Below are 144,179 nucleotides of genomic sequence, written 5' to 3' on the forward strand. Positions count from 1 at the left end.
AGAAGGGGGAGATACAGGTGAGAAGGGGGGAGATACAGGTGAGAAGGGGGAGATACAGGTGAGAAGGGGGGAGATACAGGTGGGGAGAGGGAGATACAGGTGAGAAGGGGTGAGATACAGGTGAGAAGGGGTGAGATACAGGTGAGAAGGGGGAGATACAGGTGAGAAGGGGGGAGATACAGGTGAGAAGGGGGGAGATACAGGTGGGGAGGGGGAGATACAGGTGAGAAGGGGGGAGATACAGGTGAGAAGGGGTGAGATACAGGTGAGAAGGGGGGAGATACAGGTGAGAAGGGGGGAGATACAGGTGAGAAGGGGGGAGATACAGGTGAGAAGGGGGAGATACAGGTGAGAAGGGGGGAGATACAGGTGGGTAGGGGGGAGATACAGGTGGGGAGGGGGAGATACAGGTGAGAAGGGGGGAGATACAGGTGAGAAGGGGGAGATACAGGTGAGAAGGGGGAGATACAGGTGAGTAGGGGGGAGATACAGGTGGGGAGGGGGAGATACAGGTGAGAAGGGGGGAGATACAGGTGAGAAGGGGGGAGATACAGGTCAGGAGGGGGAGATACAGGTGGGGAGGGGGGAGATACAGGTGGAGAGGATAGATACTGGTGTAAGAGCAGCAGGTGACAGGGGAGGAGTAAAAATGGCATCGGGGGGGTGCAGCATGTTCACAGGAAGAGCTGCGACCCCTGTGTTAACGGTGCATCGTGAAATTCTGTGCAAACAAGTAGCAGACCTCTGTCCTAAATGAGATACAGGTGGGGAGGGGGGACATATGGGGAGGGGGGAGATACAGGTGGGGAGGGGGGGAGATACAGGTGGGGAGGGGGGAGAGGAGATACAGGTGGGGAGGGGGGAGATACAGGTGGGAAGAGGTGGAGAGGGGGGAGATACAGGTGGGGAGGGGGGGAGATACAGGTGGGGAGGGGGGAGAGGAGATACAGGTGGGGAGGGGGGAGATACAGGTGGGAAGAGGTGGAGAGGGGGGAGATACAGGTGGGGAGGGGGGGGGATACAGGTGGGGAGGAGGAGATACAGGTGAGAAGGGGGGAGATACAGGTGGGGAGGGGGGAGATACAGGTGGGGAGGGGGGAGATACAGGTGGAGAGGTTAGATACTGGTGTAAGAGCAGCAGGTGACAGGGGAGGAGTAAAATTGGAATGGGGGGATGGGTGCAGCATGTTCACAGGAAGAGCTGCGACCCCTGTGTTAACGGTGCATCGTCAAATTCTGTGCAAACAAGTAGCAGACCTCTGTCCTAAATGATCTACTACTCACAACTCCCCCCCACCCCCCCTTCCCCGGCAACCCCACTGACCCCCAGCTCTACCCACCTGCTGAAGATCCAGCTTCAAATTTATATCACTGTCAGCATGTCTGCAAAGCTTCAGACCATCCATGAGCTAATGGTGCACAGGAGGCGGGGCTTTGGACGGGTCCCAGGGGTGGAGCTTGGACGGATCCCGGAGGCGGAGCTTTGGACGGGTCCCGGGGGAGGAGCTTGGACAGATCCCAGAGGCTGAGCTTTGGACAGGTCCCGGGGGCGGAGCTTGGACGGATCCCAGAGGCTGAGCTTTGGACGGGTCCCGGGGGCGGAGCTTGGACGGATCCCAGAGGCTGAGCTTTGGACGGGTCCTGGGGGCAGAGCTTGGACGGATCCCGAAGGCGGAGCTTGGACGGATCCCAGAGGCTGAGCTTCTTACAGGTCTGGGAGGTGGTGCTTACTGCTTAGGATGGCGGTGTCCCACAGTCTGACATAGGAGGGACTAATGTCGGCCGGCTCTGGTCAGGGGGAGAGTGAGCTGGGCTGGTGGTGACAGGAAAAACTTTTCCTGTCAACACTGGCAGTACTGCAAGGGATCCTGTAGGCCTATATTGAATGGGGGGCCTGGAGCTGCAGCTCCATCCGCCCCATTGTTAATCCGGCCCTGCGTGCACATATCCGCAATTTGCGTAAGATCGTTCCGGCGATCACGCGCGGTGTATGCGCATTTACGGTAGAGTTTGTAAGCGTCTAGCGTGCGACTCGATCATAGCATATTTAACTCATATTGCGTATATTGTAGTGAATATTCCCCTTAACAATGTCAGCAAGTATGTTTAGTTTAAACGGTTCTTGGACAGATAAATTCCTCTTTGCATGATAGGAAGGGTCAGATAAAGGTTGAACGGTGGTGTCTAGTATCCAGCTGTAGAGTATTTTAATAGTAACATTTTGGTGTTGGTTAGGAAGATATTGCTCGCTCCTGCGCATAGTTATGTACAAAAGTAGTTTATAGATATTTACTGTATTTGCTGTTCATTATCCATGCGGCGGGAATCCTGAGGATACCTCCCACCTGAGCAGTTGGAGAAAGGCACAGCCCACCTGTTCGAACCCACCTATGACCTTTTGTTATAATGCGGAGACACATTCCTGTGTCCAATTAACCATGAGATTATAGGGACCATTGTACTGTTACTGTATGTTGTGTATATAAAGACCACCATTGCCTGTCCAGTCACTCACTCTCTCTGCAAGGTTTTCACATTGAAGGCTGAGGGCTGGATTCAGGACGCGCTTGCGAATCATCCCCACGTGTGTAAGTTCTCTGTAGCCATTTTGTTATCCTCTGTGTTTGCCATTTGTTCTCATTGTGTACTCTTTATGTTTGCTTGTGTTTGCGATCGTTCGCTATTGTTCTTATTATTCCGTGTTATTCTGTTTAGATTTTGATGTTAGTTTTGTAGTGTATAAGCTGTACTGTTTTTCCCCTTTTTACTCTAAAAGAATTATCCACGAGGGTGTTAGAGCCTAAGTGGTTTTTAAATCCAAACCAGGCCTTGTGTTTTCACTAGTTACTGTAAGGGGTTTTCTAAGCGTCTCAATTGCTCAAACAGCTTTTCATATTATCAAGGTTGGTAAGCATTACATCGTTAGAGTATTTCATTGCCAAGGTTTAAGGTGTAAAGCATACCCTTTCGGTGTGTTGTTACTAAGGGTTACTGTGTAACATACCGTGAGCATACGTGTCGCTCGTGCGTCGCGCCCACGGCCTAGCGTCTGCTACGCTAAGTGCGTACCCTTACGGTGCTCAGTGCGCCAATAGCATACGTAGTCCATAATAGAATATAGCTTAATGTTTATAGGAAATAACTGACTTTATCAATTGGGGGCATCGTCCGGGCCTCCTCATATCCGCAGCCAAGCGGAACCAGGCAGACTTTATCCATCAGCAAAGGGCGGGAAGGTAGTATCCCCTGTTAGCCGTTTGGTGGTTGGGGATACGGTAAGTGCTGATTAGATAAGCGTCTGCTCCGTTTGGTTTGTAGGGATGCTGGTGGGATCCGGAACCGAAAGGTAAGAACGTTAAGCTATTTGTCTTCTAAATCTGTTTAAATTTCTGTATTGGTGAAAATTGCGCACGCAACACACGCACACACCTGTATTTCCATTTGCGTATTTTCACATATCTACCTTTCTGTTTGCCATTAGCATTGATCACGTGCTGAGAAAATTTGTTGCTATTTAGTTAAAAGTAAAAGTAATACTTAAGGGAGTAATTGTAAAACACGCACGCAGCCTGACCCAGTTATAAAGGTTATACAGGAGATACTGTGTGGTGTTTGGTAAACGATTATAGTTAAATATCGTTTGCATTTATAGAAGCGTGTTATTTGTGTTACTGCGGACGTATCTGGCCTGTGTACACGTGTCTCTGACCAAGTGCGAGACAGCGTACACAACGCAAAGGCCTACACACGTGGCGTATATCACGCAACGTGCGTACGGATACGCCCACTAAATACAAATCACATGATAGCATTGTTTTAATAGGCGATACGGAAGCCACGCGATAATAGCACAAATTTGTTCAGTTTCCAAAATTTAGTTTAAAAAGATCCTCCTCTCGTTGCATTACCTCTGGGATTAGCCTGTGTTACCTGAATGAAAGAAATTTTCTGTACAGAAAAATCAAAGCATATATGAAGTGAAAGAGCGTGTGTATGCAAGTAAAGTTTTTTTTGGTGTGAACCCTGGAAAATTCGAGATCTCGTAGAAGGATACCCGTGAAGTGAACACGTGGTGGCGTGGGAGAAGGCCATCTCACGTTAAAAGTGAATAAGGTAAAAGGAGCAATTAGTGTTACAGCAGACCAGAAGCTCCGCGAAAGTCAGAAAGCCGTTAAAAGTACCTATACGAAGTTTCTGAAGACCCTGACTTAAGAAAGGTCAGAGGTAGTGAGCGCAACCCTGGGGGTTGGCGCAATACCCATATAGGCCCGTTTTGAGAATACGCTCCGGCTGACGGTTTCGCAGCCTAAACAACCGATTCCGCTGGTCGTCCTGCGGATAAGTAATAGTTACTTATACGCAATGCGACTGTACCGCATGTAATTGTGTGCATTAGTTGGTTACCTTGATACCCATTACGCAATTTGCGTACGCTTTGCGGGATCATAAACACTATTTGTACATTTTAACGTGATTTGTGTAGGTTTGTTTTATTTTAAGGGAGGTTCGCTGATCACTCAGGAATTCTTCAACAACTGATACTTACTGGGGAGGGTAGCATACTCCCACACGCCCCAGTAAATAGAGGTTACATAGGGGCCCTGGGTTGAGTACGCCAGCGCTGAAGCAGTGTGTGGGCATATTGGTCGATGTGGGCGAGAGTGGGTGAAGGGACTCGTTGGACTTTCACCGTCGCCTTACCTCTGGGAACGTGGTTTTTGTAGGAATTCGCTGAGAAGGCAATACCTGCAAAGAATGGGGGCCAGTTGCTCAAGTAAGGGACGATCAACCAAGGTTCAGGTTGATATTATTCCGCGGCCAGCAGGGTCGGCGAGGTACATAATGTGTGAAAAATATGGATCACACGCAGAGGTTTTATGCAATGAATGGGAACGTATGACTGTGAACGATGGGGAGAAGTTTCCCAGGGTAGGCAGTTTTAATCCTGAGGTTTTGCAAAATTTAAGGAGAAGGATATGTCTAATAAAATCCGGCAAGCAACGGATTAGACATTATGATTATTTACAGTTATGGCAACAGGAAGGCGAGATACAAAGAGGATTAGCTCAAGCAGCTGGTTCCAATTCTATCAGGAAACTGATAGCTACCGCACCACCACCACCATACATAACAGGAGAGAAAGTGGCTACAGAGAATGGCATACTGGTATATGATAAAAGTGCACTTAATAAATGTATAAATGATAAGAGTAAAGTAGATAAGTGTATTGATGCTAATGCTAACCCGTGCAAGTTGTATCCTGTCTTAAACTTCCCTCAGGACTGCGACCAGGAAGATGAGCCTACCACAATATCGGCACTCTCTCTAGCAGCCACCATAAGAGAGACTACAGTGGGCACGGCCCAACCAGTAAGAGGAGTAGCAAAGGCCCCTAGTGGAGGGACAGGTTGCCTGATTGACCGTTGGGAAGGACCGTACCAAGTCTTACTGACCAGCACGACAGCATTGAAGGTTGCCGAAAGAGAGACTTGGGTCCACTCGTCCCACTGTAAGAAGGTCGCTGACCCAGAGAGAGCCCGTGACAAAGAGCAGAGTGTGGAGGAAACCATATCACTGGAGTGTCTGTTCCGGGAAGGCTGAGAGGCAGGACTGTTGTCACGGCACCTGAGCACAGAGAACTACAAGATCAGAGGCGGTTGTCGCGCCAAGTTTTCTTTCCCTTCTAGTTATTTTCTTTCCCCCATTACAACTCTTTCTTTCTCCTCCTGTAAGATGGACTCGCCCCAAGAGACTGCTGTCCGTGTTTTCCTGTTGACCCTGTTGTTGACCAGAGCAGTCTGTTTCGGTGAGAGTACCAGTGAGGTCGAGAAAGGATCTGGAATGGGTTCTGATGATCAGGATGGATTCGTAGAATTCCGAGAGCAACACAATCACCGAGCAAAGGCGAGTATCAGAAAACGATCTGGTAGCCATGACACTAACAGACATTGTGAAGGATTGTTAGCTGAAGAGAATTGTATATGTAGGAATTGTGACAACATAGTTGAGGACGGGTGCATCCAGAGATGTCAGTCCAGCATTAATATCAATATGGACAGTCATCCATTGAGTGACTATCACTCATTAGTGGATAAGGTTTTAAACCAAACGGAATGCTGGGTGTGCTCACAAGTACCTCAAGGTCATAGAAAGTCAGGACTAGTGCCATACTCTTTAACGATAGATGAAGTACTTGAATTAAGGGGTGGGAGACCGGTGGACAAGAAATTTAATATTTCTAGGCCTCCTAGTTTGAAGCTCCACCAATATCATGTGGATAGGTCCTTAATATGTTTTAACATTTCCAATCCCCGAAAGCCGGGAAATTGGGAGGTGACATGTAACAACCGAACCATGACATTCTCACACAGAGCCGATAGAATGCCCATTGACTCAGAGCTTATACGCCAAATAGCCAACAGTGGAAGATATTTCCAATATAGGTACACTCTAGGAAGTAGGCCCATGCGAGTTGGAGAAGTATCACCAGGATACTGTGCGCATATCATACAACCTGATACGTGTACTAGTCAGATGAGAGAGTTAGGGATAGGATTTTTCACCTGGAAGGTTTGTAATATGGTGATGTCATATTCTGTCCCATATGTCCTCCCCGATGATGATTATTTCATATGTGGGAGGAAGGCGTATAAGTGGCTTGCCCCAAACTCAGAGGGATTGTGTTACATGAAAAGTGTTACCGGAAGTAATGACCATTACCCATGATAGAATGAAAGACGTTCACCGCAATGCTCAAGCTCCTTACACTCACACCCATTACGAACACATTGTAAAGAGACACCTTATAGATAGGACAGAGCATGCAGCCTCTGATTTGATCCACGAATCCACCGGGATTCAACTCCTGCTCGCGCTAGATATCACCCGTACCGCCAGAGGAGTTATAAATTTTAGGTATATTACCGCGCTAGCGAACCTGATAGACAATATCACCGAGATGTATGATGACACCTTCAGGTATACTGGGAGAGAATTGCAAGCTTACAAAACGGAACTGATCCAGCACAGGATGGTTCTCAATTACATCACAGCAGTGACAGGCGGGTATTGTGTCACCCTAGCAACTCAGTATGGTGTAAAGTGTTGTACGTATATCACAAACAGCACTGAGGACCCAACAGAGGTCATAGATCAAAAGATGGACGATATCTTGCAATTGAAGTGGGAGTTCCGAAGGAGACACAACCTTAACCTTGCTTCTGTGGGTAATGAACTGACCGGCTGGGTATCATGGTTGAACCCACGCAATTGGTTCTCAGGTTTAGGAGAATGGGCTCAAAATGTTATCGTTACTGTAGGGAAATTCCTCTTATGTATCCTAGGAGTTGTCATAATGATTGGTTTGATATTCAGATGTGTTCGAATTTTAATGAATTGCAAGCGAAGTACCAAATTGATGAGTTTAAGGAGCGAGGGCATTGTAACAACAACTAGTTTAATTTATGACCCATCAATCGAGACAATGTTGTGATAAGACGTGATTCCACGGTCCGTTTCTTTCACCCGTTTCTCCTTTGTTTTTCTCCAAGGTAAAAAGACACCGACTCGGAAGAAGGTTTTGATGACCCATTATACAGACCATTGATGAACTTTGTCACAGCCATTTGATGAACTGTTAGAGACTTTAATTTTTATGGACACTTGAAGAGCTTTGCTTGCCACACAGCAAAGATACAGCAATCCAGACAAGACTTCAACAAGACTCCAACAGACGCCCAAGGACGACCACATATATATAACCATACGAATGCATTTATAACGTATGTTTCTTATCTTCATCTCTTCTATCTTCAGGTAGTGGCACACATAGTCGACAGGTGATATAGACACATATATTAGCACTTACATACTTTCCCCCTTCATGTATCATCAACTAATGTGCACCCCATTTGTTGGAACTAAAAGCCGAAAAGAGCTCGGTAGAGTTTGTTAGCCCACTTACAGACCCTTAATACGGGATAAGAAGGATTCAATGTATACTTCGCAATACCTCGAAGCTTATTTTTAGAACATGTACGGCACGATGATACATGACCCCTCAGACATGGATTTCACACATACATGCTTTTTACTATCTCACTAGGTCATACATTTCCCACCTTCTCCTCTCTTCCCTGCTCCCAATCATAATAAGGTATTTCATGGTAATATATTTTTCTGCTTAATTGTTTAGATAGTGGCAGTTATTGTTGACTGCCAAAGGGTGGACTGTCAAAGTCAAAAAATATCCTGATACATATGCCTTGCACTAACCCCTCATGCACATGCCCGCTGCACGTGCACACGCTCTGCCATGCGTGCACATATCCGCGGTGTATGCGCATTTACGGTAGAGTTTGTAAGCGTCTAGCGTGCGACTTGATCATAGCATATTTAACTCATATTGCGTATATATTGTAGTGAATATTCCCCTTAACAATGTCAGCAAGTATGTTTAGTTTAAACGGTTCTTGGACAGAGAAATTCCTCTTTGCATGATAGGAAGGGTCAGATAAAGGTTGAACGGTGGTGTCTAGTATCCAGCTGTAGAGTATTTTAATAGTAAAATTTCGGTGTTGGTTAGAAAGAGATTGCTCGCTCCTGCGCATAGTTATGTACAAAAGTAGTTTATAGATATTTACTGTATTTGCTGTTCATTACACATGCGGCGGGAATCCTGAGGATACCTCCCACCTGAGCAGTTGGAGAAAGGCACAGCCCACCTGTTTGAACCCACCTATGACCTTTTGTTATAATGCGGAGACACATTCCTGTGTCCAATGAACCATGAGATTATAGGGACCATTGTACTGTTACTGTATGTTGTGTATATAAAGACCACCATTGCCTGTCCAGTCACTCACTCTCTCTGCAAGGTTTTCACATTGAAGGCTGAGGGCTGGATTCAGGACGCGCTTGCGAATCATCCCCACGTGTGTAAGTTCTCTGTAGCCATTTTGTTATCCTCTGTGTTTGCCATTTGTTCTCATTGTGTACTCTTTATGTTTGCTTGTGTTTGCGATCGTTCGCTATTGTTCTTATTATTCCGTGTTATTCTGTTTAGATTTTGATGTTAGTTTTGTAGTGTATAAGCTGTACTGTTTTTCCCCTTTTTACTCTAAAAGAATTATCCACGAGGGTGTTAGAGCCTAAGTGGTTTTTAAATCCAAACCAGGTCTTGTGTTTTCACTAGTTACTGTAAAGGGTTTTCTGAGCCTCAATTGCTCAAACAGCTTTTCATATTAACAGAAATTTGGTTTGGTTCCGCACAGGAAAAATGTGGTAATGATGAACATAGATTAATACACAGATTGTAGAAAACTGTTCAGGGAATGACCAACGATACTAAGTTTAAATTTAAAGATTCTTAATGAAGACATCTAAATAATTATTTGAGTTGGTGGTGCTCCCAGAGTCAGTAATGGTTAAGCAAAGAGAAGAAAAAAGAAAGACTCTGTGTTGGGGCACGCTTAGAAATTTGAAATAAGTTTATTAAAACTTAACATTTAATTAATAACGAATAAAAGTAATGAGGAGTTTGATACAAAAAAATTGTTCAAGAACACAAAGTAAACATATATATTGACAGAAATCAGGATAAGCCTGATACAAAATTATGGGCACCTGTGGTGAAAAATATACTGAAAAACATAAAAAATTACAAAAAATTAATATTATTAAGGTGCCTGAGTTAATCAAAATTCAAAATTGGAGTAGAGGTAAATGATATGTACATATAATCACCGCAGTGATAATTGTAGGTAAGCACCTAGTCTAAAACCTCATGAGAATAGATGAGAGGCACAAAGGTTCATAATTGAAATGTCAAATGACTGAGGGTAATCACCTGGTAGAGATTCTGTTTGCTAAAAGGCTAGATCCTTGTAGATAACAAAGCATTTAAGATAAAAGTATGATTATTAAAGATACAAAAGAGCATTGATAAATAAGCCTAAAGGCCAGTGGCGTAAGTTCGTCCCAGTCGCCCGGAGGCATGATAAATGTTGGTGCCCCCCTACATATACACACACATACCATATATTACTATCCGGCACTAAGGGTGAACAGTAGCAGCGTGCTCAGGTACCTTTCTCAATAGTAATATAGATACACATACAAAGGGGACGCACTCCAAGTCAGTCATTACAATAAAATAGACACCAGCATACCTTTATAGTACACCTACACAAAGCAGTTTAACACCTGGAGGTGGGCGGAAACGGAGCGTCAACGCAAACGCAGCGGCCCAAAACACGGTGGGTAGCTGTCTGCCTTTGCAGGCTGCATAGGCAGAGGACTACTCAAACCATGCAAAAGCACCACCGCTGTGTGATGCTTTCGCATGTCTGCGTGCGGGGAAGGGCCGGAGGGGGGGTGGCAGGACCCGGCATGCGGGGTAGACTTGCCCTGTGCTTGGCGTCCTTCCGCATGTCAGAGAAAATGATCGTAGATGTGTGTTTTTTCGCACATCTACTATCAGGTCTGAATTACCCCCTTGATTACATATTGCCAACGTAATGAGCAACTGTATTGGCCATCAATAACAAAATAAAAACTAATTGCAGCCAATACTTACTAATAAAAATGGATGCTGCCAATGTAATTGCTATTAATTTCCCATGAAGGCATGTATGCAATAGTGATCCTTTTTACCATGCGTCCTGCCCCCCCCCCCCCCCCCCCCTCCCCTCCCCCTCTGTGTCCTCTTACCTTCCTGGATGGGACCTTTCCTGCTTAACTTGCAGACAGTGTTCAGCAAGGCACAGTACACCTTCCACCTGCCCCCATACTATCCAATCAGATCGTCTTCCATCTTGAGACGATCCTCATCTCCCAGCACACTGTCTGAAGCAGATGAAGGGGGAAGTTAACCCTGCAGTGCCAGGCCCAGCTACAGCAGCCCTTTAATTACTGTGTGTGTGTATGCAGAACATGCGGGGGTCTGGTGTGTTACATAAATAAATCAGGTGCACTGACACAATCCTTAGGACTGACGACTCCCACCACATACAGTATCAGTTCCTGTGCTCCCACCCTGGGCCCTGGCTATAGGAATGGCAGTAAACAAACAGTTAACAGCAGGAGCTGCAGGAGGGGGAGATGAATAGGCAGTGGGCTGCACACAACACGGATGGACTGTGGCCTTGCAGATCAGATGTCAGTGAGTGTGCACTGTGCAGATGTCCCGAGACAGTGAATTACCTTACGCTGGTGATTAAGCAGCTTCACCTCTGACCACCCTGGCAGCTCTGTCCGGCAATACACAGCAAATGGCAGTGGAAACAGGTGTGCCTGTCACATCGTTTCCACTAACACACAGCTCGAGCCCAGCAGCCGCACACACTGCTCCCGGCTAACGGCACCCGGAAGTGGCAGCAGGACGGAGCAGGTAATAGGTTCTGTGTTGTGTTCCAGCTGCTGGAACGCAAACCCGAAAGCGTTGAGGCCAGCAGCAAGCTGCAGGGACTCGCATGGTGTCCTGCTGGACCAATCCGCCCGGCCCCCTCCGTCTGCAAGAATGATTTACAAAAAAAAAAAAAAGTAGCAGCGGGAGACAGTGGAGAAGCGCCCCCTTGAGGCCAGGAGCCCGGCGGCAGCCGACTCCACTGCCTCCCACAGTTCCGCCCCTGCTAAAGGCAAAGCCAATTGTAGATAAATAGAAGGTTTGCGGGAAAGTTGGATAAGGAATAGGTAAGTTTCAGAAGTTGCTCTAACACTTCTGCTGTTTGTGATCAGAGGTCACAATCTTACTGCACCTGATATTCCCAAGAGGTCACCCTACTAGGTACTGATCAGGCTTATCAGCGCTTAGCTTCCAAGGTCGGATGAGATTGGGCGTTGCTGCTGAAATATGGCAGTAATAAACACTACGACACAAATGAGAGAGTGTAATGAGTAGTGAGCAACAAGGTACTTCTGCTGTCCAGTTTCTAGCGCAGATTCTCTGTTGCTGTGAGCATTGCAGAGAGTGGTCTCGTATCTGGATGAGAGGGTACTAAAAATAGAAGTGAGATATGCTCAGAATAGGGAGGAAACCCTGCCTTCTGCTGTCCACTGTCTTATATAGATATATAGCGGACAGTGGATGAGAGAGGTGGGTTAGGCTTACCTATTGAAAAAAAGGGTGGTGGGAAAATTAGAAGAAGGAGAAGAAATGGTAATGTGGTGAGATCACAAATTAACAAAAAAGTAAGTAAATTATGAAATAAAACAATCATGAAATCAACGATTAATTGGAAAAAGGAAAGTAAACACAGGCTGCATGGTAAAGGCTTACCAAAATGGGTATAAGACCCTGTTTATGCAGAAAGGATTCTGCAAAAAAGTATTACATTTAAAAGGAAATACCAGAAAATGGTTTAGAGCAATAATTAAGGATCAAAAATAGCAAACATGGAAAAAAACAATATTGATTATATATCAGTATCAGTTAAATAACTGGAGTCCAAATGGGCACATACAATACCAGGGAGTCCCAAAAAGTGATCTGAGCTAGAAAGAGTTCAGCATCACTGAGCACAGACGGACCGTTTCACCAGGGTGGACACAGTGAACAAGCCACCCTGGTGAAACGGTCCGTCTGTGCTCAGTGATGCTGAACTCTTTCTAGCTCAGATCACTTTTGGGACTCCCTGGTATTGTATGTGCCCATTTGGACTCCAGTTATTTAACTGATACTGATATATAATCAATATTGTTTTTTTCCATGTTTGCTATTTTTGATCCTTAATTATTGTTCTAAACCATTTTCTGGTATTTCCTTTTAAGTGTAATACTTTTTTGCAGAATCCTTTCTGCATAAACAGGGTCTTATACCCATTTTGGTAAGCCTTTATCATGCAGCCTGTGTTTATTTTCCTTTTTCCAATTAATCGTTGATTTCATGATTGTTTTATTTCATAATTTACTTAATTTTTTGTTAATTTGTGATCTCACCACATTACCATTTCTTCTCCTTCTTCTAATTTTCCCACCACCCTTTTTTTTCAATAGGTAAGCCTAACCCACCTCTCTCATCCACTGTCCGCTATATATCTATATAAGACAGTGGACAGCAGAAGGCAGGGTTTCCTCCCTATTCTGAGCATATCTCACTTCTATTTTTAGTACCCTCTCATCCAGATGCGAGACCACTCTCTGCAATGCTCACAGCAACAGAGAATCTGCGCTAGAAACTGGACAGCAGAAGTACCTTGTTGCTCACTACTCATTACACTCTCTCATTTGTGTCCTAGTGTTTATTACTGCCATATTTCAGCAGCAACGCCCAATCTCATCCGACCTTGGAAGCTAAGCGCTGATAAGCCTGATCAGTACCTAGTAGGGTGACCTCTTGGGAATATCAGGTGCAGTAAGATTGTGACCTCTGATCACAAACAGCAGAAGTGTTAGAGCAACTTCTGAAACTTACCTATTCCTTATCCAACTTTCCCGCAAACCTTCTATTTATCTACAATTGGCTTTGCCTTTAGGCTTATTTATCAATGCTCTTTTGTATCTTTAATAATCATACTTTTATCTTAAATGCTTTGTTATCTACAAGGATCTAGCCTTTTAGCAAACAGAATCTCTACCAGGTGATTACCCTCAGTGATTTGACATTTCAATTATGAACCTTTGTGCCTCTCATCTATTCTCATGAGGTTTTAGACTAGGTGCTTACCTACAATTATCACTGCGGTGATTATATGTACATATCATTTACCTCTACTCCAATTTTGAATTTTGATTAACTCAGGCACCTTAATAATATTAATTTTTTGTAATTTTTTATGTTTTTCAGTATATTTTTCACCACAGGTGCCCATAATTTTGTATCAGGCTTATCCTGATTTCTGTCAATATATATGTTTACTTTGTGTTCTTGAACAATTTTTTTGTATCAAACTCCTCATTACTTTTATTCGTTATTAATTAAATGTTAAGTTTTAATAAACTTATTTCAAATTTCTAAGCGTGCCCCAACACAGAGTCTTTCTTTTTTCTTCTCTTAGCTTTTCATATTATCAAGGTTGGTAAGCATTACATCGTTAGAGTATTTCATTGCCAAGGTTTAAGGTGTAAAGCATACCCTTTCGGTGTGTTGTTACTAAGGGTTACTGTGTAACATACCGTGAGCGTACATGTCGCTCGTGCGTCGCACCCACGGCCTAGCGTCTGCTACGCTAAGTGCGTACCCTTACGGTGCTCAGTGCGCCAATAGCGTACGTAGTCCATAATAGAATATAGCTTATTGTTTATAGGAAATAACTGACTTTATCAAAGCCTTACTGCACTCCATGTGTACCTGCACCCGGTGTCTCTGCACCCAGCCTTACTGCACCCCATGTGTCCCTGCTCCAGCCATACTGCACCCCATGTGTCCCTGCTCCCTGCCATACTGCACCCCATGTGTCCCTGCTCCCTGCCATACTGCACCCCATGTGTCCCTGCTCCCTGCCATACTGCACCCCATGTGTCCCTGCTCCCAGCCATACTGCACCCCTTGTGTCCCTGCTCCCAGCCATACTGCACCCCATGTGTCCCTGCTCCCTGCCATACTGCACCCCATGTGTCTCTGCTCCTAGCCATACTGCACCCCATGTGTCCCTGCTCCCAGCCATACTGCACCCCGTGTCCCTGCACCCAGCCATACTGCACCCTGTGTCATCCTTCACCCATCCTACTGCACCCACATATCCACAGCCCCCCCCCCATATTACTGCACCCCATGTGTCCCTGCACCCAGTCATACTGCACTCCGTGTCCCTGTTCCAAGCCTTACTGCACCCCATGTGTCTCTGCACCCAGCCGTACTGCACCCTGTGTCCCTGCACCCAGCCTTACTGCACCCCATGTGTCCCTGCTCCCAGCCATACTGCACCTCGTGTCCCTACTCCCAGCCATACTGCACCCCATGTGTCCCTGCTCCCAGCCATACTGCACCCCATGTGTCCCTGCTCCCCGCCATACTGCACCCCGTGTCCCTGCTCCCAGCCATACTGCACCCCATGTGTCCCTGCTCCCAGCCATACTGCACCCCATGTGTCCCTGCTCCCAGCCATACTGCACCCCATGTGTCCCTGCTCCCAGCCATACTGCACCCCATGTGTCCCTGCACTCAGCTATACTGCACCCCGTGTCCCTGCTCCAAGCCTTACTGCGCCCCATGTGTCCCTGCACCCAGTCACCCTCCACTCCATACTGCACCCCAAGTCACCCTCCACCCATCTTACTGCACCCACATGTCTGCAGCCCCCCCATATTACTGCACCCCCAGAAGCCACTCACCCCATTAGTCACAGCGACCTGTATGATGAGATGTATGTCTCTCCCCACCCCCAGTGTCCCATCCTGCTGCTCATTAGTACCGGTGCAGGACTGAGGCAGCTCTAGCTATTATATTGGGATGCAGTCAGCATCCCGGCACTGGGGGTGCCAGCGGTCAGGTGACCGACACCGGAACACCCGCATCCCACGGGTACGTATCGGGGGTGACTCTTAGGGTTAGGACTCGGGGGGGTTAGGGACTACAGCGGGGTCCCAGAAAGAGACAGTGTTCCTAAATTAAAAAGATATCCACTCACAGTGGCTTTTTCTGCATTAAGTATCCCCTCAGGTAGGAGCTGGTTTGTCCCCGCCCCGTGTGTGGCATAATATGAACTGGAAGCACTGTGTGGCATAATGTGCCACTGTGCAATGTGGCAAATTGTGAACTGAGGCGGAATACAATGTAGCATGATATGAACTGATATCGCTGTGTGGTATAATGTGAACTAGGGCATTACTATGAACAGAGGGTTAGGGTACCATGGGGGGAAGGAAAGTATACTTACTTTACCCCATCAGGATCCTCACTGTCAGGATGCCACGGTCATATTCTGACCGCCAGCATCCTGACCACCGGCATTTCAAACCCAGCTAGGGCACTATTACTGTATGGTGCGTTACATGAACTAGGGCATTATTACTGTATGGTGCGTTACATGAACTAGGGCATTATTACTGTATGGTGCATTACATGAACTAGGGCATTATTACTGTATGGTGCGTTACATGAACTAGGGCACTATTACTGTATGGTGCATTACATGAACTAGAGCACTATTATTGTATGGCGCGTTACAAGAACTAGGGCACTATTACTGTATGGTGCGTTACAAGAACTAGGGCACTATTACTGTATGCGTGACATGAACTAGGGCACTTTTACTGTATGGTGCATTACATGAACTAGTGCACTATTACTGTATGGTGCGTTACAAGAACTAGGGCACTATTACTGTGTGCGTTACATGAACTAGGGCACTATTACTGTATAGTGCGTTACATGAACTAGGGCATTATTACTGTATGGTGCGTTACATGAACTAGGGCACTATTACTGTATGGTGCGTTACAAGAACTAGTGCACTATTACTGTATGGTGCGTTACAAGAACTAGGGCACTATTACTCTATGCGTTACATGAACTAGGGCACTTTTACTGTATGGTGCATTACATGAACTAGCGCACTATTACTGTATGGCGCGTTACAAGAACTAGGGCACTATTACTGTATGGTGCGTTACAAGAACTAGGGCACTATTACTGTATGGTGCGTTACAAGAACTAGGGCACTATTACTGTATGGTGCATTACATGAACTAGGGCACTATTACTGTATGGTGCGTTACAAGAACTAGGGCACTATTACTGTATGGTGCATTACATGAACTAGGGCACTATTACTGTATAGTGCGTTACATGAACTAGGGCATTATTACTGTATGGTGCGTTACATGAACTAGGGCACTATTACTGTATGGTGCATTACATGAACTAGAGCACTATTACTGTATGGCGCGTTACAAGAACTAGGGCACTATTACTGTACGGTGCGTTACATGAACTAGGGCACTATTACTGTACGGTGCGTTACATGAACTAGGGCACTATTACTGTATGGTGCGTTACAAGAACTAGGGCACTATTACTGTATGGCGCGTTACAAGAACTAGAGCACTATTACTGTATGGTGCATTATATGAACTAGGGCACTATTACTGTATGGTGCGTTACATGTACTAGGGCACTATTAATGTATGGTGCGTTACAAGAACTAGGGCACTATTACTGTATGGTGCATTACATGAACTAGGGCACGATTACTGTATGGTGCATTACATGAACTAGGGCACTATTAATGTACGGTGCGTTACAAGAACTAGGGCACTATTACTGTACGGTGCCTTACATGAACTAGGGCATGAACTAGGGCACTATTACTATTACTGTACGGTGCCCAGGTTACATGAACTAGGGCACTATTAATGTACGGTGCGTTACATGAACTAGGGCACTATGACTGTACGGTGCGTTACAAGAACTAGGGTACTATTACTGTATGCATTACATGAAATAGGGCACTATTAATGTATGGTGCATTACAAGAACTAGGGCACTATTACTGTATGGTGCATTATATAAACTAGGGCACTATTACTGTATGGTGCATTACATGAACTAGGGCACTATTACTGTATGGTGCATTACATGAACTAGGACACTATTACTGTATGGTGCATTACATGAACTAGGGCACTATTACTGTATGGTGCATTACATGAACTAGGGCACTATTACTGTATAGTGCATTACATGAACTAGGGCACTATTACTGTATGGTGCATTACATGAACTAGGGCACTATTACTGTATGATGCATTACATGAACTAGGGCACTATTACTGTATGGTGCATTACATGAACTAGGGCACTGTTACTGTATGGTGCATTACATGAACTAGGGCACTATTACTGTATGGTGCATTACAAGAACTTGGACACTATTACTGTATGGTGCATTACATGAACTAGGGCACTATTACTGTATGGTGCATTACATGAACTAGGGCACTATTACTGTATGGTGCATAACAAGAACTAGGGCACTATTACTGTATGGTGCATTACATGAACTAGGGCACTATTACTGTATGGTGCGTTACAAGAACTAGGGCACTATTACTGTATGGTGCATTACATGAACTAGGGCACTATTACTGTATGGTGCATTACATGAACTAGGGCACTATTACTGTATGGTGCATTACATGAACTAGGGCACTATTACTGTATGGTGCATTACATGAACTAGGGCACTGTTACTGTATGGTGCATTACATGAACTAGGGCACTGTTACTGTATGGTGCATTACATGAACTAGGGCACTATTACTGTATGGTGCATTACAAGAACTAGGGCACTATTACTGTATGGTGCATTACAAGAACTAGGGCACTATTACTGTATGGTGCATTACATGAACTAGGGCACTATTACTGTATGGTGCATAACAAGAACTAGGGCACTATTACTGTATGGTGCATTACAAGAACTAGGGCACTATTACTGTATGGTGCATTACAAGAACTAGGGCACTATTACTGTATGGTGCATTACATGAACTAGGGCACTATTACTGTATGGTGTGTTACAAGAACTAGGGCACTATTACTGTATGGTGCATTACATGAACTAGGGCACTATTACTGTATGGTGCATTACATGAACTAGGGCACTATTACTGTATGGTGCATTACATGAACTAGGGCACTATTACTGTATGGTGCATAACAAGAACTAGGGCACTATTACTGTATGGTGCATTACATGAACTAGGGCACTATTACTGTATGGTGCGTTAAAAGAACTAGGGCACTATTACTGTATGGTGCGTTACAAGAACTAGGGCACTATTACTGTATGGTGCGTTACAAGAACTAGGGCACTATTACTGTATGGTGCATTACATGAACTAGGGCACTATTACTGTATGGTGCGTTACAAGAACTAGGGCACTATTACTGTATGGTGCATTACATGAACTAGGGCACTATTACTGTATAGTGCGTTACATGAACTAGGGCACTATTACTGTATGGTGCGTTACATGAACTAGGGCACTATTACTGTATGGTGCATTACATGAACTAGAGCACTATTACTGTATGGCGCGTTACAAGAACTAGGGCACTATCACTGTACGGTGCGTTACATGAACTAGGGCACTATTACTGTACGGTGCATTACATGAACTAGGGCACTATTACTGTATGGTGCGTTACAAGAACTAGGGCACTATTACTGTATGGTGCGTTACAAGAACTAGAGCACTATTACTGTATGGTGCATTATATGAACTAGGGCACTATTACTGTATGGTGCGTTACATGTACTAGGGCACTATTAATGTATGGTGCGTTACAAGAACTAGGGCACTATTACTGTATGGTGCATTACATGAACTAGGGCACGATTACTGTATGGTGCATTACATGAACTAGGGCACTATTAATGTACGGTGCGTTACAAGAACTAGGGCACTATTACTGTACGGTGCCTTACATGAACTAGGGCATGAACTAGGGCACTATTACTGTACGGTGCCCTAGTTACATGAACTAGGGCACTATTAATGTACGGTGCGTTACATGAACTAGGGCACTATTACTGTACGGTGCGTTACAAGAACTAGGGTACTATTACTGTATGCATTACATGAAATAGGGCACTATTAATGTATGGTGCATTACAAGAACTAGGGCACTATTACTGTATGGTGCATTATATAAACTAGGGCACTATTACTGTATAGTGCATTACATGAACTAGGGCACTATTACTGTATGGTGCATTACATGAACTAGGGCACTATTACTGTATGGTGCATTACATGAACTAGGGCACTATTACTGTATGGTGCATTACATGAACTAGGGCACTATTACTGTATGGTGCATTACATGAACTAGGGCACTATTACTGTATGGTGCATTACATGAACTAGGGCACTATTACTGTATGATGCATTACATGAACTAGGGCACTATTACTGTATGGTGCATTACATGAACTAGGGCACTGTTACTGTATGGTGCATTACATGAACTAGGGCACTATTACTGTATGGTGCATTACAAGAACTTGGACACTATTACTGTATGGTGCATTACATGAACTAGGGCACTATTACTGTATGGTGCATTATATGAACTAGGGCACTATTACTGTATGGTGCATAACAAGAACTAGGGCACTATTACTGTATGGTGCATTACATGAACTAGGGCACTATTACTGTTTGGTGCGTTACAAGAACTAGGGCACTATTACTGTATGGTGCATTACATGAACTAGGGCACTATTACTGTATGGTGCATTACATGAACTAGGGTACTATTACTGTATGGTGCATTACATGAACTAGGGCACTATTACTGTATGGTGCATTACATGAACTAGGGCACTGTTACTGTATGGTGCATTACATGAACTAGGGCACTGTTACTGTATGGTGCATTACATGAACTAGGGCACTATTACTGTATGGTGCATTACAAGAACTAGGGCACTATTACTGTATGGTGCATTACAAGAACTAGGGCACTATTACTGTATGGTGCATTACATGAACTAGGGCACTATTACTGTATGGTGCATAACAAGAACTAGGGCACTATTACTGTATGGTGCATTACAAGAACTAGGGCACTATTACTGTATGGTGCATTACAAGAACTAGGGCACTATTACTGTATGGTGCATTACATGAACTAGGGCACTGTTACTGTATGGTGCATTACATGAACTAGGGCACTGTTACTGTATGGTGCATTACATGAACTAGGGCACTATTACTGTATGGTGCATTACATGAACTAGGGCACTATTACTGTATGGTGCGTTACAAGAACTAGGACACTATTACTGTATGGTGCATTACAAGAACTAGGGCACTATTACTGTATGGTGCATTACATGAACTAGGGCACTATTACTGTATGGTGCATTACATGAACTAGGACACTATTACTGTACGGTGCATAACAAGAACTAGGGCACTATTACTGTACGGTGCATAACAAGAACTAGGGCACTATTACTGTACGGTGCATTACATGAACTAGGGCACTATTACTGTATGGTGCATTACATGAACTAGGGCACTATTACTGTACGGTGCATAACAAGAACTAGGGCACTATTACTGTACGGTGCATTACATGAACTAGGGCACTATTACTGTATGGTGCATAACAAGAACTAGGGCACTATTACTGTATGCATTACATGAACTAGGGCACTGTTACTGTATGGTGCATTACATGAACTAGGACACTATTACTGTATGGTGCATTACATGAACTAGGGCACTATTACTGTATGGTGCATAACAAGAACTAGGGCACTATTACTGTATGGTGCATTACATGAACTAGGGCACTATTACTGTATGGTGCATAACAAGAACTAGGGCACTATTACTGTATGGTGCATTACATGAACTAGGGCACTATTACTGTATGGTGCATAACAAGAACTAGGGCACTATTACTGTATAGTGCATTACAAGAACTAGGGCACTATTACTGTATGGTGCATTACATGAACTAGGGCACTATTACTGTATGGTGCATTACATGAACTAGGGCACTATTACTGTATAGTGCATTACAAGAACTAGGGCACTATTACTGTATGGTGCATTACATGAACTAGGGCACTATTACTGTATAGTGCATTACAAGAACTAGGGCACTATTACTGTATAGTGCAGTGGTTCTCAAACTGTGTGCCTATGCACCTTGGGACACTTGCAGGGATGCCTTGGACTGGTGGTCCAAGACCAAATTAATTTATTGTCAGTGTAATAGCTGGTGGCAGCCAATAAAACAATATGTGGCAAACAGGTGCAAATATTGTCCCCATACACACAATTAAACCTAAGAAAGACATATAAACACAATTTACTTAATTTAAATATTTTCTTCTAAACGTCTCAATAAGAAACATTTGGCCGGGGGGTGTCGTGAAATAAATTCTGATACTCTAGTGCGCCGTAATTCAAAAAAGTTTGGGAACCACTGGTATAGTGCGTTACATTACCTAGGACACTATCACAGTATGGTGCAATACATTACCTAGGGCACTAATACTGCATGGTGCTATGGTGCATGAACGATGCCACTATTAGGGGGCTTAAAAAAAATTAGTTTATTTAGACTTGCCTTCGTTAACTCTCTTTCTTCGAGGTCCATAGGGTCCACATTGGGGTTGAAGGTGGTGGGACCAGGTCCGGGCACCAAACATTTAAGCTTTCAGCAATCCCAGGATACTCAGTCCTTCCCCCCTATAACCCTACCTCCATGCTCAGGCAGCTCAGTTTTGTTAACAAGCCCAAAGCAGGCAGAGGATAGGAGAGAAGAAAGATATGGTACACATAAGAACACACTCTCAGAGATAGAAGGGAACCAGTGACCAATGCCGCAAACACATATAGGCCAGGTGCATCAGGGTGGGCGCCTTGTGGACCCTATGGACCTCAAAGAAAGAGTTAACGAAGGAAAGTCCACCATAGGTCTCGTTTTCTTCTTTGGGTTCCATACGGATCCACAGGGATAACTTCGGGGATGTCCTAAAGCAGTATTTAAGGGTGGGGATGCTCCTGAGTGTATAACAGAATCCGGCATCCAAATGAAGCATCCTGGGAGGCCAATGTATCAAAGGCATAAAACCTAAGAAAGGTGTGGATAGAAGACTACGTAGCCACCTTGCACAACTGTTTAGCGGATGCACCTCGGCGTGCCACCCGTGGCGGTCCTAGAGACCGAGTAGAATGAGCAGAGATTAAAGCTGGTACTGGAAGGTCAGCTTGAGTGTATGCTTGTGCGATAGCCATTGGAATCCATCTGGCCAGAGTCTGCTTGTTTGTTGGCCAACCACGTTTGTGAAATCCCGAGAGGACAAACTGAGAATCTGTTTTTCTGATTGAGCTGGTACGGTCTACATAAATACGCAGAGCACGGACCACATCCAGAGAGACTTCCCCTGTCGAGAGATTTGGGGAGAAAAAGGTCGGTACCACAATTTCTTCATTAAGGTGGAATCGGAATACCACTTTAGGAAGGAAACCAGGCCGAGTAAGTAGGATGGCCCTATCCTGATGAAAAATCAGAATAGGAGGGTGAAATGAGAGCGCTCCCAAGTACGACACTCTTCTGGCAGATGCAGTGGCTAGGAGCAACAACATCTTTACAGTTAACCATTCACCATCCACTGACTCCAGAGGTTCAAATGGAGATTCCTGAAGTGCATCTAAAACCACGGACAGATCCCAAGGAGCTACAGGAAGAACGTAGGGAGGTTGAACGCGGATGACTTTCTGAAGAAAGGTGCGAACATCCGGTAATGGAGCAATCCTGCATTGAAACCATACGGACAAAGCAGAGATGTGTACTTAAGAGAGGCTAGGCGAAGTCCTACATTCAATTCACTCTGAAAAAAGACAAGTATCCCTCGACACTTTGAAGACCGTTGAGTAATAGCACTTGGTAGCGCACCACTGGAAGTAAGCATGCCACAGCCTATAGCAGTGTTTTCCAAACTTTTTTGAATCACGACGCCCTAGAATATCAGAATATTTTTCACGGAACCCCTAGGCCAAAAATAAGATTTTACTTACCGATAAATCTATTTCTTGTAGTCCGTAGTGGATGCTGGGACTCCGTCAGGACCATGGGGATTAGCGGCTCCGCAGGAGACAGGGCACAAAAATAAAAGCTTTAGGACTAGGTGGTGTGCACTGGCTCCTCCCCCTATGACCCTCCTCCAAGCCTCAGTTAGGATACTGTGCCCGGACGAGCGTACACAATAAGGAAGGATTTTGAATCCCGGGTAAGACTCATACCAGCCACACCAATCACACCGTACAACCTGTGATCTGAACCCAGTTAACAGTATGACAAACGTAGGAGCCTCTGAACAGACGGCTCACAACAATAACAACCCGATTTTTTTGTAACAATAACTATGTACAAGTATTGCAGACAATCCGCACTTGGGATGGGTGCCCAGCATCCACTACGGACTACGAGAAATAGATTTATCGGTAAGTAAAATCTTATTTTCTCTGACGTCCTAGTGGATGCTGGGACTCCGTCAGGACCATGGGGATTATACCAAAGCTCCCAAACGGGCGGGAGAGTGCGGATGACTCTGCAGCACAGAATGAGAGAACTCCAGGTCCTCTTTAGCCAGGGTATCAAATTTGTAGAATTTTACAAACGTGTTCTCCCCCGACCACGTAGCTGCTCGGCAGAGTTGTAATGCCGAGACCCCTCGGGCAGCCGCCCAAGAAGAGCCCACCTTCCTTGTGGAATGGGCCTTGATAGATTTAGGCTGTGGCAGGCCTGCCACAGAATGTGCAAGTTGAATTGTGCTACAAATCCAACGAGCAATCGTCTGCTTAGAAGCAGGAGCACCCAGCTTGTTGGGTGCATACAGTATAAACAGCGAGTCAGATTTTCTGACTCCAGCCGTCCTTGAAATATATATTTTCAATGCCCTGACAACGTCCAGCAACTTGGAATCCTCCAAATCGCTAGTAGCCGCAGGCACCACAATAGGCTGGTTCAGGTGAAACGCTGAAACCACCTTAGGCAGAAACTGAGGACGCGTCCGCAGTTCTGCCCTGTCCGAATGGAAAATCAGATATGGGCTTTTATACGATAAAGCCGCCAATTCTGACACTCTCCTGGCTGAAGCCAGGGCCAGTAGCATGGTTACTTTCCATGTAAGATATTTCAAATCCACCGATTTGAGTGGCTCAAACCAATGGGATTTGAGAAAATCCAAAACTACATTAAGATCCCACGGAGCCACTGGGGGCACAACCGGGGGCTGTATATGTAGTACTCCTTTTACAAAAGTCTGGACTTCAGGAGCTGAAGCCAATTCTTTCTGGAAGAAAATCGACAGGGCCGAAATTTGAACCTTAATGGACCCTAATTTGAGGCCCATAGATAATCCTGTTTGCAGGAAATGTAGGAATCGACCCAGTTGAAATTCCTCCGTGGGGGCCTTCCTGGCCTCACACCACGCAACATATTTTCTCCAAATGCGGTGATAATGTTGTGCAGTCACCTCCTTCCTGGCTTTTACCAGGGTAGGGATGACCTCTTCCGGAATGCCTTTTTCCCTTAGAATTCGGCGTTCAACCGCCATGCCGTCAAACGCAGCCGCGGTAAGTCTTGGAATAGACACGTCCCTGCTGAAGCAGGTCCCGTCTTAGAGGTAGAGGCCACGGATCTTCCGTGAGCATCTCCTGAAGTTCCGGGTACCAAGTTCTTCTTGGCCAATTCGGAGCCACGAGTATCGTTCTTACTCCCCTTTGCCGTATAATTCTCAGTACTTTTGGTATGAGAGGCAGAGGAGGAAACACATACACTGACTGGAACACCCACGGTGTTACCAGAGCGTCCACAGCTATTGCCTGAGGGTCTCTTGACCTGGCGCAATACCTGTCCAGTTTTTTGTTGAGGCGGGACGCCATCATATCCACCTTTGGTTTTTCCCAACGGTTCACAATCATGTGGAAGACTTCTGGATGAAGTCCCCACTCTCCCGGGTGTAGATCGTGTCTGCTGAGGAAGTCCGCTTCCCAGTTGTCCACTCCCGGAATGAACACTGCTGACAGTGCTATCACATGATCTTCCGCCCAGCGAAGGATCCTTGCAGCTTCTGCCATTGCCCTCCTGCTTCTTGTGCCGCCCTGTCTGTTTACGTGGGCGACTGCCGTGATGTTGTCCGACTGGATCAACACCGGCTGACCCTGAAGCAGGGGTTTTGCCAGGCTTAGAGCATTGTAAATCGCTCTTAGCTCCAGTATATTTATGTGAAGAGACATCTCCAGGCTTGACCACACTCCCTGGAAGTTTCTTCCCTGTGTGACCGCTCCCCAGCCTCTCAGACTGGCATCCGTGGTCACCAGGACCCCGTGGAGACAAAGTTATCCGCTGATGCATCTGCAGATGCGATCCGGACCATTTGTCCAGCAGATCCCACTGAAAAGTTCGTGCGTGGAATCTGCCGAATGGAATCGCTTCGTAAGAAGCCACCATTTTTCCCAGGACTCTTGTGCATTGATGCACAGACACTTTTCCTGGTTTTAGGAGGTTCCTGACAAGTTCGGGTAACTCCCTGGCTTTCTCCTCCGGAAGAAACACCTTTTTCTGAACCGTGTCCAGAATCATTCCCAGGAACAGCAGACGTGTCGTCGGGGTCAATTGAGATTTTGGAAAATTCAGAATCCACCCGTGCTGTTGCAGCACTACTTGGGTTAGTGCTACTACGTCCTCCAGCTGTTCTCTGGACCTTGCCCTTATCAGGAGATCGTCCAAGTAAGGGATAATTAATACGCCTTTTCTTCGTAGAAGAAACATCATTTCGGCCATTACCTTGGTAAAGACCCGAGGTGCCGTGGACAATCCAAACGGCAGCGTCTGAAACTGATAATGACAGTTTTGCACCACGAACCTGAGGTACCCTTGATGTGAAGGGCAAATTGGGACATGCAGGTAAGCATCCTTGATGTCCAGAGACACCATAAAGTCCCCTTCTTCCAGATTCGCTATCACTGCTCTGAGTGACTCCATCTTGAACTTGAATTATTGTATGTACAGGTTCAAAGATTTCAGATTTAGAATAGGTCTTACCGAGCCGTCCGGCTTCGGTACCACAAATATTGCGGAATAATACCCCTTTCCCTGTTGTAGGAGGGGTACCTTGACTATCACCTGCTGAGAATACAGCTTGTGAATGGCTTCCAATACCGTCGCCCTGTCTGAGGGAGACGTTGGCAGAGCAGACTTTAGGAACCGGCGAGGGGGAGACTTCTCGAATTCCAACCTGTAACCCTGAGATACTACCTGCAGGATCTAGGGGTCCACCTGTGAGTGAGCCCACTGTGCGCTGAAATTCTTGAGTCGACCCCCCACCGCCCCTGAGTCCGCTTGTAAAGCCCCAACGTCATGCTGAGGGCTTTGCAGAAGCCGGGGAGGGCTTCTGCTCCTGGGAGGGAGCTGCTTGGTGCACTCTCTTACCCTTTCCTTTGCCTCGGGGCAGATATGACTGTTCTTTTGCCCGCTTGTTCTTATAGGAACGAAAGGACTGCGGCTGAAAAGACGGTGTCTTTTTCTGTTGGGAGGGGACCTGAGGTAAAAAGGTGGATTTCCCGGCTGTTGCCGTGGCCACCAAATCCGATAGACCGACCCCAAATAATTCCTCCCCTTTATACGGCAATACTTCCATATGCCGTTTGGAATCCGCATCACCTGACCACTGTCGCGTCCATAAACTTCTTCTGGCAGATATGGACATCGCACTTACTCTCGATGCCAGAGTGCAAATATCCCTCTGAGCATCTCGCATATAAAGAAAAGCATCCTTTAATTGCTCTATAGTCAATAAAATACTGTCCCTATCCAGGGTATCAATATTTTCAGTCAGGGAATCCGACCAAACCACCCCAGCACTGCACATCCATGCTGAGGCGATGGCTGGTCGCAGTATAACACCAGTATGAGTGTATATACTTTTCAGGGTAGTTTCCAGCCTCCTATCAGCTGGATCCTTGAGGGCGGCCGTTTCAGGAGACGGTAACGCCACTTGTTTTGATAAGCGTGTGAGTGCCTTATCCACCCTAGGGGGTGTTTCCCAGCGCGCCCTAACCTCTGGCGGGAAAGGATATAATGCCAATAACTTCTTTGAAATTAGCAGTTTTCTATCGGGGTTAACCCACGCTTCATCACACACTTCATTCAATTCCTCTGATTCAGGAAAAACTACAGGTAGTTTTTTCAGACCCCACATAATACCCCTTTTTGTGGTACTTGCAGTATCAGAGATATGCAAAGCCTCCTTCATTGCCGTGATCATATAACGTGTGGCCCTACTGGAAAATACGTTTGTTTCTTCACCGTCGACACTAGATTCGGTGTCCGTGTCTGGGTCTGTGTCGACCGACTGAGGTAAAGGGCGTTTTACAGCCCCTGACGGTGTCTGAGACGCCTGGACAGGTACTAACTGGTTTGCCGGCCGTCTCATGTCGTCAACTGATTTTTGTAACGTGCTGACATTATCACGTAATTCCATAAACAAAGCCATCCATTCCGGTGTCGACTCCCTAGGGGGTGACATCACCATTACCGGCAATTGCTCCGCCTCCACACCAACATCGTCCTCATACATGTCGACACACACGTACCGACACACAGCAGACACACAGGGAATGCTCTTATCGAAGACAGGACCCCACTAGCCCTTTGGGGAGACAGAGGGAGAGTTTGCCAGCACACACCCAAGCGCTATAAATATATAGGAACAACCCTACAGAAGTGTTGTTTCCTTTATAGCAGCTTAATATATCAATATCGCCAAAAAAGTGCCCCCCCTCTCTGTTTTTTTACCCTGTTTCTGTAGTGCAGTGCAGGGGAGAGTCCTGGGAGCCTTCCTCGCAGCGGAGCTGTGCAGGAAAATGGCGCTGTGTGCTGAGGAGATAGGCCCCGCCCCCTATTTCGGCGGGCTCTTCTCCCGGTGTTTGTGAGACCTGGCAGGGTCCCCAGGGGCTATATGTGATGTATTTTTAGCCAGAACAAGGTATTATCATTGCTGCCCAGGGCGCCCCCCCCCAGCGCCCTGCACCCTCAGTGACCGCTGGTGTGAAGTGTGCTGACAACAATGGCGCACAGCTGCAGTGCTGTGCGCTACCTCATGAAGACTGAAAAGTCTTCTGCCGCCGGTTTCTGGACCTCTTCACTTTTCGGCATCTGCAAGGGGGTCGGCGGCGCGGCTCTGGGACCGGACTCCATGGCTGGGCCTGTGTTTGATCCCTCTGGAGATAATGGTGTCCAGTAGCCTAAGAAGCCAATCCATCCTGCACGCAGGTGAGTTCACTTCTTCTCCCCTAAGTCCCTCGTTGCAGTGAGCCTGTTGCCAGCAGGACTCACTGAAAATAAAAAACCTAATAACTTTTTCTAAGCAGCTCTTTAGGAGAGCCACCTAGATTGCACCCTGCTCGGACGGGCACAAAAACCTAACTGAGGCTTGGAGGAGGGTCATAGGGGGAGGAGCCAGTGCACACCACCTAGTCCTAAAGCTTTTATTTTTGTGCCCTGTCTCCTGCGGAGCCGCTAATCCCCATGGTCCTGACGGAGTCCCAGCATCCACTAGGACGTCAGAGAAAATTTCTTATTGAGAAATTTAGAAAGAAATCTTAAATTAAGTAGATTGTGTTTATATGTCATCCTTAGGCTCAATTGTGTGGTGAGGGACAAGATTTGCTTCTGTGTGCCCCCATATTTTATGACTGACAGCTACTAGCACTATGTGAATGTAAAATTTGTAGTAACTCGTTGGGCGCTGGAAAGTTTTATGTGCTGCCTTGGACACACCAGGGGGTTTCCCTTTACCCCCAATGAAACAGATAAACACAATGTGGGATGGTGTAACCTGGGCGCACACTTTCAGTGGCTAGGTGCAAGTGTATTCGCTGATGGTTCACTTTTATAAAACAGTAATCTGTTAATATCTCCAATGAATGTCATAAGATTATATAAAAAAATGACAATGAATTTAATAAACAAATCATGCATAAAAACATTCTTGAGGACACATGTCCCAATTTTATGATAAAACAAAATGAATCGTACCTAAAGGGTAGCAAAGGAGCTGCAGGTGGTATATATGGCAGGGTGGTCCAGACTTCACCCTGCTCTGGCTCCTGAGCTTACCAATGGAAGTTCATCCGCAAACGTCCTGGTCCCAAAACATATGGATGTCCAATAGTCAGACGTGTAGATGTCCAATAACCAACGCGTTTCGAGATGTAGAATCTCTTCCTCAGGGTTTGATAGTCTCACGATATCAGTATACGGGAATCGAGTTGACTGCGTCCCGGGCGGATCACTCTTGAAGATGGATGATTCCCTTAGCGGAGGTTCAGATGGCACAGACTCCAACGCAAAGAGGAGGGAATGGAGGTGTGGATTAACAACAGGATGGCACACCATGAAGAGAGTCCCAGGCTGTAGGGGTCCACTGTCCGATTGTCTGGATGTCCCCAATTAGTCCTTTTTGTAGTCCAAAGTCACAATCACAATCCACACTATGTCTTTTGTGCAGTCAGAATGTGCTGGTTCCTTGTTTAAAAGTCTGAGAGGCAGTGTGTGGGGTGCTAATCCAGAGATGAGGGCTGTCCCAATCCCAAATTTGACACCTTGGCCGATGAAGACCTTAAGTTCGGTCAATCGGTGCTGCAGGGTCATCCGCACTCTCCTGCCCGTACTGGAGCTTTGGTATAAACCCCATGGTCATGAAGTGGACCCCAGCATCCTTTAGGACGTATGAGAAAACAGGATTTTGATACCTACCGGTAAATCCTTTTCTCCTAGTCCGTAGAGGATGCTGGGAGCCCGTCCCAGTGCGTACGTTACCTGCAGTTTTGTTATTAGTTACACAAGTTGTGTTATATTAGTTTCAGCATGTTGCTGTCATTGGTTCATGCCTGTTGGCGTGTTATGTTGAATGCCATGTTGTGCGGCATGGTTGAGGTGTGAGCTGGTATGAATCTCACCACTATTATTAAAGTAAATCCTTTCCTCGAAATGTCCGTCTCTCTGGGCACAGTTCCTATAACTGGAGGAGGGGCATAGAGGGAGGAGCCAGTTCACACCCATTGAAAAGTCTTAAGAGTGCCCATGGCTCCTGCGGAACCGTCTATACCCCATGGTCATGAAGTGGACCCCAGCATCCTCTACGGACTAGGAGATAAGGATTTAACGGTAGGTATCAAAATCCTGTTTTTTTCCATACACTTATTCCTGCATATTTATTAAGTATCTGTTTGTATTAAGAACGATATATCACAAGCACGGATAGCGGATATAAAGTGCTGCCGTGATTCTAATTCAATACAGTGCAGCAAGATAGCCAATCACTGTGTAGTGATATTATATAGGAGATATCAACCTACTTTCTCTATACACTTACTGAATATCTCTCTGCAATATACCATAAATATGATCAGCAGGTTTTAAATATTGCCGTGATTCACGGAGCAGATATAATCTAATACAGTGCAATAAGGCAGTCTATTATTGTGGATTGACACTATATATGAGATATTAATCTATATATCCGCATATGATTCTATACATGCTGTCATCTTAAGACATATCCCCAATTAGCTCTCTCTGGGGGTGATTCCGAGTTGTTCGCTCGCTAGCTGATTTTAGCAGCATTGCACACGCTAAGCCGCCGCCTATTGGGAGTGTATCTTAGCATAGCAGAATTGCGAACGAAAGCATCGCTAATTTTCTCGTAACAATTACCCCGCAGTTTCTGAGTAGCTCCAGACTTACTCAGCCATTGCGACCAGCTCAGTCCTTTTCGTTCCTGGTTTGACGTCACAAACACGCCCAGCGTTCGCCCAGCCACTCCCCCGTTTCTCCAGACACTCCCGCGTTTTGGAACTCGAACGCCTGCGTTTTTCCGCACACTCCCATAAAACGGCCAGTTTCCGCCCAGAAACACCCACTTCCTGTCAATCACACTACGATCAGCACAGCGATGAAAAAACTTTGTTATGCCGTGAGTAAAATACCTAACTTTTGTGTAAAATAACTAAGCGCATGCGCTCTGCATACCTTGCGCATGTGCAGTAAGCGACTAATCGCAGTATAGGGAAAATCGTCAACGAGCGAACAACTCGGAATGACCACCACATGCAACATTGCAAGGGTTCTGTACTGCGTGTAGTCCTAGGATTTAATGCATGAGTTACATACTTAGCAACAGTGATTCATCTATCCCAATTTATAACACTAATAGGACCTACACACTGGTCGATCTGACTGAAAGATATGAACGAGCTTGTTCATTAATGAATGAGATAACGTTCATATCTTTCAGTGTGGAGGCACAAGCGATGAACGATGTGCTCGTTCATCGCTGGTTCCCCGTCGGCTGTGCATGCATGCCAATACGGACGATCTCCTCCATATTTGCCTGCACTTCTATGGAGCCGGGTGACGGGGGGAGTGAAGAAACTTCACTCCCCCCGTCATTTGCCCCCCCCCCCCCCCCCCCCCCCATTGGCCGTATCCACCGTCGGGCAGCTCGACGGCGGATCGTTAAATGTGTAAAGCCCTTAAGAAATATCTCACCACATTCAAAGCCTGTATGACAGGAATTGAGTTTCATTGTTGCAATAGTTGAATATCATGGGTGCAACCTCATGTAACAGCTTGTGATTTGAAAGTAATAGGCCCTACACACTGGCCGATTTGTTAGAAAGATATGAACGATCTCGTTCATAAATGAACGAGAACTCGTTCATATCTTTCAGTGTGGAGACTCCTGCGATGAACGATGCGCGGCCCCACGCTCGTTCATCACCCGTCGGCTGTACATGCAGGCCAATATGGACGATCTCGTCCATATTTGCCTGCACTTCAATGCAGCCGCGTGACGGGGGGAGTGAAGAAACTTCACTCCCCCGTCACTGCCCCTGCCCCCCCCCCCCCCCCCCGCGCCGCCGGGTCGCTCGTCGGCCGTATCCGCCGTCGGGCAGCTCGGCAGCGGTCGGCCAGTGTGTATGGCCCTTACGGCAGTATATTTCCTTCTGTGACATATGGTACAAGCTCTATTTAACACGGAAATTATAGGTCTCGAATAAATTAGTGCTGCATAAATACATGCATGTTTCTGTACATTTGAAACAATTATAAGGAAGTACATAAAGGGAATAACATATCAGCTTTGTTTTTAAATCTTTATTCACATTATATTTATTTTCTATCACATCTCTTTCTTTGGATTTTAATATTTCGCTCTATTATTAATAAAGGACATATTTAAGTCCCACAAGAACAATAATTTGACGCAATAATTTAAGTCAATGGGCACTCAAGCCTTTATTTGATATTACTGCTGTGGATATACGTTTTTGACAATAATTATATTAAAATTTGTTAGTTGGGTAAGAGTGCACCTCGAATTGTACCTGGTTTCTTCTTCTTTTCCCCTCTCTATGGGGATTTGTATTTGAGATCCTAGGTGTAACATCTTTTGTGACAGCGTGCGAGACGAAGAAAGGCCATTGTTAGTTGTAGATAAAGTTGCAAGACCTCCTGTGAGTTTGCAAAGAGGAGCAAGTTGTTTAGATAAGGAAGTATTCGCACTCCCTGATGACGCGGTTGTGCTGCCATTATCGCCATCATTTTGGTAAATATTCTGTGCGCTGCAGCTAGCACAAAAAGCGACGCCTGGAATTGGTACTATTGGTTGAATATAGCAAACCGTAGATATCCTTGATTCAAAGAAGCAATAAGGATATGCAGATATGCATCCTGTATTCCAGGGATACCATAAAGTCCCCAGGCTCCATTGCTAAAACAATGGAGCGGAGAGTTTCCACTCAAAACTTGGGAGCCCTGCAAAGCCATGGAGGCCTGTGCCAGGCTTTAAGTCGTATTTGATATTATCTACTCATGGCGTATTCACAGTCATAGAAACAAAGAATTTGACGGCAGATAAGAACCACTTGGCCCATCTAGTCTGCCCTTTTTTTATTTTTTTTTATCCTTTAGGTCAGGCATGTCCAAACTGCGGCCCTCCAGCTGCTGAGAAACTACACATCCCAGCATGCCCTGACACAGCTTTAGCATTCTCTGACAGCAAAACTGTGTCAGGGCATGCTGGGATATGTAGTTTCGCAACAGCTGGAGGGCCGCAGTTTGGACATGCCTGCTTTAGGTAATCACAACCCTTTTTGAACCTTAATTCTTTGTAAGGATATTCATATGCCTATCCCAAGCATGTTTACATTGCTCTACAGTCTTAGCCTCTACCACCTCTGATGGGAGGCTATTCCACTTATCCACTACCCTTTCTGTGAAGTAATTTTTCCTTAAATTTCCCCTGAACCTCCTCCCTCCAGTCTCAGTGTATGTCCTCGAGTTCTAATACTTCTCTTCCTTTGAAGAATGTTTCCCTCCTGAACTTTGTTAAAACCTTTGGTATATGTGAAAGTTTTTATCATGTCTCCCCTTTCTCTTCTCTCCTCCAAACTATACATGTTAAGATCTTTTAGCCTTTCCGGGTACGTTTTGTGATGTCGACCATGCACCATTTTAGTTGCTCTTCTTTGTACACTCTCTAATCTCCTATATAATAGCCCATATAATAGCCCTGTGATTCTGTGCCTGGGTTTCTAACGCTGGGCGTGGCTAGGAGCTCTCATTGGGTTAGTGGCAGGTCTATCACACCCAGCCCACAGCTGATTGGGCGAGAAACACCCTCCCACACAGGTTACATCCAATGGGAGGCTCTGCCCTTTGCCTGCTGTGTTTTCACAGAGCAGGATTAGCAATGGGACTGATGGAGCTGCAGCTCCAGCCCCACACCATACCTCCCAACTGTCCCGATTTTCGCGGGACAGTCCCGTTTTTTGGGGACTGTCCCGCTGTCCCACCCGCGGGCCGCAGTGTCCCGCGGTGGGGGGGTCAGTTGGGAGGCTCTGTCAATCGCTGCTCTGCTTAGCAGAGCAGCGGTGAATAGACGCTGTGCGCATGCGCACAGCGTCTATTCAGTGGAGTCAGAGGGAGAGGGAGCATGCCAGCGGCTCACAGAGCGCTGGGCATGCCCCCTCAGGGACGAAAATGGGGGCGTGGCTCGCGATCGCGGGTCCTCCCGCGAAGCTACGCCCCCTTTTCACATGTCACGCCCCCTTTTCGGGAGAGCGCGCGGCTTCGCCGCGCAAGTGTCCCGCTCCACAGAACAGTAAAGTTGGGAGGTATGCCCACACCCCAAAATAGCCCCACTGCATCTGCAGCAACACACCCTCCAACAATTTACACACAAACATTGATGCAAATTCTAAAAGGGGCGTGGCCACGGGAACAGCCCCGTAGTCACGCCCCTTTTCCTATACTTTCAATGGAAGCATGGAGAGTCAAAAAACGGTACAGACCATAAAAAAAAGGTACTGTACCTGCCAAAAAGGTGCAGCTGGAGGGTACGTCACTGCATCTGCAGCAAGTCTCTGCGCTGTAGATAGGGGGAAAAACCTTTTACTGCAGCGTCCTATCGGGGTCATTCCAAGTTGTTCGCTAGCTGCATTCGTTCACTGTGCAGCGATCAGGCAAAAACTTGGCACTTCTGCGCATGCAGCGCAATGCGCACACGCTGTGTACTATTACAATGAACGATGTAGTTTTACACAGGGTCTAGCGATGCTTTTCAGTCGCACAGGCAGCCGCAGAGTGATTTACAGGAAGAGGGCGTTTCTGGGTGTCAACTGACCGTTTTCAGGGAGTGTTCGGAAAAACGCAGGCATGGCTAAGCGAACGCAGGGCGTGTTCATGACGTCAAATCAGGAACTGAATGGTCTGAAGTGATCGCAATTGCCGAGTAGGTCTGAAGCTGCTCTGAAACTGCACAAAAAATTTTTGTACCCGCTCTTCAATCCCTTCGTTCCCACTTCTGCTAAGCTAAAATACACTCCCACTGGGCGGCGGCATAGTGTTTGCACGGCTGCTAAAAACTGCTAGCGAGCGATCAACTCGGAATGACCACCAATGTCTTGCTGCCAGTCCACTTGCCCCCTCCGACATCAACAATCCCCACTCCCTAGCCGCACCGCAGGTGTAACAAAAGCTGCTGCGGCCACCGGCATAGATGTGTATGAAAGCGGCGCAGCAGAAGACTTTCATAGGCTTCCCTGCGCCACATACTCTCTGAGCCCCGGAGCCTGCTCTGCGTGTGATGTCACAGAAGTGCCTCCCCACCACAGCCGCACCCAGATCCCCAGAGGCCCTGACTCCGCAACACAGCACCTGGCCTACCTGCCTGGAAGCCCCGAGATGGTTAATGTAGCGGATAGAGAGGGTGATATCGCGGAGGGTAATGTATGGACGCTGAATCAATGTAAAAGGTGACAGTGCTGTGCAGTGGGTGTGCAGTCAGGGCCGGTGCTAGAGTGTTCGGCGCCCCCCTACAAACTATAAATCTGCTCCCTTGCATACTTTACAAACGCACAGCGCACATAATGACCCCTGTAGTAGAGAGACTTACACATGTAATGCCCCCTGTACCAGAGATGCTTACACATGTAATGCCTCCTGAACCAGTGACGCTTACACATGTCACGCCCATCCTGTACCAGTGCCGCTTACACACATAACGCCCCCTGTACCAGTGACGCTTACACACGTTAACACCCCCTGTACCAGTGACGCTTACACACGTAACGCCCCCTGTACCAGTGACGCTTACACACGTAACGCCCCCTGTACCAGTGACGCTTACACACGTAACGCCCCCTGTACCAGTGACGCTTACACACGTAACGCCCCCTGTACCAGTGACGCTTACACACGTAACGCCCCCTGTACCAGTGACAATTACACACGTAACGCCCCCTGTACCAGTGACACTTACACACGTAACGCCCCCCCCTGTACCAGTGCCGCTTACACACGTAACGCCCCCTGTACTAGTGATGCTTACACACGTAACGCCCCCTGTACCAGTGACAATTACACACATAACGCCCCCTGTACCAGTGACACTTACACACGTAACGCTCCCCTGTACCAGTGCCGCTTACACACGTAACGCCCCCTGTACCAGTGATGCTTACACACGTAACGCCCCCTGTACCAGTGATGCTTACACACATAACGCCCCCTGTACCAGTGACAATTACACACATAACGCCCCCTGTACCAGTGACAATTACACACATAACGCCCCCTGTACCAGTGACAATTACACACATAACGCCCCCTGTACCAGTGACAATTACACACGTAACGCCCCCTGTACCAGTGACACTTACACACGTAACGCCCCCTGTACCAGTGCCGCTTACACACGTAACGCCCCCCTGTACCAGTGAGGTTTATACACATAACGCCCCCTGTACCAGTGAGGCTTATACACATAACGCCCCCTGTACCAGTGACGCTTATACACATAACGCCCCCTGTACCAGTGACGCTTATACACATAACGCCCCCTGTACCAGTGACGCTTATACACATAACGCCCCCTGTACCAGTGACGCTTACACACATAACGCCCCCCTGTACCAGTGACGCTTATACACATAACGCCCCCTGTACCAGTGACGCTTATACACATAACGCCCCCTGTACCAGTGACGCTTATACACATAACGCCCCCTGTACCAGTGACGCTTACACACATAACGCCCCCCTGTACCAGTGACGCTTATACACATAACGCCCCCTGTACCAGTGACGCTTATACACATAACGCCCCCTGTACCAGTGACGCTTACACACGTAATGCCCCCTCTCCCAGTACCGTTTACACACATAACGCCCTCTGTACCAGTGCCGCTTACACATGTAACACCCCCTTCAGCAGTTTTGCTTACACACGTAAAGCCCCCTGTGCCAGTGTCGCTTACACACATAATGCCCCCTGTACCAGTAACACTTACACACATAATGCAGCAGTCACACATACACACACACACGACAGACACATATATACAAACACACACACATACATACTGTACATACATTACACACATACACAGTCACACATACATACAGTATACACAGACACTGTATATATATACACACACACACACTCACTCTCTTTCCAGACACTTATCTAATGAAGTCTGGCTGGCCGAAGCTGTAGCAGCTCATCCTCCTGCTGCAGCACGGTCCCGTGTAGCTCCGCCACTTACTCCCATCTAGCTCCGCCCACTTTGGCTCCCACCCCTCCACTGAATGTCACACGGGAGGGGAGGGGGGAGAGGAGGCTTTGTGCTGCCGGCGCCGCTGCATGTGTGACAGCAGCCGGCATCAGCAGCAGGGATAGCAGCAGAAGCTCAGCACAGGGATGCAGAGCAGGGAGAACGCCTCTCCTTCCTGGTGCCTCCCTGCACTGCATCCCTTTGCTGAGCGGCTAGCGCCGGGCCTGTGTGCAGTGACACTGACACTGCACAGCACTCTCACCTTTTACATTGATTCAGCCAGTCACTCAGTTCTGCCAGCCAGTCACTATTGTTAGCACCAGTGTCCCAATGCGCCGCATTACAGGGAAGAAGACGCACTACATAAACTGCAGCTCCTAGCAGCCCTTAGCACTGAAGCATTCCTGCCCTTAAGGCTGCTGGGAGCTGTAGTTTATTGCGCACATCTTCTTCCCTGTAATGTGGTGTGTTGGGACACCGGCGCTAACAATAGTGACTGGCTGCTGTGCGAGTCTCCGGGAGAGCCACTGCAAAAGGGAGAACAGCAGCTTAGCTGCTGACAGGAGGAGAAGCAGGATAAGCATTACTAACCCCTCCCCCACTCACAGTACCTCCGGGCCCCATCCGCGGCACCCCCGCACACCCCCTCCAGCGCCCGCGATAGCTCCGGACCCCCTCCCCCACCCGCAGCAACCCCGTACCTCCCACCGCACCACCGCATCCACTCCTCCCCCACCCGGGGCAACCCCGCAACTGCTCCTCCCCCACCCGCTCCAGACCACCATCCGCGGCACCCACGCACCCTCCCCCACCTGCGGCACCACCGCAACCGCCCCTCCCGTGGCACCCCAGGATCCCATCCGCCTCTTCCCCGCACCCCCTACTCCCCCAACCAAAGCACCTACTAGGTGATTCATCAGGCCCTGCATGCGCTGTTCACGCAGTTGCAAGGGGCTTCAACCCCTTAACCATTGCACGCCCTTTGTCCGTGCAATATTTAACCACTCACACAATTATGATTGGATGTAATACTCCATATAATAAAAATATTGCACGCCACAAGGGTATGCAAGGGTTAAGGGGGCGTAGCCCCTTACGACGGTGTGAAGAGCGCCCTTAGGGCGCGATGAGTCACCTAGTGTATTTATATCCTTCTGGAGATATGGTCTCCAGAACTGGACACAGTATTCCAGATGAGGCCGTACCAATGACCTATACAGTGGCATTATCACTTCTTTTTTCCTGCTACTGATTCCTCTCCCTATGCAACCAAGCATCTGACTTGCCTTTCTCATTGCTTTGTTGCATTGCTTTCCTGCCTTCAAGTCACTTGAAATAGTGACTCCTAAATACCTTTCCTCCTCAGTAGTTTCCATTATAGAACCCTTGATACTATATTTAGCCTTTGGGTTTTTGAGACCCAAGTGCATGATTTTGCATTTTTTTTTAGCATTAAACTGTAGTTGCCACGTTCTTGACCACTTTTCAGGCCTAGCTAGGTCATCAATCATTTGTTTTACCCCTTCCGGTGTGTCTACCCTGTTGCATATATTTGTATCATCAGTCGGGACTATATTAAATTGCCAAATGGTCAAACAATGTGCCCAGTAACAGAGAAAGAGAAGCCGGGAGTGTGGGGTGGGGTGGGGGGGGGGGGGAGGGGGTAGGTTTGTCCTGTACAGGAGCTGGGCATGTGGACTGGCTACGTGAGGTAGCACATAGTCCAGGAGTGGCCAACCTGTGGCTCTCCAGATGTTGTTAAACTACACATCCCAGCATGCCGTGCCACAGTTTTAGCATTCCCTAATAGCAAAACTGTGGCAAAGCATGATGGGACATGCAGTTTTACAACAGCTGGAGAGCCACAGGTTGGCCAGGCCTGACATAGTCCATCCTGCACAATGTCTTGTAGAGATAAACCAGAAGTGTAGAGTGTGCATAAAGCCAGCAGTGGGTATTTAAAGTGTTTGCGACCCTTAGCTTTATTAGACATAAGTGGAATGGTCGCCCACACACTTATGGCAACAGGTAGAGTATAACAAAAAAGTAATGTGACTCACTTGAGCAGTGTAAGCTGAAGAAAAAGCACCCTTGAACCCCTGGTCTTAGGGTAGAAGAAAGGAAAGAGTAGAGATAGGTACATTATAGACAGCTGAGATCTAGCACAAGTTACATATAATGCAGAAATAGATACAATCTAACTGCAATAAGCACTAAAATCAACTACTCAGCTTTAGACAGCAGGTAGGGTGCGAGTGTTGTCAGTGGTGGATTTCCCACTAGGCACGTGAGGCACGAGCCTAGGGGCGGCACCTGCTGGGGGGCGGAACACCGGCTGATAAAGGCCAGGTGAATTTTTTTTTTCCATCTTAATTACTTTTTTTAAATAATTTATTTAGCAAATGACGGGGGTGGGAAAATGGGCAGCAAATTGTGGTCCAGGAGTTGGTAGTAGAGTGAGGCTGGGGCTGCTTTTGTGGTCTTGAGGCTTCTGGACTGGCACCTAAAATGAAGGGGACAAGGACATGATTGGGGGGAGTGGAAGGTGCGGCCATTAATGTGCCTAGGGGCGGCCTGACACCTAAATCCGCCCCCAAGTGCTATAAAACCTGGCTCCTTGGAGAGGGTTTACAGGGAGACTGGACCCAGCGTTTCCGGAAACCGGGCTTGCTGCTTGTTTGAAAATGGCTGCCTGTGGTCTCTGAAATGGAGGAGGGTGAAGAGGAGCAGACTGCGGTGGACTGGTGCCCTGAGCTGGGGGAGCGGACACAGACAGAGTGCTTGCCTCCCCTATGCTGGAGTTAACCCCCAGGTGCAATGGCCTCACCAATCTGTGCCATATATCGCCCTAGTGGTCTAGTGGAGTCCCTGGTCAAAGCCAGTGCCCACACCAGCGCCATGGCCCATCTCCCAGAACGCATAGAGGACTGCTATTAAAACGCGGGTTCCTATAAGCAGGGACCGCCTTACCTGCCCCCCGATGGCAGTAGTCCTTGGGCGTCCAAGTAGTGCTGTGATAGTGCGTGATGTCTTGGTCCCAGTCAGAAGTACCGGTCCTCTTGCAGGAGTTTCGGTGAAAGTTTACCTGTGTGGTACCCGGACCTGATCCCACCACCACCAACCTCCTGTGGAGCCCTACGGAACCCCAAGAAAGAATAACTGATGTGGAGAGTGAGGTCTCTCAGCATTGGTCAGGGGCAACCTTCAAAATGTTGCTATGGAGCCAACAAACTTCTGAAGACGCACCTGCGCCATGTCTCTGCAGGTCCCCAATGCCGCCACCTTGCTCTGGTGACAGTCCAGGTGAACAAAATGGAGAAAGGTAACAACAGAGGCATTTTCCATGTCAGAAACTAGGCCCATGGTGCTCTCGCCACAATCCGCGCTGCTCTGTTATAATGAGTACCAGCTGCATGGACCACGTGTACAGTACGGCCGCAGGACGTCTATTAGTCACGGTCTATTAGCCGCAGGACGTCATTAGTCACTATTAGTCACTGGCAGACGTTGGCTGTCAGTGACTAATACCCTTGTGAGTGCCCTTTATCAGTAGACGTTTGTTCTCTGCGCCATCTTCTAGGCTCTTGTTTGCATCCCTTATCACATCTCATTATCAGGAAGGTGACTTTCACCTGTTTATGTACAAAGGAGTATGCAAATGCTTACACGGTACGTTAGTGGTATATATGAGCAACACAGTAGCACAGTGGATGGCAATGCTGCCTCGTAGCATGTGGTTGTTACCGAGTAGTATGTTCTGCAGGGGGGAAATGTACTTACCCCTTCAGTGGTGAGTTTTCAATTTAAAAACACTCCCAGGAGGGGTGGGGGTGTTAAATTGGTGTGAGAGTGGTGGGGAAGGTACGGGGGGGTAGGGGGCGAGTGACGGGGCAGGGTGAGTTTATTGCCTGCCGATTGCCCGAGGGGGATCGCCAGCCCCAGCGGTGATTCCCGGCCGACCGGCAATCAGCATAAGCCAATGTACAGCCGAGCCCGTCCCCGGCCAATAGGAGTCCTGGAGGCGGGCTTAACTCCATAATGGAGTATGCAGATTCCCAGGCACCGTGCACGCTGCACCAGGGAATCAGCAGGTAGTAGGCACGGAAATCTTCAGTGTTGTCAGTGCTGGCTACCCCGGAAGATTTCCGGGCATACCACTGAAGGGATTAAAGGGCTTAACACAGAATGTGACAGCAGATAAGAAGCACTTGGCTCATCCAGTCTGCCCTAAACAGATGTTGACGCACACACCAGGGTTCATTTTTGTTGGGAGACAATTAATCCATCAGTATATATTAGGATTGGGGGGGCATTGTACCTATAGGAAAAGCACACAAGCACGGGGAGAACATAGAAACTCCACACAGTTAGAGCCATAGTGGGATTTGAACCCATGACCTCAGTGCTGTGAGGCAGTATTGCTAACCACCACACCATCCGTGCTGCCTACCTACGTATGCCAAGAGACCTTACATTCCAACTGTGTATTAAAGGTCAAAACAGTCACAAAGCTCTCATCAAGAAGCCATATTGCCATCCCAATTTGCACAGATCGCAGTGGGTTCTTTTTTTTGTGTGTGGGATCCCCCTCAAAACAGGAACCAGCTCTAAAGGATGGTATTAGCAGAATCAGGGGAACAAAAAGCTACAGGCAGCCAGGGCTGATGGCACTATAGCATGGCGATACACCGCGTGCCCCGTCACAGTGCCATCTAGCAGAGTGCTATATACCCTGGGGGAATGTGACGCCACCAGGGCTATTACCACACTCTCATGATGTGTCTGGATGGTGGTCGCATATACTGGAAGCATTTAGATGTCGTATTCATAGACAGACCATTTTTTCTTTGTAACTTCAGTAAGCGGCAGCTCTGGATGTTTTGTGGCCATATTTAATACATTTTGCATAGACTATGCCAGGGCCGATGTGGCGGGTTTCTTTTTAGGAATAGTTGGAAGTATTTCAGTTGAAGCCATCTCTAGTGAAAACTTCCTTGGTGACGAGTATTGCCGACATGTCTGAATATCTCTCAATTTCTATGTGCTTGAGAGCGAATTTTTATTATTATTTTTTTTTTTTTACAATTAACATTATTAACCGAACACCCACAGCCCAGGGGGCTACTATATCGAGGCCGGCTGATCCTAGCGGGGGTGCATTGTTGTTGGTCCAATTCCCTAAGGAATCCCACCTTAAGGCTTGGTTGGCATTATGGCAGAGGTACCCCCTCTCCCCTGCTTCAGTGGTACCATCACCGAGGCTTGTGCTGCTCATAGGACAGGTGGTTCCTACTTCGGGGAGGACTAGGAGTACTACACATTTTATATAATGGGAAGCACGGTTGGTGTAATGGTTAGCATTGCTGTCTCACATCAGTGAGGGCGGAAGTTCTATTCCCACCATGGCCCTAAATGTGTAGGGTTTGTATGTTCTCCCATGCTTCCAGATAACTTCTGATGGGGTGTGGTATTTAAAGTCGACAGTAACTAGGTCGACAGGGTCTTTAGGTCGACAGGTCAAAAGGTCGACATGAGTTTTTAATGTTATTTTGGTGTCGTTTTCTTCGTAGAGTGACCGGGAACCCCAATTAGTGCACCGCTTCGCTCGGCACAAATTACCGTTCCAATCGTAGTCCACGTGGATCGTTAAGTATGAAAAGGTTCAAAAAAGAAAAAAAAAATTGTGAAAAACTCATGTCGACCTTTTGACCTGTCGACCTAGACACCCTGTCGACCTAATTACTGTCGACCAATAGTGGTCGACCTAGACATTGTCGACCTAGTTACTGTCGACTTTCAGTCCGGATCCCCTGGTTTCCTCCAGTTAATTGGTGTGTGTGTGTGTGTGTGTGTGTGTGTGTGTGTGTGTGTGTGTGTGTGTGTGTGTCTGCGTACATGTGATAGGGAATATAGATTGTAAGCTCCACTGGGGCAGGGACAGCGCTATGAAGTGTGCGTGCACTATATAAGTAACTGGTAATATAGTAACAGAAAAAAACAGCGCTGCACGGAATTCAGGGAACTAACACTATAGAAGTGCATTGGGACATTTAAAAAGCAACTTGCATCAATAAAAAATATAATTTGGAAGATCACAAACAACCTTTAGTAAATTCAGTGGTTACTAGTGCAAAACTGATGCTTAGTAAATTCTCCCCCTAATGTTACTAAAAAAAAAAAAAAAACACAAAAAAAAAAAAAAAACACCCACCGGTCTGTTAATTGGCTGTTGACAAAGATCAGAGTGCAAATTAAGACTATAATTTAAGATTGTAGAGCGGTATCACATACTCTCTGTACAGCGGAGCCCCAACTTTGATCTAGTCAGCTGGGGGTTTGCACCGCAAACCTCAATAGCGCAAGTCCTGCAGACCCCACACAGTGAGCACTTGGTTGCTCGGTTACCTGCACCTATACAAAGCGGCGGCCATTTTGCTGAGTGAACCAAACAGCCATGAACGTGGAGCCTAGGACGCACTTGCCTCCGGAATGTTTGGCAACGAAGGGCCTCTGCGAAGTTCCCATGTCTCAGTGACATAATAGGCAGGAATACTGGTTCATATAATAGTTGCCACCACGGTTTAGGATCAGGGCTACATACATTTATGTGCAGGCTCACTACAACCGCGCTAGTCCATAGCACAATCCACAACACCTGCAGCTACACACAGATCGGTCAATAAACACACTCGGCCCATACTGTTGCAATGTTCTGTTTTATTACGGAATACAAATTATTACAAAGATGGCGTCTGTCTATTAAATGATTAACAAAATAGACAAATATACAGAGAAAATAAACATAGCGTTTGCTTTCCAGATCAAAACTTTGCTGTAAAAATGCATAGAATTGAGTCTGACAATATAGATCATGCTGTCTAAAACACAGCAAATGTCTGATCAATATAAAATCCAAATCTTAAAAATCCTTGTGCTCGATCTGGCTTCAAATCTCTCTCCATTCAATTACACTAGTTTTACTGAAGCTTCAGGAGAATGGACTCAGAAGCGCATTGTATTACAGGGGTGTCGTGCCTTCCGGCAACTTAAGTTATCGGCCTCTGTGTGTCTCCGGGATGTGGCCCAGCTGTTCTCTCCAAGCGAGACAGAATGGTTTAACGCAAGGTAGTTTTGGGTTGTATTCCGGTAACCGAAACACGATCTAGCAGGATGATTTAACAACATGGCTGAAAAGCACAGCTATGTTCTCGGGAGTTTGTAGGGCAAGTCACTGTAGCTGTTGTGAAACTACAAGAAAGAGGCTTTCAAGATATGCTGATATTTGTAGTTCCACCGTAGCACAGAAAACCAAAATTAAAACAAAATGTACTGTAAATCTGTACGCTGGGCCATGGGTTTAAAATGAGATTCCCGACTAACAGGCCCGAAATCTGTCATCACTGTAAATTCCCGATGGTTTATACTCGTGTAACCGTTCTCCGAGCCACCGTGCAGACTTCGCGGCAGTGGTGGAAACACAGGACGTCTTATATGGAAAATTCAGGTATAAATTGAAATGGCGGTGGGAGACGAAGAAGAGCGCAAACCTAATAAAATGGGAATAAACGTAGCTCTAGGTGTGAGATACACTCAGATACAGTGGTATGAACAGCTAGCGATTACAGATATTACATAAATATGATCGCCACCAGTTCTTTCTTCAGTGATCCATCTCTCACACTCTGCATTAAATAATTTTACATTTAACTATACTAAGGGACCCGCAGGTTAGAGACGCAACACGCGGCCTATGCACCGATGAACAATAATATCACGCTCTTGGTAATCGTATGTGTATTGTGCGGTTCCCAAAGTGGCCGTCTGCGCAGTGTACGTAAGGGACATGTCTAATGTAAGGGGCTAGGTGGGTAAGATACAGAAGATCTTAGGTTCTAGAACTAATAAGGATTCCCGGGCTGACCTGCCTGCGGATGGAGACGATTGTCGTGCAAAGCTCGTGGCTGGTCATTCGATAATTATATACAAGTCGCTTATCTCACTGTGATAAATACCTGAGTAACGTTTAAGCTTTGGTCTGTGCAGTAACGATCCGACTAAGGTCTTATCCATAGCGCGGCCTCTCAGCATTCTCTAAAAGTCGGACATTTATTGGACTGAAAGGGACAGACGATTACGTAGATTCAAAGTGGTGTCTGGCGTATCTATATAGCCCGATTATCCATAGGGGCCATATAACTACCGTGGTTTGCAGCAGTCCTGGAATAAAATTTGCTTCTTTATAAATATCGTTAATGTCTTTTTGGGAGAAAGATCAGAATGATGAGAAGCTGTTCAGCCCCAGATTTTACCGTACAACCTGGGTGCAAAAAAAAAAAAAAAAAAAAAAAAAAAAAAGGATAAGGGGCGGAAATAATCAAAACAAAAATCCATAGATCATCTCTTTACTCCACGGGATCCCATTCAAGGACACAAAATCTGTGGGTTCTCCCTTTACCCTGTGCGGGAAAATGTCCCAGAATTCCCAGCACCTTCCCTTGGTGTGCAGTACATGCGTTGCTGGTATGTACACCTGATGGGTCAGTTTCCGTATCGGTCCTGGAGAAAGAAGCAATAGTCGCCGTTATTATAGATTGAAGAAAAATATAATTTACTAATTAAAGGTAAATACAGGAAAATGGAGCATCTGTGACACTGCAAGTACCAGCATGCACTGCCAGCCAGCTCTATAATGAAGTTGTGCCGGAGTAGAGTCTGTAGCCCTACAGTGCCTCAGGTCAGCGGCTCTCACTCTACCCTCCAGAATCCCCAACAGGTCATGTTTTCAGGATTTCTGTCTGTGGCAGCACGTGGGATAACTACTAATCAAGCAACATAGACTAACGAAATCCACAAAACATGGCCTTTACTCCAGTGTCCCCCTAGTGGCTGAATGATAAATTCTAATTCTCACTGATTAACAACATTTACTCTCCGGTAAATTCAGGTACTGAATGTGAAGTGTCAAAACTGAACGGCAAAATCACGTATTCAATGTACAACTCAACGTCATTTGTTTTAATGCAAAAACACCTTGTCCAAATAGCAAAACCAAGCCGGTCCCAGTATCAGGTTCAGGGTAAAATTGACCCTCTATGGGAGCAGATAGTTGGGGGAGGGGGTAACTAAAAAATAAAATCTATTTTTTTTTCAAAATTGCTGTGCTCTTTAATAATACGGTATAATTCAACAATTTTTTTTTTTGTAAATCGCCAGAAACACAAACCTGGATCGACGTCATAACACCATTGGCCAACACAGAGAGCCGGCCCGCCACAGATTTCACACCTTGCTTGAAGTTTGCCATATCTGGAGCTGACGGCAGGACATTGGTCAAATTGTAATTTGCTGAAGTTAAAAAAACAAAAGAATCCGATTGGCTTATACTACATCTGCAAGTCAGGAAAGGTACACATAGCACGCCCACGCATTTTACTACATGTACAGCCAAGTGCAGGAACTTCTCTCCGTGCATTAACAATGCGAATTTAAAAATGAAGGAATGATCCGACTCAGGCTGGGAGGGAGGTCACTATCCCCCAAACTAGAACAACAGGGGGCTTATCGTGGTGTTTAAACCAAGCATAACGACACAGTGGTGGTGGTGGGGAATTTGCTGGTTACCTGAAGACTGTTTCTTCTGCTCATCAAACAAGTCGGCAGAGCTGATAGACGCACTTCCGGAGAGTCTCTCTAGCCGGGCTCTCGTCTCGTACTGAGGGGTGTCAGAAAATAACAAAATTACAATCCACCCACCATAAAACAAACATGTGCAACGTCACGCCAGCTGTATGACTCCAGGTATACACCCGCACACACTGAGAAATAACACCTAGATACAGTATATGGCAGAAATAGGCGACATCTGGTCTCAATTACCCCTCCCCATCACCTCGCTGATCTCCCATTTACATCCATGACCATCTCACATAATAACATGCAGCCTGTCCTTACACACACGAGGGGCAGATTACTGGTGTCTGTGTGGCCAGTACATGACTGCTGAAGCGCTCTGTGCTGCAGGGGCAATCAGGTCACCTGATCAGTTACAGGTTGTTCTATAGACCCTGGAGATAAAGACGTATCCTGCTCTGGTCTCAGGCACATACATCTTACACAGACTTGTATCGATGGCCGGCGGCTTCCATAACCAGTATATTGCACAAATAGATGACATGGGGCTTTTCCCAGTCACTGGCACGGTAACGCATGACGCAGCGCCACCAGGAGTACTCACATCAGCGTTGTCCTGCTTTCCAAAATACATGTCTGAAGATATGGACTTTGCATTTCCAAACTTTTTCTGGGCATCGTCAGTGACCGGGGTCGGTTCTATGTCATGTTTACGTCGAGTTGCCGGTCTAAGATCAATAGGAGACAACAACTTCATTATACACTCTTTAAAGAGTAAAAAACAAACACATTCTAAATGAACTGCCAGCGTAACACTGCATAAGGGTCTCATTGTCCAACCTTCTTCCTGATTGCATACAAAAAGGCCGCAAATGCAACCATAACCATTTGGATGCAAGATGACTTCTTGAAGGGGATTTGAATAAGCAAACAGGTTTCCGTCATACAGGTGTGTCCTCATACACCTGGCGTCTATACATCAACCTATACTGTAGCTGCAGGGCACAGGAATTAGTTTTAAACATGTACAAAGTCACAGATAAAGCACAAGGGAACTTGGGGTGAGAAAAAGCAGCGACTTCATATACAGATTCAGACTCCGGGGGGTATTCAATTACTGTCGAAGAAGCTTTGGGTGATTTTTCCCAATGTTTTTTCACCCGAAAAACATCCTTTTCACCCAAAAACAGCTAAACCTGTGTGTTTTTGGTAGAAACAGCCCCGTCGGGGATTGTGCTTTACCTGTCTGAGGCAGGTGAAACAAATCCCTGATAAGCCGAATCTTGCTCTGGCTTATCGGGGCTAATTGAATAGCCCCCAGCGAGACAATTAACCGAGATCAATGATCGGGGCTAATTGAATATCCCCCTGTCGCACACAGATCCTAAACTGTTGGTATCATGTGGTCATACCAGTTGGACTCATCAATTAATGTAGAGGAACTCCAAGATGACAGAGGTTACGGACTGCTGTGGGTAGCACATTGGTAGTTACACGCCTGCTAACCAGCCAGTGAAAGCCTACAGAGCATGAATGGGTAACAATCAGATCCCCGCACCTATCATCATAACTGCTGCTCTTTGAGCTGAAGGTCGTACTGGAGTCGTCGTTGGACAAACTCTTCTTCCAGAAATCGTCAGACTGATCTTCCCAATTGAGAAATAAACTGCTGGCCGGCTCAGGTGGGTCTTCCCGGTACCTGGATTGTGGAACACAAGCAGCGTCAATGAAAATAAATATCCCCCTTTAAGATTTGGTGGCACAGACTGGCCGTCACATAATAGGGGTGCCCAGGCCTGCCCAGTCTGGCATCATTCTCAGTGAGAACACAATGACAAAGGAATTATCACATGTAATAAACCCAAGGAAACAGAATTAATATGTGGACTAACGGATCATCAAGTATATGCCCGAGAGCTCTGACTACACAAAGACAGTGTATGGGATATATAATGTGACATCTGACTACACAAAGACAGTGTATGGGATATATATATATATAGACACATCTGACTACACAAAGAAAGTGTATGGGATATATAATGTGACATCTGACTACACAAGGACAGTGTATGGGATATATAATGAGACATCTGACTACACAAAGACAGTGTATGGGATATATAATGGGATATATAATGGGACATCTGACTACACAAAGACAGTGTATGGGATATATAATGGGACATCTGACTACACAAAGACAATGTATGGGATATATAATGGGACATCTGACTACACAAAGACAGTGTATGGGATATATAATGGGACATCTGACTACACAAAGACAGTGTATGGCAGGGGCGGCCAGACTTTTGGAGTTGGCGATCTACTTTGAAAGCTAAAAAGCTTTTGTGATCTACCCAAGAGGAATAATCGCGCGCGCCGCAGACGCACGCGCAAAAAAGGGTCGTGGCATAACAAAAAGTGGGCGTGGTATAACAAAAAAAAAGGGACGTAGCCTTGCTGCACAGAGTGTAATGACTGCCTCACACGAAATAACACATTGGACCCCACAGGTAAAAACCTCAAACACATATGCCCCCACAGTGCCAGATACACATGACGCCACAGTGCCATGTGCCCACAGTGCCAGTTATGCCCCCACAGTGCCAGATACAGATATGCCCCCACAGTGCCAGATATGCCCCCACAGTGCCAGATATGCCCCCACAGTGCCAGATATGCCCCCACAGTGCCAGATATGCCCCCACAGTGCCATGTGCCCACAGTGCCAGATATGCCCCCACAGCGCCAGATTACAGATATGCCCCCACAGTGCCATGTGCCCACAGTGCCAGATAAGCCCCCACAGCGCCAGATTACAGATATGCCCCACAGTGCCATGTGCCCACAGTGCCAGATATGCCCCCACAGTGCCAGATACAGATATGCCCCCACAGTGCCAGATACAGATATGCCCCCACAGTGCCAGATACAGATATGCCCCCACAGTGCCAAGTGCCCACAGTACCAGATATGCCCCCACAGCGCCAGATTACAGATATGCCCCACAGTGCCATGTGCCCACAGTGCCAGATATGCCCCCACAGTGCCAGATACAGATATGCCCCCACAGCGCCAGCTTACAGATATGCCCCACAGTGCCATGTACCCACAGTGCCAGGTATGCCCCCACAGTGCCATGTGCCCGCAGAGCCAGATATGCCCCCAGTGCCACATATGACCCCACAGTGCCAGATATGCCCCACATTGCCAGATATGCCCCACATTGCCAGATATGCCCCCACTGAGCCATGTGCCCACAATGCCAAATATGCCCCCATAGTAGAGCTCACCGGAGTGGAGAGCGCAGCGCGCGCTTCTCCTGTCTTCCGCCCGCCCTGCTTCTCAGTCTAATCTCCGGCGGTGACGGCAGCGTGTATGGCTCAAATCAGGCGCCGGTCCGCGAGCTCTCATTGGCTAACGAACCGGCACCTGATTTGAGCTATACACTCTGCCGTCACTGAGGAGGCAGAGCGGCAGGCAGGAGAGGCGCGGCTTCGGGTGGCTGGGCGGCGGATCGCGATCGACTGGTCGCATGTCCGCGATTGACCAGTCGATCGCGATCGACTGTTTGGCCACCCCTGGTGTATGGGATATATAGACACATCTGACTACACAAGGACAGTGTATGGGTTATATAATGGCACATCTGACTACACAAAGACAGTTTATGGGATATATAGACACATCTGACTACACAAAGACAGTGCATGGGATATATAATGTGACATCTGACTACACAAAGACAGTGCATGGGATATATAATGTGACATCTGACTACACAGACAGTGCATGGGATATATAATGTGACATCTGACTACACAAAGACAGTGTATGGGATATATAATGGGACATCTGACTACACAAAGACAGTGTATGGGATATATAATGGGACATCCGACTACACAAAGACAGTGTATGGGATATATAGACACATCTGACTACACAAAGACAGTGCATGGGATATATAATGTGACATCTGACTACACAAAGACAGTGTATGGGATATATAATGGGACATCTGACTACACAAAGACAGTGTATGGGATATATAATGGGACATCTGACTACACAAAGAGTGTATGGGATATATAATGGGACATCTGACTACACAAGGACAGTGTATGGGATATATAGACACATCTGACTACACAAGGACAGTGTATGGGTTATATAATGGCACATCTGACTACACAAAGAGTGCATGGGATATATAATGTGACATCTGACTACACAAAGACAGTGTATGGGATATATAATGAGACATCTGACTACACAAAGACAGTGTATGGGATATATAATGTGACATCTGACTACACAAAGACAGTGTATGGGATATATAATGAGACATCTGACTACACAAAGACAGTGTATGGGATATATAATGAGACATCTGACTACACAAAGACAGTGTATGGGATATATAATGAGACATCTGACTACACAAAGACAGTGTATGGGATATATAATGGGACATCTGACTACACAAAGACAGTGTATGGGATATATAATGAGACATCTGACTACACAAAGACAGTGTATGGGATATATAATGAGACATCTGACTACACAAAGACAGTGTATGGGATATATAATGAGACATCTGACTACACAAAGACAATGTATGGGATATATAATGGGACATCTGACTACACAAAGACAGTGTATGGGATATATAATGGGACATCTGACTACACAAAGAGTGTATGGGATATATAGACACATCTGACTACACAAGGACAGTGTATGGGTTATATAATGGGACATCTGACTACACAAGGACAGTGTATGGGATATATAATGGGACATCTGACTACACAAAGAGTGTATGGGATATATAATGGGACATCTGACTACACAAGGACAGTGTATGGGATATATAGACACATCTGACTACACAAGGACAGTGTATGGGTTATATAATGGCACATCTGACTACACAAAGAGTGTATGGGATATATAATGGGACATCTGACTACACAAAGACAGTGTATGGGATATATAATGAGACATCTGACTACACAAAGACAGTGTATGGGATATATAATGAGACATCTGACTACACAAAGACAGTGTATGGGATATATAATGAGACATCTGACTACACAAAGACAGTGTATGGGATATATAATGAGACATCTGACTACACAAAGACAGTGTATGGGATATATAATGAGACATCTGACTACACAAAGACAATGTATGGGATATATAATGGGACATCTGACTACACAAAGACAGTGTATGGGATATATAATGGGACATCTGACTACACAAAGACAGTGTATGGGATATATAATGGGACATCTGACTACACAAAGACAGTGTATGGGATATATAATGGGACATCTGACTACACAAAGACAGTGTATGGGATATATAATGGGACATCTGACTACACAAAGAGTGTATGGGATATATAGACACATCTGACTACACAAGGACAGTGTATGGGTTATATAATGGGACATCTGACTACACAAAGAGTGTATGGGATATATAATGTGACATCTGACTACACAAGGACAGTGTATGGGATATATAGACACATCTGACTACACAAGGACAGTGTATGTGATATATAATGTGACATCTGACTACACAAAGACAGTGCATGGGATATATAATGTGACATCTGACTACACAAAGACAGTGTATGGGATATATAATGGGACATCTGACTACACAAGGACAGTGTATGGGATATATAGACACATCTGACTACACAAGGACAGTGTATGGGTTATATAATGGCACATCTGACTACACAAAGACAGTGTATGGGTTATATAATGGCACATCTGACTACACAAAGAGTGCATGGGATATATAATGTGACATCTGGCTACACAAAGACAGTGTATGGGATATATAATGAGACATCTGACTACACAAAGACAGTGTATGGGATATATAATGTGACATCTGACTACACAAAGACAGTGTATGGGATATATAATGTGACATCTGACTACACAAGGACAGTGTATGGGATATATAATGTGACATCTGACTACACAAGGACAGTGTATGGGATATATAATGTGACATCTGACTACACAAAGACAGTGTATGGGATATATAATGTGACATCTGACTACACAAAGACAGTGTATGGGATATATAATGTGACATCCGACTACACAAGGACAGTGTATGGGATATAGACACATCTGACTACACAAAGACAGTGCATGGGATATATAATGGCACATCTGACTATACAAAGACAGTGTATGGGATATATAATGTGACATCTGAAGTCCAGATTGATTACAGCATAAGGGGCGAGGGCAGAGTGAAACACAAGCCCGTTCTGCGTATGCATCTTGTATGTTTTTACAGAGCCGAGTGCACGAATCTCCGGGTGATCCAGAGTCACGGGTACGTCAGTCTCCACTTGCAACTGATGAAAATGTATTGAAAACATTGCGAGTAGCCGGGACAGTGTCTAACGCAACCAAATTATCTTCTGAACGCATTATATGAGTGCCGGTGACTCGGTTGCTCAGAGACACACAGCCCCGGACACAGCCGCTGCTGCATACGCTTCGGAGTCTACCTCTGGATCAGGTACAATATATTTACTTTTTAGTACAATCATTTAGATATTAAATAGATGTCAGCTCCTGGTGACTTATTCCGCTCAGCAGAATTGCAGCTAGAACCCATTAGCTAGGAGACTGGAAGCTGGTTACACACACAAACGAACGAAACGTCTCTCACCGTGACCGAGAGGAGACAAACAGGAAATCCTCCGTCTCCTCCTCTTGGTAGATCTTCTTGGACTTGGCGACTTTTGGGGCTTCCTGTTCTATGATTTGCATTTCAGAGAGTACAGAATGGGAGATCCCGCTGCGAGCGCAGAAAACACGGCACACATTAGGGGCACGATAAGGCCAATCACAGGGTAAGAACGGATTTACAACTGGGGTGCAGGTCAATAAAACATGGGTATAAGCCAATCAGTACGGAGAGGGCACACAAGAGGAATACACGGGATTATATTTTACGTATTTTATTTTTGCACGTTTGCATTTATCCTCACGGATATAAAATCGTAGATGAAAAGCTGCTTACCTGCGATTGCCGAAACCCATTCCCAGTCGCTCAGCTTCAGCCTTCTTCTTAGCGGGCATGTGTTTCATCTTCTCGTCATCTCTCTGCTTTTGTATCTCCAGCTCCTTGTACGCCAGGCGCAGAGATGCCACGCTGGTAGAGAGATGTGGGGCAGACAGTAAGATGGATGAACCTTGGATGCAGAATTCTTATTTTATCCACAAACTGACTAGTCTAAAATCTTCTCTTCTGTCCATTATGTTCAATACTCCATTCCCTGTAGTCGCTGTTGTAGCCCTAGTTCAATTCTAGCAATAATCGTTCAGTTGCTTTGCCCTAATTAAGACAACCTGGAGTCAGGTAAAACCTCTGATGGCCACTAGAGGGCGCACTGACATCAGAAATGAGATTTGTTCTCCCATCACTGAATGGACAGCTGTATGTCGCACTGCACACTTACAGTATCTGTCACTGGGATAGTTTTATTTATTGTCATTTATATGGACCACATATATTACTCGTCGCTGTACAGAGGATACATACAATGCTCAGTTATTCATATTAGTCCCTTCCTGCTTAGTGGAGCTTATAATCCGTATTCCCCGTCAAACAGATACACAAATACTAGGGCACATTATTTGTCAGAATACAATTAAACTACCAGTTTGATTGTTTTTGGGACTGTGGAAGGGAACGGGAGCACCTGGGAGGAAATGTACACAAACACGAGAGAACATAGAAACTCCACACAAATGCACGGATTGCTCTGCCCTGTGGATGCAGCACGTATTCTATACAAAAGTTTCACTCAAAATAGCTTAGTGGATATTCCCTGTGGATGTGAGGAGGCCGCCGGCTGGTGGAAATACTCACACAGGCTCCTCGGCCTTTTTGCTGGTGTTCACCTTCTCCTGCTCATTCATCTTATCGGCAGCCTGTGCGTGTTTCTCTATCTCGCTGAAGCTCTTGCTGCTCACCTTCTGGGCGCCTAGCCCCCCCTTCTTAGCACCAAGCTGAAAAATGCGTAATCGCTACATTACATGACAGCCAGCATAGGCGTTGCGTCTCCCAATTCTACAGCACCCGACAAAAGGGACAGTAAATGTGTGCTGCAGCGCAGACCAATAACGGGAGCACGACCATACTGGAGGCGTGGCCGCATCATGCTATTGCGTGACGATTGTTTATCAAGTACTGGACTGCTCCACTCCTCCAAAAGCATCACTGGACTACAAATCGCACCTCCAAACATTGCCGACTGCCGGGAGAGAGACCTCAGATCAGAGCGGTACCTTCTAAATTGGAGACCTAACTTTATTCCGGAGAAAGCCAGCACTTCCTAACCTGGCCACTGGGGGGCGTGTTTCTAATGAGGTGTGAGGATGAGATTTAGTACACAGCTCACGTACATGTACAGAGATGTAACTATGACACAGTATATTTTTTTTGATATAATTATAATTATAACTATATAAGAGAGCGCAAGGTGCTGAATTGATAAATACAATTTATTAAAATGTTTAAAAAATATTAAATACAATCAATAAACAAGAAATTAACTGATTAAGGAGCATAAGATCGACTGACCATCCTAGTAATTAATAGGAATGTCCCATTTTTTGTGAAGCATGGAGTATCCAATTAGTATTAGTGGAACTAATACAGAGTATTAATGAAGAGACGTCTTAATGAAGACGTCTCTTCATTAATACTCTGTATTAGTTCCACTAATACTAATTGGATACTCCATGCTTCACAAAAAATGGGACATTCCTATTAATTACTAGGATGGTCAGTCGATCTTATGCTCCTTAATCAGTTAATTTCTTGTTTATTGATTGTATTTAATATTTTTTAAACATTTTAATAAATTGTATTTATCAATTCAGCACCTTGCGCTCTCTTATATAGTTATAATTATAATTATATCAAAAAAATATACTGTGTTTTTAGGTGTTACAGACACCTTATATGGGAGCTGCAGTTTATGTACTAATATATTAGTGTGAACACATTTATTTATTTTATTTTATTATAGCGCCTGTATTGATTTTGCTTTAATAGTAACGTCAATTAGTTGTTATGTAACTATGACCTCTGCGCCATATTAGTTTACAAATAGGCAACCATCCCAAAGCCCTCCAAAAAATAAGAATTTACTTACCGATAATTCTATTTCTCATAGTCCGTAGTGGATGCTGGGGACTCCGTCAGGACCATGGGGGATAGCGGGCTCCGCAGGAGACAGGGCACATCTAAAAAAGCTTTTAGGTCACATGGTGCGTACTGGCTCCTCCCCCTATGACCCTCCTCCAAGCCTCAGTTAGGTACTGTGCCCGGACGAGCGTACACAATAAGGAAGGATCTTGAATCCCGGGTAAGACTCATACCAGCCACACCAATCACACCGTACAACTTGTGATCTGAACCCAGTTAACAGTATGATAACAAAACGAAGTAGCCTCTGAAAAGATGGCTCACAACAACAGTAATAACCCGATTTTGTAACAATAACTATGTACAAGCATTGCAGACAATCCGCACTTGGGATGGGCGCCCAGCATCCACTACGGACTATGAGAAATAGAATTATCGGTAAGTAAATTCTTATTTTCTCTAACGTCCTAGTGGATGCTGGGGACTCCGTCAGGACCATGGGGATTATACCAAAGCTCCCAAACGGGCGGGAGAGTGCGGATGACTCTGCAGCACCGAATGAGAAAACTCCAGGTCCTCTTTAGCCAGAGTATCAAATTTGTAAAATTTTACAAACGTGTTCTCCCCTGACCACGTAGCTGCTCGGCAAAGTTGTAATGCCGAGACCCCTCGGGCAGCCGCCCAAGATGAGCCCACCTTCCTTGTGGAGTGGGCCTTTACAGATTTAGGCTGTGGCACGCCTGCCACAGAATGTGCAAGTTGGATTGTGCTACAGATCCAACGTGCAATCGTCTGTTTAGACGCAGGAGCACCCATCTTGTTGGGTGCATACAATGTAAACAACGAGTCAGTTTTTCTGACTCCAGCTGTCCTTGAAATATATATTTTTAATGCTCTGACAACGTCCAGTAACTTGGAGTCCTCCAAGTCGCTAGTAGCCGCAGGCACCACAATAGGCTGGTTTAAGTGAAATGCCGAAACCACCTTAGGGAGAAATTGAGGACGTGTCCTCAATTCTGCCCTGTCCGAATGGAATATCAGATATGGGTTCTTGTATGACAAAGCTGCCAACTCTGAAACTCTCCTGGCAGAAGCCAGGGCCAACAGCATGGTTACCTTCCATGTAAGGTATTTTAATTCTACCGATTTTAACGGCTCAAACCAATGAGATTTGAGAAAATTTAGAACCACGTTCAAATCCCACGGTGCCACTGGAGGCACTATTGGGGGTTGTATATGTAGTACACCTTTGACAAAAGTTTGTACTTCAGGCACTGACGCCAATTCCTTCTGGAAGAAAATTGATAAGGCCGAAATTTGAACTTTAATGGACCCCAATTTTAGGCCCATAGACAATCCTGCTTGCAGGAAATGTAAGAATCGACCCAATTGAAATTCTTCCGTTGGAGCCTTCTTGGCCTCACACCACGCAACATATTTTCGCCAAATGCGGTGATAATGTTGTACAGTCACTTCCTTTCTAGCCTTAATCAAGGTAGGAATAACTTCCTCTGGAATGCCCTTTTCTTTTCAGAATCCGGCGTTCAACCGCCATGCCGTCAAACGCAGACGCGGTAAGTCTTGGAACACACAAGGTCCCTGCTGAAGCAGATCCCTTCTTAGAGGTAGAGGCCACGGATCCTCCGTGAGCATCTCTTGAAGTTCCGGATACCAAGTTCTTCTTGGCCAGTCCGGAGCCACCAGTATCGTTCTTACTCCTCTTTTCCGTATAATTCTCAGTACCTTTGGTATGAGAGGCAGAGGAGGGAACACATACACTGACTGGTACACCCACGGTGTTACCAGAGCGTCCACAGCTATTGCCTGAGGGTCTCTTGACCTGGCGCAATACCTGTCCAATTTTTTGTTGAGGCGAGACGCCATCATGTCCACCTTTGGTTTTTCCCAACGGTTCACAATCATGTGGAAAACTTCTGGATGAAGTCCCCACTCTCCCGGGTGAAGGTCGTGTCTGCTGAGGAAATCTGCTTCCCAGTTGTCCACTCCCGGGATGAACACTGCTGACAGTGCTATGACATGATTCTCCGCCCAGCGCAGAATCCTTGCAGCTTCTGCCATTGCACTCCTGCTTCTCGTGCCGCCTTGTCGGTTTACGTGGGCGACTGCCGTGATGTTGTCGGACTGGATCAACACCGGCTGACCCTGAAGCAGCGGTTTTGCCAGACTTAGAGCATTGTAGATCGCTCTTAGCTCCAGTATATTTATGTGAAGAGACGTCTCCAGGTTTGACCACACGCCCTGGAAGTTTCTTCCCTTTGTGACTGCTCCCCAACCTCGTAGGCTGGCATCCGTAGTCACCAGGACCCAGTCCTGTATGCCGAATCTGCGGCCCACTAACAGATGGGCAGTCTGCAACCACCACAGGAGAGACAACCTTGTTCTCGGTGACAGTGTTATCCGCTGATGCATGTGCAGATGCGATCCGGACCATTTGTCCAGCAGATCCCACTGAAATGTCCGCGCATGGAATCTGCCGAATGGAATCGCTTCGTACGAAGCCACCATCTTTCCCAGGACTCTTGTGCATTGATGTACTGACACAGTTCCTGGTTTTAGGAGGTTCCTGACAAGTTCGGATAACTCCCTTGCTTTCTCTTCCGGGAGAAATACCTTTTTCTGAACCGTGTCCAGAATCATACCCAGGAACAGCAGATGCGTTGTCGGGGTCAATTGAGATTTTGGAAGATTTAGAATCCACCCGTGTTGCTGAAGCACTACTTGTGTTAGCGCCACACCGACTTCCAGCTGTTCTCTGGACTTTGCCCTTATCAGGAGATCGTCCAAGTAAGGGATAATTAATACGCCTTTTCTTCGTAGAAGAACCATCATTTCGGTCATTACCTTGGTAAAGACCCGAGGGGCCGTGGACAAACCAAACGGCAGCGTTTGAAACTGATAATGACAGTCTTGTATCACGAACCTGAGATACCCTTGGTGTGAGGGGTAAATCGGGACATGTAGATAAGCATCTTTTATGTCCAAGGACACCATGAAGTCTCCTTCTTCCAGATTCGCTATCACTGCCCTGAGTGACTCCATCTTGAACTTGAATTTCTGTATGTACAGGTTCAAGGATTTCAGATTTAGAATAGGCCTTACCGAACCGTCCGGTTTCGGTACCACAAATAGAGTGGAATAATACCCCTTTCCCTGTTGTAGGAGGGGTACCTTGACTATCACCTGCTGAGAATACAGCTTGTGAATGGCTTCCAAAACCGACGTCCTTTCTGAGGGAGACGTTGGTAAAGCAGACTTTAGGAACCGGCGAGGGGGAAACCTTTCGAACTCCAGCATGTAACCCTGAGATATTATCTGCAGGACCCACGGGTCCACTTGTGAGTGAGCCCATTGATTGCTGAAAATCTTGAGTCGACCCCCCACCGTTCCTGAGTCCGCTTGTAAAGCCCCAGCGTCATGCTGATGGCTTTGTAGAAGCCGGGGCGGGCTTCTGTTCCTGGGCAGGGGCTGCGTGCTGCCCTTTCTTACCCTTTCCTCTGCCTCTCGGCAGATAAGACTGTCCTTTTGGTCGCTTTTTATAGGAGCGAAAGGACTGCGGCTGAAAAGACGGTGTCTTTTTCTGTTGTGAAGGGGTCTGAGGTAAAAAGGTGGATTTGCCGGCAGTTGCCGTGGTCACCAGGTCCGAAAGACCGACCCCAAACAATTCCTCTCCTTTATATGGCAATACTTCCATATGCCTCTTGGAATCCGCATCACCTGACCACTGTCGCGTCCATAAACTTCTTCTGGCAGATATGGACATCGCGCTTACTCTTGATGCTAGAGTACAAACATCCCTCTGAGCATCTCGCATATAAAGAAAAGCATCCTTTAATTGCTCTAGAGTCAATAAAATACTGTCCCTATCCAGGGTCTCAATATTTTCAGTCAGAGAATCCAACCACACTACCCCAGCACTGCACATCCAGGCTGAGGCTATTGCCGGTCGCAGTATAACACCAGTATGTGTGTATATACTCTTCAGTGTAGTTTCCAGCCTCCTATCTGCTGGATCCTTGAGGGCGGCCGTATCAGGAGACGGCAACGCCACTTGCTTTGATAAACGTGTGAGCGCCTTATCCACCTTAGGGGGTGTTTCCCAGCGCGCCCTAACCTCTGGTGGGAAAGGGTATAATGCCAATAACTTCTTTGAAATTAGCAATTTTCTATCGGGGGTAACCCACGCTTCATCACACACATCATTCAATTCCTCTGATTCTGGGAAAAATACAGGTAGTTTTTTCACCCCCCACATAATACCCCTTTTTGAGGTACCAGCAGTATCAGAGATCTGCAACGCCTCCTTCATTGCCGTGATCATATAACGTGTGGCCCTATTGGAAAATACGTTTGTTTCTTCACCGTCGACACTAGATTCATCTGTGTCGGTACCCGTGTCGACTGACTGAGGTAAAGGACGTTTTACAGCCCCTGACGGTGTCTGAGACGCCTGAACCGGTACTAACTGGTTTGCCGGGCGTCTTATTTCGTCAACTGACTTTTGTAGTGTGCTGACATTATCACGTAATTCCATAACTAAAGCCATCCATTCCGGTGTAGACTCCCTAGGGGGTGACATTACCATCATCGGCAATTGCTCTGCCTCCACACCAACATCGTCCTCATACATGTCGACACACACGTACCGGCACACAGCAGCCACACAGGGAATGCTCTAATCGAAGACAGGACCCCTTAGCCCTTTGGGGAGACAGAGGGAGAGTTTGCCAGCACACACCAAAAGCGCTATAAATGTATATAAACAACCCTAGAAGGTGTTTACTATATATGCGCTCTTAATATATAAATATCGCCAATTTATGCCCCCCTTCTCTTTGTTACCCTGTTTCTGTAGTGCAGTGCAGGGGAGAGTCCTGGGAGCCTTCCTCACCAGCGGAGCTGAGCAGGAAAATGGCGCTGAGTGCTGAGGAGAATAAGCTCCGCCCCTTTTTCGGCGGGATTTTTCTCCCGGTTTTTAAGAAACTGGCCTGGGTCAAAATACATACATATAGCCTTAATGGGTATATGTGATGTATTTATTTTGCCACTAAAGGTAATTATATTGCTGCCCAGGGCGCCCCCAGCAGCGCCCTGCACCCTCCGTGACTGAGTCAGTGAGCCGTGTGACAACAATGGCGCACAGCTGCAGTGCTGTGCGCTACCTTCATGAAGACTGTGGAGTCTTCTGCCGCCTGTTTTCCGGACCTCCGTTCTGCCGTCTCTTCAGCGTCTGTAAGGGGGATCGGCGGCGCGGCTCCGGGATGAACCCCAGGCTGACCTGTGTTCCGACTCCCTCTGGAGCTAAGTGTCCAGTAGCCTAAGACTCCAATCCATCCTGCACGCAGGTGAGTTGGAAATCTCTCCCCTAAGTCCCTCGATGCAGTGATCCTGTTGCCAGCAGGAATCACTGAGATTGAAACCTAAAAAAAAAAAACTTTTCTAAACAGCTCTTTAAGAGAGCCACCTAGATTGCACCCTCTCGGACGGGCACAAAAACCTAACTGAGGCTTGGAGGAGGGTCATAGGGGGAGGAGCCAGTACGCACCATGTGACCTAAAAGCTTTTTTAGATGTGCCCTGTCTCCTGCGGAGCCCGCTATCCCCCATGGTCCTGACGGAGTCCCCACCATCCACTAGGACGTTAGAGAAATATTAACACCACAAGTATTATAAAACCTTCCATATATAGGAAATACATGGTCTATACTGAAGCCACATGGCTCACATGCTATCCTATAGTTTCAAGGTCAAGCAGCTTGTGGGTCCCCAGTTGACGTCCAGTTACAAGGACGTACATACAGCGCCTTGCCAGGCCGCTATGGTGCTACGCCGCAGGCCTTGCCAGGCCGCTATGGTGCTACGCCGCAGGCCTTGCCAGGCCGCTATGGTGCTTCTCCGCAGGCCTTGCCAGGCCGCTATGGTGCTACGCCGCAGGCCTTGCCAGGCCGCTATGGTGCTACGCCGCAGGCCTTGCCAGGCCGCTATGGTGCTACGCCGCAGGCCTTGCCAGGCCGCTATGGTGCTACGCCGCAGGCCTTGCCAGGCCGCTATGGTGCTACGCCGCAGGCCTTGCCAGGCCGCTATGGTGCTACGCCGCAGGCCTTGCCAGGCCGCTATGATGCTACGCCGCAGGCCTTGCCAGGCCGCTATGGTGCTTCTCCGCAGGCCTTGCCAGGCCGCTATGGTGCTTCTCCGCAGGCCTTGCCAGGCAGCTATGGTGCTACGCCGCAGGCCTTGCCAGGCAGCTAAGGTGCTTTTCCGCAGGCCTTGCCAGGCCGCTATGGTGCTACGCCGCAGGCCTTGCCAGGCCGCTATGGTGCTACGCCGCAGGCCTTGCCAGGCCGCTATGGTGCTACGCCGCAGGCCTTGCCAGGCCGCTATGGTGCTACGCCGCAGGCCTTGCCAGGCCGCTATGGTGCTACGCCGCAGGCCTTGCCAGGCCGCTATGGTGCTACGCCGCAGGCCTTGCCAGGCTGCTATGGTGCTACGCCGCAGGCCTTGCCAGGCCGCTATGGTGCTTCTCCGCAGGCCTTGCCAGGCAGCTATGGTGCTTCTCCGCAGGCCTCGCCAGGCAGCTATGGTGCTTCTCCGCAGGCCTTGCCAGGCAGCTATGGTGCTTTTCCGCAGGCCTTGCCAGGCCGCTATGGTGCTACGCCGCAGGCCTTGCCAGGCAGCTATGGTGCTTCTCCGCAGGCCTTGCCAGGCAGCTATGGTGCTTTTCCGCAGGCCTTGCCAGGCAGCTATGGTGCTTCCCCGTGACAGTGGAAATTTAGTGCTTGGTCATTTAAACCTTTTGCCCTATATCCGCTCCTCTATAGACAATAGCAGGAGTTAGAGGGGTTTTCTATGGCGCTTTGAGGTATGGAAGCAGGGAAGGAACTATTCGGCTAAACTTGACGCAGCTGCAGGACAGGACAACACAGCGTTATACGTAAGCGCGGCACTTACCCCTTTCTTAGCTGTAGCTGGCTTCTTCTTTATTATTGAGCCGACATCTGCAAGTCAACACGTTTCGGTTAATTGGGTGCATAAAGACGGACAGCACAACACGTAATAAGCCATGCGCATCGGCGAGAATGAATTACGCAGCTTTCATTCCCGGATCTCACGAGAGAAGCGCAGCGATCAAGCTGGAATTACAGCCGCTCCATACGCAGAGTGCAGAAACTCCCCCCAGTGGCAGCGGGACTCAAACCTGTGCCCTAGGGTATGTAATAAGTATGGCAGTGTGCACTGTGCATAGGACTGACATGCGAGTATTACACAGGAGGAGTCAAACGCATCATACAACAGGAAAGATGCTGCAGAGATTAGAGGAGATCAATGAAATAGGTTGACATAGTACATTTAACTGAACACCACAATGTCCTTCATGAGGGAACATGATTATAATATGCGGTGTTTGCCAGCCATTAGTGCTATATATAAATATATGTGGAGATACTATAATCACATGTAAATCCTTTACATGACAGAAGTAGCAAGAGTGCCACCTGCAGGTGACAGGAGATATAACACCTCAGAACTGCAGCCTCTAGTACAGGACTAAACGGAACAAATTAGACCATATATATTTTTAAGTGAAATACTATGAACTAGTAATAGTGTATCATGGAAAAACATGTGTCAGCCCCGTGCACAGCGCACTACTGGAAGTGACACTTGGGTGAATGAGCCCTAAATTCAGTATGCTTGTAGAGTGATTCTGCCTCACACCATCCACCATGTGCCTACAGCCTATGCAGTAACAGTACAGAATAAAGCTATTACCATTGAGTAAATGATCCCATTGCGGATTGGTAAAGTTTTCCATACCTTGAATACACACTATGAATACTCCTGCGGTCTCTCTTACAATGAGACACAAGTGACAGCTGCCTCATCTTATTAAACATTTGACTTCTGTCAAGGGATGGAAACGTTTACAGAGACTCCTTTCTGCTGGAGCATTTGGTCTTAGCCAAAAAGGTCACCTTAAGTCTTGATTTCTACCAACACAAAGGGCCGATAAATCCAAAACCTGGGGGCAGATTTGCCCTGTGCACATACTGAAGGACACGGGAACATTTGCCTACACTTGCATATTGTTTGTATTTTAGGTTTTATTGGCCCTTTGCACGGCTAATCAGGAAGGAGAATAGAAGAGGAGTGTACGGGGAGGGAGAACATATATCACCGGAGGAGGAGAGCGGTGGAAGCAGCTAGCACAGGAGGAGAATCACCTTTGGTAGGTGTGCTTCCTGCAGATAATAAATTCCCTGAATCAGCTGTAACATGGAAGATAAAAAACAACAAACAGGACACATTTATAGCAGTTCTGTATCACATACTGCCACTACAATACTACTACGGCACGCGGGGACAGAGGAGGACTGTACCTCCGCAGTACTGAACATGTATAATGGCTAATGATGCAACAATTGCAGCGGTTACCTAGTGCGGCTTTTGGGGACATACTGAGGCAGTCCACGCTCGGTCCCACCTCGGGTTCACCTGCAACTACAACACAAGTGTTACACTATAATCTGCATGCAAGACCCTCCAAAATGATGCTTACGCACTGATCAGTGGCTGTGAGCCCCCAGTATACCTTCTCCGCTGTCAGAGGCGGACGCCAGAGCAATATCCACTAAAGGCTCAAATGGAATCTGGGGCTGTTCCCAGTCTGCACTACTGACCTGTAAGAGGAGGAGAGAGACCACATCAGTGTTAGGGCTCCACAATATACAATGTATTCTAGATATAGAGTGCAAACAGCTGTGATTCCGCTCGTAAGATCTGTGTGTACAGGATGCCCACGTGGACAGGCCGCAGCTGATAAAGAACCCGGTGATCGATACCTCTACGTGTGACGCAAAGAAATCCTCTTCCTTCTGTTGGGGTGACAGTGGTGGAGCCCCGCACCCGTCAATCCAGAGCTGCAGTCAACAAGACAGACAAAAATCAGCTGCAGACGCTGGCACAGCACTTCCAATAACTAAACACAATCGATTCTTATTATGGAGGAAATTAAAGCCGCACCGAACTGCCAAATACGGATTTATACGTTGCTTACAGACCAGTAATACGCAGTGTGCAGCGCCACCTGGTGGCTATGGCTGTAAACCATACTTCGTGAATAATAGATGCAAAAGATCGTTGTTTCAAACCAACTGGAGAAAATCAAGTCACAAAAGTCTGCTGCACATCTGTCTCCTGACTATAGAGGATCAATCCTCAGCAGCGTACTGTAAGAATAGGAAGGACCGAGAGGCCACTACATTTTAGTCCTTCATCTATGACTTTGTAAACAATTGTATATGCTTAAAGTTGGTAACACTCCGAATTATGTTTTTTTTTGCTGGCTTGTGATGTCTGGCACCCAAAGAGAAAACCATTGCCTACCCCTGCCCTGGCTGGTGCATGCACTGCCCCCTGCTGGCAGAGACTGGCAGACGCTGAGCTGTCTCACGCATTGTGTCTTGCAGTATACTTACATCGGTCCCGTGCTTGCGCGTGGCTTGTGTCGCAAGGGTTTTAATTTTCTCTCTGTAAAGAATGGCCGCCCGACTGTTGTATTTGGCATTTGTGTCATTCGTGCTGCTGCCATGTTGTCGGAAGAAGGCAGTCTGAATAAAAAAAAATTAACAAGTCAATTTATTTCTGAACTTAACTTTTTATAAACAGGAGAAGATTTTATGCTCGCCTTGTACACTGCATGACAACCACACCAGGCATACAGTGGGTTAATGATCACACCCCAATATGCTGTGCATACGCGACCTCCGGAAGAGAGTATTATACACCCCAGAGCCAGTATTACGATTTTCAAGCATTGGCAGCGATTATAGGATGTAACCGTGACCTACGTACAGCAGAGGCAGCCATCTTGCCAGCTGGACCAGTAGGCAAGACTGTGCGACGTATGAACCACTGTAGCGCCATCACTGGCTCCTATTGAGCCATTAAGGCAGCGATGCACCAATAAACCTCAGTTAGTAAAACATCATCAACCAGCGCTGGATAAGTTCATTACACAGGTACTAGAGAAACAGCTGGTTAGTCCCTTATTGCCTTCAATGCAGCTAGTAGATGGCTCAGACACAAGTGGGGAGAGGGGTGCTGTATAAGGATACCAGTCAGACACTTACTTCCATTGTGTAACTGCTGAGAGTGGCTGCATTGTGGCTGTGGCAATAAAACGATACATTACAATAAGATAGAGGACATGCTCAGGATGGAAGGTCTGTGGGAGGCATCATTACAACGGAGAATGTCCCTGATCCAGAGCAGTGTCCCCAGACAGAAGGCAAAGATCACTGATCCTTACAGTAAACGCGTTCCCAGACAGAAGGCAAAGATCACTGATCCTTACAGTAAACGCGTTCCCAGACAGAAGGCAAAGATCACTGATCCTTACAGTAAACACATTCCCAGACAGAAGGCAAAGATCACTGATCCTTACAGGAAACGCCTGGTCAGGACACAGTGATAATTCCCCAGAGAGGCCGTGAGCACAACACCCGGGATTCACTAAGTGACTAGGGATCGAGGGAAATCTTTTCACCTTATTCATTCTGCAGTGAGTACTTATGGTCCTGAATAACCCAGGTGTGTCCCTGCCCTTACTCCTACCCATGTCACTAGGTGACCAGGCATGTAAGTGAAGGGAGTGAGACACCCCAGGAGGCAGGTTATAGGCCGGTGATTACAAAGCGGATTAATGAACTAAGATTCACGTCTGATTTTAATAATGAGCGACTACAGATCGCAGCTGCTACTCAGATGACATAACGCGTGCTACCAAACCTATAGGGCTATGTAAAGGCAATTACATGCATGGGCGAGATTACTGGATGGCCAATGAAAGATCCCAGGAGATAACACTGGCTGACACAGACAGTAAGATGGCTGAGAGGTGCATGTACACCATTACTAAGAACTGCTCCCCCATCTGGGCTGCAGTCCTTCCCCGTACGACTCCATCCTCTTCCAGACAACTCGCTATAGATGCTAGGACGGCATGTGATGGGTTCCTGCAGGGAGAAGTGTCAGCAGGTGGTATAAGGAGATCAGCCAGCGACACAGAACATCGGTTACTATTGCTCCATGCATGCAGCCAGAGACCGGGCACACACAGACCTCTGCACACAATGACATGTCTGTGGGAGGGTGAGACAGATGCACTTGACAATGCAGCCACCAGGGGGCCTCGTGTTCCCTCTTTTTCCCTTCTCTTCTATTTGTCTCTATTACACCCTCTATCAGTGTCGTCCTTAAATGCACAAGGAACAAAGACAAACATTACTGATGTTAGCCTATCCCCTTTCATCATTTCTACAACTGCAGTTACACTTTGTAGTGCGGACAAGCCACCACCACCCAACAACCACAAACCTGCGGCAGACACTACTCCTGAGAAACATCTGCAACAAGTGAAAATGTGCATTCAGCTACGTTTGGCAACATGAGAACACAACATCCACACCTGTGCATGTGATATACGCTGCTGCATTGTGGGGCTGTCGCACTGTGCTTGTGATGTGCTGCTGCATTGTGGGGCTGTCGCACTGTGCTTGTGATGTGCTGCTGCATTGTGGGGCTGTCGCACTGTGCTTGTGATGTGCTGCTGCATTGTGGGGCTGTCGCACTGTGCTTGTGATGTGCTGCTGCATTGTGGGGCTGTCGCACTGTGCTTGTGATGTGCTGCTGCATTGTGGGGCTGTCGCACTGTGCTTGTGACGCGTTGCTGCATTGTGGGGCTGTCGCACTGTGCTTGTGATGTGCTGCTGCATTGTGGGGCTGTCGCACTGTGCTTGTGATGTGCTGCTGCATTGTGGGGCTGTCGCACTGTGCTTGTGACGTGCTGCTGCATTGTGGGGCTGTCGCACTGTGCTTGTGATGTGCTGCTGCATTGTGGGGCTGTCGCACTGTGCTTGTGACGTGCTGCTGCATTGTGGGGCTGTCGCACTGCTTGTGATGTGCTGCTGCGTTGTGGGGCTGTCGCACAGTGCTTGTGATGTGCTGCTGCATTGTGGGGCTGTCGCACTGTGCTTGTGACGCGTTGCTGCATTGTGGGGCTGTCGCACTGCGCTTGTGATGTGCTGCTGCATTGTGGGGCTGTCGCACTGTGCTGCTGCATTGTGGGGCTGTCGCACTGTGCTTGTGATGTGCTGCTGCATTGTGGGGCTGTCGCACTGTGCTTGTGATGTGCTGCTGCATTGTGGGGCTGTCGCACTGTGCTTGTGATGTGCTGCTGCATTGTGGGGCTGTCGCACTGTGCTTGTGATGTGCTGCTGCATTGTGGGGCTGTCGCACTGTGCTTGTGACGCGTTGCTGCATTGTGGGGCTGTCGCACTGTGCTTGTGATGTGCTGCTGCAATGTGGGGCTGTCGCACTGTGCTTGTGATGTGCTGCTGCATTGTGGGGCTGTCGCACTGTGCTTGTGATGTGCTGCTGCATTGTGGGGCTGTCGCACTGTGCTTGTGATGTGCTGCTGCATTGTGGGGCTGTCGCACTGTGCTTGTGATGTGCTGCTGCATTGTGGGGCTGTCGCACTGTGCTTGTGATGTGCTGCTGCATTGTGGGGCTGTCGCACTGTGCTTGTGATGTGCTGCTGTTGTGGGGCTGTCGCACTGTGCTTGTTACGTGCCGTTGCATTGTGGGGCTGTCGCTCTGTGCTTGTGATGTGCTGCTGCATTGTGGGGCTGTCGCACTGTGCTTGTGACCCGTTGCTGCATTGTGGGGCTGTCGCACTGTGCTTGTGATGTGCTGCTGCATTGTGGGGCTGTCGCACTGTGCTTGTGATGTGCTGCTGCGTTGTGGGGCTGTCGCACTGTGCTTGTGATGTGCTGCTGCGTTGTGGGGCTGTCGCACTGTGCTTGTGACGCGTTGCTGCATTGTGGGGCTGTCGCACTGTGCTTGTGATGTGCTGCTGCATTGTGGGGCTGTCGCACTGTGCTTGTGACCCGTTGCTGCATTGTGGGGCTGTCGCACTGTGCTTGTGATGTGCTGCTGCATTGTGGGGCTGTCGTACTGTGCTTGTGACGCGTTGCTGCATTGTGGGGCTGTCGCACTGCGCTTGTGATGTGCTGCTGCATTGTGGGGCTGGCAGTGTTTAACCCATTTATGCCCAGGAGTATCTTACTTTTGTGGTTACACCAATGGTGACACTTTTCCTGTGTATCAGTGAAAACTCCCAACCTGTCCGGTTAGAAACCCCAATGCGAATGTCATGCTGTGCTCTGATTGGCTATTCTCTTGCTCTGACCATTCTTACTGGTTAGTACTATCCCACCCACATGGTGTACTCACCAATCAAAATGGTTGTTCTAAACTGTTCCATGATAAATCTGGTGTATATTCTCATAACAATGTGATGTAAACGGGTGTTTGGCGATTGTTTTGAGCTTAGTAAATTGTCCGTCTGTAAAACGTTTAGAAATATATTGTATCTACAGCCCAAAAGGAAAACGGTGCATTGGCATAGGTGTTCTAGTGTAGGGAATGCAAAAGGAACAGAAACAAAATAGTCATTTGGGCAGTGTGGCCGGAGACCCGGTCCACGTGGTCGAAATGGCGGTCATGGCACGGAGGAGGTTAATCCCTCGTGCTGTAGCAGCTAGGCGCCATGTAACGTAATTTATATTACTCCTTTGGTTATTAATCCTTCCGTCACTCTATAATCTTACTAAAGGACATGATTACAGATTGTGAAATCTTCCACTGTTCGCGCTCTGGCACATATCATTGTGTGCTTAGTCTTCTTCAGACTATAATCATTGTGCGCAGTAAGGAAGGTTGTGGTCAGGATACAGCAGATAGAACGAGACCACGCCAGGATGTGACTGAAAGCAACAGACATTTGCGCTCTCCACACCACCAGGTTAACCAGCAGAGGAATACGTGTCCGGAGTGGACACAGTAGTGAAAATTGGTGATCACCAGAAGAACACTCCTATGTGCAGATGACAACAACATAGCTCAATGGTTCACTGTGCTACCGACATGTATTACCCCTGCAGCGCAATACAGGAAAACAAAGGACAGCAGCACTTTAAAGGAATTTCCCACCCACAAACATTTGTTACACCGGTAATCCGGGCTGCCCCAAATATCAGGAAAGTAGGAGCCCAACTCCTGGGACACCTGCATTCAGGATACAGAAAACCTGGATATTCCAGCTGCAGACACATTGGGGTTCTCCATCAGTGATTGGCCCAACTGACCAGCCTCTACGCGTCTGAATAATGTGACTTCTCTCCTGACATCAGTGCAGAGGTCGGAATCCCGGCCATCAGACCGCTGCCGCTGCAATTTGTGGGGGAAGGGGCATCATCAGTTGTGCATATACCTCCATAAGGGGGGCAGATGAAGTGCTGGAACATGTGAGTGAGATCAGTTTGTATTGTTCCGTGTCCGCTAACACTACATGATGGATATTCTGCACAGCTGGACATATAGCGCAATATAAGCAGATATTATTGAGTGTACATTCCCTGGCCGGTTAGTTACATCACAGAGGCTGAGCAGGGAAACTGTTTCCAGCGGATGTATTGGAGACATGACTAGGGACAGCTAAGAGACATAACGGGTGATCTGAGTGCCGATATAGCATATGTATAACATATGGAGAACGATAGGGTAAAATAATCATTCAGGTACGGAAACATAGCCGTCTATCACACTTACTGCGTTGGCGTTCCCGCCTACTTGCATGCACCGCAGCTGAAACCACGACCAGTTTGAATCTAGTTCTGTTGATCTGGGGGAAAATAAAACAGTTACTGACACTAACACATCACTTATTGGTGCAGATGTATTAACCTGGAGAAGGCATAAGGAAGTGATAAACCAGTGATAAATGCAAGGTGATACACGCACCAGCCAATCAGCTCCAATATGTAAATTAACAATTAGGAGGTGATTGGCTGGTGCGTGCGTTACCTTGCATTTATCACTGGTTTATCACTTCCTTATGCCATCTCCAGGTTAATACATCTGCCCCATTGTTTGATAAATGACACAGAGCTTACAAAGAACAACAAATATAACGCTGCCATCTAGTGGTCAGATCATGACAGCACTGCGAGCCATCACCCGTAGTCAGCAGCTCCTGAAGCATATCAGGTTACCTTTCTAAGGGCTCCCCTAGAACACATCTCTTCATGAGAACGCATCATCTAGATTATACGCAGCCGGCAATACCCACTCAGCACTCACCTAATGAAAGTTAAGTGCACTCCAAGGGATCTGTGTGTCCCTGAGCAATCGATACACAGGAACACGCCATAGGTGATGCTGGCCCAGCTCGGGTTCTTAGCGCTACAGTCGAAGCACGCCTGGGACAGGAGAGAGAGAAAAACGTGCGATGAAACATCTCACAGTATCTACTGCACGGAGACTAAATGATGCTACACAAACCAGGCTGAAAGGAACATTTGCAAACCCATAATTACCATGAATATAAAATAGTACATATTTCTGGAGGTTCTACAGACACATTATTATTATTACACAATGGAGAAACTTTGGACCACTGAAGCTTGGCTAGGAACCAGAGAGACCACTGAGGCATTTATCTCACATAGTGCCTCGCGCCTCATTGATGTCAGTGGCTACTGTATGCAGGTGACCGGTGCACAGCTGTGCAGCCAGTGGTACAGGCGGGTTGACCATACACACAGCCAGACATTAAACAATGGGAGTCATTCCGAGTTGATCGTAGCTGTGCTAAATTTAGCACAGCTACGATCATTCACACTGACATGCGGGGGGACGCCCAGCACAGGGCTAGCCCACCCCGTATGTCAGTGCTGGCCCCCCCCGCAAAAGTGCAAAGGCATCGCACAGCGGCGATGCCTTTGCACTTCAAGAGTAGCTCCCGGCCAGCACAGCTTTAGCGTGCTGGCCGGGAGCTACTCGTCGCTCCCCGGCCCGCAGCGGCTGCGTGTGACGTCACACAGCCGCCGCGGCCCGCCCAACGCCGCCGTTCAGCCCCCTCCCGCCCAGCGACCACCTCTGTCTCAGAGGTGATCGCTAGGCAAAGACGGCTGCCATGCGCAGGTGCACTGCGGCACCGGCGCATGCGCAGTTCCAACCCGATCACTGCGCTGCAGCGAGCGATCGGGTCGGAATGACCCCCATTGAACGGGAGATATATCTATTAGTGTGTACTCAGCTTAAGAAGGGTAAATAAGTGCAGTGAGCACATCTGAGTGATAAGCCGGCTACGTTGCCATCATTACACAACAAGAGTCAAAGTTCTGATGCTGCAACACTTACTCACTGACCCTACACGCACCTGTTCTCCGCACGCCTGGAATAATCCTGCCCACTGACCCCTGAAATCACTAATTCTGGGACTGACTGAAGTAGCCAAAAACATACACAGATCACCGTAAGTAACTGCTGTGTTTACCAGGAAGCCAAGCGCCAGCGACGTAATGATCCCTGCACCCATAACGCGTGACCGAGTTCCCAGACGTCTGCAATCATTCCGGTTTTTTTTTTTTTTTTTTTTTTTTTTTTTTAAGAGAAATGGGATTATATTACTGGTTATTTAAGCAATTAGTGCAGCAGTAATTAACTGGGATGGATGCATGGTATGCTGGCACTGCCAGATGGGCTCTCACTGAGATGGTCACAGGGGGGTGATGGTTAATGCCACCAGGGTATATATTACCACTGACAATGGGGGCCATGCCACTGGAAGATCTATAGCCACTGCTGGGGGGGGGGGGGGGGGATCTATTACCACTGGGAGTCCAAGTAATGCCACTGGAAGAACTACTCCCAATGGGGTGTGGGGGCAATGCCACTGGAAGAATTATTGCCATTAGAGGATAGATGAATGCCTCTGTAGGAGCTACTGCTACAGGGGTTACAGGAATATGCAATAGGGGTGAGGGTTAGGCTGCAGCAAGCATCAACATACGAGGACAGGAGGAAAATGACAGGGTAGGTTAATTACAACCACGTGATCTACAAGGGTGATGGGAAACTGCCAAGGGATATTGGTAGAATATTAATATCAAGGGATATTGGTATCAGACACAACCGCAGCATATTCTCTTCCTAATATATTTCTAAATAATAATATTCTTCAATTAAGAATGCCAGTCGCTGACTAAGACCGGCACAGACCAGCCAGCAACAGATAACAGCACACTTACGCTCTAAGGATCATGCGGCACCACCTGATTTACCATCATCAGACCTGGCTGTATCCTTGTGTAACAACAAACATCCGACATCCCAGTCACTGGTACCCCTGCCGGGCTGTTCTCTCTAATGACGGGAACAATCCAGTATCGGTTCATAACAATGGCCTCCAACATGCATTCTGTTGTCCATGCAAGACAACACTGCCTCCGTAGCCCAAGTGACCCATCTGTCTAAACCCCACCCACTCTATAGCCCAGGTGACTCCCCTGTCCACAGGGGTTACATACTATTTACCGGCGGGTGGGATGCCGGCTGTCAAGATCACGTCAGCAGCATCCCGTCCGCCAGAATGCCGGCAGCGGGGCAAACGCTGAGAGTCCCTTGCGAGTTCGCTGTGCCCGCCACACTTTCTAGTCTCACTCTATAAGTGTCGTGGATTCCTACAGCGGGAATAGGCCCTGTGCGTCGGTATCTGGACCGCCGGCAAATTGATTGCATCCCAGCCTCCCCCTCTTTATCCATGCGATTAATGATCGGTGATTAAGCGCAGTCATTAAGCGCGATATTCGCCCACTTTTAACAGGCAAAATTGCATCTGGGCTAATTGGATATCGCCCTAAATTGTAACTATAAACCAACTACAATTATAAGTAAGTGACTAATGTGCCCCATACACTTGTGAGATATCAGGTACAATCCTTCGATTTCGACCGCATCTGTGAGATAAATTGAAGGATTGTATGCACATTTTAGGCACCATGCGATCCGCGGGCACGCCGGTCAAATGTCGCGTCGCAAGATATTAAGTGATGCACTTAATATTTATCGTATCGCAGTGCGATTGCATGTGTTTTTAAAAAGGCTTTAGAAGGGTGGGACGCCTGGCTTATAGAATGGTGGGTCACCTGGCCTATAGAGTGGAGGGGCTGCAGATGAGTGGGTCGTCTGGCCTATAGAGTGGAGGGGCTGCAGATGAGTGGGTCGTCTGGCCTATAGAGTGGAGGGGCTGCAGATGAGTGGGTCGTCTGGCCTATAGAGTGGAGGGGCTGTAGATGGCTGGGTCGTCTGGCCTATAGAGTGGAGGGGCTGTAGATGGCTGGGTCGACTGGCCTATAGAGTGTGGGGGTCTTTAGACGTGTGGGTTACCTCTCCTATAGAATGGAGGGGCTATAGAGCAGTGTCCATGTTGAACATCGCACGGTAATCACTTTGGCAGTTCAGGTGCGATTTCATCGCACCTGAACTGCCGGTGCGTTGCCCCGCGATGTCGCGTCACGGGGCATCGCACAAGTGTATGGGGGCCATAAGACTAAATTGAAAATCCTGGTCAAAATGAGCACTGCTCTATAGCCCCTCCATTCTATAGGAGAGGTAACCCACACGTCTAAAGACCCCCAAACTCTATAGGCCAGGTGACCTACCCATATTTAATGCCCCGCACACTATAGGCCAGGTGACACACCCGTCTACAGGTTCCCCCACTCTATATGCCAGGTGACCCACCCATCTAAAGCCTCTCTACTCTATGGGCCAGACGACCCACCCATCTACAGCCCCTCCACTCTATAGGCCAGACGACCCACTCATCTAAAGCCCCTCCACTCTATATGCCAGGTGACCCACCCATCTAAAGCCTATCCACTCTATATGTCAGGTGACCCACCCATCTAAAGCCTATCCACTCTATATGTCAGGTGACCGACCGGTCCCCAGTTTCTCCACTCTATAGGCCAGGCGCCCCACCCATCTACAGCTCCTCCACTCTACAGCCCAGGTGACCTACCCGTCTATATAACAGGGAATTGTTTCCAAGTCACAAGTGAAGTAGTTAGTAATACCTGTGGATCTTTTAAAATGTGTCAATAAAAACACCTGTGCTCCAGCAAGGAAATATGGAAAACAGAGTTAGTGTTCCCTATAGACTGGAGTTGAGAAACCATGCCCTACAGCCAGGAAAACCACGTCTACAGCCCCCCCACACTGTAGCCCAGATAACCCACCTGTCTATAAATCACACTCCCTATAGTCCAGGAGTCTGATTTTACCCTGCATCCCACCATTACACAGCAGCATTTGACACAACCATCCCTATATTCCTCAACGGCTCAGGTGATACAATCTCTAGAGCTACCTCCATATGATACAGCCGTCTTCAGTGAGCCCCTAGTGCCCAGGTTTATACCCTCTGTCCCCCAATGCCCAGGTGACACGGCTGCCTACAGCACCCCCACCCAGGTGACACGGCTGCCTACAGCCCCCCCCGCCCAGGTGACACGGCTGCCTACAGCCCCCCGCCCAGGTGACACGGCTGCCTACAGCCCCCTGCCCAGGTGACACGGCTGCCTACAGCCCCCTGCCCAGGTGACACGGCTGCCTACAGCCCCCTGCCCAGGTGACACGGCTGCCTACAGCCCCCTGCCCAGGTGACACGGCTGCCTACAGCCCCCTGCCCAGGTGACACGGCTGCCTACAGCCCCCTGCCCAGGTGACACGGCTGCCTACAGCCCCCTGCCCAGGTGACACGGCTGCCTACAGCCCCCTGCCCAGGTGACACGGCTGCCTACAGCCCCCTGCCCAGGTGACACGGCTGCCTACAGCCCCCTGCCCAGGTGACACGGCTGCCTACAGCCCCCTGCCCAGGTAACAGCTGTCTATACCCCCTGCCCAGGCGACACGGCTGCCTACAGCCCCCTGCCCAGGCGACACGGCTGCCTACAGCCCCCTGCCCAGGTGACACGGCTGCCTACAGCCCCCTGCCCAGGTGACAGCTGTCTACAACCCCCTGCCCAGGTGACACGGCTGCCTACAGCCCCCTGCCCAGGTGACACGGCTGCCTACAGCCCCCTGCCCAGGTGACACGGCTGCCTACAGCCCCCTGCCCAGGTGACATGGCTGCCTACAGCCCCCTGCCCAGGTGACACGGCTGCCTACAGCCCCCTGCCCAGGTGACACGGCTGCCTACAGCCCCCTGCCCAGGTGACACGGCTGCCTACAGCCCCCTGCCCAGGTGACACGGCTGCCTACAGCCCCCTGCCCAGGTAACAGCTGTCTACAACCCCCTGCCCAGGTAACAGCTGTCTACAACCCCCTGCCCAGGTAACAGCTGTCTACAACCCCCTGCCCAGGTGACACGGCTGCCTACAGCCCCCTGCCCAGGTGACACGGCTGCCTACAGCCCCCTGCCCAGGTGACACGGCTGCCTACAGCCCCCTGCCCAGGTGACACGGCTGCCTACAGCCCCCTGCCCAGGTGACACGGCTGCCTACAGCCCCCTGCCCAGGTAACAGCTGTCTACAACCCCCTGCCCAGGTAACAGCTGTCTACAACCCCCTGCCCAGGTGACACGGCTGCCTACAGCCCCCTGCCCAGGTGACACGGCTGCCTACAGCCCCCTGCCCAGGTGACACGGCTGCCTACAGCCCCCTGCCCAGGTGACACGGCTGCCTACAGCCCCCTGCCCAGGTGACACGGCTGCCTACAGCCCCCTGCCCAGGTGACACGGCTGCCTACAGCCCCCTGCACAGGTAACACGGCTGCCTACAGCCCCCTGCCCAGGTAACAGCTGTCTATACCCCCTGCCCAAGTAACACGGCTGCCTACAGCCCCCTGCACAGGTAACACGGCTGCCTACAGCCCCCTGCCCAGGTAACAGTTGTCTATACCCCCTGCCCAGGTAACACGGCTGCCTACAGACCCTGCCCCCCGCTGCTCAGGTGACACAGCTCATTAACCCCTCGGCAAGTGACAAGCTGTTACGCTCCCTTCCCCCCCACCCTCTGGTCAGCAGCATGCCATTCCCGTGTCCCGGGAACTCACTTTGTTGGTGGGGATGAGGCGCAGCCGCTTGAAGATGGCGGCGATATCCTGCTTGTGGGGCTCACTCATGTCTCCGGCGTCTGCGTCACCACCGGCAGCAACTCCCGGAGCACCGAAACCTGTCCCTGACTGACGCTGCTTACGGAGAGGGCCACGTCAGCAGCAGCCGGCCGACGTCACCGTACGGAATTACGTTCCTCTGCGGGCGACGTCACTGTACGGAAGCACGTCCCTCTGCCGCGCAACGTCACTGTACGGAAACACGCCTTTCTCTGCCGTGCAACGTCAGCAGTAGCGCGCGGTAGATTCGATTCCCGCTCTCTCTGGCAGCGTCTGTGAGCGCCGGAATCCGGATCCTCCGGCGCTCTGACTGGGAACATACAGATCCTGCATCCAAGGTGAGTTATGCTCCCTCCCCGCACACTGCTACCTGATGTCGGCCAGCATTCAGTTTCACAGGACTACAAGGACCAGCATGCCCCTTTATATGGCAAAGAGCACCTCCCTCGCCATATAACCCCTTCTACCTACATCTAATCTCTATTCCCTGTATAACCAAGCCTTATGCAGGAATAATGCCCAATAAGAGGGGAGGACCAGCGTCTGGCAAAGCCGCAAGTAAAATTGGAGCGCCAGGTCGCTGCTTTGCCCAACTGGCCAGCTATGGCTCCATGGCAAACCGTCCGAGAAGCCTCAACTGCATGAATAGAATGAGCCCAGAGGGAAGCCGGGACAGGTTTGTCTGCACAGATAACTGGTGGAAAGCGGAGGTAATCCATCGCCCAATGGAACCCTTTGATGCCAGCCAACCTCTCTTTGTGGGGCATCCACCAATACCAAGAGAGAACCGTATACCTGGATGAGGCAGTACGGTCTATAGAAACCCACAATGCACAGCAACATCCAAATACATAAACTTGTGGTAGAAGAGGCTGATGCTGCCCACCAGAAAAGCCAGGAGAAGCTTGTCCGGAACCAAATTCACTTTAGAAGTCACCTTTGGTTAAAAACAAAAAAAACACCCAGTCAAAGCAAAATATAGGAAGATAAGGCCGCCATGTCTAGCAGACACCATGGCCAGAAGAAAAACCACCTTCCAGGTAAGATACTGCAGTTCCACAGTCTCCAGAGACTGGAGATGAGGCCTATGAAGAGATAGACCCTGTAGGGAGGCTGAATGCTAAACACATCCAGGAAAAATGTCTGAACCCTACCCCTAGAATTGTGGCCAAACATCTCTAAAATGTAAAGCTTCCAGATACGATGATAAGTGGGCCCCTAAAGAACCATCCTGCCAAAGGCAGACTAGACAAATCTGAGTGCCAACACAAACCTTGCGCAGGAGGTCCTGCCAAAGGAAAAGTCTGCATGGGACCTCGACTTACCTTTTCTGAAGAGGACTGTACGATATCCGAAAAGGTCAGTCCACAGTCAGGTTCGATTATCATCCTAAAATAAGTAAGGCTGGATACACACCATCACGACTTGACGATGGACCCGCCATCGCGCAGACAGCTGTTCCAGCTTGCTTGATGTGTTGGTATCGCAGTCTGGCGGGCAGTTGCATTCGCACACCTAGCTGTGACATCAGACTGCAGTAAGTGTATGGGTGGTTGGTGGATCGCCCATACACACATTCAGACTCGAAGAAGCTCTATTGCCCAGCGGTTCCCAATGGATGTAGTTGGCATCCTGACTAACAGGATGCCAGCAGTCATGACAGACATCTGTCAAGATTCTGACGGTCAGCATCCTAAATGTAAGTATGCTGGGGAGGGGGAGGTTAGGATTAGGCTGCAGGATGTTAAGGGGTAGGGTTACTTTATTACCCAGATGTGTTGGGATTAGGAGAGTCGTGATGCAGCATTCGTTATTTCTCTGACGTCCTAAGTGGATGCTGGGGACTCCGTCAGGACCATGGGGAATAGCGGCTCCGCAGGAGACAGGGCACAAAACTAAAGCTTTAGGATCAGGTGGTGTGTACTGGCTCCTCCCCCTATGACCCTCCTCCAAGCCTCAGTTAGGTTTTTGTGCCCGTCCGAGCAGGGTGCAATCTAGGTGGCTCTCTTAAGGAGCTGCTTAGAAAAAGTTTTTAGGTTTCTTATTTTCAGTGAGTCCTGCTGGCAACAGGCTCACTGCATCGAGGGACTTAGGGGAGAGAAGTTCAACTCACCTGCGTGCAGGATGGATTGGCTTCTTAGGCTACTGGACACCATTAGCTCCAGAGGGAGTCGGAACACAGGTCTCACCCTGTGGTTCGTCCCGGAGCCGCGCCACCGACCCCCCTTGCAGATGCTGAAGATTGAAGGTCCAGAAACCGGCGGCAGAAGGCTTTTCAGTCTTCATGAAGGTAGCGCACAGCACTGCAGCTGTGCGCCATTGTTGTCACACACTTCACACCAACGGTCACGGAGGGTGCAGGGCGTTGCTGGGGGCGCCCTGGGCAGCAATGTATAATACCTTATTCTGGCTAAAAATACATCACATATAGCCCCTGGAGGCTATATGGATGTATTTAACCCCTGCCAGGTCTCAGAAAAACGGGAGAAGAAGCCCGCCGAAAAGGGGGCGGGGCCTATTCTCCTCAGCACACAGCGCCATTTTCCCTCACAGAAAGGCTGGTGGGAAGGCTCCCAGGCTCTCCCCTGCACTGCACTACAGAAACAGGGTTAAAACAGAGAGGGGGGGCACTTATTTGGCGATATGTATATATATATTAAAATGCTATAAGGGAAAAACACTTATATAAAGGTTGTCCCTGTATAATATAGCGTTTTTGGTGTGTGCTGGCAAACTCTCCCTCTGTCTCCCCAAAGGGCTAGTGGGGTCCTGTCCTCTATCAGAGCATTCCCTGTGTGTGTGTGTGCTGTGTGTCGGTACTTGTGTGTCGACATGTATGAGGACGATGTTGGTGAGGAGGCGGAGCAATTGCCGGTAATGGTGATGTCACTCTCTAGGGAGTCGACACCGGAATGGATGGCTTATTTAAGGAATTACGTGATAATGTCAACACGCTGCAAGGTCGGTTGACGACATGAGACGGCCGGCAAACCAATTAGTACCTGTCCAGGCGTCTAAAACACCGTCAGGGGCGTTAAAACGTCCTTTTACCTCAGTCGGTCGACACAGACACGGACACTGACTCCAGTGTCGACGGTGAAGAAACAAACGTATTTTCCTTTAGGGCCACACGTTACTTGTTAAGGGCAATGAAGGAGATGTTACATATTTCTGATACTACAAGTACCACAAAAAAGGGTATTATGTGGAGTGTGAAAAAACTACATGTGGTTTTTCCTGAATCAGATAAATTAAATGAAGTGTGTGATGATGCGTGGGTTTCCCCCGATAGAAAATTATTGGCGGTATACCCTTTCCCGCCAGAAGTTATGGTGCGTTGGGAAACACACCTTAGGGTGGATAAGGCGCTCACACGTTTATAAAAAGTGGCGTTACCGTCTCCAGATACGGACGCCCTCAAGGAGCCAACTGATAGGAGGTTGGAAAATATCCTAAAAAGTATATACACACATACTGGTGTTATACTGCGACCAGCGATTGCCTCAGCCTGGATGGGCAGCGCTGGGGTGGCTTGGTCGGATTCCCTGACTGGAAATATTGATACCCTTGACAGGGACAGTATTTTATTGACTATAGAGCATTTAAAAGATGCATTTCTATATATGCGAAACTCTGGCATCAAGAGTAAGTGCGATGTCCATATCTGCCAGACGATGTTTATGGACACGACAGTGGTCAGGTGATGCAGATTCCAAACGGCACATGGAAGTATTGCCGTATAAAGGGGAGGAGTTATTTGGGGTCGGTCCATCGGACCTGGTGGCCACGGCAACAGCTAGAAAATCCACCTTTTTTACCCCAAGTCACATCTCCGCAGAAAAAGACAGTCTTTTCAGCCTCAGTCCTTTCGTCCCCATAATATCTGCCCAGGGATAGAGGTAAGGGAAGAAGACTGCAGCAGGCAGCCCATTCCCAGGAACAGAAGCCTTCCACCGCTTCTGCCAAGTCCTCAGCATGACGCTGGGGCCGTACAAACAGGTGCGGTGGGGGGTCGTCTCAAGAGTTTCAGCACGCAGTGGGCTCACTCGCAAGTGGACCCCTGGATCCTACAAGTAGTATCCCAGGGGTACAGATTGGAAATTCGAGACGTCTCCCCCTCGCAGGTTCCTGAAGTTTGCTTTACCAACGTCTACCTCCGACAGGGAGGCAGTATTGGAAACAATTCACAAGCTGTATTTCCAGCAGGTGATAATCAAAGTACCCCTCCTACAACAAGTAAAGGGGTATTATTCCACACTATATTGTGGTACTGAAGCCAGACGGCTCGGTGAGACCTATTCTAAATGGAGTCACTCAGAGCAGTGATAGCGAACCAGGAAGAAGGGGACTATATGGTGTCCCTGGACATCAAGGATGCTTACCTCCATGTCCAAATTTGCCCTTCTCACAAAGGGTACCTCAGGTTCGTGGTACAAAACTGTCACTATCAGTTTCAGACGCAGCCGTTTGGATTGTCCACGGCACCCCGGGTCTTTACCAAGGTAATGGCCGAAATGATGATTCTTCTTCAAAGAAAAGGCGTCTTAATTATCCCTTACTTGGACGATCTCCTGATAAGGGCAAGGTCCAGAGAACAGTTGGAGGTCTGAGTAGCACTATCTCAAGTAGTTCTACGACCGCACGGGTGGATTCTAAATATTCCAAAATCGCAGCTGTCTCCGACGACACGTCTGCTGTCCCTAGGGATGATTCTGGACACAGTCCAGAAAAAGGTGTTTCTCCCGGAGGAGAAAGCCAGGGAGTTATCCGAGCTAGTCAGGAACCTCCAAAAACCAGGAAAAGTGTCAGTGCATCATTGCACAAGGGTCCTGGGAAAAATGGTGGCTTCTTACGAAGCGATTCCATTCGGCAGATTTCACGCAAGAACTTTTCAGTGGGATCTGCTGGACAAATGGTCCGGATCGCATCTTCAGATGCATCAGCGGATAACCCTGTCTCCAAGGACAAGGGTGTCTCTTCTGTGGTGGCTGCAGAGTGCTCATCTACTAAAGTGCCACAGTTATGCATTCAGGACTGGGTCCTGGTGACCTCGGATTCCAGCTTGAAAGGCTGGGGAGCAGTCACACAGGGAAAAAATTTCCAGGGAGTGTGATCAAGTCTGGGGACTTCTCTCCGCATAAATATACTGGAGCTAAGAGCAATTTACAATGCTCTAAGCTTAGCAAGACCTCTGCTTCAAGGTCAGCCGGTATTGATCCAGTGGGACAACATCACGGCAGTCGCCCACGTAAACAGACAGGGCGGCACAAGAAGCAGGAGGACAATGGCAGAAACTGCAAGGATTCTTCGCTGGGCGGAAAATCATGTGATAGCACTGTCAGCAGTTTTCATTCCGGGAGTGGACAACTGGGAAGCAGACTTCCTCAGCACGACCTCCACCCGGGAGAGTGGGGACTTCATCGAGAAGTTTTTTCCACATGATTGTGCACCGTTGGGAAAGACCAAAGGTGGACATGATGGCGTCCCGCCTGAACAAAAAACTGGACAGGTATTGCGCCAGGTCAAGAGACCCTCAGGCAATAGCTGTGGACGTTCTGGTAACACCATGGGTGTACCAGTCGGTGTATGTGTTCCCTCCTCTGCTTCTCATACCAAAGGTACTGAGAATTATAAGACGTAGAGGAGTAAGAACTATACTCGTGGCTCCGGATGGGCCAAGAAGGACTTGGTACCCGGAACTTCATGAGATGCTCACAGAGGACTCAGGGCCTCTGCCGATAAGAAGGGACTTGCTTCAGCAAGTACCATGTCTGTTCCAAGACTTACCGCGGGTGCGTTTGACGGCATGGCGGTTGAACGCCGGATCCTAAGGGAAAAAAAAGGCATTCCGGAAGAGGTCATTCCTACCCTGGTCAAAGCCAGGAAGGAGGTGACCGCACAACATTATCACCACATGTGGCGAAAATATGTTGCGTGGTGTGAGGCCAGGAAGGCCCCACGAAGAAATTTCAACTCGGTCGATTCCTGCATTTCCTGCAAACAGGAGTGTCTATGGCCCTCAAATTGGGGTCCATTAAGGTTCAAATTTCGGCCCTGTCGATTTTCTTCCAAAAAGAATTGGCTTCAGTTCCTGAAGTCCAGAAATTTGACAAGGGAGTACTGCATATACAACCCCCTTTTGTGCCTCCAGTTGCACTGTGGGATCTCAACGTAGTCCTGGGATTCCTCAAATCACGTTGGTTTAAACCGCTCAAATCTGTGGATTTGAAATATCTCACATGGAAAGTGACCATGATGTTGGCCCTGGCCTCGGCCAGGCGAGTGTCAGAATTGGCGGCTTTGTCTCACAAAAGCCCATATCTGATTGTCCATTCGGACAGGGCAGAGCTGCGGACTCGTCCCCAGTTTCTCCCTAAGGTGGTGTCAGTGTTTCACCTGAACCAGCTTATTGTGGTACCTGCGGCTACTAGAGACTTGGAGGACTCCAAGTTGCTAGATGTTGTCAGGGCCCTGAAAATATAGATTTCCAGGACGGCTGGAGTCGGGAAAACTGACTTGCTGTTATCTTGTATGCACCCAAAAACTGGGTGCTCTTGCTTCTAAGCAGACGATTGCTAGTTGAATGTGTAGTACAATTCAGCTTGCACATTCTGTGGCAGGACTGCCACAGCCAAAATATATAAATGCCCATTCCACAAGGAAGGTGGGCTCATCTTGGGCGACTGCCCGAGGGGTCTCGGCTTTACAGCTTTGCCGAGCTGCTACTTGGTCAGGGGCACACCCTGGCTGAGGAGGACCTGGAGTTCTCTCACTCGGAGCTGCAGAGTCATCCGCACTCTCCCGCCCGTTTGGGAGCTTTGGTATAATCCCCATGGTCCTGACGGAGTCCCCAGCATCCACTTAGGACGTCAGAGAAAATAAGATTTTACTTACCGATAAATCTATTTCTCGTAGTCCGTAGTGGATGCTGGGCGCCCATCCCAAGTGCGGATTGTCTGCAATACTTGTACATAGTTATTGTTACAAAAAAATCGGGTTATTGTTGTGAGCCGTCTGTTCAGAGGCTCCTACGTTTGTCATACTGTTAACTGGGTTTAGATCACAAGTTATACGGTGTGATTGGTGTGGCTGGTATGAGTCTTACCCGGGATTCAATATCATTCCTTATTGTGTACGCTCGTCCGGGCACAGTATCCTAACTGAGGCTTGGAGGAGGGTCATAGGGGGAGGAGCCAGTACACACCACCTGATCCTAAAGCTTTAGTTTTGTGCCCTGTCTCCTGCGGAGCCGCTATTCCCCATGGTCCTGACGGAGTCCCCAGCATCCACTACGGACTACGAGAAATAGATTTATCGGTAAGTAAAATCTTATTTTTGACTCTGCAACCCATACCCAATCCAGTATGTCTGTGAACGACGTTCATAGACCTATTTGCATATACTCACCGACCTAGAGAGGTGTGTGTGTTTATATATAATCACATCAGCAGCTGAGCAACACTTGATTTGCTCCATCCGGCGCCATCTAGTTGCCGCCAGCAGGCAAAAACACTGGAATTCCCCCCCATAGAAGTGAAGTGCAGCGTTAACCTTTAATTCTATAGCAGGGGTCGGAAGCCTCAGGCCCACGGGCCGTATAAGGCCCACAAAGCCACTTGGCCCAGCCAGGCTCACCTAACCGAGGGAGATGCCGGGCTCCCACTGAGATTTTGTTACCAGCAGGCGCCCGTCTCCTTCCCCTCAGCAGCAACCGGAGGCAGGAGTTCACTCCTGAGCTCCCAATCAGGCAGTATACGTGTGCGGCTGTGCATAAGTTTCTCCCATAGTTCCGAGGAGCGGAGGGCAGCGGCCTGGAAGCAGGAGCTGGGCTGGTGAGTGTTTTTTTTTTTTTTTTTAGTGTGTGTGTGTGTGTAAGCAGCGCTACTAGGAGGCATATCTAATGTGGCATAACAACTAACTGGGGGCATATCTAATGGGGCATAACAACTGACTGGGGGCATTACTACTGACTTGGGGCATAGCTACTGGGGGCAGGCTAATTTTTAATGATTTTTGTGTGGCCCCCAAAGGATTTTATAAATATCCAAATGGCCCTTGGTAGAAGAAAGGTTCCCCACGCCTGTTGTATAGGATAGTGCAAGAGAAAACAGCAATCTACACAAAAATAATAAACCTGCCTAAACTCTACAAGAATAGCGCAGGATTAACAAAATAGGTGACTCAATGCTAAATCAGTCTGTACTTAGGAAAGATGAAGCTAACTTCAGCAGCGGTAGGCTTAACCATTATCAATCACAGTTTATAATCCCCACAATAGCAGTACAGTAACAAAGGCCATTTTAAGCAGAATGGTAACCGCAACCCATTCAGCAGTGGGGTTAACCAGCAGATATCCGTAGTGATGTTAACACTAGAGATAGATATGTACTGGATATAGATATGCCAGTAGGGTTATTCCACATATAATTCTAAAGTTATATGCATATACATCTCAATAGGGCTAAGAAACTAACAGCCACAGTATAACCCCTACTCGGTAATGTTCTGCCATTTAACTTTCTCTTTCATCCACTAGGGGACACTGGAGTCCTATACAGTAGGGGTGTGAAGTCTGTGAACCGGAGGTGTGGCACAATCTTAAATTAGCATTGTCTGCACAGCCGGCTCCTCCCCCTTCACATCCCTCATCCCTCAGTTTGAAAAATTGTGCTGGAGGCACAATACGTGGAGCACTTGAGCTCCTGACAAAGACTAACAGGGGGCTGCGTAACCTTAATAAAGGGGGGGGGGACAAAGCATCCTCAGGTCAGAGAGACAAAGATCCCTATTGAAGGGACCTGCATCTCCACAGGAGATCCTCCAAAAAAGTGAGTACTGGTCGTATAAATTAGACTAGAGTCTTTCAGTAGTAAAAGTTTTTTTTTTTTTCTTTTCTCTTCTTCTTATAGCTTGCTGTTAACTCCTTTAGAGAAACTGATTAGGAAAGGGCAGAGCAGACAGAGTATGGCCGGCGCGTGGGAGCCCTAGTGCGGCGCGGGAGCTCTCTCAGTGACTCACCCTGTCTTTCCCTGTCAGCAATAGCAGCAAGTATTTAAGCCCATCGCCGGAGAGGAACACAGGCGCCGCTACGGGAGACGGACCCGTCGCGCGCGCCAGCCGGCGGCTCCAGGGTGCGCTGCACATGGGGGAAGACTCAGTACAGAGAGAGAGCACAGGCGCCGCTACGGGAGACGGACCCGTCGGGCGCCAGCCGGCGGGTCCGGTGCGCGCTGTGTAGCGGCCACAGGGGACCAGTAAATGCAAAAGCACTAGATGTTAAATACATTGCGGCACACATATATATTTTTTATTATAGGAAGGCCATTTTACGTTTTGGCGCCAGGCTGAGGTGAGGGATGGGTCCTCCCCCTCCCCCACCAGTAGTGTACATAGGAAGACTATTAATAAAGGAAAAACTCCCCCTGCTGCACGGCCTGGATAGAACAGGCATTAAAATAGTAGAGAGAGTTAGGCAACAGCTCCCTCTACTGGTGAAATGTATATTATACAATATGAGGATCTCCTGAAAAGTAATCAGACTTTACAAATGTATATTTTCAAGGGACGTCTGTTTCAAAGATTCCGGAGAAAATACACGGAAGCAAGCCAACTCTAACATTGTAGCTGATTTACAGTTGGGGTGTGAGGGTTGCGAGTCGGCTGGTGTTTTAATTTTTTTTTTTTTTTTGAACTGTTCCTTTTATAAAAGGGGACAGGTAATTCCAGCCGGATCCAATACCTTCGCTTCCGTCATCTCCCAGTCTTTCTCTTCCTAGTTTAAAGGGTGAAAGCGCTGCGTAATACCCTGATAAGGGGTTTTAAAATAACAAAAACAACATGTCTAAGGCTACCAAGACCTCAAAGACCTGCTATGTTTGTACGAAATGTAACAAGAAGAGCACGCGGGTCGGCAGCTCCGGGGTGTGCGACTCCTGCTTAGACAAGGACGCTCTACCTGGGAGCAGTGCTCTGGCTAAGGCATGGGAGGACAACCTTGCTAATAGAATCTCCAAGGAAATGGCAGAATCCCGCAAACAGCAATCGGAATGGGCTGCGGGATTCTCAAAGACAATGGAGGAATTTCTCATCAAGTTAACGCCGCCCGCACACGCTGAGACGACTGTGCGCAAGGCTGTTAAAAGAACTCTTCCTATTATACCAGAATCTGAGGAGGAAGAGGGTTTTCTTCCGGATACGGAAGAAGGTGAGTTAATTGAACCCATCCTAGACGCCGATTTTCCTGAAGAAGACTCTGCGATCTCGGGTCTGGATTCCTTAATTGACGCAGTAAAGGACATCCTAAGCTTTAAGGAAGCGGAAATCCGGGAGCCAGAAGAATTCGATTTGTTAGAATCCCAGAAGCCGCGTTCAGCAGAGTTTCCAATTCCTAAATCCCCCCCAATCTCAGATGGAAGAGGCTTGGAAACAACCTGACAAACATTTTCAATTTCCGAAACGGTTTCAGGTAACTTACCCCCTACCTAGGGGTGTAATGTACAAGTGGGAGTCTCCGCCGGTAGTGGATGCTTCCCTAGGAAGGTTGTCAAAAAAGACAATCTCGCCAATTCCTAACGTAACTACTTTAAAGGATGCGTCCGAACGTAAAGTTGAGACTGCGTTAAAATCAATATTTGTAGCAGCAGGTGCAGCGCAGAGACCTGCGATCGTCTGTGCTTGGGTCAACAAGGCCATGGGTGCATGGTCCGGCCGTATAGTGCAAGCTATTGAGGAGGAAAATAGCTTAGAAGAGATTACACAGTTGGCGGAACACATTCGGGAATCTGCTACATACTTGTGTCAAGCTTCTAAGGATATTAGCAGAATAGCATCGCGCATATCTGCATCGGCCATATCGGCTAGGAGGATTTTATGGGTCAGAGAATGGCAAGGAGACTCTGACACCAAGAAGGCGGTAGAATCCATTCCCTTTGGGGGTGAGATGCTGTTCGGACCAGAGCTGGACAAGTGGATTTCGCAGGCTACAGCGGGGAAGTCCACTTTTCTGCCTACTCCTTATACGAGAACCGCTCCACAAACTAGGAGAGGTTATTCGGGACCATCGATTACTTCATTTAGATCACAGTCCTTTCGAGCCCGAGGTAGGGGTTTCGGTACACAAGGACGCGGGGGCAGAGGCCGCTCGCAGGCAGCAACCAGAAAGCAGGATAAACCTGCTGACAAGACCGTGGCATGACGGCCTCCCAGCTCACCTGGGGTCCCCCCTGGTGGGCGGCCGACTGGAAGGTTTTCAGGACATCTAGGCCAAAACCTCACCAGAGCTTTGGGTGAACAACTTAATCTCTCAGGGATACAAACTGGAATTTCAACAGAGGCCTCAGTCAGTTTTTTACATCCGGATTGCCTCAGTGCCCTCAAAAAGCAAGGGCACTACGGGCAGCAATTCAAAAATTACTACAAGCAGAGGTCATTATTCCGGTTCCCGCTTCTCAGAGAGGAACGGGGTTCTGTTCCAATATTTTTTGTCGTGCCAAAACCAGACGGGACGGTCAGACCAATTCTCAATTTAAAAGTTTTCAACCAGTTTTTAAGAGTCTACAGATTCAAGATGGAATCACTCCAATCAGTTATTGCAGGCTTAGAACCAAGCGAGTTCATGGTATCCATGGACATAAAGGATGCATATCTGCATATCCCAATCTGGACTCCTCACCGGGCTTACTTACGGTTCGCACTGGTGGCGGAGCACTACCAATTCCGGGCCTTGCCGTTCGGTCTAGCGTCAGCCCCAAGAATTTTCACAAAGATCATGGCGATCATGGTGGCAGGACTAAGACTGTTGGGGGTCACGATTATACCTTATCTGGACAATTTACTGATCAAAGCTCCATCTCAGAATCGACTGCTCAAGGATGTTCAGATATCCCATCAATTTCTAATTCAACATGGATGGATTGTCAATTTCAAAAAGTCCAACCTCATACCGACTCAACTGATCCAATTCCTCGGTCTCATCTTGGACACGGTCCTATTACGTGTGTTCCTACCAGAGAACAAGGTACAGGACCTACAGAGATTAGTGGCTCAGGTACTGAGGACGCAGACCGTTTCTCTGCACCTCTGTGTGCAACTTCTCGGGAAGATGGTGGCGTTCGAAGCTCTCCAGTACGGCAGACTTCATTCACGACCATTCCAAATGAACCTCATTGCTCAGGGAGCAGGCTCACACTGGCTTCTCCATCGGAGAATTCGACTTCAACCACAAGTAAGGGTCTCCTTGATATGGTGGTCTTCACACAAGAACCTTACAGCCGGCAAGAAATGCGGCAGTTGGGATTGGAAGATCTTGACGACGGACGCCAGTCTCAGAGGTTGGGGAGCCGTCCTAGACGGCCATCAGTTTCAGGGACGATGGATGCTACAGGAAAGCAAATTACCCATAAATATCCTCGAACTAAGAGCAGTCTACAATGCCCTTCTCTTAGCAGAAGACCTAGTCATGAATCAAAACATCAGGATTCAGTCAGACAATGTCACGACGACGGCTTACATAAACCGTCAAGGAGGAACAAAGAGCAGGATGACGTTAAAGGAGGCCACAAAGATCTGGTTGTGGGCAGAAAGACGAGACATCATTCTCTCCGCAGTATTCATTCCAGGTGTGGAGAACTGGGAAGCAGATTACCTCAGTCGCCAGGACATGCATCCGGGGGAGTGGTGCCTTCATCCACGGATTTTCAACATGATTGTGAGAAGATGGGGTCTACCTCAGGTGGACCTAATGGCGTCTCGACAAAACCATCAGCTGCCCAGATATGTGTCAAGAACTCGAGATCCAGCAGCAGAAGGAGTGGACGCATTGACACTTCCGTGGTGTTACAGAAAGGTTTACATATTTCCACCATTCCCACTCATACCCAGGGTTCTGAAAAGAGTAAAGCGGGAACGAGTGTGGGTTATTCTAATCGCTCCAGATTGGCCCCGCAGGAGTTGGTACACCGACCTGCGAGGGTTACTGGCGGAGGATCCTTGGAGGTTACCTCAGAGAGAGGACCTGCTATCTCAGGGACCGTTCCTGCACCCCGACCTAAACAGGCTGCGTTTGACGGCGTGCCTATTGAAACCCGGATCTTAAGAGACAGAGGGATCCCACGAACGGCCATTCCTACAATGATTGCCGCTAGGAAGCCGGTCACAGCCAGGCACTACTACAGGATTTGGAGACGGTACATGGCTTGGTGTCAGGAACGGGGATGGAACTCATCAAATTTCCATTTATCGCGACTTCTATTGTTCCTTCAGGCCAGTCTAGAGGGAGGACTCAGATTGGGCTCTTTGAAGGTTCAGATTTCGGCTCTCTCCATACTTTTTCAACAGCGGCTAGCATCCTTGCCAGAGATTCAAACCTTTTTACAGGGTGTTCTGAGAATTCAACCCCCTTTTCGTCCTCCCACGGCACCATGGGACTTAGGTTTGGTGTTAGAATATTTGAAGTCACCGACCTTTGAGCCGTTGACAAGTACAGACCTGAAATATATTTCTTGGAAGGTCACGTTATTACTTGCCTTGGCTTCGGCTAGGCGGGTTTCCGAGTTGGGAGCCTTATCCTGTAAGAGCCCTTTCTTAGTTTTTCATGAGGATAGGGCGGAACTCCGTACAAGAGCAGACTTCCTTCCGAAGGTGGTGTCGCGGTTTCATGTAAACCAGCCAATAGTGGTCCCATCTTTCCAGGGCCTCACAGATGAGGACGTGTCATTGGATGTTGTCCGAGCTTTACGGGTATACGTACAGGTTACGTCATCTTTCAGAAAGTCGGACCATTTGTTTGTTCTTTATGATGGGCCAAAGAAGGGTTGGCCGGCCTCTAAGCAGACTTTGTCCAGATGGATTAGACTTGCCATTCGGCAGGCTTATATTTCCTGTGGAAAACAGGTGCCGATTCAGACGGGTGCTCATACTACCCGATCAGTGGGTGCCTCGTGGGCGGCTGCCAGGGGGGCTTCCACTACTCAACTTTGCAGCGCGGCAACGTGGTCTTCAGCCCACACGTTCGTGAAATTTTACAAGTTTGATACTTTTGCGTCCGGAGAATCTAAGTTCGGACGTTTAGTTTTGCAGGCCACCGACAGCACTCCCTCCCTGGGGGAAAACTTTGGGACGTCCCCTACTGTATAGGACTCCAGTGTCCCCTAGTGGATGAAAGAGAGGATTTTGGTACTTACCGATAAATCCATTTCTCTGAATCCTCTAGGGGACACTGGACGCCCGCCTCGGTGCTGTCGACCTGCTGTGTTCAAAGTTCTTGTTGTAAACAGTTCGTGCAAACAGCGTTAGTTATTCGGTTAAGAGTTCTTGGCCGCTGTTTGATATGTTGTTCGGTTCCTCGCCATGGGCTATAGAGTCATGTCCTATTCTCAGTCAAATTTTTCAAACTGAGGGATGAGGGATGTGAAGGGGGAGGAGCCGGCTGTGCAGACAATGCTAATTTAAGATTGTGCCATACCTCCGGTTGAAGGCTTCACACCCCTACTGTATAGGACTCCAGTGTCCCCTAGAGGATTCAGAGAAATGGATTTATCGGTAAGTACCAAAATCCTCTTTTTTAATGTTCCGCAGTAGGGTTATCCTCAGATATATTTTAGTCCCCACCGAAAACACACATCCCGCACCACTCTGCACCAATAGCCTGTTTAAGAACCCTTAACTGGTCCCCCCTTGCAGCCTCCACGTTCCCTCAGATGCCTGCAGCATCCATTCTGTTGAAGCCCATCAAGTAAGGCTGGGGGAAGTAGCTAACTGCAATGCATGCCTGGAAAGAAACAGAGGCAGGCCCAGATGCTGCAAACACTCTGTGTGGCTGAATACAGCGGCAGAGCAGCACCCAGTCATAGAACACCCTTCAGACTGCGCTGTGTGCCAGAGAATGTGTGGCAAAGAGTTGCAGCCCAGCACTACTTTCCTAGTAGGCTGTGACTCCCCAGCTCATTTTCAGGTATGATCTCTTTAGGTAGAGCCCCTGGATACTTACCCCTTTTCCACTAGTGTAGCACGGGTCGCAGCCGTGTCGCCTGACACGGCTGCGACCCGTGCTACAGCCCCCTGCAGACAGCGCTCACCAACCCGGCAATTGCTGGGTTGGTGACGCGTCAGGGACGGCGCTGGTAGATCACATGATCTTCCAGCGCCGCCCTCCCTATGCACTGTGAACGGGAGCCGTGTCGCCTCAACATGGCTCCCGTTCACACTAGACAGCTAGCCGGGTTGAACACGTGTTCAACCCGTGTAGGATTCCCGGATAACTTGATCCGGGAATTTGCCGGGGAACCCTTTTCCACTAGGGAAAAACAGAGGTAAATGCGCGCCCCCGCGCATTTACCCGTGTTTAAAAAAGCTAGTGGAAAAGGGGTATAAGATAGTGACAAGGTGACTTCCCTTTAGGATCTGGTACCAGGGATGATAGAGAAGTATCCCCTAACAAAGTCCTGCTTCTACTGGCGTCCTGAGACCTGGAAACAAGGATGAGGCTCTGAAAAACAATGAATAACCTAAGCTGACGAGAAACATACTCAACTCCTAATGCTCTAAAACAGTGGTGACCACAATTGTTTCCCAAACTAGTCATTTATCTGCAGGAAATGCCTTGATATCTTAGGTGTCTCACAATGTATAACTGAGCTCTCTTTTCTGTTTTGCTTAGTTTGTATCTCAAGGTTTTTAGATGCAAATGTGAAGCAATTTGAGTCCTATTGGGAGAGAACTGCTATATAAATAACATTATCGTAGCTATAATCTCCGCAACAAGCTCAGCCTCACCCTCTATGGAGAATGTATAACATGCATTGTATTCTGACTTTCACTTTAATTTCTTTTTTCTGTTGGCAGCGATGGCGTCTGCTGACCTGAGACAGGAGCTGGACTGTTCCATCTGCCTGAGCATTTATACAGATCCTGTAACCCTGAGATGTGGCCACAACTTCTGCCGAGTCTGTATTGATCGTGTGCTGGATACACAGGAGGGGACTGGAGTTTATAGCTGTCCTGAATGCAGAGCAGTGTGTCGGGAGCGTCCTGCACTGCAGAGGAACATAACGCTGTGTAACATAGTGGGGAGTTTCCTGTCTACTCATCCAGATCAGGAGGAGACTGGGATCTTCTGCACTTACTGTGTGGACTCTCCTGTACCTGCTGCTAAATCCTGTCTACATTGTGAGGCTTCTCTGTGTGATAAACACCTAAGAGTACACAGCAAGTCAGCAGAACACGTCTTATCTGATCCCACCACTGCCCTGGGGAACAGGAAATGCTCCGTCCATAAGAAGGTCCTGGAGTATTACTGCACTGAGGATACTACCTGTATCTGCGTGTCCTGCTGTCTGATTGGAGTGCACAGAGGACATCAGATGGAATCACTGGATGAGGCCTCTGAGAAGAAGAAGGAAAAGCTGGTAAATGTTCTGCAGAAACTGACCACACAGAGAGAAGAGACTGAGAAAAGAGTCCAGAGCCTGCAGGACCTCAGGCTAGATGTACAGGAAAGAGCAGCTGGTGTAGCATTGAGAGTCGCTGTCATTTTGAGAGACCTCAAGCAACAGTGGGATGGCCTGGCGATAAGAGTCATGAGTGAGATCTCCAGGCAGAAAGAGACTGCTTCACTGTCCGTCACTGATCACATCCGGCGCATGGAAATAAGGAAGGATGAGCTGTCCAGGAAGATGCGTCACATTGAGGAGCTGTGTAACATGTCTGATACAGTGACTGTCTTACAGGAACCAGACACAGGGGACTTATATGATACTAATGTTACAAAGAGACCGTATACACACGTCCACTGTGTAGGAGATTTGGAAGTGGGTCTCATCTCAGAAATATTACACAGTTTGTCGAGTACAATAACAGGTATAAATACAGGAATCTATGTGCAGGAACCTATAGATATATTACTGGATGTAAACACAGCTGGTAATAATATACATATATCAGGTGACAGGAGCACTGCATCTATGTTGCCAAACCAGAGACATCCATTAACACTAGAGAGATTTCAGTGTAATCAGGTAATGAGCACCAGGAAATTCTCCTCACGGCGACATTACTGGGAGGTGGATGTTAGTAAATCTTTGGACTGGAGGGTTGGGATGTGTTACCCCAGTATAGACAGGGGAGGAGATCAGTCACTAATTGGAGATAATAACAAGTCCTGGTGTCTGTGTATGGGGTTTAATTATCAGTACTCAGTGAGACATGACAAGACGGTGATCCCTATAGCTGACAGTATCGCCTGTGACCGAGTGAGGGTATATCTGGATTATGAGGCAGGACAGCTGTCCTTTTATTCCCTGTGTGACCCCATCAGACACTTACACACCTACACTGCCGCCCTCACTGAGCCCCTTCATGTTGCTTTATCTATAGGGTGGGGAGGTTGTGTAACTTTATCTGGGAGAATCAGGAGCTGGGAGAATTTACCATAAGGAATCTGCTCAGAGAATTAAGCAGTGGGTGGAGCTACAGCACAGCTCCACCCCCATCGTGTCTGGATTTGTTCCGTTGTTGCTCTATAGGAAACTATATATATATATATATATATATATATATATATATATTCTCTGACGTCCTAAGTGGATGCTGGGGACTCCGTCAGGACCATGGGGATTAGCGGCTCCGCAGGAGACAGGGCACAAAAGTAAAAGCTTTAGGATCAGGTGGTGTGCACTGGCTCCTCCCCCTATGACCCTCCTCCAAGCCTCAGTTAGATTTTTGTGCCCGGCCGAGAAGGGTGCAATCTAGGTGGCTCTCCTAAAGAGCTGCTTAGAGTAAAAGTTTGTTAGGTTTTTTATTTTCAGTGAGTCCTGCTGGCAACAGGCTCACTGCTACGAGGGACTTAGGGGAGAGAAGTGAACTCACCTGCGTGCAGGATGGATTGGCTTCTTAGGCTACTGGACACCATTAGCTCCAGAGGGAGTCGGAACACAGGTCTCACCCTGGGGTTCGTCCCGGAGCCGCGCCGCCGACCCCCCTTGCAGATGCCGAAAAGTGAAGGTCCAGAAACGGCGGCAGAAGACTCTTCAGTCTTCATAAGGTAGCGCACAGCACTGCAGCTGTGCGCCATTGTTGTCAGCACACTTCATAGCAGCGGTCACTGAGGGTGCAGGGCGCTGGGGGGGGGCGCCCTGGGCAGCAATGATAGTACCTTATTCTGGCTAAAAATACATCACATATAGCCCCTGGGGGCTATATGGATGTATTTAACCCCTGCCAGGTCTCAGAAAAACGGGAGAAGAAGCCTGCCGAAAAGGGGGCGGGGCCTATTCTCCTCAGCACACAGCGCCATTTTCCCTCACAGAAATGCTGGTGGGAAGGCTCCCAGGCTCTCCCCTGCACTGCACTACAGAAACAGGGTTAAAACAGAGAGGGGGGGGCACTTATTTGGCGATATGTATATATATATTTCTCTAACGTCCTAAGTGGATGCTGGGGACTCCGTCAGGACCATGGGGAATAGCGGCTCCGCAGGAGACAGGGCACAAAAATAAAGCTTTAGGATCAGGTGGTGTGTACTGGCTCCTCCCCCTATGACCCTCCTCCAAGCCTCAGTTAGGTTTTTGTGCCCGTCCGAGCAGGGTGCAATCTAGGTGGCTCTCTTAAAGAGCTGCTTAGAAAAAGTTTTTTAGGTTTTTTATTTTCAGTGAGTCCTGCTGGCAACAGGCTCACTGCATCGAGGGACTTAGGGGAGAGAATTTCAACTCACCTGCGTGCAGGATGGATTGGATTCTTAGGCTACTGGACACCATTAGCTCCAGAGGGAGTCGGAACACAGGTCTCACCCTGGGGTTCGTCCCGGAGCCGCGCCGCCGACCCCCCTTACAGATGCTGAAGATTGAAGGTCCGGAAACAGGCGGCAGAAGGCTCTTCAGTCTTCATGAAGGTAGCGCACAGCACTGCAGCTGTGCGCCATTGTTGTCACACACTTCACACCAAGCGGTCACGGAGGGTGCAGGGCGCTGCTGGGGGCGCCCTGGGCAGCAATATTTTATTACCTTAAGGCAAAAGAATACATCACATATAGCCATTAAGGCTATATGTATGTATTTAACCCATGCCAGTTATCTAAATCCACAGGAGGAAAGCCCGCCGAAATAGGGGGCGGGGCTTATTCTCCTCAGCACACAGCGCCATTTTCCTGCTCAGCTCCGCTGTGAGGAAGGCTCCCAGGACTCTCCACTGCACTGCACTACAGAAACAGGGTAAAACAGAGAGGGGGGGCATTTTTTGGCGATATACTGGATATATTTAAGCTGCTATAAGGAACAACACTTATATAAGGTTGTTCCCATATATATTATAGCGCTTGGGTGTGTGCTGGCAAACTCTCCCTCTGTCTCCCCAAAGGGCTAGTGGGGTCCTGTCTTTGATAAGAGCATTCCCTGTGTGTCTGCTGTGTGTCGGTACGTGTGTGTCGACATGTATGAGGACGATGTTGGCGTGGAGGCAGAGCAATTGCCGATAATGGTGATGTCACCCCCCAGGGAGTCGACACCGGAATGGGTGGCTTTGTTTATGGAATTACGTGATAATGTCAGCACATTACAAAAATCAGTTGACGACATGAGACGGCCGGCAAACCAGTTAGTACCTGCCCAGGCGTCTCAGACACCGTCAGGGGCTGTAAAGCGCCCTTTACCTCAGTCGGTCGACACAGACACTGAATCTAGTGTCGACGGTGATGAAACAAACGTATTTTCAAGTAGGGCCACACGTTATATGATCACGGCAATGAAGGAGGCTTTGCATATCTCTGATGCTGCAAGTACCACAAAAAGGGGTATTATGTGGGGGGTGAAAAAACTACCTGTAGTTTTTCCTGAATCGGAGGAATTAAATGATGTATGTGATGAAGCGTGGTTTAACCCAGATAGAAAAATGCTAATTTCAAAAAAGTTATTAGCATTATACCCTTTCCCGCCAGAGGTTAGGGCGCGCTGGGAAACACCCCCTAGGGTGGATAAGGCGCTCACACGCTTATCAAAACAAGTGGCGTTACCGTCTCCTGATACGGCCGCCCTCAAGGATCCAGCAGATAGGAGACTGGAAACTACCCTAAAAAGTATATACACACATACTGGTGTTATACTGCGACCGGCCATCGCCTCAGCCTGGATGTGCAGTGCTGGGGTCGTCTGGTTGGATTCCCTGACTGAAAATATTGATACCCTGGATAGGGACAGTATTTTATTGACTATAGAGCAATTAAAGGATGCTTTCCTTTATATGCGAGATGCGCAGAGAGATATTTGCACTCTGGCATCGAGAGTAAATGCGATGTCCATATCTGCCAGAAGGAGTTTATGGACGCGACAGTGGTCAGGTGATGCGGATTCCAAACGACATATGGAAGTATTGCCGTATAAAGGGGAGGAATTATTTGGCGTCGGTCTATCGGATCTGGTGGCCACGGCAACTGCCGGAAAATCCACCTTTTTACCTCAGACCCCCTCCCAACAGAAAAAGACACCGTCTTTTCAGCCGCAGTCCTTTCGGTCCTATAAGAACAAGCGGACAAAAGGACAGTCATATCTGCCTAGGGGCAGAGGAAGGGGTAAGAGAGGGCAGCAAGCAGCCCCTGCCCAGGAACAGAAGCCCTCCCAGGGTTCTGCAAAGCCCTCAGCATGACGCTGGGGCCTTACAAGCGGACTCAGGAACGGTGGGGGGTCGACTCAAGAATTTCAGCGCACAGTGGGCTTGCTCACAGGTGGACCCCTGGATTCTGCAGGTAGTATCTCAGGGTTACAGGTTGGAATTCGAGAAGTCTCCCCCTCGCCGGTTCCTAAAGTCTGCTTTGCCAACGTCTCCCTCAGACAGGGCGACGGTATTGGAAGCCATTCACAAGCTGTTTGCTCAGCAGGTGATAGTCAAGGTACCCCTCCTACAACAGGGAAAGGGGTATTACTCCACGCTATTTGTGGTACCGAAGCCGGACGGCTCGGTAAGACCTATTCTAAATCTGAAATCTTTGAACCTGTACATACAAAAATTCAAGTTCAAGATGGAGTCACTCAGAGCAGTGATAGCGAATCTGGAAGAAGGGGACTTTATGGTGTCCCTGGACATAAAGGATGCTTACCTGCATGTCCCAATTTGCCCTTCACATCAAGGGTACCTCAGGTTCGTGGTGCAAAACTGTCATTATCAGTTTCAGACGCTGCCGTTTGGATTGTCCACGGCACCTCGGGTCTTTACCAAGGTAATGGCCGAAATGATGATTCTTCTGCGAAGAAGAGGCGTATTAATTATCCCTTACTTGGACGATCTCCTGATAAGGGCAAGGTCCAGAGAACAGCTGGAGGACGGAGTAGCACTAACCCAAGTAGTGCTGCAACAACACGGGTGGATTCTGAATTTTCCAAAATCTCAGTTGACCCCGACAACACGTCTGCTGTTCCTGGGAATGATTCTGGACACGGTTCAGAAAAAGGTGTTTCTTCCGGAGGAGAAAGCAAGGGAGTTATCCGAACTTGTCAGGAACCTCCTAAAACCAGGGACAGTGTCTGTACATCAATGCACAAGAGTCCTGGGAAAGATGGTGGCTTCTTACGAAGCGATTCCATTCGGCAGATTCCACGCACGAACTTTTCAGTGGGATCTGCTGGACAAATGGTCCGGATCGCATCGGCAGATGCATCAGCGGATAACCTTATCGCCACGGACAAGGGTGTCTCTTCTGTGGTGGTTGCAGAGTGCTCATCTGTTAGAGGGCCGCAGATTCGGCATACAGGACTGGGTCCTGGTGACCACGGATGCCAGTCTGAGAGGCTGGGGAGCGGTCACACAAGGAAGAAACTTCCAGGGAGTATGGTCAAGCCTGGAGATGTCTCTTCACATAAATATACTGGAGCTAAGAGCGATTTACAATGCTCTAAGTCTGGCAAAACCCCTGCTTCAGGGTCAGCCGGTGTTGATCCAGTCGGACAACATCACGGCAGTCGCCCACGTAAACAGACAGGGCGGCACAAGAAGCAGGACAGCAATGGCAGAAGCTGCAAGGATTCTTCGCTGGGCGGAAGATCATGTGATAGCACTGTCAGCAGTATTCATTCCGGGAGTGGACAACTGGGAAGCAGACTTCCTCAGCAGACACGATCTACACCCGGGAGAGTGGGGACTTCATCGGGAAGTCTTCCACATGATTGTGAACCGTTGGGAAAAACCAATGGTGGATATGATGGCGTCCCGCCTCAACAAAAAACTGGACAGGTATTGCGCCAGGTCAAGAGATCCTCAGGCAATAGCTGTGGACGCTCTGGTAACACCGTGGGTGTTCCAGTCAGTGTATGCGTTCCCTCCTCTGCCTCTCATACCAAAAGTACTGAGAATTATACGGCAGAAGGGAGTAAGAACGATACTAGTGGCTCCGGATTGGCCAAGAAGAACTTGGTACCCGGAACTTCAAGAGATGCTCACGGAGGATCCGTGGCCTCTACCTCTAAGACGGGACCTGCTTCAGCAGGGACCGTGTCTATTCCAAGACTTACCGCGGCTGCGTTTGACGGCATGGCGGTTGAACGCCGAATTCTAAAGGAAAAAGGCATTCCGGAAGAGGTCATTCCTACACTGGTAAAAGCCAGGAAGGAGGTGACTGCACAACATTATCACCGCATTTGGAGAAAATATGTTGCGTGGTGTGAGGCCAGGAAGGCCCCCACGGAGGAATTTCAACTGGGTCGATTCCTACATTTCCTGCAAACAGGATTGTCTATGGGCCTCAAATTGGGGTCAATTGAGGTTCAAATTTCGGCCCTGTCGATTTTCTTCCAGAAAGAATTGGCTTCAGTTCCTGAAGTCCAGACTTTTGTAAAAGGAGTACTACATATACAGCCCCCGGTTGTGCCCCCAGTGGCACCGTGGGATCTTAATGTAGTCTTGGATTTTCTCAAATCCCATTGGTTTGAGCCGCTCAAATCGGTGGAGCTGAAGTATCTCACATGGAAAGTAACCATGCTACTGGCCCTGGCTTCAGCCAGGAGAGTATCAGAATTGGCGGCTTTATCATATAAGAGCCCATATCTGATTTTCCATACGGACAGGGCAGAACTGCGGACGTGTCCTCATTTTCTGCCTAAGGTGGTGTCAGCGTTTCACCTGAACCAGCCTATTGTGGTGCCTGCGGCTACTAACGAGTTGGAGGATTCCAAGTTGTTGGACGTGGTCCGGGCATTGAAAATATATATTTCAAGAACGGCGGGAGTCAGAAAGTCTGACTCACTGCTTATATTGTATGCACCCAACAAGATGGGTGCTCCTGCTTCTAAGCAGACGATTGCTCGTTGGATTTGTAGCACAATTCAACTTGCACATTCTGTGGCAGGCTTGCCACAACCTAAATCTGTCAAGGCCCATTCCACAAGGAAAGTGGGCTCATCCTGGGCGGCTGCCCGGGGAGTCTCGGCATTACAACTCTGCCGAGCTGCTACTTGGTCAGGGGCAAATACGTTTGCAAAATTCTACAAATTTGATACCCTGGCTGAGGAGGACCTTGAGTTCTCTCATTCGGTGCTGCAGAGTCATCCGCACTCTCCCGCCCGTTTGGGAGCTTTGGTATAATCCCCATGGTCCTGACGGAGTCCCCAGCATCCACTTAGGACGTTAGAGAAAATAAGAATTTACTTACCGATAATTCTATTTCTCGTAGTCCGTAGTGGATGCTGGGCGCCCATCCCAAGTGCGGATTGTCTGCAATACTTGTACATAGTTATTGTTACAAAAAAATCGGGTTGTTATTTGTTGTGAGCCGTCTGTTCAGAGGCTCCTACGTTTGTCATACTGTTAACTGGGTTCAGATCACAAGTTATACGGTGTGATTGGTGTGGCTGGTATGAGTCTTACCCGGGGTTCAATATCCTTCCTTATTGTGTACGCTCGTCCGGGCACAGTATCCTAACTGAGGCTTGGAGGAGGGTCATAGGGGGAGGAGCCAGTACACACCACCTGATCCTAAAGCTTTATTTTTGTGCCCTGTCTCCTGCGGAGCCGCTATTCCCCATGGTCCTGACGGAGTCCCCAGCATCCACTACGGACTACAAGAAATAGAATTATCGGTAAGTAAATTCTTATTTAAAATGCTATAAGGGAAAAACACTTATATAAAGGTTGTCCCTGTATAATTATAGCGTTTTTGGTGTGTGCTGGCAAACTCTCCCTCTGTCTCCCCAAAGGGCTAGTGGGGTCCTGTCCTCTATCAGAGCATTCCCTGTGTGTGTGCTGTGTGTCGACATTTATGAGGACGATGTTGGTGAGGAGGCGGAGCAATTGCCTGAAATGGTGATGTCACTCTCTAGGGAGTCGACACCGGAATGGATGGCTTATTTAAGGAATTACGTGATAATGTCAACACGCTGCAAGGTCGGTTGACGACATGAGACGGCCGGCAAACAAATTAGTACCTGTCCAGGCGTCTCAAACACCGTCAGGGGCTGTAAAACGCTCATTTACCTCAGTCGGTCGACACAGACACGGACACTGACTCCAGTGTCGACGGTGAAGAAACAAACGTATTTTCCTTTAGGGCCACACGTTACATGTTAAGGGCAATGAAGGAGGTGTTACATATTTCTGATACTACAAGTACCACAAGAAGGGTATTATGTGGGGTGTGAAAAAACTACCTGTAGTTTTTCCTGAATCAGATAAATTAAATGAAGTGTGTGATGATGCGTGGGTTTCCCCCGATAGAAAATTATTGGCGGTATACCCTTTCCCGCCAGAAGTTAGGGCGCGTTGGGAAACACCCTTTAGGGTGGATAAGGCGCTCACACGCTTATCAAAACAAGTGGCGGTACCGTCTCCAGATAGGGCCGCCCTCAAGGAGCCAGCTGAGAGGCTGGAAAATATCCTAAAAAGGTATATACACACATACTGGTGTTATACTGCGACCAGCGATCGCCTCAGCCTGGATGTGCAGCGCTGGGGTGGCTTGGTCGGATTCCCTGACTGAAAATATTGATACCCTTGACAGGGACAGTATTTTATTGACTATAGAGCATTTAAAGGATGCATTTCTATATATGCGAGATGCACAAAGGGATATTTGCACTCTGGCATCAAGAGTAAGTGCGATGTCCATATCTGCCAGAAGATGTTTATGGACACGACAGTGGTCAGGTGATGCAGATTACAAACGGCACATGGAAGTATTGCCGTATAAAGGGGAGGAGTTATTTGGGGTCGGTCCATCGGACCTGGTGGCCTCGGCAACAGCTGGAAAATCCACCTTTTTTACCCCAAATCACATCTCAGCAGAAAAAGACACCGTCTTTTCAGCCTCAGTCCTTTCGTCCCCATAAGGGCAAGCGGCCAAAAGGCCAGTCATATCTGCCCAGGGATAGAGGAAAGGGAAGAAGACTGCAGCAGGCAGCCCATTCCCAGGAACAGAAGCCCTCCACAGCTTCTGCCAAGTCCTCAGCATGACGCTGGGGCCGTACAAGCGGACTCAAGTGCGGTGGGGGGTCGTCTCAAGAGTTTCAGCGCGTAGTGGGCTCACTCGCAAGTGGACCCCTGGATCCTACAAGTAGTATCCCAGGGGTACAGACTGGAAATTCGAGACGTCTCCCCCTCGCAGGCTCCTGATGTCTGCTTTACCAACGTCTTCCTCCGACAGGGAGGCAGTATTGGAAACAATTCACAAGCTGTATTCCCAGCAGGTGATAATCAAAGTACCCCTCCTACAACAAGGAAAGGGGTATTATTCCACACTATATTGTGGTACTGAAGCCAGACGGCTCGGTGAGACCTATTCTAAATGGGAAATCTTTGAACACTTACATACAAAGGTTCAAATCAAGATGGAGTCACTCAGAGCAGTGATAGCGAACCAGGAAGAAGGGGACTATATGGTGTCCCTGGACATCAAGGATGCTTACCTCCATGTCCCAAATTGCCCTTCTCACCAAGGCTACCTCAGGGTCGTGGTACGGAACGGTCACTATCAGTTTCAGACGCTGCCGTTTGGATTGTCCACGGCACCCCGGGTCTTTACCAAAGTAATGGCCGAAATGATGATTCTTCTTCAAAGAAAAGGCGTCTTAATTATCCCTTACTTGGACGATCTCCTGATAAGGGCAAGGTCCAGAGAACAGTTGGAAGTCGGAGTAGCACTATCTCAAGTAGTTCTACGACAACACGGGTGGATTCTAAATATCCAAAATCGCAGCCGTTTCCGACGACACGTCTGCTGTTCCTAGGGATGGTTCTGGACACAGTCCAGAAAAAGGTGTTTCTCCCGGAGGAGAAAGCCAGGGAGTTATCCGAGCTAGTCAGGAACCTCCTAAAACCAGGAAAAGTGTCAGTGCATCATTGCACAAGAGTCCTGGGAAAAATGGTGGCTTATTACGAAGCGATTCCATTCGGCAGATTCCACGCAAGAACTTTTCAGTGGGATCTGCTGGACAAATGGTCCGGATCGCATTTTCAGATGCATCAGCGGATAACCCTGTCTCCAGGGACAGGGGTGTCTCTCCTGTGGTGGTTACAGAGTGCTCATCTTCTAGAGGGCCGCAGATTCGGCATTCAGGATTGGATGCTGGTGACCACGGAGGCCAGCCTGAGAGGCTGGGGAGCAGTCACACAGGAAAAAAAAAAAAAAAAATGTCCAGGGAGTGTGATCAAGTCTGGAGATTTTTCTCCACATAAATATACTGGAGCTAAGGGCAATTTACAATGCTCTAAGCTTAGCAAGACCTCTGCTTCAAGGTCAGCCGGTATTGATCCAGTGGGACAACATCACGGCAGTCGCCCACGTAAACAGACAGGGCGGCACAAGAAGCAGGAGGGCAATGGCAGAAACTGCAAGGATTTTTCGCTGGGCGGAAAATCATGTGATAGCACTGTCAGCAGTGTTCATTCCGGGAGTGGACAACTGGGAAGCAGACTTCCTCAGCAGGCACAACCTCCACCCGGGAGAGTGGGGACTTCATCGGGAAGTCTTCCACATGATTGTGAACCGTTGGAAAAGACCAAAGGTGGACATGATGGCGTCCCGCCTGAACAAAAAACTGGACAAGTATTGCCCCAGGTCAAAAGACCCTCAGGCAATAGCTGTGGACGTTCTGGTAACACCGTGGGTGTACCAGTCGGTGTATGTCTTCCCTCCTCTGCTTCTCATACCCAGGGTATTGAGAATTATAAGACGTAGAGGAGTAAGAACTATACTCGTGGCTCCGGATTGGCCAAGAAGGACTTGGTACCCGGAACTTCAAGAGATGCTCACAGAGGACTCGTGGCCTCTGCCGCTAAGAAGGGACTTGCTTCAGCAAGTACCATGTCTGTTCCAAGACTTACCGCGGCTGCGTTTGACGGCATGGCGGTTGAACGCCGGATCCTAAGGGAAAAAGGCATTCCGGAAGAGGTCATTCCTACCCTGGTCAAAGCCAGGAAGGAGGTGACCGCACAACATTATCACCACATGTGGCGAAAATATGTTGCGTGGTGTGAGGCCAGGAAGGCCCCATGAAGAAATTTCAACTCGGTCATTTCCTGCATTTCCTGCAAACAGGAGTGTCTATGGGCCTCAAATTGGGGTCCATTAAGGTTCAAATTTCGGCCCTGTCGATTTTCTTCCAGAAAGAATTGGCTTCAGTTCCTGAAGTCCAGAAGTTTGTCAAGGGAGTACTGCATATACAACCCCCTTTTTGTGCCTCCAGTGGCACTGTGGGATCTCAACGTAGTTCTGGGATTCCTAAAATCACATTGGTTTAAACCGCTCAAATCTGTGGATTTGAAATATCTCACAGGGAAAGTGACCATGCTGTTGGCCCTGGCCTCGGCCAGGCGAGTGTCAGAATTGGCGGCGTTTGTCTCAAAAAGCCCATATCTGATTGTCCATTCGGACAGGGCAGAGCTGCGGACTCATCCCCAGTTTCTCTAACGTCCTAGTGGATGCTGGGGACTCCGTCAGGACCATGGGGAATAGCGGCTCCGCAGGAGACAGGGCACAAAAAGTAAGCTTTTAGGATCACATGGTGTGTACTGGCTCCTCCCCCTATGACCCTCCTCCAAGCCTCAGTTAGGTTTTTGTGCCCGTCCGAGCAGGGTGCAATCTAGGTGGCTCTCATAAAGAGCTGCTTAGAAAAAGTTTTTTAGGTTTCTTATTTTCAGTGAGTCCTGCTGGCAACAGGCTCACTGCTACGAGGGACTTAGGGGAGAGAAGTGAACTCACCTGCGTGCAGGATGGATTTGCTTCTTAGGCTACTGGACACCATTAGCTCCAGAGGGATCGAACACAGGCCCAGCCATGGAGTCCGGTCCCGGAGCCGTGCCGCCGACCCCCCTTGCAGATGCCGAAGTTGAAGAGGTCCAGAGGTCCGGAAACAGGCGGCAGAAGACTTTCAGTCTTCATAAGGTAGCGCACAGCACTGCAGCTGTGCGCCATTGTTGTCGGCACACTTCACACCAGCGGTCACTGAGGGTGCAGGGCGCTGGGGGGGGCGCCCTGGGCAGCAATGTATAATACCTTTTTTCTATGGCTAAAATACATCACATATAGCCCTTGAGGCTATATGGATGTATTTAACCCCTGCCATATATCGCAAACTCCGGGAGAAGAGCCCGCCGTTTTAGGGGGCGGGGCCTATTCTCCTCAGCACACAGCGCCATTTTCCTGCTCAGCTCCGCTGTGAGGAAGGCTCCCAGGACTCTCCCCTGCACTGCACTACAGAAACAGGGTAAAACAGAGAAGGGGGGCATATTTTGGCGATATTTATATATATTAAGCGCATATAACAGAAACAACACCTTTTAGGGTTGTTTATATACATTTTTATAGCGCTTTGGTGTGTGCTGGCAAACTCTCCCTCTGTCTCCCCAAAGGGCTAGTGGGGTCCTGTCTTCGATAAGAGCATTCCCTGTGTGTCTGCTGTGTGTCGGTACGTGTGTGTCGACATGTATGAGGACGATGTTGGTGTGGAGGCGGAGCAATTGCCGGTAATGGTGATGTCACCCCCTAGGGAGTCGACACCGGAATGGATGGCTTTAATTATGGAATTACGTGATAATGTTAGCACGCTGCAAAAGTCAGTTGACGACATGAGACGGCCGGAAAACCAGTTAGTACCTGTCCAGGCGTCTCAGGCACCGTCAGGGGCTGTAAAACGTCCCTTACCTCAGTCAGTCGACACAGGTACCGACACAGATGAATCTAGTGTCGACGGTGAAGAAAGAAACGTATTTTCCAATAGGGCCACACGTTATATGATCACGGCAATGAAGGAGGCTTTGCATATCTCTGATACTGCAGGTACCTCAAAGGGGGGTATTATGTGGGGTGTGAAAAAACTACCTGTAGCTTTTCCAGAATCGGAGGAATTGAATGACGTGTGTGATGAAGCGTGGGTTAACCCCGATAGAAAACTGCTAATTTCAAAGAAGTTATTGGCATTATACCCTTTCCCACCAGAGGATAGGGCGCGCTGGGAAACACCCCCTAGGGTGGATTAGGCGCTCACACGCTTATCAAAACAAGTGGCGTTACCGTCTCCTGATACGGCCGCCCTCAAGGATCCAGCTGATAGGAGGCTGGAAACTACCCTGAAGAGTATATACACACATACTGGTGTTATACTGCGACCAGCAATAGCCTCAGCCTGGATGTGCAGTGCTGGGGTGGTGTGGTCGGATTCCTGACTGAAAATATTGATACCCTGGATAGGGACAGTATTTTATTGACTATAGAGCAATTAAAGGATGCTTTTCTTTATATGCGAGATGCTCAGAGGGATATTTGCACTCTGGCATCGAGAGTAAGTGCGATGTCCATATCTGCCAGAAGAAGTTTATGGACGCGACAGTGGTCAGGTGATGCGGATTCCAAACGGCATATGGAAGTATTGCCGTATAAAGGAGAGGAATTATTTGGGGTCGGTCTATCGGATCTGGTGGCCACGGCAACAGCCGGAAAATCCACTTTTTTACCTCAGGTCACCTCCCAACAGAAAAAGACACCGTCTTTTCAGCCGCAGTCCTTTCGTTCCTATAAGAACAAGCGGGCAAAAGGACAGTCATATTTGCCCAGAGGCAAAGGAAGGGGTAAGAGGGTGCAGCAAGCAACTACTTCCCACGAACAGAAGCCCTCCCCGGCTTCTACAAAGCCCTCAGCATGACGCTGGGGCTGTGCAAGCGGACTCAGGGGCGGTGGGGGGTCGACTAAAGATTTTCAACACACAGTGGGCGCGCTCACAGGTGGACCCTTGGATCCTGCAGGTAGTATCTCAGGGTTACAAGTTGGAATTCGAAAAGTCTCCCCCTCGCCGGTTCCTAAAGTCTGCTTTACCAACGTCTCCCTCAGACAGGGCGACAGTTTTGGAAGCCATTCACAAGCTGTATTCTCAGCAGGTGATAGTCAAGGTACCCCTCCTACAACAGGGAAAGGGGTATTATTCCACACTATTTGTGGTACCGAAGCCGGACGGTTCGGTAAGACCTATTCTAAATCTGAAATCCTTGAACCTGTACATACAGAAATTCAAGTTCAAGATGGAGTCACTCAGAGCAGTGATAGCGAATCTGGAAGAAGGGGACTTCATGGTGTCCCTGGACATAAAAGATGCTTATCTGCATGTCCCAATTTACCCTTCACACCAAGGGTATCTCAGGTTCGTGATACAAAACTGTCATTATCAGTTTCAAACGCTACCGTTTGGTTTGTCCACGGCACCTCGGGTCTTTACCAAGGTAATGGCCGAAATGATGGTTCTTCTACGAAGAAAAGGCGTATTAATTATCCCTTACTTGGACGATCTCCTGATAAGGGCAAGGTCCAGAGAACAGCTGGAAGTCGGAGTAGCACTAACCCAAGTAGTGCTTCAACAACACGGGTGGATTCTGAATCTTCCAAAATCTCAATTGACCCCGACGACACGTCTGCTGTTCCTGGGAATGATTCTGGACACTGTTCAGAAAAAGGTGTTTCTCCCGGAGGAGAAAGCAAGGGAGTTATCCGAACTTGTCAGGAACCTCCTAAAACCAGGAAATGTGTCAGTACATCAATGCACAAGAGTCCTGGGAAAGATGGTGGCTTCTTACGAAGCAATTCCATTCGGCAGATTCCACGCACGAATATTTCAGTGGGATCTGCTGGACAAATGGTCCGGATCGCATCTGCACATGCATCAGCGGATAACACTGTCACCAAGAACAAGGGTGTCTCTTCTGTGGTGGTTGCAGAGTGCCCATCTGTTAGAGGGCCGCAGATTCGGCATACAGGACTGGGTCCTGGTGACTACGGATGCCAGCCTACGAGGCTGGGGAGCAGTCACACAGGGAAGAAACTTCCAGGGCGTGTGGTCGAACCTGGAGACGTCTCTTCACATAAATATACTGGAGCTAAGAGCGATTTACAATGCTCTAAGCCTGGCAAAACCGCTGCTTCAGGGTCAGCCGGTGTTGATCCAGTCGGACAACATCACGGCAGTCGCCCACGTAAACAGACAGGGCGGCACGAGAAGCAGAAGAGCAATGACAGAAGCTGCAAGGATTCTTCGCTGGGCGGAAAATCATGTCATAGCACTGTCAGCAGTGTTCATTCCGGGCCACCCGGGAGAGTGGGGACTTCATCCAGAAGTCTTCCACATGATTGTGAACCGTTGGGAAAAACCAAAGGTGGACATGATGGCGTCCCGCCTCAACAAGAAACTGGACAGATATTGCGCCAGGTCAAGAGACCCTCAGGCAATAGCTGTGGACGCTCTGGTAACACCGTGGGTGTACCAGTCCGTGTATGTGTTTCCTCCTCTGCCTCTCATACCAAAGGTACTGAGAATTATACGGCTACGGGGAGTAAGAACAATACTCGTGGCTCCGGATTGGTCGAGAAGGACTTGGTACCCGGAACTTCAAGAGATGCTCACGGAAGAGCCGTGGCCTCTACCGTTAAGAAGGGATCTGCTTCAGCAGGGACCTTGTATGTTCCAAGACTTACCGCGACTGCGTTTGACGGCATGGCGGTTGAACGCCGGATTCTAAAAGAAAAGGGCATTCCAGAGGAAGTTATTCCTACCTTGATTAAAGCCAGGAAGGAAGTGACCGCACAACATTATCACCGCATTTGGAGAAAATATGTTGCGTGGTGTGAGGCCAAGAAGGCCCCAACGGAGGAATTTCAATTGGGTCGATTCCTACATTTCCTGCAGGCAGGATTGTCTATGGGCCTCAAATTGGGGTCTATTAAGGTTCAAATTTCGGCCTTATCGATTTTCTTCCAGAAAGAATTGGCTTCAGTGCCTGAAGTACAAACCTTTGTCAAAGGTGTACTACATATACAGCCCCCGATTGTGCCTCCAGTGGCACCGTGGGATCTCAACGTAGTTTTGGATTTTCTCAAATCCCATTGGTTTGAGCCGCTCAAATCGGTAGATTTGAAGTATCTTACATGGAAAGTAACCATGCTACTGGCCCTGGCTTCAGCCAGGAGAGTTGGCGGCTTTATCGTACAAAAGCCCATATCTGATTTTCCATTCGGACAGGGCAGAACTGCGGACGCGTCCTCAGTTTCTGCCTAAGGTGGTTTCGGCTTTTCACTTGAACCAGCCTATTGTGGTGCCTGCGGCTACTAGCGACTTGGAGGACTCCAAGTTGCTGGACGTTGTCAGAGCATTGAAAATATATATTTCAAGGACGGCTGGAGTCAGAAAATCTGACTCGCTGTTTATCCTGTATGCACCCAACAAGATGGGTGCTCCTGCGTCTAAGCAGACGATTGCTCGTTGGATCTGTAGCACAATCCAACTTGCACATTCTGTGGCAGGCCTGCCACAGCCTAAATCTGTAAATGCCCACTCCACAAGGAAGGTGGGCTCATCTTGGGCGGCTGCCCGAGGGGTCTCGGCATTACAACTTTGCCGAGCAGCTACGTGGTCAGGGGAGAACACGTTTGTAAAATTTTACAAATTTGATACTCTGGCTAAGGAGGACCTGGAGTTCTCTCATTCGGTGCTGCAGAGTCATCCGCACTCTCCCGCCCGTTTGGGAGCTTTGGTATAATCCCCATGGTCCTGACGGAGTCCCCAGCATCCACTAGGACGTTAGAGAAAATAAGAATTTACTTACCGATAATTCTATTTCTCATAGTCCGTAGTGGATGCTGGGCGCCCATCCCAAGTGCGGATTGTCTGCAATACTTGTACATAGTTATAGTTACAAAAATCGGGTTATTATTGTTGTGAGCCATCTTTTCAGAGGCTTCTTCGTTGTTATCATACTGTTAACTGGGTTCAAATCACAAGTTGTATGGTGTGATTGGTGTGGCTGGTATGAGTCTTACCCGGGATTCAAGATCCTTCCTTATTGTGTACGCTCGTCCGGGCACAGTACCTAACTGAGGCTTGGAGGAGGGTCATAGGGGGAGGAGCCAGTACACACCATGTGATCCTAAAAGCTTACTTTTTGTGCCCTGTCTCCTGCGGAGCCGCTATTCCCCATGGTCCTGACGGAGTCCCCAGCATCCACTACGGACTATGAGAAATAGAATTATCGGTAAGTAAATTCTTATTTTCTCCCTAAGGTGGTGTCAGTGTTTCACCCGAACCAGTTTATTGTGGTACCTGCGGCTACTAGGGACTTGGAGGACTCCAAGTTGCTAGATGTTGTCAGGGCCCTGAAAATATAGGTTTCCAGGACGGCTGGAGTCAGGAAAACTGACTTGCTGTTATCCTGTATGCACCCAACAAACTGGGTGCTCTTGCTTCTAAGCAGACGATTGCTAGTTGGATGTGTAGTACAATTCAGCTTGCACATTCTGTGGCAGGCCTGCCACAGCCAAAATATGTAAATGCCCATTCCACAAGGAAGGTGGGCTCATCTTGGGCGGCTGCCCGAGGGGTCTCGGCTTTACAACTTTGCCGAGCTGATACTTGGTCAGGGGCACACCCTGACTGAGGAGGACCTGGAGTTCTCTCATTCGGTGCTGCAGAGTCATCCGCACTCTCCCGCCCGTTTGGGAGCTTTGGTATAATCCCCATGGTCCTGACGGAGTCCCCAGCATCCACTTAGGACGTCAGAGAAAATAAGAATTTACTTACCGATAATTCTATTTCTCGTAGTCCGTAGTGGATGCTGGGCGCCCATCCCAAGTGCGGATTGTCTGCAATACTTGTACATAGTTATTGTTACAAAAATCGGGTTATTATTGTTGTGAGCCATCTTTTCAGAGGCTCCGCTGTTATCATGCTGTTAACTGGGTTCAGATCACAGGTTGTACAGTGTGATTGGTGTGGCTGGTATGAGTCTTACCCGGGATTCATAAATCCTTCCTTATTGTGTACGCTCGTCCGGGCACAGTATCCTAACTGAGGCTTGGAGGAGGGTCATAGGGGGAGGAGCCAGTGCACACCACCTGATCCTAAAGCTTTTACTTTTGTGCCCTGTCTCCTGCGGAGCTGCTAATCCCCATGGTCCTGACGGAGTCCCCAGCATCCACTACGGACTACGAGAAATAGAATTATCGGTAAGTAAATTCTTATTATATATATATATATATATATATATATATATAATTATTGTAAATGTACACCTCTGTGGGATTACCCTGGCTCACTGAGAGCTGATTGGTTGCAGTATTTGTTTGTCAACCATTGCACCCTATTATTATAGCCCAGCGGTTCTCAATCTCTATCTTCAGGATCCCAAGCAAATCACATTTTCCAGGTTACCCAGCATGTGCACAGGTGTAATCATTACTAAACGACACATTTTAAAAGATCCAAAGGCTGGAGTTACATTTTTGTTCACTTGTGATTCTGTGAGGAGACCTGGAAAACATGAACTGTTTGGGGTCCTGATTTATGCAGGGGGTGCACAGAATGTTGGCCCTCATTCCGAGTTGATCGCTCACTGTCGTTTTTCGCAGCGCAGCGATCAGGTGAAAAAACGGCATTTATGCGCATGGTACTTAGCGCGCATGCGCTAAGTACTTTCACACAAAACTTTGTAGTTTTACACAAGCTCGAGCGACTCTTTTCAGTCGCTCCAGTGTTCATTGTTTGACAGGAAGTGGGTGTTTCTGGGCGGCAACTCAGCGTTTTCAGGGAGTGTGCTAAAAAATGCAGGTGTGCCAGGTAAAAACGCAGGAGTGGCTGGAGAAATGGGGGAGTGGCTGGCCGAACGCAGGGCGTATTTGTGATGTCAAACCAGGAACTAAACAGACTGCAGTCATCGCAAGCTAGGAGTAAGTATCGAGCCACTCTGAAACTGCATGACATTTTTTAATAGCAGAACTGCTAACCTTTCGGTCGCACTTCTGCTAAGCTACACTTCCAGAGGACGGCGGCTTAGCGTTTGCACTGCTGCTAAAAGCAGCTAGTGAGCGATCAACTCGGAATGAGGGCCGTTGTGTAGGATTTGTATTGCAGCACCATGTATCTGAAATACTCCCAGCATTTCTCTTTGAGTAATTGTATAATTACTTGATATTATCACAGAATCAAACGGCATAATTATTCATTATTTTCTCTATTATAAAAGAGCTTATTATCCAATGTCCCCTTTTGGGATTATTGTTACAAATAGCAGCAGAACTAGGTTCAAACAAGTAATGATTGTGACCGGGTGGTCCCCACTGCCTACGCCAAGCGATTACAGATTGGTTTTGGGACTCTCAGAACCTGGCCAATAAGGGGATTCACTCTAACTGCCTGTTACCGTCTCCACCCACTGCAAAGTGGGTGAGTACTTTGCTGCCACCACCAGCCCTGGAACCGCTTGCTGGTATGTATGCATGGATACGCTGCTGACACACCACCTGACTAGCATTGGTTGTCCTCTGCTGGTACCTCACCATTGATTAGACCCTGCACGGTAGCGGTCAGAGAGCGGAACTTGGAGCCGCTGGACTCAACCTTGATAACGGTATTGTTTGGTGCAGTTCTGTTGCTCGCAGGATATACAGTCATTTACCGTCCACCTGGCATTTCCTCAAAATTCCTCTACAACTTTGCTTCCTGGCTACCTCACTTCCTCTCTTCTGACATTCCCTCCATTATTCTAGGTGATTTCAACATCCCTATCGATAACCCCACAAAATCACCTGCCTCTAAACTCTTTAACCTCACCTCTTCACTTGGTCTCTCCCAGTGGACCTCCTCACCCTCCCATGTGAATGAGAGCTTACTGGATCTGGTTTTCACTCACCGCTGTGTTATTTCTGATTTCTCCAATTCCCCTTTCTCTAACGTCCTAGTGGATGCTGGGGACTCCGTCAGGACCATGGGGAATAGCGGGCTCCGCAGGAGACAGGGCACATCTAAAAAAGCTTTTAGGTCACATGGTGCGTACTGGCTCCTCCCCCTATGACCCTCCTCCAAGCCTCAGTTAGGTTTTTGTGCCCGTCCGAGAGGGTGCAATCTAGGTGGCTCTCTTAAAGAGCTAGTTAGAAAAGTTTTTTTTTAGGTTTCTAATCAGTGTCTCCTGCTGGCGACAGGAGCACTGCAACGAGGGACTTAGGGGAGAGACTTGCAACTCACCTGCCTGCAGGAGGATTGAAGTCTTAGGCTACTGGACACTGAGCTCCAGAGGGAGTCGGAACACAGGTCAGCCTGGGGTTCGTCCCGGAGCCGCGCCGCCGATCCCCCTTACAGACGCTGAAGAACGGCAGAACGGAGGTCCGGAAACAGGCGGCAGAAGACTTCAGTCTTCATAGAGGTAGCGCACAGCACTGCAGCTGTGCGCCATTGTTGCTACACGGCTCACGGATCTCGGTCACGGAGGGTGCAGGGCGCTGCTGGGGGCGCCCTGGGCAGCAATATAGAGTACCTTAGAGGCAAATAAATACATCACATATAGCCATTAAGGCTATATGTATGTATTTAACCCAGGCCAGTTTATTAGAAAAACCGGGAGAAAAGCCCGCCGGAAAAGGGGCGGAGCTTATTCTCCTCAGCACTCGGCGCCATTTTCCTGCACGGCTCCGCTGGTGAGGAAGGCTCCCACGACTCTCCCCTGCACTGCACTACAGAAACAGGGTAACAAAGAGAGGGGGGGCATAAATTGGCGATATAAATATATATTGAGAGCGCATATATAAAAACAACACCTTCTAGGGTTGTTATATACTGTATAGCGCTTTTGGTGTGTGCTGGCAAACTCTCCCTCTGTCTCCCCAAAGGGCTAGGAGGGTCCTGTCTTCAATAGAGCATTCACTGTGTGGCTGCTGTGTGTGTCGGTACGTGTGTGTCGACATGTATGAGGACGAAGTTGGTGTGGAGGCAGAGCAATTGCCGATGATGGTAATGTCACCCCCTAGGGAGTCGACACCGGAATGGATGGCTTTGGTTATGGAATTACGTGATAATGTCAGCACATTACAAAAGTCAGTTGACGAAATGAGACGCCCGGCAAACCAGTTAGTACCGGTTCAGGCATCTCAGACACCGTCAGGGGCTGTAAAACGTCCCTTACCTCAGTCAGTCGACACGGGTACCGACACAGATGAATCTAGTGTCGACGGTGAGGAAGTAAACGTATTTTCCAATAGGGCCACACGTTATATGATCACGGCAATGAAGGAGGCTTTGCAGCTCTCTGATACTACTGGTACCTCAAAAAGGGGTATTATGTGGGGGGTGAAAAAACTACCTGTATTTTTCCCAGAATCAGAGGAATTGAATGATGTGTGTGATGAAGCGTGGGTTACCCCCGATAGAAAAATGCTAATTTCAAAGAAGTTGTTGGCATTATACCCTTTCCCACCAGAGGTTAGGGCGCGCTGGGAATCACCCCCTAAGGTGGATAAGGCGCTCACACGTTTATCAAAGCAAGTGGCGTTGCCGTCTCCTGATACGGCCGCCCTCAAGGATCCAGCAGATAGGAGGCTGGAAACTACACTGAAGAGTATATACACACATACGGGTGTTATACTGCGACCGGCAATAGCCTCAGCCTGGATGTGCAGTGCTGGGGTAGTGTGGTTGGATTCTCTGACTGAAAATATTGAGACCCTGGATAGGGACAGTATTTTATTGACTCTAGAGCAATTAAAGGATGCTTTTCTTTATATGCGAGATGCTCAGAGGGATGTTTGTACTCTAGCATCAAGAGTAAGCGCGATGTCCATATCTGCTAGAAGAAGTTTATGGACGCGACAGTGGTCAGGTGATGCGGATTCCAAGAGGCATATGGAAGTATTGCCATATAAAGGAGAGGAATTGTTTGGGGTCGGTCTTTCGGACCTGGTGACCACGGCAACTGCCGGCAAATCCACCTTTTTACCTCAGACCCCTTCACAACAGAAAAAGACACCGTCTTTTCAGCCGCAGTCCTTTCGCTCCTATAAAAAGCGACCAAAAGGACAGTCTTATCTGCCGAGAGGCAGAGGAAAGGGTAAGAAAGGGCAGCACGCAGCCCCTGCCCAGGAACAGAAGCCCGCCCCGGCTTCTACAAAGCCATCAGCATGACGCTGGGGCTTTACAAGCGGACCCAGGAACGGTGGGGGGTCGACTCAAGATTTTCAGCAATCAATGGGCTCACTCACAAGTGGACCCGTGGGTCCTGCAGATAATATCTCAGGGTTACATGCTGGAGTTCGAAAGGTTTCCCCCTCGCCGGTTCCTAAAGTCTGCTTTACCAACGTCTCCCTCAGAAAGGACGTCGGTTTTGGAAGCCATTCACAAGCTGTATTCTCAGCAGGTGATAGTCAAGGTACCCCTCCTACAACAGGGAAAGGGGTATTATTCCACACTATTTGTGGTACCGAAGCCGGACGGTTCGGTAAGACCTATTCTAAATCTGAAATCCTTGAACCTGTACATACAGAAATTCAAGTTCAAAATGGAGTCACTCAGAGCAGTGATAGCGAATCTGGAAGACGGGGACTTCATGGTGTCCCTGGACATAAAGGATGCTTATCTGCATGTCCCAATTTACCCCTCACACCAAGGGTATCTCAGGTTCGTGATACAAGACTGTCATTATCAGTTTCAAACGATGCCGTTTGGTTTGTCTACGGCCCCTCGGGTCTTTACCAAGGTAATGACCGAAATGATGGTTCTTCTACGAAGAAAAGGCGTATTAATTATCCCTTACTTGGACGATCTCCTGATAAGGGCAAAGTCCAGAGAACAGCTGGAAGTCGGTGTAGCACTAACCCAGGTAGTGCTCCAGCAACACGGGTGGATTCTGAATCTTCCAAAATCTCAATTGACCCCGACAACTCGTCTGCTGTTCCTGGGAATGATTCTGGACACGGTTCAGAAAAAGGTGTTTCTCCCGGAGGGAAAAGCAAGGGAGTTATCCGAACTTGTCAGGAACCTCCTAAAACCAGGAACGGTGTCAGTACATCAATGCACAAGAGTCCTGGGAAAGATGGTGGCTTCTTACGAAGCGATTCCATTCGGCAGATTCCATGCACGGACATTTCAGTGGGATCTGCTGGACAAATGGTCCGGATCGCATCTGCACATGCATCAGCGGATAGCACTGTCACCAAGAACAAGGTTGTCTCTCCTGTGGTGGCTGCAGACTGCCCATCTGTTAGTGGGCCGCAGATTCGGCATACAGGACTGGGTCCTGGTGACTACGGATGCCAGCCTACGAGGTTGGGGAGCAGTCACAAAGGGAAGAAATTTCCAGGGCGTGTGGTCAAGCCTGGAGACGTCTCTTCACATAAATATACTGGAGCTAAGAGCGATCTACAATGCTCTAAGTCTGGCAAAACCGCTGCTTCAGGGTCAGCCGGTGTTGATCCAGTCCGACAACATCACGGCAGTCGCCCACGTAAACCGACAAGGCGGCACGAGAAGCAGGAGTGCAATGGCAGAAGCGGCAAGGATTCTGCGCTGGGCGGAGAATCATGTCATAGCACTGTCAGCAGTGTTCATCCCGGGAGTGGACAACTGGGAAGCAGATTTCCTCAGCAGACACGACCTTCACCCGGGAGAGTGGGGACTTCATCCAGAAGTTTTCCACATGATTGTGAACCGTTGGGAAAAACCAAAGGTAGACATGATGGCGTCTCGCCTCAACAAAAAATTGGACAGGTATTGCGCCAGGTCAAGAGACCCTCAGGCAATAGCTGTGGACGCTCTGGTAACACCGTGGGTGTACCAATCAGTGTATGTGTTCCCTCCTCTGCCTCTCATACCAAAGGTGCTGAGAATTATACGGAAAAGAGGAGTAAGAACGATACTGGTGGCTCCGGACTGGCCAAGGAGAACTTGGTATCCGGAACTTCAAGAGATGCTCACGGAGGATCCGTGGCCTCTACCTCTGAGAAGGGATCTGCTTCAGCAGGGACCTTGTATGTTCCAAGACTTACCGCGTCTGCGTTTGACGGCATGGCGGTTGAACGCCGGATTCTAAAAGAAAAGGGCATTCCAGAGGAAGTTATTCCTACCTTGATTAAGGCTAGGAAGGAAGTGACTGTACAACATTATCACCGCATTTGGCGAAAATATGTTGCGTGGTGTGAGGCCAAGAAGGCTCCAACGGAAGAATTTCAATTGGGTCGATTCTTACATTTCCTGCAAGCAGGATTGTCTATGGGCCTAAAATTGGGGTCTATTAAAGTTCAAATTTCGGCCTTATCAATTTTCTTCCAGAAGGAATTGGCGTCAGTGCCTGAAGTACAAACTTTTGTCAAAGGTGTACTACATATACAACCCCCAATAGTGCCTCCAGTGGCACCGTGGGATTTGAACGTGGTTCTAAATTTTCTCAAATCTCATTGGTTTGAGCCGTTAAAATCGGTAGAATTAAAATACCTTACATGGAAGGTAACCATGCTGTTGGCCCTGGCTTCTGCCAGGAGAGTTTCAGAGTTGGCAGCTTTGTCATACAAGAGCCCATATCTGATATTCCATTCGGACAGGGCAGAATTGAGGACGCGTCCTCAATTTCTCCCTAAGGTGGTTTCGGCATTTCACTTAAACCAGCCTATTGTGGTGCCTGCGGCTACTAGCGACTTGGAGGACTCCAAGTTACTGGACGTTGTCAGAGCATTAAAAATATATATTTCAAGGACAGCTGGAGTCAGAAAAACTGACTCGTTGTTTACATTGTATGCACCCAACAAGATGGGTGCTCCTGCGTCTAAACAGACGATTGCACGTTGGATCTGTAGCACAATCCAACTTGCACATTCTGTGGCAGGCGTGCCACAGCCTAAATCTGTAAAGGCCCACTCCACAAGGAAGGTGGGCTCATCTTGGGCGGCTGCCCGAGGAGTCTCGGCATTACAACTTTGCCGAGCAGCTACGTGGTCAGGGGAGAACACGTTTGTAAAATTTTACAAATTTGATACTCTGGCTACAGAGGACCTGGAGTTTTCTCATTCGGTGCTGCAGAGTCATCCGCACTCTCCCGCCCGTTTGGGAGCTTTGGTATAATCCCCATGGTCCTGACGGAGTCCCCAGCATCCACTAGGACGTTAGAGAAAATAAGAATTTACTTACCGATAATTCTATTTCTCATAGTCCGTAGTGGATGCTGGGCGCCCATCCCAAGTGCGGATTGTCTGCAATACTTGTACATAGTTATTGTTACAAAAATCGGGTTATTATTGTTGTGAGCCATCTTTTTAGAGGCTACTTCGTTTTGTTATCATACTGTTAACTGGGTTCAGATCACAAGTTGTATGGTGTGATTGGTGTGGCTGGTATGAGTCTTACCCGGGATTCAAGATCCTTCCTTATTGTGTACGCTCGTCCGGGCACAGTACCTAACTGAGGCTTGGAGGAGGGTCATAGGGGGAGGAGCCAGTACGCACCATGTGACCTAAAAGCTTTTTTAGATGTGCCCTGTCTCCTGCGGAGCCCGCTATTCCCCATGGTCCTGACGGAGTCCCCAGCATCCACTACGGACTATGAGAAATAGAATTATCGGTAAGTAAATTCTTATTTTTCCCCTCTCTGACCACCACTTGCTCTCTTTCAACTTCTTTATCTCTGCTTCCCCATCTCTCACTCCTAAGGCTACCATCACTAAGCGTAACATTGAGACTATTGACGCCTCATCCCTATCCTCCCTGTTTGACTCGCTTTTTTTTCCTCATCTCTCACATGCCCTGAACAAGCCACATCCCTATACAATGCATCTCTTCTGCCCTTGATGCTGTTGCTCCACCAACCACTATTCACCCTCGCAGATCAACACCTCAACCCTGGCACACCAAATGCACCAGATATCTTCAAAAATGCTCACGTACTGCCGAGCGACAGTGGAAGAAATCACTCTTTAAAGCAGACTTCCTCCATTTCAAATTTATGCTCTCATCCTTCAGTGCTGCCCTTTCCCTCGCTAAACAATCATACTTCAAAATCCGTATCTCTACCCAGTCTTCCAACCCCCGGTGCCTCTTTGCCACGGTTAACTCCCTCCTCTGCCCACCACCACCTCCTCTCCCTTGCTCATTGTCTGCGCTTGACTCTGCCACTTATTTCACATCCAAGATTGAGTCCATACATGGACATCAGATCCTACCAGACCAGCCACCACCCATCCCTTGCCACCCCTCCCTCTTACCAACTCTGATATCTTTCTCCCATGTATCTGGCGAGGAAGTCATGGCCCTCATCCATTCCTTCTCCCCCCCCCCCCCCCCCCCCTTCCCCCACCACAACCTCCACACTTGACCCTATCCCCTCCCACCTCCTCCGCTACCTCTCTCCTGCCTGTTCCCATCTTGCCCACCTTCTCAATCTCTCCCTCTCATCAGGCACTGTCCCCTCTGCCTTCAAGCATGCTCTGGTCTCCCCTATTCTTAAAAAACCTACCCTTGATCCAAACACTTTCTCCAACTATCGACCCATCTCTCTCCTCCCTTTTGCCTCCAAACTTCTTGAGCGTATGGTCTATAATCGCCTCACTGCCTTTCTTTCCTCTCATTCGCTGCTTGACCCATTCCAGTCTGGTTTCCGTTCTCTCCACTCCACTGAAACTGCCCTCATAAAAGTCTGCAATTACCTCCATGCAGCCAAATCTAAGGGCCACTACTCTCTGCTTATTCTTCTTGACCTCTCTGCTGCTTTTGACACTGTGGACCACCCTCTCCTTCTGCAAATCCTTCACTCTTTTGGTCTGCGTGATACTGCCCTCTCCTGGCTGTCCTCCTACGTCTCTGATCGTTCCTTCTTTCTTTTTCATCCACTAGGGGTCACTGGAGTACTCTTGGGATATGGACGGCTTTAGCAGAACAAAGGCACTGAATATTTAAATTTAGTAACTCTACTCCCCTCCATATTCCCAGAGTACCTCTGTGTTTTTTCTGTGCTCAAGCAGCAACATGTGTTGTGTGGACCTCCCACACTTACTTTGAATTTTTTATTTTTACACTTGGCACATCCCTTCCCAGTTTATTAAGAAACGTGGGTCCGGGATAGTGCCGCTGCACGGAGGCAGCGCATGGCGTGCCGGTCCTCACAAAGAGCACCCTCACAGCCACACGCAGCTCACTCTCTGACCTGCAGGAAGAGCTAGACGGAGCTTACAGACAAGCCCCGTCATAGCCCTCACTACTGGAGACAAGGTATGCTGGGGGACGGGGCGGTCAGCTCACGCTGCCGCCCTGCTGTGTGGGGTCCGTGTTTCCTTTCACCGCCGCTGTTTGTAGGCCGCCCGACCCAGCCGCTCCGTCCGCGCTGTACGGGGCTCAGCGCCCGCCACAGCCGCTTCCACTAAGCGCCCGCCATGAGCCGCTCAGACCCGCCGGCCGCACAGCAGGACCGCTCTCCACTACAGCACTCCCCGGCTCCCTGCACCTGATCTCCGGCTTACGGATACCCGCTCCCCGGTAACTGATCCCCGCTAAGACGCAGCGGTACAGGGGGAGGGGGGAGAGGTCTCCTCACAGGCAGCGCAGCTGCAAGGGATGGGAAAGTGGCTGCGTGGTTAAAATACACTGCTCAAAAAAATAAAGGGAACACTAAAATAACACATACTAGATCTGAATGAATGAAATATTCTTTTATGTGTGGAGGCCACACACTTTTGAGCCTCATTTTGACTTGTTTTAAGGACATTACATCAAAGTTGGATCAGCCTGTAGTGTGTTTTTCCACTTTAATTTTGAGGGTGACTCCAAATCCAGACCTCCATGGGTTAATAAATTTGCTTTCCATTGATAATTTTTGTGTGATTTTGTTGTCAGCACATTCAACTATGTAAAGAACAAAGTATTTAATAAGAATATTTCATTCATTCAGATCTAGGATGTGTTATTTTAGTGTTCCCTTTATTTTTTTGAGCAGTGTATTACATATGCTGTATGGGTTGTAATATTACATAGGCTGCATGGGTTATATTAATAGGCTGTTAAGCCTATATTAAATGGTTAGTTTAACAAAGTTGGTTACAGGTTATAAAGACATGTTATAACCTGACCTGTGATTCTAACTGTAAGCATGGCATGGGGGCCATTTTACCCATGCTTCCTGTTTATGATTCCAGAACGTTCCTGTCCTACATCTCTACTCCACCGTATGGCGCAGGGGTGTTAGTGGGAATTTCGTATCAGGTTTCATATAGTACTGGCCACGTGCACTGCACTTCGGATATATATATATATATATATATATATATATATATATATATATTACACACCGTAGTAACAATTTTACTGAGTCGTGCAAGTGTCTGTCTTTGTATATTGTATTGTCTGTCTGCATAATGAGTAAGACACCAGCAAAAACTAAAAAGCAGTTTCACTGCAATGTCTGTAACAGTGTGTTACCGGATGGATCTACCACATGTACAGTATGTTTTGTGAATTCAGCTACAAATACAATTTCTGCTCTGGTCTCGAAGCCGGTTTCATCCCCGGACCCTCCATGGGCAAGGCTAGCAGATGTAATGGCTGGGTTGCAATCAGAATTGGCCGCTGCTCGACACGAGCAGGAAGCGGCAAGATCTGAGTCTCGGGTGAGACCGCCAGAACTACCGGAGGGGGGTCAGCCTTGCCAAAGGTCCAAGTCCACTTTGGGTAGAAGGGATAAATTTAATTTGTCTTATGATTTACCAGTTTCTGCTATGTTGCATTCTGACGATTCTATGCCAGACCTCACTGCGCAAGATGATGGTGAGGAGGGTGAATTAGACCAGCAGTCAGATAGTGAAGATTTTGACAGCCCAGGCATTGATAATCTCATCAGGGCAGTGCGTCAGTCTCTGAAGTTTACAGAGACTGAGGGGCCTCTGACAAATGATGAAGTCGTATTAACTAAACGACAGAGATCTCCAATGTGTTTTCCTGTTTCGGAATCTCTTAATAAGATGTTAGTAGAAACACGGAAGAATCCGGATAAACGCTTTTCTATACCTCGACGATTTAAGTCTAGTTACCCATTTCCAGAGTCTGTGACATCTACATGGGAGAATCCGCCAATGGTGGATTCGTCCGTGTCAAAACTTACAAAAAAAATTAACCATACCAGTACCAACGGCTATTACGCTTTAAGACCCTTCAGACCGGAAAATAGAAGCTATCCTAAAGTCCATGTATATAGCAGCAGGAGTGTTGCTTAGACCTGGGTTGGTTGGCATTTGGTTAACTAAGGCGCTAATTGTATGGATAACAGGGTTATTATTCCAGTCTGTGGTACCAAAGCCGAATGGCTCGGTCAGGCCAATATTGAACTTATAGGGCCTCAATCAGTACGTCACTTACTACAGATTCAAGATGGAATCTCTGCGGTCAGTAATTGCAGGTTTAGAGCCACAGGAATTCATGATTGCACTGGATCTCAAGGATGTGCACTTACACATTCCGATTTGGCCACCTCATCAGAGGTTCTTGCGTTTTGCGAGACGGCAGAACCATTACCAGTTTCAGGCTCTACCGTTTGGCCTCTCGTCAGCGCCTCGGGTATTCACCAAAGTGATGTCTGTGATGATAGCTCATCTCAGAACCCTGGGAGTGATAATAGTTCCGTACTTGGACGATCTGCTCATCAAAGCTCCGTCTCAACAGATGCTCCTCCAACATGCGTTGCTGACGTACAATGTACTAGTTCAGCACGGTTGGATTGTCAACTTCCAGAAATCACATCTGATTCCGTCTCAACGACTTCATTTCGTATGATTCTCGATACGGTAGATCAAAGAATTTACCTAGCAGAACATAAAGTACAGATTATTCGTCATCTGGTACAATTAGTGCTCAAGCCACGCACAGTCTCGGTCCATTTGTGCATTCGCCTGTTAGGCACAATGGTGGCGGCTTTCGAAGCCATTCAGTTCGGAAGATTTCACTCACGTCCTTTTCAACTGGATGTGCTCGCACAGTGGTCGGGCTCGCATCTGCAGATTCACCAGAGGGTGAGGTTGTCTCTACGAGCCAGAGTATCTCTACTCTGGTGGCTCAAAGTACACAATCTAACCGCAGGAAAACGGTTCGGCGCCTGGAATTGGATAATTCTAACGACGGACGCGAGTCTCAGAGGTTGGGGAGCTGTAGTTCAAAATTGTCAGCTCCAGGGGCTCTGGGCGGATCACGAAAGATTGCGGTCTATAAATGTCCGAAAACTCCGGGCAATTTACAATGCGTTACGACAAGCAGTGCACATGCTTCGGTCTCAGACTGTCCAAGTGCAGTCAGACAACGCGACGGCGGTCGCGTACATCCACAAACAAGGAGGAACGAGAAGCCGCATGGCCATGCGGGAAGTAACCCAAATCCTCAATTGGGCCGAGCATCACCAAGTGATATTGTCGGCAGTGTTCATTCCGGGAGTGGACAACAGGGAGGCGTATTATCTCAGCCGTCGGGATTTTCATCCAGGAGAATGGGCATTAAATCCAGAAGTGTTTCACATGTTGGTCCAGAGGTGGGGTTACCCTCAAGTGGACCTGATGGCATCTCGCCACAATCACCAAACGCCCCAGTATGTGTCCAGAACGCGAGATCCAAAGGCAGTGGCAGTGGATGCTCTCACAATCGCGTGGCCGTACAGCCTCGTGTATCTCTTTCCACCGTTTCCGCTGCTCCCTCTTTTGCAAAAACGGATCAAAAGAGTCCGCCACAGTCATACTAGTGGCGCCTCATTGGCCTCAGAGAGCTTGGTTCTCGGATCTCCACGGACTACTCGCAGACTATCCTTGGCCGCTCCCGCTACGTCCGGACCTGTTACAACAGGGTCCGTTCCTTTACTCCGATCTACCTCGGCTGCGTTTGACGTGGTGACTGTTGAGACCGCCCTCTTAAGAAGAGGGCATTCCAGAATCTGTTATACCAACCATGTTACGTGCTAGGAAGCCAGTTACGGCAGCTCATTATTACAGAATTTGGTGTGCCTATATAGGTTGGTGTGAAGCTCTGAAGTTTCCTACATCATCTTTCAAGTTATCCCGTCTTTTGTTATTTCTACAGACGGGGTTAGATGGAGGACTGCGTTTATCTACACTAAAGGTGCAGGTATCTGCTTTGTCAGTTTACTTTCAAATATGATTGGCTCTATTGCCGTCTGTACACACCTTTCTGCAAGGTGTCCTCAGAGTACAGCCTCCATTCATTCCACCTACAGCGCCATGGGACTTGAATCTGGTTTTAGATTTTTTACAGTCTTCATATTTTGAACCCTTACAACAAGTGGATATTAAGTTTCTCACTTGGAAACATTTTTTCTTCTGGCCTTAGCTTCGGCAAGGCGTGTTTCAGATTTGGGTGCCTTGTCATGCAAGCTACCGTATTTGGTGTTTCATGATGACAGAGCGGAACTTCGGACGAATCCCGCTTTCTTGCCAAAGGTAGTGTCATCTTTTCACATCAATCAACCAATAGTAGTTCCTGTGTTAACAGAGGATTCTGGAACTTTGGATGTGGTACGCGCACTACGCGTTTATGTATCCCAAACGTCTACAGTTCGTAAAACGGATACGTTGTTTGTTCTCTATGATGCTGCCAAGATGGGTTGGCCAGCTTCTAAGCAGACCTTATCCAGATGGATTAAACTGACCATACGTCAGGCTTACCTTCATGCTAGGTTACAGCGGCCTACATCAGTTTCTGCTCATTCCACACGTTCTGTGGGAACTTCATGGGCAGCTGGTCGTGGGGCTTCTACGACGCAGCTTTGCCGTGCGGCTACATGGTCATCAGTGCACACGTTTGTGTGCTTTTACAAGTTTGATACGTTTGCCGCATCAGCATCTAGCTTTGGCTGCCTAGTGTTACAGGTGCCAGACAGCTCTCCCGCCCACGGGGGAAGCTTTGGTACGTCCCAAGAGTACTCCAGTGACCCCTAGTGGATGAAAAATAAAATAGGATTTTGGTACTTACCAGGTAAATCCTTTTCTTTAAATCCATAGGGGGCACTGGACGCCCACCCAGAGCAGTTTTACCTGGTTTGTGGTAAGTTCAGGGGATCTTATGGTAACACATTCTCACAGACTGGTTCAAATTTTCAAGTTCTATCTGTTATGGTGTCAACTGTTTAGTTGTCAGTAACGTTATGTGTCAACTTTATTGTTGTCCGTTATGTTATATGTAATTCTCCATTGTCAACCTCTCTATCGCTCCTGTTCGGCTCAGTAAAAAACACTGAGGTACTCTGGGAATATGGAGGGGAGGAGAGTTACTAAATTTAAATATTCAGTGCCTTTGTTCTGCTAAAGCCGTCCATATCCCAAGAGTACTCCAGTGCCCCCTATGGATTCAAAGAAAAGGATTTACCTGGTAAGTAACAAAATCCTATTTTCTCCTCTCACGATGCTACCTCCCCCCCCACTTCCACTAACTGTTGGTGTCCCCCAAGGCTCTGTTCTCGGTCCTCTCCTTTTCTCTATATGTCCTCTTTACGTGAACTCATTTGTTCTTTTAACTTCCAATACCACCTCTGTGCTGATAACACTCAAATCTACTTCTCCTCCCCCGATCTTTCCCCTGCTCTCCTCACTCGTACCACCAACTGTCTTTCTGCTATCTTTTCCTGGATGTCCCAGCGCTTTCTTAAACTCAACATGTCTAAGACTGAGCTGATCATCTTCCCACCCTACCGCACAACCTCACCTACCACAGTCTCATTATCCATTGATGCATGACTATCTCCTCTAGCCCCCAAGTACGTTGTCTTGGCGTAATCCTTGACTCCTCCCTCTCCTTCAAACCACACATTCAGCACCTCTCACAAACCTGTCATTTTCATCTCAAAAACATTTCCAGGATCAGACCTTTTCTCACCCAGGATGCCACTAAGATCATTATTCACTCACTGATTATTTCCAGACTGGACTACTGTAATCTCCTGACTGGCCTCCCTGACAATTACCTCTCTCCACACCAATCTATCCTCAATGCTGCTGCCTGGCTCATCTTCACCAAACGCACTATATCCACCTCCCCTCTCCTACAAGCCCTTCACTGGCTTCCCTTCCCTTTCAGAATCCAATTCAAACTCCTCACACTCACTTACAAAGCATTTACATCTCTGACCTTATCTCCCTTTACTCTCCCACCCGTCCTCTTCGCTCTGCTAATGCATGCCGACTCTCTGGTTTTCTGATTACTTCCTCCCACTCCTATCTCCCAAGACTTTTCACGTGCTGCTCCCTTTCTCTGGAATTCTTTACCTCTCCCCCTCAGACTCTCCACCTCTCTACAAAACTTCAAATGGGCTCTTAAGACCCACTTCTTCACCAAACCCAGCCAAATCTCATCCTAACCCTCTGTTCCATGCTCTCTATGTACCCCATCTGTGTCACCCCTGTCTGTCTACCCCTCCCCTTAGAATGTAAGCTCTCACGAGTAGGGCCCTCTTCCCTCATGTGCTTATCCCGGTCCCCTGGTTCATGGTGCGGCTATCACACGGGTGAGGCATATGGGTCCCTCCTGGGGGGGGACCCGCTATAGCCCTTGTGTAAAACTGCCTAGTGGTGGGCTTAACTACACATTTATGTAAAGTTACAGCATGAAAGAGACATTGCCCGTATAAACAATATTCAGTAGCTCCAGCGCCATTAAGGGGGGCGGAGCTACATCTGAGCGGGCTCAGCTGCATTTTGGCGCCTTCCTCTGCAGATGAAGCAGCAGCCTCACACAGCTTCCCCAGCCTCTGACACACTCTTGATCACTGCTACAGGGTGTAGATTGGGGGAGAGCCGCTAATTGTGCACATTACTTATCCCTAAAGGGAAAATTTTATTAACAGTGTTCCACTGATTTAAAGACGCTGACAGCCTCACTGGGGCTCTCTAGCGTTGGCTGTGCTGGTGCCTTCTCTTCCTCTGTGTCTCCTCTCATATACAGTAGGGCAGGCTTGCATTGTAACTGTATTTCTTAATCATGGTTGTGAAGTTCAGATTAATTTCTAATAAATATCTAAAATGCCAGTGTTAATATATGTTGCGGATGCAAGGCGCATCTTATTACCATATACGATTAAAAGTGCGCTGTACGCTGCAAACACTACATCCCTTAAAAGAAAACAAGCATTTGCACACATTGTCTGAGTTCCAACGCTCAGTGATGTATATATTTGATATTAAAAGGATATGTATACAATATATCACATGTACAGTATATATGGTTCAGTTATAATGTTACAATTACACAAAAAGCAAATGGTTACAAAAGAATCCATACAGTTACAACCAGCATACAATTACCATTTCCCTCAATGCACACTTTTCTCCATCTTTGGATCTGCCTCAACAGTAGCTACACAGAACAGCAAAAAACAGCATCTCGAACAGCAACCAGCAAACAACTTCCTGTGTCTGGAATCACCTATACACTGTGTATATTGGGGGAGTACAGGTCTGGGACTGAGTCTTCTGTTATTGGTCCAGGGGAGGGAACTTTCTCATTCATGATGTGTTATTGGTCAGTTCATATCCAAGCAACGTCCAATTTGATGGTGTAATTACAGGGGTTAGCCACTGGTTTCCTGTCCATCTGCTTTCCTTTGTTATTAGAATTGTGGTTTCATATTCATACATTCAATCATAACTACTCTTTGCAATGTGCTATAATCTAACCACAAGTATCAAATTAATCCACACATTCCTCTGATTATTTTGACACCAAGCATGACATGTTTATCTTGTTCCGTTCCATTAATACATATACATGATGTTATACCCCATTATATAATTTAAAACATAATGTCTGGTGCTTGACATGTTTAATTTGTGGTATGAAATATGTGTTTGTGGCTTGTCTGTGTGAATGGGTATGCTACCATATATCGCTGTGCACGCTGCGTGTATTCGCACGCACAGCGACTTATAAGTGTGGAGTTATGTTTTCCGTATGTAATATTTTTGACTTAGACATGGTAAAGCACAAGTTATGGAGTGTATGTAACACCAGTTTCTCCCCAATCTCATCTGGTTCCATTTCACGTGAGCAGTGTAATCAGTCCTCACAAAATGTTGAGGAAAATGCGGGGGAGGGTCACAAGCCTTCCTGGCTGTATACAATCAAATCTATGATGTCTGATATGTCATCTCAGCTCAATGCAAATGCCCACAAAACACAAGAACTGCAACAAGCAGTACCAGATCTAACTGCCAGGGCTGATGTCCACCCCCACCCCCCCAATCTACTGCAGGTCCCCAAAAACGAGATTTGCCTGCACTGCTATCTGATACTGATGATGATATTCAGGATGGGGACGATGCGGACCCCATAAGTGGGGATTCTACTCCTGCACAGGGTATTGAACCCCTCTTTTTCGCTATAAGGGATGTGCTAAAGTTCCTTTTGGAGGACACTGCGAATCAGCAGTCGTTTTTCCTCCCACAAGACGAACTGAGTGTCACATTTCCTGATTCTAAAGAATTGGATGATTTATCTAAATTCCAGATAAAAAAACAGCAGGTGTCAAAACGGTTTCTCTAGCATCCATGGGGGTAATTCTGAGTTGATCGCAGCAGGAACTTTGTTAGCAGTTGGGCAAAACCATGTGCAGTGCAGGTGGGGCAGATGTAACATGTGCAGAGAGTTAGATTTGGGTGGGTTATTTTGTTTCTGTGCAGGGTAAGTACTGGCTACTTTATTTTTACACTGCAATTTAGATTGCAGATTAAACACACCCCACCCAAATCTAAATCTCTCTGCACATGTTATATCTGCCTCCCCTGCACTGCACATGGGGGGTGATTCTGAGTTGTTTGCTCGCTAGCTGATTTTAGCAGCATTGCACACGCTAGGCCGCCGCCCTCTGGGAGTGTATCTTCGCTTAGCAGAATTGCGAACGAAAGATTAGCAGAATTGCGAATAGAAAATTCTTAGCAGTTTCTGAGTAGCTCGAGACTTACTCCTACACTGCGATCAGCTCAGGCCGTTTCGTTTCTGGTTTGACGTCACAAACGCCCTGCGTTCGGACAACCACTCCCCCGTTTTTCCAGACACTCCCGCGTTTTATCCTGGCACGCCTGCGTTTCTCTGACGTCCTAGTGGATGCTGGGTACTCCGTAAAGACCATAGGGAATAGACGGGCTCCGCATGAGACTGGGCACTCTAAAAGAAAGATTAGGTACTATCTGGTGTGCACTGGCTCCTCCCTCTATGCCCCTCCTCCAGACCTCAGTTAGAATCTGTGCCCGGCCAGAGCTGGATGCACTCTAGGGGCTCTCCTGAGCTTCCTAGAAAGAAAGTATTTGTTAGGCTTTTTTATTTTCAGTGAGATCTGCTGGCAACAGACTCACTGCTACGTGGGACTTAGGGGAGAGAAGCAAACCTACCTGCTTGCAGCTAGCTTGTGCTTCTAGGCTACTGGACACCATTAGCTCCAGAGGGATCGAACACAGGGCCCGACCTCGATCGTCCGTTCCCAGAGCTGCGCCGCCGTCCCCCTTGCAGAGCCAGAAGACGGAAGAAACCGGAGAAAATCGGCAGCTGAAGACTCCGGTCTTCAATAAGGTAGCGCACAGCACTGCAGCTGTGCGCCATTGCTCCCACAGCACACCACACGCTCCGATCACTGGTTGGTGCAGGGCGCTGGGGAGGGGGCGCCCTGGGCTGCAATTAATATACCTTTTGGCACAAAACAGCACATAATACAGTGTATAACACTGTATATGTGCAAATACCCCCGCCATTAATATTATAAAAAGCGGGAGAAGCCTGCCGCTGAAGGGGCGGGGCTATCTTCCTCAGCACAGCCAGCGCCATTTTCTCTTCACAGCTCCGCTGGAAGGACGCTCCCCAGGCTCTCCCCTGCAGTATACAACTACAGAAAGGGTAAAAAAGAGAGGGGGAGCACATAAATTTAGGCGCAAAATTGTGATATAAGCAGCTATAGGGGGAAAATTCACTTGTGTATAGTGTATATACCTCTGTTATATAGCACTCTGGTGTGTGCTGGCATACTCTCTCTCTGTCTCCCCAAAGGACTTTGTGGGGTCCTGTCCTCAGTCAGAGCATTCCCTGTGTGTGTGTGTGCGGTGTGTCGGTACGGCTGTGTCGACATGTTTGATGAGGACGCTTACGTGGAGGCGGAGCAGGTGCCGATAAGTGTGATGTCGCCCCCTGCGGGGCCGACACCTGAGTGGATGGATATGTGGAAGGTATTAACCGACAGTGTCAACTCCTTGCATAAAAGGTTCGATGACTCAGCTTTGGGACAGCCGGCATCTCAGCCCGCGCCTGCCCAGGCATCTCAGATTCTAAAAGGCACATGGAAATTTTGCCTTATAAGGGTGTGGAATTGTTTGGGCACTGTCAGAAAGGCAAGCGGGTTAGAGGCGCGTCCTTTCTGCCCAGAGGCAGGGGTAGAGGGAAAAAGCTGCACCATACAGCCAGTTCCCAGGAACAAAAATCCTCCCCTGCTTCCACTAAGTCCACCGCATGACGCTGGGGCTCCACATGTGGAGCCAGGTGCGGTGGGGGCCCGTCTCCGGAACTTCAGCGACCAGTGGGTTCACTCACAGGTGGATCTCTGGGTTCTACAAGTGGTATCTCAGGGATACAAGCTGGAGTTCGAGACGTCTCCCCCTCGCCGTTACCTCAAATCAGCCTTGCCAGCTACTCCCCAGGACAGGGAGGTAGTACTGGTGGCAATTCACAAACTGATTATCACCTGCTGGAGGTACAAAGTTCCCCTCCTTCAACAGGGACGGGGTTACTATTCCACAATGTTTGTGGTACCGAAACCAGACGGTTCGGTGAGACCCATTCTAAATTTGAAATCCTTGAACACTTATATAAGGAAGTTCAAGTTCAAAATGGAATCGCTCAGGATGGTTATTGCAAGCCTGGAAGAGGGGGAATACATGGTATCACTGGACATCAAGGATGCTTACTTGCATGTCCCCATTTACCCACCTCACCAGGTGTACCTCCGTTTTGTGGTACAGGACTGCCATTACCAATTCCAGACGTTGCCGTTTGGTCTGTCCACGGCACCGAGGGTATTTACCAAAGTAGTGGCCGAAATGATGATACTCCTTCGAAAGAAGGGAGTTATAATTATCCCGTACTTGGACGATCTCCTTATAAAGGCGAGGTCCATGGAGCAGTTGTTGGTCGGAGTAGCACTGTCTCAGGAAATGTTACAACAGCACGGCTGGATTCTGAATATCCCAAAGTCGCAGCTGGTTCCTACGACGCGTCTGCTGTTCCTGGGTATGATTCTAGACACAGAACAGAAGGTGTTTCTCCCGGAGGAGAAGGCGAAGGAGTTGTCATCTCTGGTCAGAGACCTCCTGAAACCAAAACAGGTGTCGGTGCATCACTGCACGCGAGTCCTGGGAAAGATGGTAGCTTCTTACGAAGCAATTCCCTTCGGCAGGTTTCATGCAAGGATCTTTCAGTGGGATCTGTTAGACAAGTGGTACGGATCGCATCTTCAGATGCATCGGCTGATCACCCTGTCCCCGAGGGCCAGGGTGTCTCTGCTGTGGTGGCTGCAGAGTGCTCATCTTCTCGGGGGCCGCAGATTCGGCATACAGGACTGGGTCCTGGTGACCACGGATGCAAGCCTCCGAGGTTGGGGGGCAGTCACTCAGGGAAGAAACTTCCAAGGACAATGGTCGAGTCAGGAAGCTTCCCTGCACATAAATTCTGGAACTAAGGGCCATTTACAATGCCCTAAGTCTGGCAAAACCCCTGCTTCAAAACCAGCCAGTGCTGATTCAGTCGGACAACATCACGGCGGTCGCCCATGTCAACCGACAGGGCGGCACAAGAAGCAGGATGGCGATGGCAGAAGCCACAAGGATTCTCCGATGGGCGGAAAATCACGTGATAGCACTGTCAGCAGTGTTCATTCCGGGAGTGGACAACTGGGAAGCAGACTTCCTCAGCAGGCACGACCTCCACCCGGGAGAGTGGGGACTTCATCCAGAAGTCTTCCAGCTGATTGTAAATCGTTGGGAAAGACCACAGGTGGACATGATGGCGTCCCGCCTCAACAAAAAGCTAAAAAGATATTGCGCCAGGTCAAGGGACCCTCAGGCGATAGCTGTGGACGCTCTAGTGACACCGTGGGTGTACCAGTCGGTTTATGTGTTCCCTCCTCTTCCTCTCATACCAAAGGTACTGAGGATAATAAGAAAGAGAGGAGTAAGAACTATACTCATCGTTCCGGATTGGCCAAGAAGGACTTGGTACCCGGAACTACAAGAAATGATCTGAGGACCCTTGGCCTCTGCCGCTCCGACAGGACCTGCTACAGCAGGGGCCCTGTCTGTTCCAAGACTTACCGCGGCTGCGTTTGACGGCATGGCGGTTGAACGCCGGATCCTGATGGAAAAGGGCATTCCGGTTGAAGTCATTCCTACGCTGATAAAAGCTAGGAAGGATGTGACCGCAAAACATTATCACCGCATATGGCGAAAATATGTTGCTTGGTGTGAGGCTATGAAGGCCCCAACAGAAGAATTTCAGCTGGGTCGATTTCTGCACTTCCTACAGTCAGGAGTGACTATGGGCCTAAAATTGGGATCCATTAAAGTCCAGATTTCGGCCCTGTCTATTTTCTTTCAAAAAGAACTGGCTTCACTGCCTGAAGTTCAGACGTTTGTTAAGGGAGTGCTGCATATTCAGCCCCCTTTTGTGCCTCCAGTGGCACCTTGGGATCTCAACGTTGTGTTGGATTTCCTAAAATCAAATTGGTTTGAGCCACTTCAGACTGTGGGTTTGAAATATCTCACGTGGAAAGTGGTCATGCTTTTGGCCTTGGCTTCGGCTAGGCGTGTGTCAGAATTGGCGGCTTTGTCATGTAAAAGCCCCTATCTGATCCTCCATATGGACAGGGCAGAATTGAGGACTCGTCCCCAATTTCTCCCTAAGGTGGTATCAGCGTTTCATTTGAACCAACCTATTGTGGTGCCTGCGGCTACTCGGGACTTGGAGGCTTCCAAGTTGCTGGATGTAGTCCGGGCCCTGAAAATCTATGTTTCCAGGACAACTAGAGTCAGAAAAACTGACTCGCTGTTTATCTTGCATGCACCCAACAAGCTGGGTGCTCCTGCTTCAAAGCAGACTATTGCTCGCTGGATCTGTAGCACGATTCAACTTGCACATTCTGCGGCTGGACTGCCGCATCCTAAATCAGTCAAAGCCCATTCCACGAGGAAGGTGGGCTCTTCTTGGGCGGCTGCCCGAGGGGTCTCGGCTTTGCAACTTTGCCGAGCTGCTACCTGGTCGGGATCAAACACGTTTGCAAAATTCTACAAGTTTGATACCCTGGCTGAGGAGGACCTTGAGTTTGCTCATTCGGTGCTGCAGAGTCATCCGCACTCTCCCGCCCGTTTGGGAGCTTTGGTATAATCCCCATGGTCCTTACGGAGTACCCAGCATCCACTAGGACGTCAGAGAAAATAAGATTTTACTCACCGGTAAATCTATTTCTCGTAGTCCGTAGTGGATGCTGGGAGCCCGTCCCAAGTGCGGAATTCTGCAATACTTGTATATAGTTATTGCTTAACTATAGGGTTTTTTGTTCTGAGCCATCAGTTTAATGAGGCACAGTTGTTGTTCATACTGTTAACTGGGTATAGTTATCACGAGTTGTACGGTGTGATTGGTGTGGCTGGTATGAGTCTTACCCTGGATTCCAAATCCTTTCCTTGTAATGTCAGCTCTTCCGGGCACAGTTTCCCTAACTGAGGTCTGGAGGAGGGGCATAGAGGGAGGAGCCAGTGCAGACCAGATAGTACCTAATCTTTCTTTTAGAGTGCCCAGTCTCCTGCGGAGCCCGTCTATTCCGCATGGTCCTTACGGAGTACCCAGCATCCACTACGGACTACGAGAAATAGATTTACCGGTGAGTAAAATCTTATTTTTTCCGCACACTCCCAGAAAACGGTCAGTTTCTGCCCAGAAACGCCCACTTGCTGTCAATCACACTCCGATCACTTCAACGATGAAAATTCTTCGTTCTGCCATGAGTAAATCTAAGTTTTGAGCTAAAATACTTAGCGCATGCGCACTGCGTACCAGGCGCATTTTCGCATTAATCGCTCCGTTGCGAAAATCGTCAACGAGCGAACAACTCGGAATGACCCCCATGATTTTGGCCAACTGCTAACAAAGTTCCTGCTGCGATCAACTCCGAATTACCCCCATAAGGGATTCTAGGGACAGATTAGTACGATAGGTATAGACGAGTCCAAAGGAGCCGGTGCACTTTATATTTCTTCAACTGGGTGTGCTGGCTCCTCCCCTCTATGCCTCCTCTGACAGGTCAGTTCAGAAAAAAGTGCCCTCAGGAGAGGATGCACACTCTGCAAGCTCCAGAGGATTTCTTCAATTTCTTTTAAACTTTTATTTCTTTCGGTATGCTGTTTGAGCAACAGCATACCTGCGCCGTGGTAGTTAGGGGAGGGTGGTCACCGGCCTCTTGAGGTGCTTCCCCGCTGCAGGACCACCATCCTGAGGGGCTGTTTGCTCAGCGGGGTATGGCGCCTTGGCTGTCACAGCCGCAGCATGCCTCACACCCCTAACGCTGCCTGAAGGTGATCGTCTGTGGTGAGTACAAACCGAGGGTCCCCCGGTTCACTGTGCAGCAGTAGCGCGGGTGAGGCATACGGGTCCCTCCTGGGGGGGGACCTGCTGTAGCCCCTGCGTGAGACTGGCTATATATATTCTTCTACCAAGCATTTATGTGAGGCTACAAACACATAGGGAGACATGGCCAGTATAAATATTACACAGTAGCTCCAGTGTCATTACGGGAGGCGGAGCTACATCAGAGCGGGCTCAGCTGCATTTTGGCGCCTTCCTCTGCAAAAGCAGCAGCAGCCTTATACAGCTCCTCCATAACGGTCACACGCTGGATCACTGGTACCGGGTGTAGAGGGGGAGAGCCGCTATATTGTGCACAAATATCATTCCTCTGAGGGAATTTTCATAAGACAGTGTCACTGTTGCTGTTTATGTAAAACGCTGACAGCCTCACTGGGGCTGTGCAGCGTTGGGTGCGCTGGTGTCCTCTCTCCTGTGTCTCTCACATGCAATAGGGCAGGCTCGTAATATATATCAGGCTGTGTTGTATGTGTATTATACCTGTTTTTCTTCTTCACAATGGTAAAACAGAAATTATGCAGTGTATGAAATGCTAAATTCTCCCCTATCTCATCTGGCTCAATATCATGTGAGCAGTGTAGTCAGTCATCACAGAATGCTGATAACAATGTGGGGGAGAGTCGAGCCCTCATGGCTGGGGGCTATCAAAACAATGATGTCTGATATGTCATCTCAGCTCACTGCAAATGCCAATAAAACTCAGGAACTGCAACAAGCAGTGGCAAATTTAACTGCTAAACATCCCCCCTGTCTACTACAGGTGCACAAAAACGTACTTTACCTGCATTACTGTCCGATACTGATGATGATATACAGAATGATGGATCCCATAGGTGGGGACTCCACCCCTACACAGGGTATTGAACCCCTCATATTGGCTATGATGTGTTAAAGCTCCCCCTGGAGGAATGCTAATAATCAGCAGTCATTTTTCCTCCCACAAGACAAAATGACAAGTCAAACTTCCTGATTCCAAGGAATTGGATGATTTATTTAAAATAGCCTGGAAAAATCCAGACAAAAATAGGTGTCCAAGCGGTTTTTGCATACTTTCCCCTTTGCCCCTGATGACAGGAAATTCTGGGAAGAATCTCCAGCAGTAGACGTCTCAGTCTCTCGTCTTTCTAAAAAGGCGGTACTTCCTGCTCCGGGCTCCTTTACGGTAAAGGACCCGGCAGATAGATTTCAGAGTGGTCTCAATTTTCCTATCTACAGTGCTGCAGGTGTAATTCAAAGACCGGTCATTGCAGGTTGTTGGATGACACATGCAATTCATTCCTGGGCTACTCAAATTCAGGAAGGTCTCTTGGGTGATATGACCTTAGTTACTACTGTGACTTTCCTAAAACACAAGAGTCCTCTGTGACTCCCTTAATTGACAATATTAATGCAAGGACCACGGCTGTGTCTGTGCGCAGAGCCATATGGTTGCGTCAGTGGATTGCTAATGCTGACTCCAAACGTAATGTGGAATCTCTTCCCTTTACAAGTGAATGGCTCTTTGGAGGTGAATTGGAAGCATGGATTTCCAAAGTTACTGATGGGAAATCCACGTTTCTCACTAAGGGGGCTCCGCCTGCTAGACGTAACTACCCGGGACCGTCTACTCAGTCCTTTTGGTCCTCCAGATTTTGAGCTAGGGCCAGGGGGGCCTCCAACACAGCTAGAGGCTCCAGAGGTAAGCCTAAGAAACCAGCCGTTGCCGGCTCTCAGGACCAGAGCACCAGTTCTGCTTCCGCAAAGACTTCAGCATGACTGTGCCCACCCACCCCTAGGGGATCTCGTGGTGGGAACTCGGTTACATCACTACAGCCACATCTGGGATGGTTCGTGCCAAGATGCTTGGGTAAGGGACCTTGGGGGTCATTCTGAGTTGTTCGCTCGCTAGCAGTTTTTAGCATCCGTGCAAACGCTCTGCTGCCTCCCACTGGGAGTGTATTTTAGCTTAGCAGAAGTGCAAACGAAAGGATCGCAGAGCGGCTACAAAATTATTTTGTGCAGTTTCAGAGTAGCTTCAGACCTACTCAGCGCTTGCGATCACTTCAGACTGTTCAGTTCCTAGTTTGTTTTTTTTAACTGGATAATTTTTATTAGAATTTTGTTCCGTTCAAACTCTGAAGGGGATGGGGGTACAGAAAGAAAAAAGAGAGAGTGGGGAAAGGGGGGTACATGGGGGGGATGAGGAAGTCCATGTAAACAATGCATTAACATGTGGGCACAGATAGTTTCAATCAATACACAGTACAGCAACCTCAATTAACAAAAAAGATATAGGAGCAAAAAGGAGAATTACCAAAAATAAGAAAAAGGGAATCGGACCGACTCAATCATGGTCGCCCCAGAATCCGATGCCATATACTCTTGCCAACGGGCCCATTTACCCACCGAGGGGTTAACCTCAGAAGAGGGCGGTATGCCCATGGTTTCCATTTGAAAAGCATACTGTATTTTTCGTACAATTTTAGATAGTGAGGGAGGGGAAGGCTGTTTCCAGTCTTGCGCAATGGCGGCTCTAGTGGCGATAAAGATAAGACCGAGTACATAGCGGTCTCTAGGTGGTAAATCCACCGGGTAGGTATGTAACAGCGCCAGTGAAGGGGACATCTGGAGGGGAGCATGAAGAACAGTAGACGCCAGAGCAAACACTTCGCTCCAGAGACGGAGTATTTTCGAACAGGACCAGAACACATGTAAGATGTCAGCCCTCTCCGAGCATTCCCTCCAGCACAAATTAGAGACAGTAGGCCAAATTCTATTTAATTTAACCGGCGTGTAGTAGAGATTATTCAATAATTTATAATGCATCTCTATGTGGTTTGTGCACTTGGACATCTTATGGGATGAGAGCAATATCGCCTCCCATTGCTGTGTGGAAAAGGCGCATGCCAGATCTGCCTCCCACCTAGAGTGTGCCGCTGATTTTCCCCATCCCTGGTTGTCTTGTGCAATGGAATACCAAAAGCGAATCGCTCCCTTACTGTTACCCTTCGCCAATCTCCATAATATGTTGGGGGGCGGCAATTGCATTAGCCCCATGACTTTAATAGAGGTCTTCAGCCAGTGGTTAAGACGTATATAAGTAAACAATTCCACTGTAGGGAGGTCGAATAGACCTTGCAAGACACTAAACGGAGTGATCACTACACCATCAACCAATGGCGCGATTGAGTCTATACCAGAAGCAATCCATTTCGCAAGGCTTAGATCTGGAATCAACCTGGAGAGGGCCAACAAAGACAGATTGCGGGCTGGAAGAGAAACCACCTTAGTAGAGACTGCAATGGAGTCCCACGGCTCAAGGGAGTCTGTGATGGAGTGGTAGAGTAGGGGGGAGTCTTTGTTGCATTGGAATCCACAGCAGATCCAACAAAGGGGTACGAACATATAATTCCCTTTCCAGGTCTACCCAACATTTCTGGCCTGTCTGCAGAGACCAATCGCTCAACTGGGCTACCAGGCAAGCAAATTGATATTTTCTGAGATCTGGAACTGCCAAACCTCCCTAACTTCTAGGTTTAGATAAGTGTTTATATGCTATGTGAGGGGGTTTCCCCTTCCAGATATATTTCAGTATCAACGTGTGAATGCGGCCTATGATTTGCAAGGGGACAATATAGGGGATTGCTCTGAAGAGGTACATCAATCTGGGGAGGATCGACATCTTGAACGCGGCCACTCTACCCAGCCATGATATCTCCAAACCAAACCATGATTTACAAAGGGAACCGATATGGTCAATCATAGGACTATAATTAATCTCCGTCGTTGAGGAGAGAGAGTTGGGTATAAGAATTCCAAGATACACAAGGGAGTCTTTCTTCCAGTTATATTTATATTCTAGTTGGAGCGTCCGTAGCTTATCTGGATCTAGGCTGAATGGCAGTGCTTCAGTTTTGGACGTATTTAGTTTGTAAAATGAAGCTGCGCTAAATCTGTCAATGATCTCGTGCAGAGCCGGGAGCGTGGAAGCAGGATTGGTAATGAATAGAAGTACATCATCTGCATATAAACTAACTTTGTGCGTAGAGGATCCCACCACTATACCAGAACAACCTGGAGCCTGTCGAATCGCCATGGCAAGCGGTTCGATAGCCAGAACATACATGAGAGGAGACAAAGGGCACCCCTGTCTCGTGCCATTGGAGATTTTAAAAGGAGAAGACGTAAAGCTATTACTGGAGACTGTGGCATTCGGAGCGCTATAGAGCGCTGAGATGGATGATAGGATGGGGCCCCGTATCCCATATTTATCTAAGGTGTTATAAAGAAAACCCCAATGCAGCCTGTCAAAAGCTTTTTCAGCGTCAAGAGAGAGGAAGATGGCTTCTTCTCCTTTAAAAGAAATATAGTCTGCTAAATCAAAAACCCTCCTCGTGTTATCCGATGCCTGGCTTCCTGCCACAAAACCTACTTGATCTGGGTGTACTAAGACTGGAATCAGTGGGGATAGTCTACGTGCAATAAGTTTGGAGTAAATTTTTAAATCTGTGTTTAATAGCGCTATTGGCCTATAGTTCTGGCAGTGAGTGGGATCTTTGCCAGATTTATGTATTGTAATATTTCCTCCGGCAGGGAACCGCTATCAGTGGCATAATTATATAAAGCAGTGAGAGGGTTCAAGGTCTGAAACATATTTTTTATAAAAGGAATTTGGGAAGCCATCCGGGCCTGGGGCTTTCTCCGATGGGAGGGACTTAATGGCTGAGATTATTTCCCTCCGAGTCCCAGGGTTTATTAAGGGATTCTAACTGATCAGGGGTCAGCTGAGGAAACCGTAAGCCTTCCAAAAAGGAAGATATCAAAGCAGGGGTAGGTTGAATAGTAGCAGTATCTGAGGCTAGGTTATACAGGTTATCGTAAAACGTGGCAAAGGCATTTGCTATATCAGCTGGATTGAGTAATTTCTGTCCCGATGGGGTTAGGATACATTTAATTCTATTTCTAGTATGGCGAGATCTCAGTTTCTGGGCCAGAAATTTGCCTGATTTGTTTCCTAACGAGGAGTATTTCTGTTGGAGTTTAGCATATGCTCGCTGTATACGTTGTAGAAACATTTTCTGAAGTTGATTCCTAATGGATACTATCTCCCGTTTCAAACGACGGGAGGGTTGTGCCCTATTAAAAGACTCTGCCTGCGTTTCCAACGCTTCTTGGAAACTCAAAAATTGTCGTTTCAACCTAGCCCCTGTTTGAATAATTGTTCCCCGAATCACTGCTTTCAAGACACACCAATGTATCTGAATAGATGTATCCGATGGGGAATTCGTAGCGAGATATGTGGATAAGGAGTCAGCGATGGCCGAGGACGCTTCTGGGGACTTTAAGATATATTCTGGCAGTCTCCACGTTCTATGTGTGAACTGGGGCTGGGTGCTCTTCCATGACCATGTCACTGCCGCATGATCCGACCAAGCAATTGGGGAAATAAACGATCTATGCGTAAGTTGTAAGGACCATTTATCCGCCAATATCAGGTCAATGCGGGAGTACGTGTCATAGACATGGGAAAAAAAGTGTAGTCTTTAACTGTGGGGGAAGATAAGCGCCATACGTCGTGGAGGTCATAATCTGCTAATAAACGGGCTAAAGTAGCCCGTGGTCGTAACCCTGTCTGGGTCCTTTTAGAGGGGTGCGTTTTATCCAGTTTCTCATCAGGGACTAGGTTGAAATCCCCCATCACTATTAATCTGCCCTTCCGTAAGGTGTGGATAGTAGAGAATAATTTGCGGAGAAAAGGTAGTTGATTAGAATTAGGGGCATACAAGGAAACTAGTGTGACCTCTACATCATCTAATTTTCCTACCAAGATCAGGTATCTGCCCTCCTTATCTGAATATTGAGAGACTAGAGCAAATTGCACAGAATTGTGGAAAGGATAGCGACTCCATTTTTCTTAGAAGAATTGTTCGCAAAATAAGCCAGTGGGTATCGGGAGTTTCGAAGGGTCAGAAGCCATGAAGTGTGTTTCTTGGAGGGCCACCACTTTAGCCTTTTCTTTATTAAAGATGTCTAGGGCTTGGCGTCTCTTACAGGGGGAATTCAAGCCATTAACATTCAATGAAAAGAATGTAACCATTAATATATCCAAAGAGGAGCAATTGGTAGACTGTGTGACCTAACCAGAGAGTGGACTTCCATGAGGGGAGTAACCGTTGGGGGAAGGAGGGGGGCAAAAAGAGAAAGCGAGAAAAACAGTAGAAAATGAAGAAAAAAAAGCCCTGACAACAGGGCCACAGTGTTTGCCACAAAAACCATAGTGGCAAAGCAAGAACCAGTAGGGGTACAGGTTCAAATGGGTCTCCTAAAAGCCCTGTATATGCTCAGCCCCCCAGTAAACTCACAACTAAGAGATAAGATTGTAAATACTAACTAAACATCAACATTTTTGTGAAACATATTTCCGAAACATGCAGTACCAGCCGGTATGTCCGAAAACATATCAGCGAGGTAAACGACCATTATCTCACATTAAGAAAGAAAACCAAATAGGGTAACAGCAAAAATGGAGAGCCAGCTCAAGATGTACAGGCAGCCCCACTATACATGTGAGTCTGGGGTTACGATACTTAACTCGCTCCATCTACAAATACGAATCTAGAGACAACAACGCTAAAACACTCTAAACATCAGATCTGCAAGTCAAGTGTCCGACACCGGAGCAGGTGCCGCGGCCTTCGGCAGTGCAATTGGAATGTCCCAGTCGTCGAGTAGCTTCACTCCAGCTTCGTAGGAGAAAAAGATGTAAGAAGAAGATTCGTAGCTGATAATCAACTTGACTGGGAAACCCCACTTATACAGGATGTCGTCACGCAGAGCCGACGTGATTGGGCGCAATGCACGCCGTTTATCCAAGGTAAATTGAGAAAGATCCAGATATATCTGCAGACCACACATGACGTCAGAGCCCTCCGCTTGTCTGGCGGCTCTAAGAATGTCCTCTTTGGCGTGGAAGAAATTAACCCGTAATAAGACATCCCTGGGGAAGCTGGAGGAATAACCACTTTTTGGTTTAGGCAGGCGGTGGACCCGGTCTAATAGCAGATCCTGAGCAGACGCTGTCTGAAGAAGAGTCCTAAAAAATTTAGTAACATAGTCCCGCAATTCTAACGGAGCGACAGAATCGGATATACCACGAATTTTGAGGTTGTTTCTCCTCGATCTGTCCTCCAGGTCTGCAATCTTCTCATGCATCGAAACAACATCATTTTGCAGGTCCGAGTGTGATACCAGCAGGTCATTATGTGAAGTTACCAATTCCTGCATTTTTTCTTCAAGATGTTCGGTTTGCCCAGTTATGCCACTAAGATCAGCTCTAAGTGTTTGGATGGAGGAATCTACCCCTGATAAGATATCCGAGCGAAACGCTGAAAACATCTTAAGCATCGTTTGAGTGGTAAGGGGCGCTTGGGGGTCTAGATTCAGATCTACGTCCGAAGACAACTGGGGAGTCGAAGACTTCGGCATGGACATGGGCGAGCAGGCGTTTGCCAATGACGGGGAGGCGAAGGTACGATTAGAGTTGGATGCTTTAGGAAATTGTATAGGTGCAGGCTTCTTGGGGGTCTTCCCTCCTCTCTTTGGAGGCATAATGACAGAACAAGGTGTCTCAGGTGATCAATGGAATACGAAGACAGAGTAGAGCGAGTATATTCGTCAGAATATTATGATTGTGGCATAGGTAAGCTGGGCTGCATGCTATGAGGCATGAAGGCAATTCTTTAGAGCCGGAGACCCATTTAAAAACCCATCAGTGGCTGAAGAGATAGGCAGGCATCCCTAGTGCATTTCAGACTTCCAAGCTTCCAGCCGCCTCAGGTGGGCTTCAGAAGTTATGTAGAGGTGGACAGAGACAGAATATGCAGGCCCTCCGGGGGTGAGGTAGCGGCAGTGCCGAGATCGCGGACCTCCAGGCCGCCCAGATCACAGCTCGTGCGGGCCTCCCACGTAGCCCCCGTGTCCCGCAGATATCAGCGGGTAGCTCCGGGGAACAGCAGTGAGACAGGGTAGGTCGGGGTGTACACTCGCGAGCGCACCAGCAGCGGGATGGGAGGAATCAGGCCGGGGACTCCACCAAGATGGCCGCAATGGGTCTCACCAGGCAGTCGGGCCGTGCCGCGATCCGTCACCTTCCACGAGCCAGGGCAGGTAGGCGAGGCAGAGAGGGTCTCCAGGCAGCGCCCAGCATCGGTCGGAGCCACAGGAGCCAGAAACGGGCAGTCTCTCGCTGGATCTGCGGCGGGACGGAAATCGAGGGCACGGACCGGAGAGCCCGGGTAGGCCGCAATCCGCAGGAGCACCTAAAGCGCTCCCCGACTCCGCAGCACACACCTGGACACCTCAGGGGGGGCAGAGAGAGAAGATGCAGCAGGCAGGCCGTGCAGAACGTACAGATGGCAGACTTTAAAAGCTCGAGCTGCAGGAGCTCTCCTCAGGGACGTCTGATCTCCACAGCAGCTAGGCCACTCCCCGTTCAGTTCCTGTTTTGATGTCACAAACGCCCTGCGTTTGCCGAGCCACGCCTGTATTTTTCCTGACACGCCTGCGTTTTTTCGAACACTCCCTGAAAACGGTCAGTTGACACCCACAAACGCCCTCTTCCTGTCAATCACTCTGCGGCCAGCAATGCGGCTGAAAAGCTTCGCTAGACCTTGTGTGAAACTACATCATTCGTTGTAATAGTACGACGCACGTGCACATTGCGCCACATGCGCAGAAGTGACTTTCTCTATCGTCCTAAGTGGATGCTGGGGTTCCTGAAAGGACCATGGGGAATAGCGGCTCCGCAGGAGACAGGGCACAAA

The 144,179-nt window shown here is 48.2% G+C and overlaps 2 protein-coding genes and 2 pseudogenes across 3 annotated transcripts; 2 read left to right on the forward strand and 2 right to left on the reverse strand.

Moving 5' to 3' along the window:
- Window positions 1-11,744: 11,744 nt before the first annotated feature.
- Window positions 11,745-11,863, reverse strand: LOC134937162 (5S ribosomal RNA; annotated as a pseudogene).
- A 1,376-nt stretch (window positions 11,864-13,239) lies between these two features.
- LOC134937174 (5S ribosomal RNA) lies at window positions 13,240-13,358 on the forward strand (annotated as a pseudogene).
- A 30,935-nt stretch (window positions 13,359-44,293) lies between these two features.
- On the reverse strand, window positions 44,294-77,625 carry ARFGAP3 (ADP ribosylation factor GTPase activating protein 3). Of its 2 annotated transcripts, XM_063929157.1 has the most exons (17): window positions 77,427-77,625; window positions 71,667-71,785; window positions 71,136-71,208; window positions 65,942-66,073; window positions 65,306-65,383; window positions 65,056-65,143; window positions 64,899-64,964; window positions 64,688-64,732; window positions 63,414-63,460; window positions 55,165-55,304; window positions 54,313-54,444; window positions 53,959-54,087; window positions 48,785-48,925; window positions 47,831-47,954; window positions 47,218-47,308; window positions 46,820-46,941; window positions 44,294-46,152 (listed from the first exon to the last, which is right to left on the reverse strand). In XM_063929157.1, exons 1-17 carry the CDS (start codon window positions 77,493-77,495, stop codon window positions 46,135-46,137), a joined length of 1,614 nt encoding a protein of 537 aa, XP_063785227.1. In that variant the 5' UTR covers window positions 77,496-77,625; the 3' UTR covers window positions 44,294-46,134. The 2 variants fall into 2 exon arrangements, with proteins under 2 accessions (XP_063785227.1, XP_063785228.1); XM_063929158.1 differs by lacking the exon at window positions 64,688-64,732.
- LOC134933740 (E3 ubiquitin-protein ligase TRIM62-like) lies at window positions 77,600-95,039 on the forward strand. The gene is made up of 2 exons (XM_063929161.1): window positions 77,600-77,824; window positions 93,327-95,039. The coding sequence occupies exon 2, from the start codon at window positions 93,329-93,331 to the stop codon at window positions 94,913-94,915; it is 1,587 nt and encodes a 528-aa protein (XP_063785231.1). The 5' UTR covers window positions 77,600-77,824; window positions 93,327-93,328; the 3' UTR covers window positions 94,916-95,039.
- The last annotated feature ends 49,140 nt before the right edge of the window (window positions 95,040-144,179 follow it).

The sequence above is a fragment of the Pseudophryne corroboree genome, chromosome 6, assembly GCF_028390025.1.
Source record: "Pseudophryne corroboree isolate aPseCor3 chromosome 6, aPseCor3.hap2, whole genome shotgun sequence".
NCBI classification, from domain to species: domain Eukaryota; kingdom Metazoa; phylum Chordata; class Amphibia; order Anura; family Myobatrachidae; genus Pseudophryne; species Pseudophryne corroboree.

What these genes read in the sequence shown, in the direction of transcription:
- ARFGAP3 (XM_063929157.1), bottom strand. Translation starts at nt 77,495, where the DNA reads ATGAGTGAGCCCCACAAGCAGGATATCGCCGCCATCTTCAAGCGGCTG. An exon ending in CAGCTACAGCTAAGAAAGGG is followed by an intron (nt 55,305 to 63,413) that starts GTAAGTGCCGCG and finishes CGCATTTTTCAG; the next exon opens with CTTGGTGCTAAGAAGGGGGG. An exon ending in ATGGGTTTCGGCAATCGCAG is followed by an intron (nt 54,088 to 54,312) that starts GTAAGCAGCTTT and finishes CTGCGCTCGCAG; the next exon opens with CGGGATCTCCCATTCTGTAC.
- LOC134933740 (XM_063929161.1), top strand. Translation starts at nt 93,329, where the DNA reads ATGGCGTCTGCTGACCTGAGACAGGAGCTGGACTGTTCCATCTGCCTG.